This window comes from Brachypodium distachyon, chromosome 4, assembly GCF_000005505.3.
Source record: "Brachypodium distachyon strain Bd21 chromosome 4, Brachypodium_distachyon_v3.0, whole genome shotgun sequence".
In the NCBI taxonomy this organism is placed as follows: domain Eukaryota; kingdom Viridiplantae; phylum Streptophyta; class Magnoliopsida; order Poales; family Poaceae; genus Brachypodium; species Brachypodium distachyon.
The window spans coordinates 36624635-36744308 of NC_016134.3; the positions used below are offsets into that span (position 1 = coordinate 36624635).

Consider the following 119674-nt stretch of genomic DNA (forward strand, 5'->3'; position numbering starts at 1 on the left):
TGATACTCATTATCCATGTCCTCATCCGGAACACCTCCTAAATGTGCAACTAAAGCTTGGCTGTGGCTGCTACTTCCTTGTGGCGTCGACATTGTAGTACATGCAAAATCAGCACACATTTGACATCAAAATGGCATATTTGTACACATTCTCAATGCTACAAGCCTACAAGAGTACACATCCACTTGAAGTACACATCCTAGGTTTCTTAGGGACAGCGATGGCGGAAGGTTTGGTGTTAGAGATGGGTTGTCGTCCTCGTCCACCACCAGATCCACGACCACGTGAACTCAAAGCACGGCCACCACGTAGAGGCGTGCCGGACGGACGAGGATGAGAGCGAGCAGCAGCTGCCGGAGTCGACTCCGGTACGACTGGTGGTGCGCCAGCTACTGCTTGGGACGACGGGGGCGCCGTGTTGACGAGTATAGGAGGAGCCGAGAAGGGGAAGGGAGTTGGCGGCAACGGGGCTTGACCGGTGGCGGACGACGAGCCGGAATGGGGTGGCTGCGAGGCGTGGAGCAGAGGGAAGTAGCATAGACCGCAGAGGGAAGGAGGGGAGGCGTGGAGCAGAGAGGAGGGAGTGGGCGGCGGTGGGCGGCGAAGGCATGGTGCAGCGAGGAGGGAGGGAGCGGCGACGGCGCGGCGCAGAGGGAGTGGGCCGTGCAGGGTAGGGGAGCACTAGGTGAAATCGTGGAGGCTGGCGGCTGTGTGGAGATGGGGAATTTGGGTGGGGATTCAGGGTTAGGGACAATATATATGTAGGGTTTGGGGCACACATATGGGTTGGATTGTGCCACTTATATGGGCTGTATTGAAATCTTTGCGGGTTCATTGGGTTCCGGGTTCGGGTAGTGCTATCTCGGGTCTAAACCCGTGAAACCCGCTGGGTTTCAATTTTTACCCATTTATAAACCCGCGGGGATTAAGTTTGACCCAAACCCGTCCCCTAATGGGGTAAAAACCCGCGGGTTTTCGGGTTTTGAGGCCCCATTGCCATGCAACGCATCCTTATCCTCAGCACACGCAAGCCTGCCGCTCGTTTCCCCTTCCATCCCCATGACTGCCTCCAAACTCAAGCTACAAGGTCCAAAGCAGGTGCTGCGAGGTAGCCGCCGGTGCTGCAGGGGGAGACGGCGGTGCTTCGGGCCTAGCCGGCGGTGTTGCTGCAAGTGGCGAGGTGAGAGGTGACGATGCTTCGAACGTCGATGCTGCAAGGCGAGAGAAACTGCTTCAAGCGATGGCCGGATGTGCTCTTGCTATAAGGGGAGGCGCCTTGCTGCAAGCGGCGGCGCCTCCCCCCGGCGTTGCTGCAAGGGGAGGCGCGAAGTGCTTCGAGGCCAGGCGGGCAGTGCTGCAATCGATGGCCAGCTGTGCTACAAGGTCTAGGTGACGATGCTTCGAATGGTAAGCGACGGTGCTGTGACGATGTGCGGCGGTGCTGGAAGGTGGAGGCTGCGGGCTCTGCTGCTGCAAGGCAGCGCCGCCTCCCACCAGCGATGCTGCAAGCAAGCGAAGTCGGTGCTGCAAACAGCGATGCGCAGGGTTGGACGCCGCAGACGCCGCTGCTGCAAGGCGGCGGCGCCTCCGCCGGCGATGCTGCAGACCCCGACGGTCGCTGCTGCAAGGTGCCGCCGTCGTGCTACAAGCGCCGTCCATCTCCTTGCCGGTGGTGCTACAAGTGGGGACCAGACGTATTGCATGCCGGCTGCCTGCACAACGTCGTGAGAAACCATGGGCTCCTCTTGTTGTCAGAAAAGGAGGGGAGCTTTCGTGCGGGACTAGAGACGAGGGAAGGAGACGAGGGTGGGAACGAGGGAAGGAGACGAGCGTGGGAAGGAGATCGATTTCTTTCCTGCGGGATCCAACGGCCGTGACTTCCCAATCGGATGGTCTAGAAGGAGGCCGATTTTCCCCCGAGGCCGCCCGGCCGACGACTAGCGTTTCCCCAAATCCCACCCCACCAATAACAGTCAACCTTTCCCCATCGAACCGTTCACGCCGTCGCTCGCACCCCTCACGCGGATCCGTCCCGAATCCAACGCCTGCCACACCCCACCCTCCCGACGGGCAAATGCTATATAATCTCACGGTACCCACCTCCCAACGATCCCATCAATCCGTGCTTCTTCGAGACAACAAATCTTCCCCAATTCCTTCGTCTTGCACGAGAAACCCAACAGACTAGCTAGAGGCTGAGATGTCTGGGAGAGGCAAGGGCGGGAAGGGGCTGGGCAAGGGCGGCGCGAAGCGGCACAGGAAGGTGCTGCGCGACAACATCCAGGGGATCACGAAGCCGGCGATCCGGCGCCTGGCGCGGCGGGGCGGCGTGAAGCGGATCTCGGGGCTCATCTACGAGGAGACCCGCGGGGTGCTCAAGATCTTCCTGGAGAACGTCATCCGCGACGCCGTCACCTACACCGAGCATGCGCGCCGCAAGACCGTCACCGCCATGGACGTCGTCTACGCGCTCAAGCGCCAGGGCCGCACGCTCTACGGCTTTGGCGGCTAGGCGATAAGCTTCATCAGGGAACTGTAGGGAGTAGTTCGTGGTTTGTCGGTGAACTGGTTGCCATGGTGTTGATGTTCGGAATGTGTAGTTGTGATGTAATCCAATGCTTTTGGGATGAAGAAATTTATTGTGATTCACATGCATCTCTCCCTGAACGTATCAGCATCAATCCAATCCTAATTTCTGCATGTAGTAACCTAATATTTGGACAGATAACCTCTGTTCTAGAGTACTTGCAGTTTTATGACTATTTGATTTATCAAAAAAAATTGAAATTACTCCCTTCGTTCCATAAAGATTGGTATGACTTGAAACTAGTTCTAATTCAAATACGTGCTAATCTTTATGAAACACTCACGTTCTGAATGTTCTGTTCGAGTATAACGCAACTAGCAGGCTAGAAGCTTTTGCTAAATTGTGCCGACAATTCTGAAACTGCTCGTGGCAGTAATGAAACAAGAGTCCGAGATCCACAGCAGAGAAAGTGTATTGCTTCAAGCAAGTGTTGGCTGAAAATCAAAGAGGTTCCACATTATACTACTCGTATTATATGCTGTAGTCATGTGATAATCTTTGATGGCTTTCTGTTTGGACGAAACTGGGTCCAATTTCTTCAGTGTAATTCAGGGTGGCATAAAAAACCGAGGAGAGTACTGCTGAACACACTGGAAAAAGCGAGGTTCATCATTTGATACTACAGTATTAGATAATGCAGATTGCACATCCAAGCAAAGCAATTATCTCTGACTAGAAGATCATAGCGGCTACTCCGTAGCTTCGTTCTATCTGAAATCCTTAGAAATACAAGGCCAACTTGCTGTCTTGTTTAAAGTTTCAATAAAATAAAGACTGTTGATCGCTTGTCAAGAATGTATTTCAAGAGGCTGGTTCCCACGCCTATCCTTGACAACCGGGAATCATGTCGTTCTTATGTTGTGTCCCAAGATAACTCCTCGACGCAGCGAGACGTTGGCGCAACATCAGAAGAAAGTTGCAAGGAGCGTGAAGATTGTGCCTTGCATGGCTTCGGGCTCTTGCCCCCCAAAGCAAAATTTGACAATGAGGTTCGTGACAAGCTTGAGAAGTTGATCCAAGGCCCATTGACAGTGCAATCTATCCAGATGATCCAAGTGCTTGTCAAGAATGTGGAGAAGGTGAAGAAGAAGGATCGAAAAGGGATAGGAAAGGAGTGACCAGAAGTTGGATGATTAGTCATCTTCAGTTGGGATTTTTGTCTAGCCCAACGACGTTGTGTGGTTGGAGGAGACATGTTGGTCTTCACTCAATGGGTTGCGAGCATTTGTTGAGTGTTGTTGTGTTTTTTTGCACGGAAGTGTGTTATTGTTTGAGATAGTGTAACATTGTTTTCTCATTTGGGAGTAGTCCGCATGCCCTCTTATGGGTTTGAGTGGTTCCCATTTCAAAAGTCTGTTTGTTGATGTATGGTTTTCGGTCAGTTTTTCTTCGCAAGCGGGACCAATTCTTCACTTCTTAACGAAATGAAGGAAAACCTGTCCGTTTCGGGAAAAAAAAGGAAGACTGTTGAGCTAGAACAATGCAAGAAGATTAGCCAAAACTCAATCCCAATTATGGGCCGCCGACACACAAACAATTGAACTTAAACCATTTGAGAGAAACGTGCATATACGTTCTTAATCACCATAAACACTCGGTTCATTCATATGGTTTAACCATAGAGCAGGGCACGGTACTAGTACGCCGCCGCAGAAACGGCGACGGGGCAGTGTGGGACGGCAGGAACCACTGGCGAGTGGACAGACACACATGACACATTGGCATGGCATTGCTGCCCAACAGAAGAAAATACTACTAGTAGCAAATCAGGGTTAAGAAGCCACCCCAATATAATTAGTGGCAGCTCCGTAAACTACTGCGGCACCCATTCCATCGCGAATGCCGACTCGAACGCCGCCCGGCCCATCACAGCAGGCCCAGCTCCGGCTTCATCGACCAGGAGCAACATCAGCGCGCCGAGGGTGTCGTAGTAGCAATCGCAAGGGTGGTGGCTTGCGTCCTTGACCGCCACTTGCATCAGCGCCCGGTTCACCGCCTGCAGCGCCTGGGAGAGCGGCGGGCGGTCCGCGCAGACGTACAGCTCCGCCTCCGAGAACCGGACGCACGCCGCGAACGGCGGCGGCGGCTTAGGCTGCCCGCCGTTGTCGACGATGAAAGTTGCGCTCAGGAAGCACGACAGCTGGTGAGCGCGGAGCCGGAGATCCTCGTGGGACGCGCCCAGGAGGGCCCGGACGGCGGACACCGCCGCGGCGTAGGGGATCCAATGGAGCGCGTACGCGGCGCTCACGGCCGTGGCCGGCTCGTAACGGCCGCGAGCGCGGACTGGCGGGGGCTTGACGTCTAAGATCTCAGACTCCTCGACGATGTCGAACTCGGAATCACAGACGAACTCAGGTATTGGCATTGACATTGCTGCCGAGCTAGAGCTGGTCGAGGTGTCTGGTGCAGCGTTGCTTGCGTGGACTGTGGAAATGGAGTGGTAGGCAAGATGCATTCTACTCTCATTTTTGGGGGGGAAGATGTATTCTACTCTGGCCTATTTGTAGCTAACTACAGCATTGCTGCTGGACTCTGCGGTTAATTAACGCGTTCATAACGTCAATTAATTTGTTTCCTCGGGAATGGCCGAACAATGGTGCATCGGGAACCAAAAGGCCCTTGCGTGCTGGTGAGTTCGTCCGCTTCTATTCCAGCGCATCCGGATGTTCCGTTCAGAAATGCATTTACTCGCTTTCAGTCTCCTCCTCACTTTAATTTGATCGATTCGCCCTTGGAAGTTGGAACTCCGCACTGAATTAATTTCAATTTCCTGCACTTTTTTTTTCACGAGTACACAAACAACGCATGCATTCAATCTCTGCCTCTGTCCCTTCGTTCACCGCTTTGAAGGCATCTCGAGGAAGAAACGCTCGATCGAGGCTTTCTGGAGCTGCGACCTGCGGGTGACACGCAGCAGGGGAAAAGCTCAGGTTCGGAGATTCCTATAAATTAATCTGCTATAGACAAAGTTTACTCGTAATTGGGAAAAATACAAGTACAAGTACAAGAAACGTGTATATCAGCCAGTATATACCAACACAAATGCAAACTAGACACACGAGCATGCGCACGCATCGCCAGATTTAAACATGTCTAGCAAACAAGCACGCGCGCATGCTATTCCACTCACATCGTGCACGCACGGTCCCTTCCCCCAATTGCCCTACGGCCTCCTCCTCCGATCCTCTCTATACAGCTTGTTCAGGCGCGCTCGCAATGCCCCCCCCCCCCCCCCCCCGGCCAGCCTTATCCGAAAAAGTCGTACTTGACCGGCGTGCCGGTCGGGTCAATCCACGGCTGGGCGTGCAGGAAGTTCTCCAGGGTGAACTTGGTGGCTTCGTCCTTGCTGAGCGCCTTCTTGTACCCGGGCCAGTTGACGCGCCCCGCCGTGTCAGCTCCGGGCCCTTTGTTGCCGTACTCGGCGTAGAAGAGCGTCTTGAGCCCGAAGTCGCCGGCCCAGGGCATGTACCCGGCCTTGTCGATCAGCGCCGGGATCTCGGACTCCATGATGATGGTGCGCGAGAACTCGCGCCAGGGCCGGCCCAGGTAGTTGCGGATGGGCGGGCGCCCGGGGGCCGTGAGCGGCGGCTCGGCGTTGAGCTCGCACTTCTGGAGCACGAAGCCCGTGGCCTCACGCCCGTCGGCGCGGCCCTGCGCCGTGGCGATGTTCTGCTGGTTGTCCATCGGGCGGCGGAACGTGATGATGCAGTTCTGGAACATGGCCGCCGCGTCGCCGAAGATGAAGTCAATGGTGCCCGTGATGATGCAGTTGCGGTAGAACTGGGTCTGGGAGTGCGCGTAGAGCGTGTCCTGGAACGCGTCCATGCGGCAGTTGAGGAAGATGGACTTGTCCGACTGCACCAGCAGCGCCACCGCCTGGTGCTTCTCCGGGCCCGCCGTGTTCTGGAACGCCATCCCGATCGCCATGAACCCGTCGCCCAGCGCGGCTACAAATAAAAGCAATTAACAATGTTTCGTCGTTTGGACAAAGGCCGGTCGATCGATCGATCGATCCACGACGAGTCAACTCAATTTTTTTTTACCGAAGGTTGCCGTCTTGAAGGTCGTGAGCCCGTCGACGAAGTTCTTCTTGCCGGTGACGATCGATTTCTTGGCACCATCGCCGTACACGGTCACGTTCGCCATCTGCCTGGTGATCACAACGTACTCCTCGTAGACACCCTCCTTCACGTAGATCACGTATCTAGGATAGGAGGCACAAAACAAGCAAAGGCCATACATCACATGAGACGTGTGCGTGTAACGATGCATGTAAGACGGACATGCGCATAGATGGTACACACCTTCCAGCGTAGGTCTTTGGCATGGCAGCGAGTGCCTCGTTGATGGTCTTGAATTTGCCGCTGCCGTCCTTTGCCACCACCACGTTGGGCGTCATGGTGTTCTTGAACCCGCCGCCCTTGAGAACCCTCCGTTCACTGTCGGGGACCCACTCCGGTATGCCGTCGTCCCCGAGGACCGGCTCGCCCTCCTCGGCCAACAGCCGGCGCTTCTCGGGGATCTTGATGCCGGCGAGGAACGTGGAGGCCTGCTCGATGAGCGCCAGCGCGTTGCTGGTGAGCTCCTTCCCTTTGACAAACGAGTCCTTCACCTTGGTCCTGAATTCCCCATCGGGGAACCCGTCGATGCACGTCTCCTGGTGCGCGATCACCGCGCTGAGCCAGACCCGGAGCTGGTACCCTTGCTTGGTGAGGCTGTCCTTGGCGTCCATGCCACTGAGCGTTCGGTTGAGCTCGTCCTTGGCGTACTCGAAGAACTCCTTGCAGTCGGCCACGGCGGCCTTCACGCGCGGGTCGTTGCTCATGATCAGGTCGGCGCGGTCGAACGCCTGCGAGATCGCTTCGCCGATGACCTGCACGGCCGTGCGGACCACGTCCTTGGGCGACGTGGTGCTCGCGTTCGCCGCCTTGCTCAGGCTCTCCTGGCACGTGACCTGGAAGTCTGTCTGCTTGCACAGTATCGTGATTGTCTTGGACACGGCTTTTAGGTCCATCGGCGCTGCAGAGGATTCCTCGTCGTCGTCGCCGCCGGAGCTGGAGCCGGACTTACCCTTTGATGAGGACGAGCCCTTCTTGCTGGATGACCCTTTGCCATCCTTGTCCTTTCCTGACTTCCCGTTGTACACGAAGGCGACGCCACAGACAATGATTATAATGATGATGACGATTCCTCCGGCAATCATGAGGCGCTTCTGCTGCTGCCGCGCCTTCTCGGCACGGCGGCGCTCGGTGAGCGGGCCGAAGTCGCCGAACGCCGACGACGACATGGTCGACCAAGCAGCTGTTTATTTTTTATTTTTTATGCAACCTTTTCTCCTTTATTCACTGCTTCTTTTCCTTTCTCTCACTCTCTGCCTTAGATCAGACATGGCAGAGAGGATCGGAGAAAGGGGGCGGGAGGCATCGGAAAACGAAGGTTTATTTGGGCACCGTGGAATTCCGAGGAAAGAAGGGTCGGGAGACGTTTGTGGAGGCTATATTTGGGGGTTCCTTGTTCCTTGATTAGTACCAATAGCCTCACCATGCAACAATGGCCGCTAACTTGTCTTAATTAGCATGCATTGTTCAGTGTTTACAGCCTATTTTTGTCACGGCAGGAAAGGGGCGGGTCGATCGGTCGATGATTTACTAACATTTGCTTTTGACAATGGGTGAAAGCTAATTCATGAAACTAAAACCACACATATGTGATCATCATGTGTGAGTTTCGTTAGGTGGACCTTTTGTTTTGTCATGATATAGTTAAGCCATAATTTAGTCACTTCAGGAGCGCAGCGTATGAGATTGCCAAATCTATCTATCATATCCACAGACACTGGTTCCACACGTGAGAATTGACATTGACACCTAGACATGACACCCAGGTGTGCAAAACCGAACCGAAAACCGAAAACCGGAAAAAAAAAATAACCGAAACCGAACCGAAATTTCGGTTTTCGGTTTCGGTTCCAGTTCCAAGAAAGCGGAACCGATTCGGATTCGGTTATTTCGGTTAGAAACCGAACGGTTTCGGTTAAACCAAAAAAAACCGAATCAATATAAATGATATGGTGTGCTAGTTAACAGATGTGAAGCATTACCCTAGTGGTCTGTACTGTGCTCGTTGGCTTGTTGGTCATGAGTTCGAGTGCCTCTGCTTGCAATTTTTGTTTCATTTTTCCTGGCCAGTTGGGTCGGATATAGGGCAACATGGGCCATCCTCTTTAGACTATAGTGCAATATGCGCCTCTGAACAAGCCTCTTTAGTCTAGAGCAATATCAGAAGTAAATTGGGCCAGCTAGGCACTGAGACAGTTCAATTTTTTTTGTTTAGGAAGGAAACATGTGTATAAAAAATTATGTGTCGCTCAAAAATTTGCGTCAACTTTGGTTAATTGGGTTATAACCGAAACCGAACCGTATTTTTATACGTAACCGTATTAAACCGAAGTATGCAAACCGTATTAACCGAAAAACCATATAAACCGAACCGAACCGAAAAACCGAATGCACGGGGTGACATGACACATACATGAAATTGCTGAGGTGGCGACACATAGACGAGATTGGCTTGTGACAATGACACCTAGACACGACACGGAGGCCAAATCGCTGAGGTGGCCGCTCAATTGTAGCAATGCATCACTCTATGACCATCTAAATTGGTCACAATTAATTAAACATAATATCGTAAACTGCATTAGTTGTTTTATGACCATTTTGTACGATGGAATTATGACCTTTTTGATCCAAATGGTCGCAAAAATTTAGAGACTGGACCCTTCCGAACACTCCATGACAATTTAGTGTAAAATGGTCATAGATTTATGACCATTTCAAGCATGGTCATTAAGAAAAGGTCATAATGAACACATTTCTTGTAGTTCATGGGTTGCTTGGACTTACAAAAACAAAGTCACTTTTGATAAGTACATGCTTCGGTCTCCTTTTGAAATTGTATTTGCTACCTGCTCGTTTCTCCTCTCTTGGGCAGGTCTTGAGAATCTGGTTGATGTTGAGTTACTCAAGGAGAGAGCCAAATTGCTGGTGGCCAATGCCCAGGACATGATCAACGGTCCCGTTGGATCATGCACGCCTGACTGATGCATGATCCATGTTGCTTGTGATGTATTTGTGCGTATTCTTGGTCTTCTTCCTCGTTAGTTCAAATGATGGACCAATGATTTGGCAATTTGCCTTGCAAGGGGTATGTCTGGAGCCAGGCCCGACCCTGGGGAGGTGCCAGCGGTGCCCACGCACTGGGCCCCCACATTTGGAGGGCCCCCAACATATACTGGTCTAATATATACACTTCTTCAGTTGGGCCGGCCCAGAACAAACTCTAACTCCCGATCAGGACTCTTTGGGCTGATGGACTCCCTCAATACCTCCACGATCGCTTATTCGCTGCTCTTCCCTCAATCGATCTCCCCCAGTCGCTGCTCTCTGCCTTGTTCGCGTGTTCCCGTCACCCCAAGACAAAAACCCTTCGCCTCCCCAACCGATTGCGAGCCCGCCCTTGGCAGTGCCGCCCCTGCTGTGATCGCCAATCGGGGACTGCATCGCCAGGAGATAGCCAGAAAGGTGATCACCAATCCACGCCCATGCATCCAGCTCTGAGCCCTCCCCTCTTTAATTCTTAATTTGTTTTCAATTTGTGATTGTGTGTTTATCTACTATAGTTTAATTTCAGGATTATGTCGTCAAGAATTAGAAAATATCCATCTGACAGTGAGAAAAGGAAAAGGAAGAAACGAGATGAGGATATGATAAAGTCGCTGAAAGGATCCATGGATAAATATTTAAAGAGTAACATGAGCACGCCCGACATAGCAAGAAATCCAGATGAGTGGGCAATAGTTGTTGTGGAAGAGGCCCCTGAAGAGAACAATGTTGACAACAACATGGATGATAACAATGTGAGTGATCATGAGCCTGTATTTAATTCTCCGGAATCTGCTAGTGTTGATGAGGAACCAGTTTTTAGCACTGATATTTATGATCCAATAAATTGGGATAATCTTGATAACAAAGTAAGGGATATGTTAGTGGAGAAGGGGCCTCAAAGAGAAGAAAATTTTGAATATCCATTGGATGCTGATGGAAGACATTTTTCATACATTCATTACTCTGGAAAATTGAGCAATGGAGAGGTACGTGACAGAAAATGGTTAGTTTATTCAAAACTTGGTAAAAACGTGTTTTGTTTTTGCTGTAAGCTTTTCAGTTCTAACCATTGCAAGAATTCATTGGGACGTGATGGTTTTTATGATTGGAGGCATATCAGTGTGAGATTGAAAGAACATGAAGCTAGTGTTGAGCATCTTACCAACATGAAGTCTTGGAATGAGCTGAGAGCTAGATTGAGCAAACATGAAACAATTGACAAAGAGTTACAGCAAGAAATCTCAAAGGAGAAAGAACGCATAAGGCAAGTTTTATTTAGAATAATTGCTATTGTGAAATTTCTTGGTAAACGCAGCTTGGCTTTTAGAGGTTCTAGTGAGCAGCTCTACAATGCCATTAATGGTAATTTTTAGCTTGCATTGAGATGGTCTCAAAATTGATTTGGTAATGCAAGAACACCTTAGGCGTATTGAAAAGAAAGAGATTCATTATCACTACCTTAGCCATAAAATTCAGAATGAGTTGATTTCTCTCATGGCTTCTGACATTAACAATTCTATTATCAAGATCGTTAAAAAAGCAAAGTATTTCTCTGTTATCCTTGATTGCACCCCTGATGTCAGTCACCAGGAACAATTGAGTTTTTTGGTTCGATGTGTCAATATGTTCGATGGCAAAATAAAAACTGGGGAGTTCTTTCTTGGTTTCTTGATACTTCAGGACACATCGGGTGAGGAGATTTTTAATGTACTAGTTGAATCCATCAAGTCTTTTGGCCTTAATATTGATGACATTAGGGGTCAAGGTTATGATAATGGCTCTAATATGGAAGGAAAATACAAGGGGGTGCAAAAGAGGTTGCTTGATAAAAATGGAAGAGCTTTCTATATGCCATGTGCTTGCCATAGTCTGAATCTCACTCTCTATGATATGGCTAAATCTTGTGAAAAGGCTATCACTTTTTTTGGAATTGTGCAGAGGATATATGTCTTATTTTCTGGTTCTACCAAAAGATGGAATGTTTTGCTTGGCCATGTTGAAGGTTTTACTATGAAATCTTTGAGCAATACTCGTTGGGAGAGTCGCATCAAAAGTGTCAAAGCAATTAGATATCAAGCTCTTCAGATAAGGTCAGCTTTGCAGGAGTTACGTGATGATACTACTGCTGAAGCTAAAGATAGAAGTGATGCAAATAATTTATTTGAAGTGCTTGGCAGCTTTCAGTTTATACTCGGCATGGTTATTTGGCATGATATTTTGTTTGCTATAAATACGGTGAGCAAGAAGCTGCAGTCACCATCTATGTGCATTGAGGCTGCCTTACAACAAATAGAAGGTATGAAAAGTTACTTTGCCACCTATAGAAGTGAAGGATTTTCTACTAGTTTGATCACTGCTACAGAAATTGCCTCTGAAATGAGCGTAGAGCCATCATTTCCAGAAAAGTGCATTGCCGTTAGGAAGAAGCACTTTGATGAAAATGACTGCGATGAAGCAATTTTGCAAGCGAGATGGATTTTAAAGTTAATTATTTTTTGGTTATGGTTGATATGGCAATCGGATCATTGACGCGCAGATTTGAAGAACTCCAGTCATTCAAGGATATATTTGGGTTCTTAATGAGTACAGAAAGCTTGAAGTCTTTGGGAGGTTTTGAACTAAGGGATTGTTGCACTAAACTTGCAAAGACTTTCTCTCTACATGGTTCATATGATGTTGAATTAAATGATCTAATTTCTGAGCTAACTGTTATAAAGTCAAGTTTGCCAGATAGGCCAATGTCTGCAATGGAGATTTTTGAGCTTGTGAGAGAAGAAGAATGCTACCCTAATGTTTCTATTGCTTATCGGATCTTATTCACTATGCCTGTCACTGCGGCATCAGCTGAAAGAAGTTTCTCAAAGTTGAAATTGTTAAAGAACTATTTAAGATCGACGATGTCTCAAGAGAGGTTAAATGGTTTGGCAACTTTATGCATTGAGAAGAAATTGGTGGATGAGATCGATACTCACAGCATCATCGACGACTTTGCATCAAGAAATGTTAGAAGAAATTTTCAAGGTAATCTATATAACTTTTTGATATAAACGCAATTTTTTATCCATTGTCAGTTTTTGATGGTTAAATTATATATATACATGGCAAATTCTCCCGTACTCAATACTCCATTCACCCCCAACGGAGTATTGGGGAAGGGCATATCTGACTTTTTTACATTTTTGCATCAGCAAAGAGTAAAAAAAAAGTCTGTATCCCTCAATTTTACCGAACACTCTCCTCCCTCCTCACGGAGCACCGCCGTGCTCAGCTTCTCTCTCCGCGCTGCCGCCGTCCTTGCCCTCCTCCAACGCGCCACCACCGCCTTCCCTGCCAGCGACGCCCTCGCCCTCCTCCAGCGTGCGTCGCCGACCTCGCCGCTGTCATCGCCCTCCTCCAGTGCGCCACCGTCGCCTTCCCTGCCAGCGCCGCCCTCGCCCTCCTCCAGCGCGCAGCGCCGACCTCGCCGCCCTCCTCCCAGCGCACCAAATCCGAGGAAGCTGCCTTCAAAGGAGCATGTTGTTCCCAGTAATTTCTTCATTGATCTCCTCCTTGGCCAGGTAAATACAAGCTTATCATTAGTAATCTTGCTCAGGTGAAGAGAAGTTTGAAGAGTAAAAAATTAGTTAGGAGAGGCACTGAGACCAAATCTTACTTCCAGTTCTGCCTTTTACCGTTGCTAATTTGCAGCCATTTTGATTTAGTTGTTTTGGCTTGCTAGGAAAAAAGATAGACACAAATAGGTGCCCAATATGCAAAACAATTGTCCAAATCTTAGAAGTATTTTATTTTATATCTCTTTATGGTATTTGGGTTTCTAACTCATTATTCATAGTTGTCTTAACTTCATCTTTTCAAGTATATCAGAGTAGAACAACTGAATCTTGATGGTTGATTACAGTGCTACAAAATACGTTTCTAGTTGTACTCTCATCAAGTAATACATGTAATATGCAAAAACTTCCTTGTGTGCTACAATCTGTCATAGTCCTTGCTCCTTTTAGTGTGTCTATTAAGTTTAATGACCAGCACTTATTTGGATAAAGATAAAAGAACTTGTTGCTTATTTGTTTCCGCGTTTCTGTCAATATTTGTTAACTATAGTTCTGAGCTATTCATATAATTGGCAGGTTCTAACACTTTTCTCCAGTTAGTGATCAGAGCTGACAAAACACTAATTCCATCAAGTGTTGGCATGTCCATACCTCTTGCTCCAGTGTTTCAAAATCCAAGGCCATGCTGGCATAAGAGAGCCGGGCGGCAGCGACCCATGTCTGGTTCTAGGCTATGGATACGCCACACATGCAACCTACGGTTCACATCTGTGCGTCGTCTTCTCGGCAAATGATTGGCACATAAGTCAATGTTTTTGGTCGTGTGCATCGACCGATGCAGAGGCCAAGAGTTCATCCTGATTTCCGAAAAAAAGTCAATGTATTTTTCTTCTTAACCACTGAACTTTGTAATGTGATCTCCATTTAGTTTGATGTGTAGCAGTTGATTTTGTGAAGATGAAGCTGTCGCTGTGAGTTTGAGTTGTTGCTTAGATGAATTTGATTTGAAGTTTGGAGACGAGAATCGTGTAGCATTTCTTGAATGTCAAAACTATTTGATGATAATATGAAGTTTTACTTGCCATTTCCCTGCATATATTTGTTGATTGCAAGTACTGGCCTTTGGGGCATGAATAGAGAGAGCTTTCTTTTAACAACTGATGTATCTATACATCACCAACTTAGTGTATATTTATTTGAAAACTAGTTGCAGCAAGCTTACAAACAATTAATTCCTTTGCCATGTTCATCCATCTCAAGAACGGACTTACATGAATTAAAGAAAAAACTGAAACTTCTGATCTTGTAAGAACGATGAAAATATACGAAATTTGATACCAAAAATGTCGTTGAACCATTTACAATTAGAAGGGTACGCTGAAAGATTAACTCCTCGCTTTCGTGATCTGGCATGTGCTAATCTTGCCTAGAGCTACCGCCTCATCAAAAGAGCACCTTCAGCACTTGTAGAACCAAAGTAAACATTTACATGAGCTCGCTACGTTGCCAGCTTGAAAATTTACTTCGTGGAGAGCCTCTGTGCAGGTGCGTCAGAAGACATTTAAACAAGTCGATCAATCTGGCAGACTAAAGGAAGCATGGATCACCTGAAATTACACGGACATATTAGCAACTAGAGGTCGAAGTCTGAGACGTTAAATACAACTGATGGTATGAATGACATTAGTCAGTTGTGACTATACTGCAAAAGTTTCAATCAAATATCTAATATAATGATAAGGACACTTCAAGAAGCCAAAGAATCAGCTCGCATACCATTGCAACCATTTCTTCACTCTGAATAAATGATTGCTAGATGCCGCAAGTATCACGGGATTCATCAAAACTATGCAAGCTGTTAGAATAAATCTTGTGCTTGACTGATCATACATAGATTGATCACTATTCTCAATATTCCATATCATATACATTTCAGATCTTAAGTCTAATGGTTGAAAGATGATCTCCCTGATCTCACTTGAAGTAGATTGCACAGAACACACTCATAAGGTGGCAGATGGAATTGCTTTTTCTGAAGCATTGCTTTGGTGTTTACCATGTATTGCAGTCAAGAGATCATCTTCATACAACATACTTAAAGGGTCATTTAGTCTATCAACCAGACAAAAATGACTTTATGTAAGACAGTTTGCAGAATATGCAACCTCTTATAACTACCTGTTAGGGTGTGTAGTATTTGTATCGTAATTTTTTATATAAAAATACTTCTACTAACATAGTAGAGCGTTGTGTTCTACTAAAATGAGGGTTCACGAAGTTAATGTATCCTCCAGGGTAACACAACTCGTACATGTATTCAGTAGTTAAGCAAGAAGCTTACCAAAAGCAAATGCCAATATACCCAAATAATACTGAAAATGATCAGAATCAGAATGCTGAAACTCCTTGAAATGTTCTTGCCTGCTTTGCAAATGGACAAATTTCTGAAAAAAAAGAAGATATTTCAAAAGTACCCAATGTAAACCAGGAAGAGTACGTTAGGTCCTGATGGTAAGAAAGGGAAGGCCGCGGCGTGGACTGGGACGAGGAGGCTGGCACGAACGCGTGGGAGGAGGAGGAGGAGGGGGGGGGGGGGGGGGTGGTACGAGGGTACCTCGGAATAGGACAGCTGCGGCTTGATCGCGATGGGAATGAAGGCGGTGGCGCAGTCTAGATGGGGTTAGGGCGGCGGCTCAGTCGCGGTGGGGATGAAAGCGGCGACGCAGTCTAGATGGGGTTAGGGCGGCGGCTTAGTCACGGTGGGGATGAAAGCGGCGACGCAGGATGGGAGGAGGACGGGTGCTGAATGCCTGCGAAGAGGACAGCGGCGGAGGGAGCTCTGAGAGGTGGTCTGAGGCGGCGACGGCCGGTCGTGCGAAAGCTCGAACGCATCGACAGCCGACGGGGGAGAAGGGGGAAACTAGAAAACTGTTCGGGATTTTTTTTCTGATCGTTGTTGAATTAACGTTTTTGATCTTGTTTCTGAATACTCCATCCTGAGACTCCTCGTCTCCCAATTGGAGTATTAGAGAGTATCAACTAATCTGAATTCTTGGATCTAAAAAATGAACGGTTCAAATTAATTTTAGAGTACCGTAGAAGAACTCATATACATACATTAGTTATTATTATTAAATATTATTAAGAGCCTCATGGAGCCCGAAGTCTTGATTTCGTACCGGACTCCCGAAATCTCAGGACCGGGCCTGTCTGGAGCCGCAAAATATGTGAGGTTAATCAAGTGCGTGGACTCTAATTCTGCAATTCCGTCAACAAATACTTGGAGGAAAATCATCACAGATACAAAGGGAAAAACTCTGATCGAGCCTTTTGCTATCGAAAATCTTAAATAGTGTTTTTTATTTCGCCATACTGTACTTTCTCATCGATAATGCCAGATCGTTGTTTAAAAAACTGTTAGCGAGCGTGAGTACAATTCGATTCCCATCAGATATCCATTCTAAACTCTAGCATTCCTGTTCAGAGCTCATCAGCTCTGTTAATCCCGGTTGCCATGCATCAGCGCAGCTGGCAGATTCTCGTGAGCTGCATACCGGCCGTCATACTCCATGGTAGGTGGCATGTCGCAAAGCTTGACGCACCTATCATTCCGACTTCCGAGGCGGGCAGCAGCCGTACGTGTTTGTGTGGTGCCGGCCGGTAGCTGGAGTGTGACCGTGGAGCATATATCGGTTCAGCTACGCGGCTACTGCACTTTGATCGGAGAACAGCACCATACCACTACTCTTCTTCATGTTGTGCTAGCTGCCAGCTTCCCTCTCCTTGTGTTCGTGCTTTACCAAGGAGCTTGCTATCTACTCCGAGGTAAGTTCAGAGTAGGTGTTCCCCGCAAAAAATAAGTTCAGAGTAGCGGTGATAATTTTTGGGTGAGGATCGGACCGTCGTCTGAGGGGAAGAAGGGCAATTATTTGACCAACAGTTGGGTTCGTATAGCTGTGCAGTAGAAGGCACGTTGCGTGGAATGAAGTGCCAGCTTGATTGGGATTTAGGATCAGCTAGCCCTGCCAAACAGTAACGATGAAAACCTATGGTTCCTAAATACTTGTCGTGATTTTAGTACAACTTTGCACTAAAACCACGACAAGTATCCAGTAACAGCGGGAGTAGTAGAGATCGAGGAGCTCTCAGGACTCCAGGCTAAGAACTCGTTAACCGTCCTAATCCAAGTCGTCATCGGTGTTGTGAGCTCAAGAGACAGGCAGTCCTTGGAATTAACATTGCCATTCAGCACCGAAGAATCTGCTAACTCGATCGGTTAATCACAGCTAGGCAGCACGCTGCTCTTAACTTCTGAAGATTGAGCTGAAAGCAAAAGGCTACTGCTGCTGCTGCTACGTACTCGTCTAGCTACTCCTACGATCGAGCTCCTGTGACGGGAGGAGGACGAGTAGATCTGCCAGCTTTTGTGCCGCAACACTACCACTCTACGGCTTATAAACTATTGCTCCAAGTCTGCATCGTCCAGTTGTAAGTGCAAGAGCGGTGAAGCATTTCCGCGTTTAGCCAAAAAAAAGATGGAAGAGATTCGCGCCTGCTTTTGCAATTTTGGCTATTCATTATCTAGAGTTTTCTTAAAAAAACTCCAGACGTTGAACACAGACGCTAACTTTGTACCGAACCAGAAATTCTGTAGCTGGGAGGGGAACGTCTCCGGTGCCTTTTTCACCCGACTCTCTTCCTCCATTCCTACTGTTCTTTAAGAACATCTCTAGCAGATCCGATCCGAAGAACATTTTCGGTTTTGGGGCCAAAAATGGATCGAACAAATACCGAATAACGGGTGGTTCAATTACATCAAAATCCACAATCCGGACACATATATACCACGCCGCAAGGGTATTTAGTAGTGCGAACTCTCTGTTGCAGCCTCCGACGCGAAAAAAAAAACCTACCGGCGATTCCCCTCCTCCTCCTCCACCATCGGTGAGCCATTCCTGCCGCCACCGAGCACAACAAATATTGCCGGTCAATTGCTCCGAGCATTTCGCTGGCCGCCGCGGTTGCCAGACAACTTCCCCGTGCCGGCGGCCAGGAAAATCCTAGACGTCGATGTTTTTTGTCTGGTCCTATCTCCTATGTTAGGAGAGTCTCCAAGGGGATTAGTAGCCAAGAGTTGTCCCAGTGTTAGTTCTAAATCCCACAGTTCTTGACTGCGTACCTAACGGGTCTTCGGATGTCGAGACAAGAGTTCGAAGGAGCTCTAGGCTCGGTCCTCAGCCTTGAACCAGACAGGTCTTTCCGAGTTCTAGGCTCTCTCTTGAATTTTATTCCATGGTGGAGGTAGCAAATGAGGTATATACGACCCATGAAGTGTTTTTATATGCTACAGACTTATGACAAAAGACCTTTGCTGTCAAAGTGCGAGCAAGAGAGAGAATATAAGATGGTTCATGAATTTTATGTTGGACCAAATGGCGGAGGAGTGAGTCCATGTATCTCACCCTGTGCAAAACCGAACCGAGAACCGAAAACCGGAAAAAAAATTACCCGAAACTGAACCGAAATTTCGGTTTTCCTGGTTTTCGGTTTCGGTTTCGGTTCCAGTTTCAAAAATGTATAACCGTTTGGATTCCGGTTTTTGCGGTTTAAACCGAACGGTTTTCGGTTAAACCGAACAAAACCGAAACTATTTAAACAGGAAGATGCATTAGCTATCGAATGTGCTGTAGTAGCCTATTGGTATGTACCAAACGTGTGGTGCAAAGGGTCCAGGGTTTGATTCCTTGCTGCCCCTGATTTTGTTTATTTTTTTCTCACCAATTGGGCCTCTATGGGCCGATTTTGAGCACGCATTGACTTCCAATATGCACTTTTGGGCCAGTTCTGAGCGCCTTGGAGCGTAATCAGGAGTGGAATCAGAATAACTACGTCGATCCAAATTAGTAGGTGCTTTTGTTTTGAAACATGGTTATAAAATTTATGTGTTGCTCAAAAATTCGCGTCAACTTTGGTTAATTTGGTTATAACCGAAACCGAACCGAAACTAAATGGTTATAACCGAAACCGAACCGTATATTTATACATAACCGTATTAACTGAAGTATACAAACCGTATTAACCGAAAACCGTATTAACCGAACCGAACCGAAAAACCGAACGCACACCCTGACATGTATCCATGGTGGACCATTTACGCATCCCTCCCTCATTTGGCTCCTTTTCTCTTAACTAAGATTTCTTCTTTTCTCATATTTCTCATGTTCTTTCTCTCTACTTGACCATAAAACACAAGGTTTCTTCTTCGGTAACCCATCCTCTACCAAACTCAAACACAAGAACGAGTCAAATTGCACCACAACCCTTCGATAAGGAGGGCATGCATGATGGTCAATTCAATTTTTTTAGATGAACTTGATGCAGAATTAACCAGGCTATGAGGATGTTGGAGGTGGAAGGTGCAGCAACGCGCTGCAAGAAAGGGCGGCGACATGTTGCGAGAGCGCTGTAGGGAGGCGGTGGTGCGGCTGAGAGAAGGGAGCCGGCGACAAGACACGGAGGGCGGCGGCGCGCTGGAGGAGAGAGCGACGGCGTGGTGAGGGTGTCTCTGGAGATGGGAGGCAGCGGCACCGCTAGGAGGAGGACGACGGTGGCGCAAGCAATGGGTTCAGGGATGGGAAAACTGGGAGATGAGAAAAATCTGATTTTTTTTTGTTTTAATTTTCTTACCAGCATGAAAAGTCTATAATATCTATTTGGCGGATTCTACGGTACCCAATACTCTCTTGGACTAGATGGAGTATTAGAGAAGGGCGTCATGGACTTTTCACAATTAGTAAAAATTAAAACAAAAAATACCCAGGGCCGCCGCCGTCCTCGCCCACGTTGGCCGCCACCAGCACACGCGCCTCCCCGCGCCGGCAGGGCCGCCGTCGTCCACGCCCCCGCCGGCCACCACCGAGCACACGCGGCCACGAGCCTCCCCGCGCCGGCCGCCACCAAGCACCACGCGGTAGGCGTGGCCGCCGCCGCCCTCGCTCACCGCCCCCCCCCCCCCCCCCGCCCGCACACGCTCCTCCCCGCGCCGGCAGGGCTGCCGCCGTCCTCGCCCGTGCCGACGGCCACCGAGCACACGCGGCCATGCGCCTCGCGGGGCCGCCGCCGTCCTCGCCCACGCCGGCCGCCCCCCGCACACGCTCCTCCCAGTTGCGGTTGCCGTTTTTCTCCCCGTTACATTTTTACCCTCGTTTTCTTAATACTCCGTTTGTTCTGACAGGATACTCCATGGATCTAAATTGGAGTATTTAGAAGTAGTAACTAATCCGTGCACTTGGATCAAGAAAAAGAAACGGTCTAAATTAATTTCGGGGTACTGTAGAATAGCTCATCTATTTAAGTTTTGGAAAGAGATGTAGCGAAACACCTCTTCAAAGGTAGCGCATCTTCAGTGCTCCCAAATCAACACATCGTGATCACCTCACTTGGCCCCACTTTTAGAGGTTCTCCTCCTCGCATGGGTGATTTGTTAAAACAAGCATTAGAGTAAAAGTGGTAGTTTTTCCTACCCCTGTTTAGGTTTTTTTTTTTGAAAGAAATCTATAAGGAAGACCCGTACGATATAAATAAGAACTTGAATTCATATCCGTGAGTACTTGAAATTAGGTGGTGAAATTGTACACCCGTTCTCCAACCAAGTGAGCCAGGCTCACTCCCTCCGTTTAGTGGACACCAGACGTCTTTAAATACCCATCACTCCTCTCCACCCTCACCTCTCACCACGACACAAACGCCTTCAGACTGAAGTGGTCAGCTCCTCGGTCGACTCCTCCATCCCACCATGCTCCCAAGGATCCAGAGAAGCATCTTCCATCTCGGGGAGGAGGGTGGTCATGGCCACCGCGGTGCTGAGCATCATGGACATGTAGAGAACATTACTCATATCCATCATCAGCACCTTGGGGGGGAACAAAACTACGACCGCCGCCGGCTCGTCCGGCGAGGGCGAGACGCCACCGACGCCGTTGTGGGGCTACAAATCCTCGTCCAGCACCAGTACACGCAGCCGTGCCACATCGTCCTCAAGCCGATGGTCAGCTGGCCGCCGGCGCGCCACCGCCGCCATCCTCGCAGCTTCTCGAGGGCCTGCTGCTTCCTGTGCAGGAGGGTGCTCAGCCCTACCAAAGACGTGTACATGTACAGGTACACGATAAACATACTCACAGTCTCACACTTGTTAGCTGAAACACCAAGCTAGGCAAGGCAACATCGGAATTAAAGCTTCGTGGTCACTGGTGCAAGTCTGATTTTGGTTTGTCATTGCTGCAGGGGAGATCAGGGGTTTTGCAGCGAGGAGTGCCGGCGGCAGCAGATCTTGGCAGATGAGGCGAGGGAGAACGAGGCCATGGCCTGGAAGGATCGCCGAGGCCTGCCGCACCATCGTCGCCATCACCACGGGCCACGGCCGTCCACGGCGTCGGTCCGCGGCGCACGATTACTGGCGGTGGCCTAATTAACTAGATACCTTGGAGTGAACAAAACGATGGAGAGTCCATGCATGATGCTGAGAAGTTGCGAGTAATTCAGGTTCAAACTAAAGGGAAATATATGCATAATTGCATATGTGGTGAGGTGAAGTTGAGATGTTAAAGCAGCCGGTTTAATTTAACAAAGGCTCCTGACATCCTATTAGGCTGTTGTGAGCGGGCATCCAGTTGCTTACAAAACGTGTAGTCTATATGTGATTTGGTTCATAATCTGGTTGAGTGATTCTGGACACAAGTACTCATGAATCTCGAGGTGCCATAATTTGATGCCAAAGGGGAGCGATGGGACGAGAGAATAATGCTGTGGCATCTAGCTACTTGGTGGGGAACACAAATGGCACCACAATGGAATCTTCTGTAGTGTTAGAAAACGACTAACAAAATGAGAAGCAGCCAGAACATGATATATATCTACAAAGAGGGGAACAACCTAAAAGATAGCGACTCCTTCATTTTGTTGTGTCGTCTGCCATGACAGGTTTTAGAATATAATTTCTCACAAGTACATACGTCCAGTGATTTACAAATCCCAACTTTATTTCTCTTAGAAAAATACATCCCACCTGATTAAAAAGCCAAGATAAAGGAGGTGCAGAAGTTAGTTAAGTGCATTCTGCATGATCTTCTATCTCTCGGTCCACTCCCGTTCGGGAAAGCAACTAGGCCAGGATCAATTATCTGAAACTCTCTTTGTGGGCTTCGCACATATTCCGAATACCCCCCTGCATTTACAAAAGAAGCTCTCCTATTGGAGGGTTTCTACAGGTTAATGGCAGAAAAGAGCGACCATATCTGTTCCCATAGTGCCGTGTGAATAATATCCAGATAGTTTTTTAATGTGTGAATAATATCTAGATAGATTTCTTAATGTTTTCTCGGGATATCTAGATAGTCCACGTAGATGCAGTGTGCCAGTGTCTCTCTGAATTGCATATTTAATCAGGGAACTTTTATGTATGAACATCTTCCTGCCAACCAGCAGAATGATGTCACAAAAGATCAGAGGCAGCACTGAACTTGGTTAAATTAGTTATTAGTCTGACAATCTCTTACTAAGACTATACATTTGAAAGAGCTGTTACAGTTCGTCATTGATTTTTGTCTCCAAACTATCACACTGAACAAATAATTACCTGAAGTCTGAACTACCCGAAGTCAATGTGGCAATTCAGACATGTTTTGGCTCAACAGGAGATATACAGGCTTTGAGGACATATTGCAGACACGAAAACTCCAAAAATACCAAAGAAAAGAGGTTTTTGTTAACGGGATCATAGTCTAATCAGCAGAAGTTTCTGAAGAGAAGGGTTCAACTATCATGTTCAAGGATCAGTGCAATACAATCTTTTACTCAAAGATATACTAGTTCAGGGAAAGGGTACTCTGAAGGTTTCTATGTGCACACTGCACAGGCACAACAGTCCTGCACATGAGCAGGAGAGAACGAACGTAAGATACAACTGCTAGATCAAAAGACCAATTCTAGCCAGTTCGATAGTTCAGGCACGAAAATGAGAGAGTGGCGATAGCCTTCGTTCGTGAACCTATTGTTTCCGAAAGGATCCCGTGATTTAATTCTCAAAGCAAAACAAAGCAAAGGGCACGAAGGCTCCAAGTACAGACTACAGAGCCGCGGGGCACGGTGCCAGGAGGACCCTTTGGCGGATCGGATTGACACCAACCGAACAGTGCCTGCAGAACCGGAGGCCCGAACGCGCGGCAGAGCGGGGCGCGGGCGTGCTTACACGACGCCCCGAGGGACCAGACTACGAGCCTTGTTCCCACACGGGACGTGGCGCCCGCGTTCTGCCATGCGCCCACCGCGACCGCTTAAAACTCTAAAGCCCTCTCCCCTCCTTCACCCGTCCACATGATCCCGCGCTCGCTCTTGCCCATCACCAGCAGCTAGCCGGAGCCTCCTATCTCCGGCCCTTTCCCGGCCAGCGTCCGTCCTCGCGCGCCGCCATGTCGTACAACAAGACCGCGTCCATCACCGTGGAGACCATAAACCCCAAGGTACGTGCGTGCCGTGACGTGCCGGACGCCTAGCTCGTGATCCAATCCAAGTGCTTTCTTTACATGAAACTAGCTTAATCCTTTGGAGTGATGTATACGCGTGCTGGGTTTTTTTTTCTTCCTCGAAGGTGAAGACTATCAACTACGAGCTCCGTGGGGAGATCGCTAGGCACGCAGAGGTAAACCAATGCTGCCTTTCTTTCTTTCTACCTGTGCTCACCGGCCCCCCGCTGTTCACGAACCAAGCAAGCATCTAGATCAGTGTATGCATATGTCGTCGTTAGCGATGTGGACAAATTAGTAATTGCGTGCACCGGTAATTAATAGCCTTCCCAGTAATTAGCGCAAAAAGGAAAGGATTACCGTGAATTAAAACTAGCTAGGTCCTGAACGGCTGAATGCTAGGTTCTGTTTAAGGAGTTCATCCAGCTTTGATCTTAGGCACCATATGCTTCCATGCATGACATTCCTGGCCCGTAAATCTGCAAAAACACTGGGTTAATTAAGAGTGTAAAAGTTATCTCCTTGTTTGCCGGTTTTTGTGTCATCCAGATGTTGCAGGAGGAGATTGAGAAAAATCCAGGCTCTCGTCCTTTCCCAGAGGTGCGTGCTTAGCCTTGTGCCATGCAAGTGTCGTGTCAGTGTGTGTGATGGTAATCCTGGACACCCTTTTTTGATAAGCTGCTTTCTAGCAGATACTGTACTGCAATCTTGGGAACCCCCAGGCTCTTGGCCAGCGACCGATATCTTTCTTTCGCGAGGTTAAAATTCATACACACTCCAAATTTTAACTTGGGAATAAATACGAGATTGCTATCTCATGTCTAAAATGACTGTCTTCAGGTTCTTTCTCTGTGCGATAATCCAACACTCCTGCACCGAGATGAAGCTCGTACATTGTTCAGGTTCGACTAAACAGCCGAAGTCTGTTTAATATACACTCTTGCAGTTACACAGAAATACACCAAGCGAGCATATCATAATCAGAAGAAAAACAGAACAAAAGTGTAGTGAATCTTTATGGCATATAAATGCATTTGTTTTCGATTCTAGCAGGAAAAATTATCTGGGATTATCTTCTTCAGTACTTGGTTGATTGAAAATTGACCAATACTGTTTCAATCTAATGTTACAGTCCATGTGCCATAAATAGAGCGCGGAGGATTATCGAGTCAATGCCTGGCAGGGACACTGGTTCATATACTGACAGTCAGGTATTGGATTGGATTACATGCTCGAGTGGTGCAATGTTTGAACTAGTGCACCACATTATTCAGAAGTAACCACTTGCCAGGATCACTATGCTTGGTTCCATTTTATGCTTTCCGACAGTGACATATTTTTTCCTATCATACACTGTCGTGATTTTTCTAACATGGTCAGGGCATCAGAAGTTTTCGTGAAGCAGTTGCAAACGGCATTGCTGCGAGAGATGGTTTTCCATCAAGGCCAGAAGAAATTTTTCTTACAGACGGAGCGAGTTCAGCAGTAATACTCTGCAGTCCAGAGCTCCATCACATATGCACATGATACTTGGTCTATCGGATATCCTAAACTGGGCTGCCTTTTGTTTTTCTTCCTTTCAGATTAATTTGACTATGCAGCTGCTCATTAGGTCCGATGAAGATGCCATTTTATGCCCTTTACCTGAATGTCCTTTATACTCTTCTTCCATAATACTCCATGGTGGAACGATGGTATGGTCCTAGATTTGTATAATGATCGAGAAACATTGGCAATTTTTCAGAGCTATTTATTTTATGGGAGTGTTTATTTCTCAGTTGACTTAGAAATAGTTATTTCTCAGTCAACGATCATAGCCATCCGATCAAGATTTTCTTATCCTTTGTACTTGTGTGGATCTTGCACGAATCTTAGTGATTGGATCAAACGGTTATTAGCATTGACTTAGAAATAGTTATTTCTCAGTCGCCTAAGAAATAGCAAAACCGTTATTTTATTTCTTCTATTTTTTCGGCAGCTCGTTTTATTACATGACCAAGTTACTAGATGGATTTCTAGGTACCATATAATCTTAGTGAGGATGGTGATTGGGGCCTTGAGATTTTCGAAGTAAAGAGGTGTTTGGAGGAGGCCCGTATATCCGGTTTGACTGTTCGAGCTATGGTGATCATAAATCCTGCAAATCCTACTGGGCAGGTATGCAAACAGATATTTATGTATCTCATAACACCATGTGCATGAACCGGAAAACAAAAAATATTTATCAAAAAGGTTTCACCGCAGTCCTAAAAAAAGGTTTCCCCTCAATTCCGAAAAAAGAAGAAGTAAACTCAGGATCCAAGTCATATGTTCAAGACGATCCTATATTCCAGATAAGAATGCCATGGGGCAATCACCAATGTTTCATGTTCAACATTTGCAAGCTCTGTTGTAGGTTCTGTCTATGGCCAACCAGGAGGAGATAGTGGAATTTTGTCGGAAAGAAGGTTTGGTTCTACTTGCAGATGAGGTTTGCCCTAGCTCAATTGCGATGTAGTATGTTTGTTTTATCATTTACATTCATTGGGTCAGCTAGAAAGCAAGCTCAGTTATTGTTATTGTTGTTCTTTTTAGAATGAATTCCATTTTTTACCCCGTAATTTTCGTTTTTGATGCAAATTACCCAATTTAGTGAAATTTCCTAAAAAAAATACCCCATTTAGTGAAACCTTTGCCACTTTTATATAAGGAAGTTCATCCTTCCAGATTAATTATCAAAATATGTTACAGGTATACCAAGACAATGTCTATGTGGAGGATAAGAAGTTCAATTCTTTCAAGAAAGTTGCCAGATCACTTGGATACGACAAGAATGACATATCTATTGTATCATTTCATTCGGCCTCGATGGGTAAGTCTTGGTACACCAGAAACATAGTTCACATTCTCTAGAAAATAAACCTTAAGAGCACAACTTCCGAGTGTATCGGTTATTCTCTCATCATCTGAACTTAGCAGGGTACTATGGAGAATGTGGTAGGAGGGGAGGCTACATGGAGATATGTGGTTTTGGTGAAGATGTGCTGGGTGAGATTTACAAGGTGGCTTCTGTGACCCTTTGCCCCAACATTGGTGGCCAAATTCTTACTAGCCTTGTTATGGATCCACCTAAGGTTCGTTCTGACTTTCTTGTGTTCATTAAAATTCTTTCTTCGTTGGCACAAAGAAGCAACAAGAAAAGATGAAGAAAGCAAAAAAAAATATATGAAGTTCATCTTGATATTTTCAGCTAGGGGATGAATCTTTTGAGACTTTCCTAGCTGAAAAGGACAACATCCATTCATCTTTAGTCAAGCGCGCCAAGGTAATCGACCCTCCTTACAGATATGCATATCCATCATCTTTCTTCTTGCTCCATCAGAGGAAGGATGAAACTGCTGAAAAATCAATTTTGGGTACACGTTGAAATTGAAGCATGGTATGGCATCGCCTTGCCGTTCTTTGCAGACCTTGGAGGATGCATTCAACAGCCTGGAGAGCATGACCTGCAACAGGATAGAAGGCGCAATGTACCTCTTCCCACGGATCCAGCTCCCTTCAGCAGCGATCAAAGCCGCCAATGCCGAGGGTGTTTCCCCGGACACATTCTACGCGTGCCGCCTCCTAGACGCCACCGGGATCCTCGTCGTCCCCGGTTCTGCATTCCACCAAGTAAGTCTTTGTTTTATCAGGAAGGAAAGGCTTGTGATCTCAAGTCATTTCTCTGCGCATGGTAGGGTTGCCTGACTTTTGGCCTTTGATCTTTCTTGTTACCAACAAGGTCTCCGGGCGCGACAGGGCCTCCGGGACATGTCATATCCGGTGCACCGTCCTGCCCAGCGAGGAAAAGATCAAGGCGATGATCCCGCGGCTCAGGGACTTCCATGAGTCCTTCATGGACGAGTTCCGCGACCGATCCTGATCCAGTCCTTCCCGATGCAGATATGTGCACCACAGCTCTAAACTCTGGCCATGGTGTTTGCTTCCCTGTAATTTAAGCTCGTTGTGTTGTAATAAATCAAACTTTTTTACTCAGCCAACACTCTGTACCAAACTGGTACTCGGTATATGGTTTCGTGCTCTCTAGATGCTCTTGTTCTTTTTTTTTTTTTTGAGACTGATGCTCTTGTTCTAAAGCCATTCTTAGCAAACAAAAACCTGAGGCAGAGAGCTAATTAATGAATGTTTTTATCATGGAACAGAATCAAGCTTTTTCTTTAGTAAACGACCTTTTTATACTACTCCCTTCGTTTCATAATTCTTATCAAAATATTACATGTATATAGACAACTTTTAGGAATAGATACATCAGAATTATGAAATGAAAGGAGTATATAATAAAACACTAAGATACAAACTATAAGGGACTCGTACCTAAACCCATATTTACGGCCTTTCTCGCTTATGCAATTCGTGCGTCTGGTCGAATTCCTGTGCGATGGATTATCTTAATAAAATAAACTGGGGAAGAAAACAAGATCATGCTCCACCGCAAGTTCACAGCCAAAACCAATTTCAACAGCAAGGCTCTGATGGCAACATGTTGTCAGCCAATGGGAAGCGAAGATACACCATCTAAATTTATATCAACAGGCGCTTACACTTAATCTGACCAGCTACTGTTGTAGCTTCTCTGTGATGTCACTTGTTACGTGCTATATAAAACTCAGCATCCTACATTGATCCAAATTAATGGGATAATACAGATCAACACTACAAACCTGCTCTCTATCAGCCTCTACCCTACTGTCTCATCTCCCTGGGGCAGAAAGGCGAAAAATGAAAGGAAGAAAGATGGAAGATTAGACATTCCGTGACAAAGGCACGGTATTTCCAAAGCCGTTAGCTACTTTCTGTGGCTGCTGCGGCTTCTTCTTATAATTCGCTAGGCTACAGTGGGGGCAGATGTATTCCAATCCATCTGTCTTTGCATAATCCTGGAATGAAGGCCGCTCATGAGATCAGAGTTTTTTCTAGAATCCATCATGAGATCAGAGTTATGAGTCAAGGGGGGAAATCAAAGATGAAGTTTTTACCTTGAAAGTGCCCAGCCCTTGTCGTCTATCACAACCAAAGTGAGCCCATTCGCCACATAAACCACAATTAACCCAATCTCCAGGAGCACTACTGGAAATCCATACGAAGACGGTGTTAGATTCTGCTGTGGCAAATGTAACATCCAAGGCATAAATGAAGGAAATGATCAAACCTGTTACAAAGCAAACAGCACTCCCCATCCACGTCATCATGTGATAGCTCATATTCCAACAAGTATGTCTCGTAATGCCTTTTCAGTGTGTTCCCGACACCCTAAATATACATGGGCAAGCGTATACCATTAGAACACATTCAGCATTTCACTTGGCAGCAGCAAAGCTAATTTGGTACACAGGAACTCATGGAAATGATCATAAAATTTTCCAATGAACAAAAGTGGTGGTTAAATGATCACAGCCCAGATCAAAACCAGACTATCATGTGTTATAACTTGGAACAAAAAGAGACTCCTTATGTCCTTCAGCATGACAGCTAAACTTATGAACTTCAGACACAAGTGAATAGTGGATACGTACAGTCATTCTGTTAGTCACAGTATGGTTACGCATCTTCGAAAAGACCTGACCCTTCCAGTTTATACCATTGCCCACATAAAATCCACCCCTGGACACCACCTAAAAAAAACAATCTTGTGAGGAAACAATGCACCAACAGAATGCACATTTATCTAGACCTCCCTACATTGCATAAACTAGCAAAAGTGCAAAATTACCTCTTTGTACAAGTTATAGAGATCAAGGCGTTTTGCATTAAGGACTGCATCGGGAAATTCAGCTAGTCCTCCATGAGGTACAAGTCGATTGTGGCCCCTCTGAATCAAAAACTGCATAACATCCTTCAAGAAGTCCTCCTACAAAAGGTCAAACAACAAACCAAATTTGAAATATGCCCTTAGAGGTAATCATAGAGATTATATTTCCTTGCATTGATGATTTATTGGACAATATGTTCCTTAACCAATATCAGTAATATGGATTGACAAGTACATGACTTATTTGTAATTTACAACTTCCTCAACTTCTGCTGCAGGTCTGCGCATCTGGTGGCAATGATGTAATCACGTGATTCCTTGATTACATGGTGATTTATTTATTTTTGAGGGAAACATGGTAGAAATTTTTTAAGCTGCAGTGTAAGTATTTTCCTCAGAGAAGCATACCTCGGAGCACACTTGGATAGGCAATCGATCACACCCATGTTTCTTCATCGGCAACGGATTCAGCTGAATGATTGATTGAGCATGAGATGGCCCTGATGTTGATTTTCTATGTGCTGCTGTCGCAGCAGGTATTAAATTATGCTTAACAGGTGGTGCAGCTGGCAAGTTTGGCTTGACATGACTATTTTCATGAATGGTGGCTTCAGGGAAACCCATAAAAGGATGCATTTGCTGCTGCCGAGAGTGAGGAATGGGCCTCATAGTTGCAGGTTTAAATTTTGCCTTCAGTGGTGTCAGCGAGGAAGGCCCTTCGATGGGAAGTTCCTTGTCCTCTGAAGTTCCATTCGCACCAAAAACATTTGGTTTTGATTCTGAGCCTCTCTTTACTCTGTCTTTTGTAAGGGAGGCTGACCATCTTGGCAGATGAAAATATGGACCACTATCAGCGACTAAATCTTTCTGTTGACCTGTGCAAAAGAAAAGAACGCGATCTGCATCTTCTCTATCAAATGAAGCAACAGGAGTAGCATTTATGCAACCAACTCCAAGTGCAACTAAGCTCCTGTATGAGATTTCCCTTGCTAGATGCTTCAGAACCTGATTCAGAAAATGTTTAGTCAGGTATGAACAAAGATTGGTTCATATGTGGCAACTCAAGCTTGAGACCTAGAAAATGGCAACAAGTCGTCTTCATACAGCACTAGAAGTAGCTATTCAATCACATCTATTGACAATAAGAATAAAAGTGTACCAAATGATGATAAAGACTTGAGAATAGGTAAATCAGCACACTCTGGAATTCTAACTGGGGCATATCTGTTGAATTCCATGCACTAAACCAACCTGTGCTGCCCATTTAGGAAGGGTCATCCAGACTTCGAAGGTAGAAGCCCCACAAGCTACGGACATGGAAGTGAGAGGCTCAGTTGAAGATAACTTATCCATGCTATTTGGGAGAGCACGGACTAGCTGGTTCTTCTCTATGAGTTCATTCTTGATGTGGCTTTCTAGAAGCTGCACAGATAGTAAGCGCCAAATGACTTTGTGTGGTTAACAAAAGAGATCTCTCGAAGTTCCAGAAATATGTACCTGGTCATCAAAACAAGTTTGTGCACTACCAGAAACAAGAAGCGACACATGAGAAGAACTGCAAGTAGTGATATCACAACGCATGGTAACCATTCCACGTGGTAAAGAAGCTGCTTCAAGAGGCGGCGGAGAAGCACTGCGACGAAGGAAGAACACCTAATCAGTTTCACTGTACCCAAAAAGAAACTTTGATAAAAGATAAAAGTTGGCACTGGCAGCAGAAAAGAAACTGAATATGGAAAGGCGTCCCATATTGGGGTGACTCCGATAATTACAAGTAGATAGTATGGATGCCACTCTTCTAGTAGGTGACCACCAATATGGGCTCAGTTGTGTATTTTCTATCAAAAGTAATCTACTTCTAAAAGTATACCTCTCCCGCTGTTTAACCAAGAATAGTACGTAGTAACAGTAAACATAAATTATGTATAACAATCAAACTTGACCGAATATATCAACCGTAACACCAACTGACAGGAATTCAATATACCTGATTCGGTTCTGAAGTTTACTCCCACGAATCTGACCAAAATTGAATCAAACATTAGATGGAGCTATGTTAACGATAAATGAAGAATGAAGCAAACAAAAATCATTGCAAAAGATTGATAGGTAAGAATTAGCTAGATATCCTGGAAGTCCCTTGTTTTATTTTGTGTGTGTGTGTATGTGTGTGTATCTACCAAGAAAGAGTAAATGAAATAGTTGTCTCCTTGGATCCACATGGACCACAATATGTAAATGTAGTCGGATTTCGGCAGCTCGCGTAGAAGAACAGAGAAAACACCTCACTAGTTTTGTGATATTATTTAAAAATTGAATGAACTGAAGCTGCTTTTCTAGTACGCCATTTAGTCGGAGTATTTTGGTGTTACGGATTATAATTAATTTTGTACGGTGATGTCACGTGGGCAGATCACCCCCATAGGAGCAGCCAGCCCTAGCTGGCTTCAGTTATGGACTATCATTAAGTTAGGAAGTTTATCATTTATTAGGAAGTCATTATTTAAATAGGAAACTAGAGATAAGAGTTAGATATCAGATTCCCTCTTGAGGGCCATGTAATCCCCCTCTATGCAAGGGGCAGCCAATATATCAATAGGCAAGCAAGAATAGTTCCAATCTAGTATATCTCGTTCACTTCCTCCCTGCCCTTGAGGTGCGGCCACCTTCATGGAGCTGCCCCGTATAGTCCCTAGGGGCTAGGGCCATTATCCCCTTATCGTGAACCTAGTTCATGACAATATGGTATCAGAGCATCGTGTGGTGAGCCCATGCTGATCACCACGGAGGGGCTGCTGCCCACACCAGGCTACACCAACAAGGCAACGCCACTGCAACCAGCGATGACACCCTCGAAACGCACGTCATCGACATCGCCATTGTCCTCGTCCTTGCCAGAGGCACCACTTCAAGGCCTAGAATGGTCCCATGGGAGCACGTGTCATCTGCTCTGTTGCAGGCCCTACTACCATCTCCACTAACTAGCAGCAGCTCGAGGACAAGCTGCAAATCTAGCGAGGGTGCAAAGACGAGCTGGTCTTCTAAGGGGCACAGTAGTTCTTCGTCAGCATGAGGATTCATGGGGTTACAACCATGGCTGCCACCTTGCAGCTTGAGGACAAGCTGGTCGTCAAAGGGGGAGGAGATGTCATATGGGGCAGATCACCCCCACAGGAGCAGACAGCCCTTGCTGCCTTCAGTTATGGGATATCTTTAAGTTAGAAGGTTTATCATTTAAATAAGTCAATGTATCAATAGGAAAGCAAGAATAATTTTAACCTAGTATCTATCATTCACTTCGTCTCTGCCCTTGAGGTGCAGCTACCTTCATGGAGCTGCCGTGCCTCTTGGGTCCAGGGTTAACCTGTATAGGCCCTAGGGCAATTATCACCCCTGCCGTGAACCTAGCTCATGACAGGGGATCCTTACGTGGAACAGGTGTCCATGTAAATTGCAGCTTGTTCCGACTATTGAAACAAGAACACAAATGTGATGCATACGAGCTTGAGAAAACAGATTTGGTAATATGTAATAGTGATCATAATTTCCTCAACAAGATATCTTAGATTGTTTAAGCAAAGGTTAAAATGGTTTAAATTCCGTGTTTATTCTATTTCTAGACACGGAAGGAAGTGGAGCACAAAATGTACTGTAGAACTACAATGTGTTAATCATACTTCAATATTTAGAAGCGCGTTCAGACCATCTTCTAATGAGCCCAACAAACAAGGATCCTGCAGAAGAAAAGAAATGACATTACGAGATAATTGAATCAAGGTATGAAAAACATAAGATGAAAAAATGATAACTCATAAAATATAGTTCCCTATAATATATCAAAGCTTACCAGGGTGCTTGGTACTCCACAGAGAAGGAATTGCATTTTGATGTCATCATCATATATTTTTATAGCTGGGGACACATCAGAAGAACCTTCTTCCTCTGCCATTTCATTCTCAGGAGCGCTTATATTTATCTTTGGAGCATCCCCAAGTAGACGAGGCCCGAGCTTAACACTTTGCACATGATTGTTTCTTACACAGTACAGTCGAAAGGATGCATGAGCAAGCTGAAAGGAATCCCATGTATGGCTCACCGAACTACATCCAAGCATAACCAAATTAGTACATGTCATTTCTAGATGATGCTAATGAAAGGTTCACGGGCAATACCAATACCTTTGAACTACTGACAACAATGCATGGCGAAAATGGGATGCTGCATAAGAAGAAAATGAATTTCTCCAGTATATTACGTATGGAATACCCTGAAATAAGACAACCAGCACAATTGAATTCAAAAGAGAGGCAAAGTGTCAAGGTAAAAACAATATAATTGGTTGTTCAACATTCAAGTGACAGACGTGAATTAGGGCAGTAATTGCTTCGATATTACAAGAATCTAGGTGCTAATTTTAAAACAAGCTACCGGCAGCTTACAACATTGTATAAATAAAATAAAGTGAATCTTTCATGAAACTTGGACATATGATTAGATACTTATAATGTAAACAACTCATTCAACTACAGCCTGAGAAATTGATAACAAGACCCCAGTTGCTTAAAATATTGCAAAATTGGACCAGAAAACTGCTACCTTCGAATGAACTGCTTGGGCAAGTTTTTCACCAATAGGAACCTCCAGGTAGACCTGTGATATAAACCGGATAGCACTGTTACCATTAACCACACAAAAATTAAATAGCACTAGGAAAATAAAGTCTAATGTAATACAGTGAGAAAGAGACTCTGTCTAATGAAAAAAAAATGGCTTAGTAGTACACCATGCAGCAAGGAGGAGCATGGGCAGTCCATCACAAACTGTCTCGTGGCGAAAAATCAATTACTAGAACTTGATGTCACCATTCAACTCAGGAACAATAACATCGCAACCACTTGGAAAAAACTTGGTGCTTACTATCGTGGGGAATGGCGGGCTAATGAGACAGACAAACGCTTGCGGATCAGACATATCCGTGTCTCCCCAGACGAGTGAACCAATCTCCTTCTCATCTTCCAGCTGCTGCCCTTGGATGTACAAGAAGTTGGGCTGCACTACTCGCTGTGCCTCAAGGAACTGCTCAGGTGTTGGATTGAACAGCGTATGCACCTGCAGCCAGAAGAGCCTTCCTTCAGCTCACCAAGAATTCCATCTCCCAGCGCGGGCGAGAAAAATTATCTTACCTCTAATCGCCCCGATGAACCGAGCTCAGGAAATGGATATGACGGCCGTGGCCGCTTTGCCTCCGGTCCGGACCTCCCCTGCAGTAAACGCTTGTCGGCGTGCTTCCCACAGAGCACCGCGAGTAGCACGCAGCTCTGCCGCGATAAGCTCTGGATTTGTGACATGGCTGAGCAAAACAGGCCCCCCAAGTTTACCTCAGGCCTTCATGGAACCCTGCAACAACAAAAAAAGGGGATCACGCTCTAAATCCTCCAAAATCGAACCAAATCAGAAGCAGGAACCAAAAAATCCACGGAACAAACATACCAAGACGCAGTTTTTTAGGCCGAATCGGGGGAGGCACGGGCAAAGTCGACGACCTCGGATCTAAACGCGGAGGGGATGAGGGGCGGAGGAGGATTCGATTTGGGGGGCAAAGGAGAAAGAGTAAAGAGTTGGGAGAACACGGAAGCCCTAGCAATTGCGGAAATAGCTCTCACAGCGCAAAGGCAAATCCCGCTCCGGAAAGAATAAAAAAGAAGCGTACTTGTGGTGGTGGCGAATTGGACGCGAGCCCAACCCACCCCGCATCAATCCCGATCGAGCCGAAAACAGGGGGACGGCCGAATGAATCCAAGAACGCGGACCAAAACCAAATCGGCACCACCAGAACACAAAGATCCGCAGATTAGGCAGGTTCGTCGGCAGTTACCAGCAGCATCAGCAGCATCATTAATCACCAAACACCAGAAGGCTAATAATTATCGCCAGAGCCGCAAACAAACCCGAGAACAGTAGGCGCGCCGCAGGGGGGGCGAGGCAAAGCGTCCGTCAAGAAGATTGGATTTTGACGGCTCGGGGATTTTTCCCGGGGCGCAGTGGGGCTCAGACTTTTTCTTCCCCCTTGTCTGATTTTTTTCCCCGCTCACTCGCATCCGCGCCTGCGCTCCTTCCTCCGTCGATGATGGATGCTCCTGCCGTGATGCGCTGGTGCGTTTGTGCTCTTGGCGCTTTGCTTTTCGTTTTCTTTGCCTCCTCATTACTGCTCGGACGGAAGGGAAAAACAAAAAAGAAGATTAGGGGCGAGGCGGAATTAAAAGATTAGATGGGATTTCGTGGCATGGGATTGGGGAATTTCTTTTGTTTCTGGCTGCCCCGATCGGATGCTGCTTTTGGTTTTCCGTAGGAAGAGTCGTATGTGTACTATCTGATGTTGTTGGCGTCGATGATGTGGCGATCTCAGAACTGGGCTTTGGTTGGTTGCGTCGATCGGATCGGAGGCGTGCAGCGCAGCGCAGGGGGTAGAAGTGCTCGTGTGGTTTCAGGACTTGTCTATGCTATGCTATTGCTTGGTGGTTGCCAAGTTCGTAGGGTGCGGACGAGCCAGAGGACCCGTTTGATCCGTTTCGGGCTGTGCCTCGGACGATGGAGCGAGCAGGCACTCTGGATGGTGGGTCCTCCTTTCTCTCCATGGAAAGGTACTGCCATCTTATCTGTTTGGCCCATCAACCCATGTGCATTGGCCTTGACACTCTGGATGAAAACTCTACGTCTACAAATTTTCGTGAAGTTTGCTATAAAAAAAAATCCCGTGAAGAAATACGTTAACTTGTAACCTATAAAAAACAACAAATTTGTATGAATAAATCTACATTTTCATATGGGTGTGGACATATCTAAATCACCTGATTTTTGAGAAAAAAATGCTTAAATCTCTCTCAACATCAAAGTCATTGGATTAACAGCTGGGTGCCTTCTTCACTTACCCTCAGCCCAACTCGTTACATCTACTCCCTCCGATCCATAGTAATAAGTGTCAGAGATGTATTACAAAATTGTACTACATTTCTAACACTTATTATTACAGATCGGAGGGGTAACTAAAAAGCAGAGAACTTCTCAACAGCAATACCGGTTTTAATATCAAAGATTTACAAATTTGTTATTTTTGTACAGATTGGAAATTGAAGCATTTCTTGAGGAAAATTTGTAGATGTATAGTTTTCCTCTATGTTTACACTGGATTTTTTTTGAAATTTTTAAAACTTAAAAATATGATTTTCCTTTTTTCCCAAAAACAAAGGATCCCGGGATCCGGGAGCCAAAACTTTATGCCCAACCACGAGGCCAAGCCTCCAAGCCGGAAGGGACCGAGACAAGACTAGCCAATTCATTTTTCATATGAATGACAGCGGTAATGCTTATATTTTGCACGCAAGGCTGGCGACATGATTAATCTGGGAGACTGTTAATCTGGGGGCTTACGTTCAGGTACCACGACCGTGAGACAAGAACAGATCAGATATGCTCATGAAAGACTGATTACATAATAACCCTAGCAGAATCAATGTTTTGCTCTTCAGACATCAGATGTACATGAATTCCCCACCCCTGACAGCATTGGCCGCTCCCTTCCTGTCCTCCTCCTCCTCTCGCTCACGCTCCTTCCGACTCTCATACGCATGGTCGTCTGTCCTTAGCTCATGGCGGCAGATCGGGCATGAGTTATTCTCGTCCTGCAGGATTACGATCATTACATTAGTTATCTACACTAGTACACTGACTAATAATGATCCATGCTGTGCAATGGTTATGACTTAGGGTGTAAAAGGTGAGGTTACCAGCCATGGCTTGAGGCATGGAGGATGGAAAAGGTGCTTGCACGGAAGCTCCTGCATCTTGTCATCCACAACCAAGTTTTCCCGGCAAACAGCACACTGAGTCTCACTGCCAAGTCTAGCAATGACTTCTTCAGTAACAGTTACAACAGGAAGATTAGCGACGACTTCCTTCGAAGCTGGGGGTACCTTGGGGTGTGCAGTAATACCCTGCCAATAGTAAATTCAACAGTCAAGAACCATAATGATAATAATGGCTGTCAAACAATTGCAAAACAGACTCTCAACCTCGGCAGATTTGTAATAGCAGCACTAGAAAGTAGTAAACTGAACATTAGTAATAATAAGTTATAAATAGCACGAGCAGATCCTTCCCATTATAGCGAACATCAACGGTCTGTAAATTATAGAATGCACGGAAATTGAAGATACCAAATTATAAATCTAACAGAACATGTTGAGCTCTATTTTTAAGCAAATTTCAGCACCATCTGAGTGCAGAGTAACTCATCCAGAAACAATCTTAATCCCATTGGCCAAGTAACTCATCAACAGACTGACCAAAATTGTTATTCTCTACAGCACTAACAAGTCCACACTCCTAGAGTTTTTTTTACTACCTCCGTTCCATAATTCTTGTCGAAATCTTACATGTATCTAGACACTTTTTAGGAATAGATACATCCATTTTTGGGCAAATTTGAGACAAGAATTATGTAACGGAGGGAGTACTAAAATAAAACGTCGTATACCTTATCTGGCTAATTAAGAGAGACCAAACGTGCAGTGTGCATCGACAAATCAAACACAGAAAGGTATAGTATTTTTGAACTGATAGCATAATAGTCAGCAAAAACTGTTATTCTCTATAGCACTAACAAGTCCACACTCCTAGAGTTCATATATTTTTTTGATCAAAACAAAATGTTGTATACCTTGTCTGGCTAATTAAGAGACAAAACATGCAGTCTACATCGACAAACCAAACACAGAAAGGTAGTATTTTTGAACTGATAGCAAAATAGTCAGCAAAGAACTTGGATCCTCATGAAGCATTTATGCCTACCTGGAGCGATTCTTCCAAGGCAGTTTCTAGATCCCTGTCACCAGATATGGTGTTCAAGAAGTTCATTATAGCAGGTGCCATTTCTTCATCTCTCAAGTGTGTTCTATCGTTCCCATCTTGATCACCAGAAGGTCGATCTCCAGAAGGCTCAGATAGAATGCTCAATTCTCGTGCTAAATTCTGGGCAACAAGCCATGCTGGAGGAGGAGGTTCTGGACCCACAGTAAGGTGTCCTTCAAAAAGAAATCTAGAGTCTGGGAAAGGCAACATCTTATCAGCACATATTCATATGAATATGCAGAATGGTAAGGACTTTTGAAGACAGATAATTCATATAACTAAAGTACAATCACCAATATTTATATAACCAAAACTATCCCATGTTTATAAATATTTGGCATGATACACCCGATAACCACGATCTATTTTGGACACTACGAGATGAATTTCTTATTTCCGCTAGCAAACTAACCGTGCGTTGCTAAATAATAAATTTGTTCACGCAACAAGATTCTGCAAATAAAACAAACAAGACTACTCATCACAAGTAGTACCAAACTCAGCCAATACGTAATTTCTGCCTATATCCCAATTATCCGTGTGTCACTCATTCATTTGCTACTATATCCCAATTTTGCCGTAATTTCTGCCTATGCCAAAATTAGCCTAGTGACAGTCACATGTAATTCCATCCCACTTATGGTAGCAAGCAAGACCACCATCTCAGGCATTTACAATAGATCTAGTGGCTAACATCAGGATTCAGGAGGGTGGGGAGGAGTGGACGGACAGACCGCCGCCACCAATTGACATCTTTATAGGAGTAAGGATTAACACCAAACCAAAGATTTGGTATAGGAATTACTGGTATCAAATTTATTGTGAAAGATGTCGCCTTAAACAACAAATATGTTCATGCTACGTTGCTAATGTGTTTATCATTTGTCACAACATCTTTGATTCTTAACAATATACCTGCTTCTCTGTTCCTGGGCATCGACTCTTCATTTTCTTTTTCATCAAGATGCTCCCGGGCCCTAGAAATGCAGGACTTCAGGCGCTCCTTTTCAGAAGGATTGGTTACCAGCTTCTCTGTTCCTATGAAGAGGTTCAGACCAGCACGCCAGAATCCAGGTGCTGTATATCTAGTCTGAAGGACTGTTGCAACACGGCAAACTGTGGAATACATCTGGCGCAAAGGAATTCACATAACTAAATGAGGACAAGCCATGAAAAATAATATATGAAACTTACAAATGTCAAATGTGTAGTACAAAAAAATGATATTATATCATATACTCCCTCCGATCCATATTAATTGTTGAAATATTACATGTATTTATGCATAGATACAATCATATTTGGGCAAATTTGAGACAATTAATATGGATCGGAGGGAGTAGCAATCAAAACAATTGATCAAGAAAAATAGTAACAACATAGCTCATAGCCGTATAGTAGGCAAAAATGGTTCATGAGAATAGATTGTGAGAACCATTTTAACTAAAGAAGTGCTAGGTGCATTTGTGCTAACAGCATAAGTTCAGGAGATAAGTGCGATTAGAAAGGAGAACAAAATTATCGCTCTTCCATCACAAAAAATCCTGGGAGTATTTTATGTTTGAACTCCTGTCCTGCTATAATGTGTTCCAGTTCGGTGGCCGGTAACTTATGGAGCACACCGAGGATTTTCCATCAATAACCTATTGGTATGTCTTCGATATGAACAAAACAGCCACAACTACTCTATTGTCCTGTAACCCTGCTCTGAGCCATGAAAAACAGTAAATTTAAATAGTTTGCTCATGAGACTTATCACCTCAAATATGATGACCCCATCTTATCAAAATCACTCATTGAGTCATACAAAAAAAAGGAAATCAACACTTTTTGTCAACAGTTGAGATGTAGTATGAATTAATTTGTCCTTCATTCTGAGGGAATCGTAGTTAAACGATGATTAATTCAATCCTACTAGATAACATGATTTAGACTTGGCACCTTAGATAGTTGTATTACTTTACATGAAAACCTTCTCTTTCAAAGTATGTCGGTTCTTAGAGAAAGTTACAAGATGAGTTAATACTGATAATGGATTTCTCGCTGATGTTCAGGAGTGCCAGGGGGGCCTAGTTAATGCAGCAGAAAGGATACAACTTTTCTTTTTTGCTTCTTGAGTACTCGAGAACTTAGAACATTCGATGATAATTCGTAGCGGTATACTACAAATTAGAACGTTCATTGCTAGCTGTTCAACAAAAGAGGCCACAGGTTACGGAAGTCTTATCGCTGAAATTTGAGCAATCATGTCGAAACAAATCTAAATCCAATACTGTATTACGTACGACCCTGTTGCACACCAATCGATTTTTTCGATCCCCAATCGTCCCTCCTAGATCCCTACCAAGCAGCAAACTCTCTCTTCTACAACCAAATCTAAATCCCTGGCACATACCCCCCCAAGCCCCATGCCTGAAAGGCAGGTTAAGGCGCGCGAATACTGCTGGTAGGGATGGGGAACGCGAGGTCGATCGGGTGAGACCGCCCTTACCGATTCGCGGAGCGCGGGCGAGGCGCCGGCGTAGCGGTCGCGGAGCGTGCCGGCGAGGTCGGCGACGGCCTCCTCAAAGTGCTGCTTCCTCCCCAGCTTCCTCCGGAGCGCCTCCAGGCGCTCCTCCACCGCCGCCTCACCCGCCGCCGTGGCAGACATGGTTCTGTGGTGCGGTTCCGATTCCTCCGCGGCTCCGGTCCCGGGGGGGGCGGCTCCTGGGTCGCCTCTTGATCTGGGATCGGTGAGGGGATCTGTGCGTGATGATGCGTGTCGCGTGTGTCGCCAGAGCCCAGAGGTATGTGATGAATGAATGCCGATGGGGTGGATGGCGGTGTCCAGCAGCTATAGACTCCGGTGTCTTGGAGGAGAGGAAAGAAACGCCGCGGTTGCAAGCGGTGACGGCGACGCGCTTGTGGACGGACGGGGACAGGGGGAAGAAGAGATTTTCTTTCTTAAGGGCTGTTTGGTTGCTGACTGAGACATGTGAGAAAAATGCTTGCCTGGCCTGAGAAATTTGTGAATTTTTTCTGACCAGACAAGTTTTGTGATATGTTGTTTGGTTCGTGATGTGTCTGAGAAACATAAATAATAGTTACACATGTTGATATTATCTCCTAAGTCGTTTTCTTCTTCCTTTCCTCCACACTTCTTTGAAGCACAAAATTATTGTCATGGCATAATACCGATTCCTCCTGCAGGGACACGCAGGCCCAAGATGGTCGATTCTCCTAATTCCAGATGACAGGGAAAGAAAGAAAACAAGATGCACGCATAAGGAAATAGATCAGATCGATCCCAGGGACACACAAGCCCAAGAGGATCGATTCTCCTAATTCCAGATGACAGGGGAAAGAAAGGAAACAAGATGCACGCATAAGGAAATAGATCAGATCGATCCATCGTTCACACAGCAGGAGAAAATAGATCAGATCGATCCATTGTTCACACAACATGAAAAAGAAAAGCGAATCAATCAGCATCACCAAGCTCCGTACATGGAACTATACGGAGCTCGCCGAACTCCCAAACAGATGATCTTGGTACTCCAGTAAAACATTGATGGATCTTACGCCCGGCCGGCCATCTCCTCCTCGCTCGAATGCCACGGAACTCGTGGAGCTTGCAGCGTACCGAGCTTCTCGCCCAGGGACGGAGCTTCGTCGCCTCGACGGCGAGGAGTGAGGAGCAGCTGCGCGTGCGCATATAGGGTCGGGAGGTAGCAAAGCAGATGCACAAGCGAAAAAGATTAGCCGTGTGTGCCTTAGCCCAGGCCACCGAAATCGGACACATGCTCAGGCTAATCACTCGTGGGTGTTGTCAGGTCAGGCAAGAGGATAAGAGGCTCAGGGTGGCAACCAAACAAGGTCCAGGCTAGTCTCAGGCTTGTGTCCGGTCAGGCATATTTGTGTCAGGGTAGCAACCAAACAGCCCCTTACTCGGTCCGTACTTATTTTTGTTGATGAACACATTTTCTAGTGGAAAGAAGTCCATATTTCACACCCAAATATCACTTGCCGGACGCATAACCCTTGAAATCGAAAACCAGTTATTTAGACGACTGAAATTCTCAATACCATTTAAATCACCCCCTAAGCGGTTTTAGAGCCTATGTGGCACATTTAGGGCGGTTTAGGGGCTGATTAGACGATTTGATTTTTTTTGACTCGGCTCTAAAACCATTTAGGGGATGATTTAAATGATGTTTAGAATTTTAGGGGTCTAAATAACTGGTTTTCGAGTTCAGTGGGTTATGCGTCCGGCAAGTGAATTTGAGGGTGAAATATGAATTTGTTTTCTTTTCCAGTGTTCGGTACCTGCTTGGGCCGGTCTGCGAGGCGTGCAGCTTCTACCATGCGATGTTTGTATTCATGCTCGGTCGGAACAAGTTGGGCTGTGACGGCCCGGCTACGGTTTTCTGGGCCTAATGCGCGTGGACCGGGGGGTAGTCGGCGCAACGTGTTCCTGGGCCCAACTTCAGGTCGGCAAGTTCTGCCGTGCAGCGTCAGCGTGCTGGCAGGTCATGCGACCCGGCTGGCCACTCGTCCACTGGTCGGTTCACCCGCCGTTTGGTCCCCTTGTCGCTCGCTCGCTCGCTCAGCAAACCGCCGCCTTGGCTCGGTTCCGCCTCTGGCCTCTGCGAACAGCTCGCACCCTCCTACGTTCTTCTAGCTCGCCCCGCCGCGCGATGCACGGCCGGCGTTTTATCTGAAGCTACAAAGTAGAAAGTCTTCGATCGGTCGAGGATGCAGTAGTGCGCAGTAGTCTCTAAACAGAACAGAAGATATGGGGTGGGGGGGGGGGGGGGGTGGGGGGGGGGACAAAAAAGTGCTTCCGGCCGTTGTTAGTTTTGTCTTTTTGTCCAGCAGCAATGTTCAGCACGGCGAGTCGGCGACCACCAGTAGATGTTCAGCGAAAGCTGACAGTAAAGATTCTATCGCATCGCGTTTTGTTTACTCCTACCACGTGAATGTTAACATGCAATCCAGGCCAGCAGCTGGTTGAAGATATAAATATACCACCTTCTTCGGAAAAAAGACAGGCAAAATATATAAAGTAGTATGAGTACTTGGTACTCTCTCCATTTCACAAATGTTGGCGTATTCGTAAAGATAAAGCTTTGACCAAAAATTACTCCATTAATATATAAGTTATATGATACGAAACCATGATCATTAGCAAGAACATTTAAAGATGAATCCATTGATATAAATTTCTTTTATGAAAAAACCGCATAGCAATAGAGTTTTCATTGGTCAAAGACTTGTTTCAACGAAACAAAATATGCCAACATCTATGAACAGGAGGAAGTATTTATTTAATCCAATGATTTTTCATCGATTTATTTACATATATAACACGCTTCAGTATTAAGCATCTTCTTCATTCAATGCACGTATGATTGAAGTTTGATGACATAGAGAAGTGTAGTACACCCTGATTTTAAACAAATAATAAAGAAGTACACTTATATTTTTGTGGTGCTCCTAGTTGCCATGCGATGCCAAGCTAGCTTGCAAAGCCAAGGGTGACGTGCAGATATGGACACACAAAAACATACGCGCTGTACTCGCGTTTCCTATTTGTACATTGAATATTACGAAAAACGGCCGTGGGTTGGGTGCGCACAACAAAAATTTGTGGCCTTGGATAATTTGGCATTTTTTTGGCGCAAAATTAAGGGAAAGGATCGATCGTGCCAGCAAACCTGACTATCTGAGGGATGCGCTAATAAATTCGGCCGGCGTTGATCGAAATTAAAGGAACATGCATTTTTTTTCCTTCACATGATCGTGAAAACTATTGTATATTGGAGACAAGAACTACAGTACCAGCTGTTCAGAGCTCGAAGTCAGACTATGTATGCATGTATTGTAGTACAAGTCAATGGCTTGTAAACTGATCTTAGAGGCTAAACAAAATCTCGCTGCATATATTATACAAAACTGCCCATGCATCTGGTACAATTATGCATGTTTTTTAAAAACCCGAATACGACGAACCAGGCAGCGTAAGTGGGAAGATGGGCCGATACAATGTACAGTTCATCTCAGAGGCTTCAAATAAATACAGGTCGCTGTTTAAAGGTTTATGCTTCTTCTCTTTTTAACCATCCAGTGGAAGAATAAGATAAAAATAGCACGCATGGAAAAATAACAAAATATGCTTTTTTTCTGAAAGATACTTTGATTAAAAAAATCAGATAAACGATGTCAAGGAGAGAGAGGGAGAGAGAGAGAGAGAGATTTGGCACGGGAGTTGAACAGACAGAAACTTGCAACACGTACAAGTGCACGTACTATTGTTTGATTTGTTAATTTCTACAGGTGAACACTAACAAGCTCTTTGATTCCCAGGACTGAAAACACGGGGATGGGGAAAACGTTGAGAGTGCAATGCACTCATGGTGGTCAGCTAGTGTCCTTTTGGTCATCTAACCCTGAAAATGCCCACTTAGCACTCCGAACATTTTCCAGAACGGTTCGCACTCCGAACTCGGCAAATAGGCCCAAAAGCATCCATTTGGTGAAGAGAGATAGTGCGCGCAAACGAGATTGATCTTGCATTATACGGGGTTTTATGCTTTACCAAGTTTTGCAAACCATTAATTAGCTAGCCAAACAGATTAGTTAAGGATTTTTTTAGCCCTTGGTTTGTTAATGCTTACCAAAATACTTGATTTTTTAAGAATTGCTATCTTAAATGAAGCCTTAACGAAGGTTTGTGGAAAAAATGTGAGAAAAGGCAGTCAATCAAACAAAAGCCAAAAAAATTATTTCCTGTAAAAAAAAAACCGGTAAACATACTTGGGCACAAACCAAATAAGAATAGATCATCATTTTTAGAGTTTGAAATGTTCAATCAGCCGGCAGCACATGCAATAGAGTGATTGCGAGTGTATTTAACTCAGATATAATACTGTGAGATGGTCTCTTAAATACACATAGTTAAATTCATATAAAATTGCATTAAGACATGTTGGTCTAGTCATACAAACTTTTTAGAGAAACACCTATGCAACCTACATGAAAAGCCGGCTTTGAGCCCATCGGTTACAATACTGTAACCACAGAGCACTTTTTGTCACACATCCTGCATCGCTTTATTGCGTAACGTCTATAACATAACTTTATAACTTTACTTGGCCCCTTCATTTACTGATCATGAGTAAACCGGAAAGAGATCACATGATGGCCAGTCAAATTAATTGATGCATGTGAAGCGAGAACTACCGGTACACATTGCGTTGGGCACAATGTCGATCACATGACCGGTTTGCTCCGAAAGCACTTCCATCGCGAGAACCATCTATGTATCTAGTCGCCATCTAAAATGCATTTATACATACGCTCAATATCATAGGAACTTTGCGCCGAAAAGATATCACACGATGCCACAGTCAGATCAATGACACGTATATAATCAACACACATTGCGTTGGACACACCCAATCCCAAAGCCTTGTCCATCACATGACTGGTTTGCTCCAAAATCAGTTCGATGCGTGAGAACCATCTATCTAATCGTCATCTAAAGTGTATTTATATGTCCACTCAAGGTCGTAGAAACTTCCAACCGAAAAAATACCACAGACAGATTAATTGATGCACGTGAAGCAAGAACCAGAGCACATTGCATCGGACATACCCAATCCCAAAGCCTTGTCGATCACGTGACTGGTTTGCTCCAAAATTAGTTCGATGCGCAAGAACCATCTATCTAATCGTCATCTAAAGCGTATTCTATGTACACTCAATGTTGCAGAAACTTCCAACTGGAAAAAATACCACGGGCAGATTAATTGATGCACGTGAAGCGAGAACCAACGCACATTGCGTTGGACACACCCAATCCCAAAGTCATGTCAATCACGTGACGGATTGCTCCAAAATTAGTTCGATGTGCGAGAACCATCTATCGAATCATCATCTAAAGCGTATTTGTATGTACACTCAAGGTTGTAGAAACTTCCAACCGAAAAAATACCACGGGCAGATTAATTTATGCACGCGAAGCGAGAACCAGCGTACATTGCGTTGGGCACACCCAATCGCAAAGCCATGTCAATCACGTGACCGGTTTGCTCCAAATTCAGTTCGATGCACGAGAACCATCGTCTAAAATGTAAAGTGTATTTATATATACACGCAACATTGCAGAAACTTCCAACCGAAAAGAATACCACGGACAGATCAATTGATACACGCAAAGCAGAAACCAGCGCACATTGCGTTGGGCATACCCAGCCCCAAAACCCAGCCTCAAAGCCTCGTCGATCACGTGACCGGTTTGTTCCAAAAGCAGCTCGATCGCGAGACCATCTCTGTAATTGTCATCTAAAAATGCATTTACGCGTACGCTCGAGATCAGGTAAAACTTCCAATTAATTGATCGAAGTTTGGAACCGATCCCTGCCTAACTCGTCCACCGCCTACGGGACAATGGTACGTGCCACTCCAAACGATAGTATCTCGTAGGGTTCTCATTGTCATCTGCACGGCCAAACATGCTCGGATGGATCATGGAAGGAGTTCTTCATCAGTTCAAGAACGCCCCCTTCCTACAGTTTACAGTTTGGTTGTGGGAGAGACACGAGAGCTCAAAAATTACCGGGGGTTAAAAAGGACCCAGGGTGATTGTCTCTGTCGACTAGTGCGTCAGCTTACCTTGCTATTATAAGTAGGGAGCACCGGCCGCCAGCTACCACACCAGTACACCACCCCCCGTCCATCTCCCCCTCCCCCGTTCCGCTTCCTCCTCCCTCACACAAACTGTGCCGCCCGTGCTCTCCCTCCCACCGACCGGACCCTTGATCCAACACCTCGCGATGTGCGGCGGAGCCATCCTCTCCGGCTTCATCCCGCCGTCGGCAGCGGCTGCGGCGGCGGCGGCCAAGAAGAAGAAGCAGCAGCAGCAGAGGGTGATGGCCGACGCGCTGTGGCCGGGGCTGCAGAGGAAGGCGCCCCAGGCTGAGGTGGAAGACTTCGAGGCCGACTTCCGCGAGTTCGAGCGGGACTCGAGCGAGGAGGATGCTGGCGGCGACGACGACGATGTGGTCGAAGTGGTTCCCCCGCCGCCGGCGAAGGCGGGCTTCGCCTTTGCCGCCGTGGCCGAGGGTGCGCTCCCTCCTACCGTCGGTGAGAACTGAGACGTCCACTGAAGTTGCCGGAGTACTTCTTCTTTTTTCCGCTTTAGGAGAGCAAAAGATGCCGCCTCTTTTGGTAGTGTTTCTTGAAATCGTTGTTGGAGAGGGATATGACATCGAATATTTACCGAATGGGCCTTCTATGGCAAGGCGTACATTTGATCTCGAGGCGAGTGATGGAACGAGTACTGGGTGCTGTAAATTTCGCTTATTTCTCCAAATCTGGCTAATTCCAGCGCAAACGAATTGCTAGGAAATCTGGTTCTTTAAGGGGTGATGGATTGTTTCTGTAGTACCGTGAAATGGGGGTTGATCGTTAAACTGAAACTCTGTCTTAGTATCTGCTCTCATTTTTTTTCCTAAACTGATCTAGTCTCTTGAGTTCCAAAGGTAGTTCTTATGGTTTCGCAGTGTGTTTGTTCATCTCCATTACTAATCTTGGGGTTTTGTTTGGTAAGTTTCCGTCCTGTATTACGACTTTAGGATTAACCTATGTTTTGGTGATGCTCTTGTAATAAGTGACCAGATATGTAACTATGGTCAAACATAATTTCTTAATTTTACGTATTGTGGTTATGTTTTCATTCGATGTACTGCCATCTCCTTGCCGTATCTTGAAATTTAGATGTATGGCCTTTGAGGGATCTATTGCTGTGAACAAGGGTTTATTATGCTTACTTGTTGTATCATGGGTGCTGTACTTTTTTCTTGTTACCTTCATACAGATTGTTAGGTGCAGGTCTAAGTCCTTACTTTGCACTTTTAAAGATAATTAGCTCTTGATTTCAGTTTCTTTTGTCAAATAAAAGAATTTAGGACTAAGTTAAATAAGCTTTTTCCTCCCCTGAGGCAAAACATCAATGTAAATCTAAAGTAGGTTAAAATAGAGTATATCCTTTTGTTAGATCTCATATTGCTGGGCTGCTGGATGAAATGTCAAATGTGATTGCTCCTAAGAGGCGTAGAAAATTAACAGTGTGTAGAAAATATATCCTTTTGTCACCAATCTGCTGGTGCTGTAGGCTGTTTTTACTGTGAAGCATTTGCTTGTGGTCTCTTAACAATATGTAGAATTCATGTCTATTGTTTCTAGCTATCATAATGTGCATATTGGTCGTTGATTGCTAACGGGATTGCTGTACTAACTTCCTGGTTGTTATTCAAAATGTCATATTGGGATTTATTAATAAGTAACCTTTAATGTAGATGCTGTTACCATTCCAAAGTCTGTCGAACATGATGGATCTGGTACTGGACCGGTAAAGCGCAACAGGAAGAATCAGTACAGGGGGATCCGCCAGCGTCCTTGGGGAAAATGGGCAGCTGAAATCAGAGATCCCAGCAAGGGTGTCCGGGTTTGGCTTGGGACTTACAACACTGCTGAGGAGGCAGCTAGGGCATATGATGCTGAAGCCCGTAAGATCCGTGGCAAGAAAGCCAAGGTCAATTTTCCCGATGAAGAGCCAACTTCTTGGAAGTCCACTGTTAAGACAATTGCTCAGAAATCTATCCAGAAGGCAACTGCTACCAATTCAGCAAAGCTAACTACACCTCCGAACACCTGTGACGACGAGTCTTTCAGTCATCTGAGTAATGCAGACAATGATTTGTTCGCCATGTTTGCCTTTGATGACAAGAAGGTTCCAGCAAAGCCAGATGAGAGTGGTGATTTCCTCACTCAAGCGAAACCTCTTGTTCCCACCGAGACATTTGGGATGAACATGCTCTCTGACCAGAGCAGCAATTCATTTGGCTCAACTGACTTTGGGTGGGATGATGAGGCTATGACCCCAGACTACACATCTGTATTCGTTCCTGATGCTCCCTATAGTAAGGTTGCTTACCTGGAAGGTGGAGCGCCAAAGAGAATGAGGATCAATTTTGGTGTAGATCTTTCTCCTCAGGGAAATGATGCACCCAATCTCGCACAAGACATATCTGTTTTTGATCCTGAGATGAAGTATTTGCCATTGCCTTATGTTGGGAGCAGCTCGGACAGATCAATGGACAACCTTGTGGTAAATGATGTCATGCAAGATGGGGCAAGTAATGTGGATGTCTGGGGCCTTGATGAGCTGCTCATGGCAGCTGGTGCTTACTGAGGAGCCATTGTTCTGGTCAATGGTCTGTCGATTGCAAAAATGTAAGCCATCCGTACTTCATAATTTGGTTCTTCTGATACTTCTCCTTTACAAGTTACACCTGTTGTTAATAAATACTATTAACTCTGGTTTCTTGCCAGGTCCCATGCTTATGGCCAAGATGATAAGCAGGTTATATCCGCTATGGTTTTGTAGCGGATCAAACCATAGGTATGCTAGATTATATGCTGGTGTAACTGGAACTTTATGACTTGTTTATACTCTGTTGCTATATGTCGTGTCTATGATTGTGTGCATGTTTGAGACTGGTTCAATAACTACCTTGGCCATATGTGTGCTGTAATGTGCTTATTAAGTACTGTATGGTTGTGCCTATATTGTATTGCACTTTGAAGTTCTTCCTTTCGCTTTCTGCTGAGACACTCTAGAGAGATCCAAGGCTAAATCAAGCTGATATATTAAATGATGTGTGATTATGTTTGTTGAGTTCGATTTGTGCCAAAAGATTTTGATTGGTAGGTGGCCAAGCCATTAGTAGCTGAATTTGGTTATGTTTTGTCCTATACTTAAATTAAATACTAGAGCAGTTCATTGTACCTGGGACTGTGACCTGAAAACTTAATTTAAAAATGATTAGCTGCACACTGGATTCGCGCTCTGGTTTTGCTTTACCATATTGGCTCTCCCGCAACCAATGACGAAGTCTTCGATTTTTCTAGCAAGTCTGCATCAACTTGCACATATAGCTGCTAGCACATCCTTTTCATCGTACATGCTTAGCGATGGCCATCATTGCAAGTAGCAATATCCATGGAACAAGATTCAGTGCTCCAGCCTCCAGGGCGTGCCTGCTTTGTGCCTTATTATTTCCGCCTAGTCGTGTTGTTTCCGCCCAAGGGGCTTGTAACCACTTCGTGGTAAATTCTTCTTCTATCAATCAATGATGCACTGATGCACCTGCCAGGTGTGTTCTAGAAAAAAAAATATTTCCAAGAATTTGCTTGTGGAGCCGAGCGAAAAACCTAGGAAGCAAATTGGCCAACTTGAATGTTTGCTTGTGCTGTCATGAACTCATGGATTCATTTGTGTTGGTGGTCCTCCTAAATATGCCATGGGTGTCTCAGTCACCAAGACTGTTGGATTGTGTTTGAAGGTAGTATCCAGCTTGCCCACTGATGACCATCTCGCCCGGCTGGTGCACGGGAAATCTATTAACTTTCTGATCTTATACCAGTATTGTCTTTTGGGCCCAATATATTTCTCCATCCGTGTCTCCAAAAGTCCAAATTCGCTAGCTACGGGCAGGTCCAGGCCACCTCTCGTCGGCCAGCCTCGTACGTTTTCATCTTGCTGTCTAGGCCGTCGGAAACTACAGCGCTCGCTGCATATGCACAAACCGGTCCAGATGCTTGGATGTGCGATGTGCGAAAGTGTGCTGCCGCCTCCGGCAAGCTGGAATCTACGGTGAGATTGTCAGTTGACACGATTTTAGGGACGGTCGAGGGAGGAACTGAACAATGGGAAGAGAAATTTCGAGAGAGGAGAGACACGGCGAGGACACAAAACAAGGGGGCCCTTCTCTACACACATACGCGCACGTTGGTCAGATATTGGAGCGAGCGATGATCGTCGTTAGAGGCGATTTTGGAGAAGAAGACACACCTATACGTCGATCAAAAATCATACTTTAGAAATACAGTTTTGCTATTTCTAAGATAACTAAGAAATAACTATGTCAAAGTCGACGCTAACAACCGTCTAATCCAATCACTGAGATTAATTCAAGATTCATAAAAGTACAAATGATGGGAACAAAATCTTAATCAGACGGTTATAATCGTTGATCGAGAAATAACTATTTTTAGAGTGAATTCAATTTTTTACCTTAGACAACTTTGACCCTATTTAGTGAGATTTCCGTTTTTTACCCCATTTAGCAAAAGTTTTGTCACAAGTAACCACATTTAATTTTTTATTACTTATATAGAATTCACTCAAAAAAAATGAAAAATCGAAATCCCATTTAAGCTACCGCATAGTACAACACCTGCGCCCTGCAAAGAATCCAAGAGTTTATCTTTATAAGCTTAAGATCAAATCCGAGAGGAATCCGTTTCTGGTTTTACTTCGGAGTCTAGTCTGTTTAGAGTTGTAAAGGAATAAACAAAGATATGAGTTGATTTCGTAGTTGAATTCGTATTCAGCACAGGGTTGTTTTCTTTGAGTCTAGTGTTGTAAACCGATATTGATTCTTCATTCAGGTGGCGTTGTGTTGGGCACGGATTCGGACCGAGTTGGGCGCTGGGTTGGCTGGTTGTAGAGCCTATATAAAGCAATAGAACGGCAGTAAAGAACGCAGGTTCTTGCGGCTAACAAATCTCCCGAGTTCGATCTACTTCTCTGCTTCGATCTGTTTTCTGTTCTGTTTTTCCGTCGCGACAAGGAGACACAGCAGAAACGCTGCCGCGACAGGACGCAGGAGCTGGGCTGATCCAATAATCTTCACGTCCAAAACCAAGAGAAGGAAAAGGGGATTCGGGTAAAAGCTTAAATGGGGTTATTGGTGGCAAAACTTTTGCTAAAGGTGTCAAAACAGAGAAATCCCACTAACTGAAACTTAGGAGTTAGGTGTCAAGAATGAAATTCACTCCTGACTCTAGACACTTACGTCAGAAATATTCATCGCGAATGGCACAATTCATGGCCTGGATCCCAAAGCAAATCAGTATCGATTTCCGATCACTCGAACTTGTCAAGTTCCGTGACAAAATGTACATGGACGATCCACTTTCAGTATTTCACAGCAACCTTCGGCAAGTGAACAAAAAAAAAAACGTTGCGGCCTTTGACAGTTGCTGAACCACGGCGATGAGCACATAAAGAAGCGCAGCGAATCATAGATGGTGTATTGCTTTGTTGGGTTGTGTCACTGTTGGGAGAATGACCCTGGGTAGGGTCATGATGACACACATTAGCCAAGATGATAAAGGCAAAGCCGGCACGGACATGTATGCCGGCATCTTTAAGCCAAACTAATACTAAGTCGGTATACCGAGTGTATGTCGGCATGTCTATCTTAACTTATGTGATTGCAGGATAAGGACGAATACTCTGATTTTGGCCACCGCCTAGATGTCTCAACGGTTTTATCCTCAACGCGTGGCGCAAAGTAAATCAGTGTTATCTTTACCACGGGAAAGCAGTCGTTGCCTACGTTGCGGTGTCAGGCGACTGTGCAAAGAAGCACTGAAAGAGAATCAGTGACGGAAGCCGGCAGGTGGCAGCGGTACTTGTTGCAGGACGCCAGGAAAAATAAAGTTGTCTTGTCCCCTGCGGTGCCACCCGGAGGGAACCAAGGCGCGTGCCCGGCGGGCCCTTAGAAGATAACGTTAGCCCCTGATCCACATATCAGTGTGACATGGGCGGTCCATAAATAGAGCACTACCTCTTCCAGGAGAAGGATCGGATCACTCAGGCATCTAGGATTTTCTCCTCCTTCTTTTTCTTTTTCTTCCTCAAGAAATTGCTCAAGGAGCACCATTGTAGATTTCAGTATCTCGGTTTATACAACAAAACAGGAGTAAAAGTGTTACCTCGACAAGAGGGCTCTGAACCTGGGTAAATCTGTATGTGCTTGTGTGTTTGTGCGTGTTTCTCTTCACGTCCTCACTCCTCCAGTTTCTTCTTCGTCCATCGTCCAACATAATGCATCCTATGGCATCTGCCGTGACACCACCGCGACTGTCACTCGTGCTGTGATGGCTACGTATCGGTGCTTTTGATTGCGAATGCCGCCATGGATCCCACGTACTTCCCAGGTTCACCGAACTGAACCCCTCCTTCCCTAACACAACGGTGGTTGTTCTGTAGTTCTTCAAGAAGATACATACAGTTAAAAATGGTCCCTTGCACAGGCAGCTGAGCCGTACTGTCGAGTGCCAATCTTGGCCTCATGGCCACCATTGGCCGCCATTTTTATGTGGCGTGCGTGCGTGTGAACATTATGGCCGCACAAACACGCGCGGATCCTAGTGCGGCTTCTTTCTATTGAAACTTGAAAGTGTGTGTACTGCTGCATGCCTTGTCTTTTTAGTTAGCTACATGCCCGCATCAATCATTTGCCTCACTCTACCTCTTCCCGGCCCGTACCATCTCCTCGTCGCTTCCTAGCGGTATCTGGGCTGACGTGTTTGACTGGAGGCAACAGAAAGTTCGCTGCGTTTTCTACGAGATAGAAAGTTTGCGTTCGTCACCGGCGCCCCTCCGAGATGCACTTCGGGCCTTTCCTGAGGACTCGAGGAGGCAAATCGCCACGCCGTTTCCCGGCCGACCATCCATCCCTGTCGACGCCCCGCCCAGCCTGACGGCAGCTATATACTAGCTAGCCAGAAATCCAGTGGTCACTGAACCGAATACGTACACGTTGCGCGCATTTATCCCTGCACCTTGGCCCGGTGCATGCATGTATCGTCGGCGTGATTCAAGTGGACGGAACAGGGCTGTGCTTCTGTTTCAGCTTTTGGTGTTTTTAGCAATATCAAAAGCACTTCTCCTGTTTACACATAGAAGCACCTTCGGACGTGCTTTTGATGCTTCTAGCTGAGAAACGTCCGGAGGTGCTTCTCAGATTCATGTGTAAACATGAAAAAGTGTTTTTGAGATTGCTAAAAGCATCAAAAGTTGAAACAGAAGCCCAAACAAACATAGCCTAAGCTGCATGCCGCCAAGAGAGCTGGCATTGCCTACGGTCAGGGTGCAACTGTAGTTCGGATAGTACATTCAAAGAGTTCTAGCGCACGTATGATCTCTTTTTCTCTCTTTTGTAAAGTTTTTTTCACTCTTCAAGTGACATCGAAGGAATCTCAAAAACTCGAATATTATAGAAAGCCAAAATAGTTTCAGGGAATAAGAAATATGTGGGAGGGTTTGTAATTAACCTCGGGTCCCACAAAAATAGTACATTAGGAAGGAACGCAACAGGAGGGTTTTTCGCTCTAAGGCCTTGCCTGCCCTCGAAATCGCTTACCTAATTTGGGAGGAGGTGCAGAGTCGCACCTATGCGAGCTCTATAGACCCGGGAGACTTGTAGTCAGTTTTTTCCTTGACCTCTCTGGCCATGTCGTTTTCTCCTTTTTCTATTTTCTCCTTGATCCCCCGGGGATTGAGCATTTGTACATTTCCCCCCCTCTTTAATCGAATGACGGAAGCGACGTCTTTTTCTAAAAAAAAAGGAAGCCAAAATAGTTTCACGGAATAAGAAATATGTGGAAGGGGTTGTAATTAATCTCGGGTCCCACAAAAAACTACTACCTCCGTTCCTAAATATAAGAAGTCATATTTGTCCTAAGTCAAAGTTTGATCAAATTTATAAAAAAAAATGTATCTTCCGATGTATAAAACCTAATAAAATCTTATACATCAGAAATCCACCGGTGCAAAATTAAGAAGCCCTTGTGGTTAAACTTCCTGGGATTTTGAGGATTCTAATTAAAAAATGAACTGCAATCCTAAAAATTTCCTAAAAGCCTTTGAAATCGACCTGTGCCAAACAAGGCCTAACTTGACCTAACTTGAGATATCTCCGGATGGCATCAAGGGGCGAGGATTCCAAGAGATTCAAATCTGCTAGACATGATGCTAATGTCTTGTTTTAGGTCGTCTATAATAAGGTATCTATGAAGCGGAGGTGGAATTTCTCTACAGTAAGGTTTCACTTTAAGTTTGCGGTCACCCCCGGTAACTGATCTATTTAGATTCTTAACTATCGATGAATGGCAGAATCACAAGTGTGAGTTTAGATGAATCTAAGGATCTATTAGGTAGGCTCAAATTTGCACTGTAGCAGTATCGAGGAAAATTGCCTAGCGCGGCCATCCTGAAACCCTCTACAAGCCCTGCCTCACGATGTCCCTGTATTCAGCAGTACATCATTTACTAGCAACAGAGTCTAATTAGTGACAGGTACACAATGGAACAAACTGTTCTTTCCACCGTTGAAGTTAAAGGAGCTTTAAGCAACCTATCCATTCAAATGTATGCGGTGGGACCATCCAAATATATTCAAAGGAAGCAGAACATGATTTACTACCAAAATAATCTGGAGTCTGAACTTCTCCAGTAACATCGTTTTCTTTTTTTAGTAAGTAACATCCTTTTCTTGGTATGACGGAAGAATTGAACTAGCATTGTGCCCCTCTAGTTGCAGTGTACAGAGCAATCACATGAAGTAATAATATCTCTACTCCAATTTCTAATTAGGTAGTAGCCTCTAAGCCTGCAAGCAATGCTGCTTTCTACTGACCGCTGGAATGGCATTAAGTTAGGCACACTCACCTAGTCACCTGCACCTTCGGTGCATTCTGTTGCCACTGAATTTTTTCCTTCTCCCACAGGTACTTTTGGTAATCCCACTCTATACGATTCTCATATGTGTGCATTCTGTTCTTAGTCCCCTGAGAATGACAGATACACAATGTCACAGCACATGCTGAGAACATATAGTTTCACGAGTTCTGAAACTCCTGAAATGTTTGAGCCCCAACTGATCAAATGCTCAGAACAAAACCTGCGGTTTCGGCACTTCCTCACTGCCGGCATCACCAACGTACCGCGCCATCCTTCTTCTCCACAAGATCACCGTTCTGTTGGGGCTGGTCGTCAGACGGCTTAGCAGGTAGGCGACTGTGGCTCTCGCCGTGGTACACCCACACCGCGTATCGCTGCCGGAAGCCATTCTTGCACAGGTGCATCAGCATGTCGTAACTTGGACCGCCGGAGGGTGTTGCCGCGTGGTCAGGCCGGACGCGGCGGAACGCGGGCTCCATGAACTCCGGCGTCTTCTCAGCCCACTCGGGAGTGATTGTGTCCCTGCTCTGGCGGCCCGTGTACATCTAGCTGCGCTGCGGTCTTCCGCCATCGTCAAGCGCTCCTTGCGCTGCGCGCACACATGATTGCAACTCTTGATGGCACAGAAACCAAACAATACCACATATGATTGCTACTGAATTTAATGAAATCACCTCAGATTACTGTATAATTTAATGAAATCCTCTCAGATTTGCAGAATTTAATGAAATCACCTTAGATTGATGTTGTGTAAATGTCTAAATGAGCCGAATGTTCCATGCACTCTCCAGAGATCGTCTTCCACCAACAATCAACATTGTTTATCTCAACGACATCAGAGATTGAAAACAACCACCAGGTCAAAAAAGAAGCCGAAGGGTAGGGTGTTGTCATCATTATTATTGTGATGAAACCATCGTCCAAGATACATGATACATAACCTGAAAACATTTCATCTTTGCTAGCGAGTCCCGTCCAAGGTCGCCGAGTGCTAGCTCTGCCCCTATCATCGCTACAACTAGTTTGTCCCTCGTTATTGACCCACCCTTTGGTATTGGCCCACTAACCTTGTTGCCATACATACATCCGACAACATTACTGGACACCTCGTATCACCTCCCTGAGGGTCGGTACTACACTTGTTACAAACTCAGTTGTGTGTAATGTTACATGCCACGTGAAATGTTTCACTGAGATAAGTTCTCTTTTAGAGTTTCAGTTTTGGAAAGTTTTTTCCTAATATTTACCCCAAAACGCATTCGTTCTTAAGCACTCGAATAAAATGAAACACAACCAGCTAGGGAGGAAATAACAGCATAAGTATTCATTTGAGTGATCAGTGGATTGATTTGGCTAATGAAGCATACCTTATAGATGCAAAATTGTGGGTGACGAATCCATGCCGTCTTGATTTAAGCCATTTTATTAGAAAAAATTATGCAACTATTAATGAAAAGTTCTATCTTGAATCCGAAACTGAAGTGTACTTGGTTCGATTAAACCATAAGGCTTGTTTGGTAGAAGAAAAAAACAAGTGATCCGTTTGGTAGGCTTCAATTACAAAGGGATAATCTCAAGATATCCCCGCAACACATCTCATTGTTGTGTCGATTAAAAACACTCCAGACAAGTGTCATTTTTCTGGTGAGGATATCATAGTAGGCTTCGTTTGGATGTAGATATCGAGAGGCTTGGAATTGAATTGGTCTCAATATACCAAATCAACCTAAGTATTGAAAGGAGATCCAATGCATAATTCGAGCAGGCCAATTCCAATTCTGAATTATGAGCCTGAATTCCGACATCCAAATGCAGTGCTAGTGTATGTGGACCGAATGGGGATATGTGGGCATTGAATGAACACCTAAGCTTCAAATAACCAATCTAGTTGTGTCTAAAAATACACTCTGGCAAACAAAGCCTAATTAAAACTTTTAAAGTCGTTTGTTCGTTCCCAAACCCTGAACTTTCCAAGACTACTTTTTCCTGAACGATTGGGTACGAGAATGGTTCTTTGCACCCGGATGGAATTTTGAAAAGAGCAAGGGGAAAATGACAGTTCCACGTCTTACGCTATAAAACGAAAATGTGTGGAAGTTTATCCATAATACCTGGTCTCTTGTTGGAAATCCTGAACCTTGCTTTCTACTCCGTAGGTTCTAAGCCATAACAGGAGTTTCAGCTGCCATCCTAAAACTGCAACCGTTCAAAGAATCAGCAACAGGAGTTTCTACGAATCAAGCGTAAAAATCCCCCTCCAACATGCATATATAATACAGAAATGATATAATACAGGTAGCAAGTAATTAAGGAGAAATATCCAGATTCAAATAAACATCCAGACTTTAAGTTCCGATCCAGGAAAATAAAAGTCGTTTGCTGAGCGAGGTTAAACGAATTAAATGACGCAATGCAGGTATGCTACTGTTCCCCCGCAATGATACACACAGCAGTTTAACAGACACAGCAAATCAGCCCATGAAGCTAATTTGCACGCATCCATGTCTTCATGATTGGTCCCGGCCACACCAACTGACACAGCGGACTAGCCCATCAAGCAAAATCACACGCATCCATCAATCCATGGCTTCTTCATCCTGGTTCCAGCCCTCCCCCTGCCTATCTTCCAGAATGTCGTTCCAGGCTCCGGGCTGTGGGGCCAGAGGGTCCATGTCGAAGTCGAACCAGGGGGGCTGCTGCTGGTGCTGGTGCGCGACAGGGAACGCGAACCCCAAATCGGCGGTGTCATAGGAGCACCGGCATGGCTCGCCGAAGTCTCCTTCCGCCTGACGGGTCATGGGGTGCCCGCACCGGTAGCAGAAGAAAAGGCCGCACCTTCAAAACATACGCGGGAGAGGAGTTAGCAGAGGCCAGTGTGATCTTCGGAACACAAACCGTACTCTTGCTTTTCAAGGGCAGTTCGAATTCAGCCGAGCACCAACACAGGTTGAATAAATAAGAGAAGTAAGATGGGCACTGGATTTAATATAGAGCACATTGAACTATGGGAGTGACGAACCACCACCAAAAGATGATGCTAGAATATATACATCCACTCAAACTACCTAAATAAAATTAAATACCTCCTGCAATAACTGTATTTAATACTCCCTCCGTATAACAAAAGATGTCTCAAGTTTTTTAAAATTTGGATGTATCTAGACATGCCTTAGTGTATAGATGCATTTCAAATTTAGTCAAAGTTGAGACAGCTTTTGTTATACGGAGGAAGTATATAGAAATTATAGTGAATGCAATATCAACTCCTTAATTTATTGTTTCTTAGAAAAGGATATGTGTCTTACAAAAATTGTGTCAGAATAGCAAACCATAAAACATCTCAAATCTACATTTATACTGCAATGTAAATAATAGCTAACATGTTGAACCATATGACTCACACTAATGGTTTGCAAATATGGTCAACCTTGTCTCTCTATTTAGATTATATAGCACATAGATGAATATATATATACATATGGGACTACATACACATTAAATCTGGTTACTAGGATATGAAAAGGAGAACGACACACATGTAAGCATTTGAATATGAAATATGTCTTGTTTTCCCTTTGTCTGTTCTTAGCTAAACATGTTTATAGATTAAAAAGTGCTTTCTAACAATAATTTAATGCATACAACGAAACAACGGTTCTCGAAGCAATTAAACATGCACACAAAGTGAAAGTATTGCAACAAAAGAAATTGATTCCCTCAATGCGAGACATACCACTCCCTCTATAAACATAAGTAAATGTAAATGTGCATAAAAGAAAATGCAACTGCTCAATCAAACCTCTATGCGCCAATACATGGAAAGATCTAATAAAGAGTACCAATTGGATAAATGAATAATGTGACATCTATTCGAAAATAGAAGAGGAAGTAAAAGTATTGCAACAAAAGAATTGATTCCCTCAATGAATAGATATTGAAACAGATTTTCCAAGAGTGAGCGCCTGAGGAAATTTTCAAGAGCGAATGAATTGATTTGTAATTTAAATAAAAGTAACAAGAATGAAGAGCTAAACAAATCATATTGACTCAATTTTTCTGCGACCATATTCCACAGTTTTCATAATGTGCATAATGCATAATATTATTCAGTCATTGGCATGTGCATTGTTTTTCGAATATTTGAGTCATACAAAAAATATTTGTTACATAAGAGAAAGTGTGCTTGCATAACCAGTTTGTGGTTTTCGCAGTATATACTAAATAAGATGATGTAAAACACAAACAATGACATTGGAAATAAATAAGTAAATGAATAAATAGTGTAGGAGTCCAATGATGTGATGTATCTTTTAGAACCATATGGAGAGCACTCGTCATGTGGAATAAATAAGTTGGGATTGTTTGTCTATGTTCTTGTTTTTTCCTTAATTAAATCATATTCGTATATATTCCTAACAATTGGATCAAAATCTAAGCAATCTGATGCAAGCCTTGATTCATATATATAACATTTTTATATTTTGCTAAAATTATACACCTTCAAACTAGAGTGTTATGCTAAGTAAAATGCTATTAAGCGACCTTTTTTTTGAGAAATGCAACTAAATGACTTAACAACTTGTTTGGTCAGGGGAAATTTAGAGAGGGAATGGAAGTAGAACAAGTGTCTTCTATTAAATAATTTGTTTGATCGGTGGTTGATGATAGATTGAGCATGGAGTTGAGAGACCAACTAATACCATCTCAATAACAGAGAGAATTTGAATAGAATTATTTGCTAGAGATGATCCTAGTCGTTCATCATAACTAATGTTATTCTCCCCAACCAAATAGGGAAATAGACTTTTCTTGTTAACTGACATGCATTTGTATTTCCAATCACATATATACCAAACAAGGGATACAACTGAAAATCAGTTTCCTATGCATATGTACTCTCCTATAAACTTCCTTTTCTAAACTCATATCCCCCCCTTGCCAAAAATGCTGAGATTTGCAACAACAAACTAGGAACTGACAAAGCAAAACACCTGAATTAAGAACTTAAGGCAAACATGAGATTAGAACAGTACGTACCTGCATTTCATTGTGTTGCACCCGGCGATCTTCTCAACATACATCTTGCACTTGGGGCATATCTGCCACAGCTGCTCAGCCGCGAGCTTCTTCACGGCCACGGCTTCGGGGCCATGGGCGCAGTCATGCACGCCCTCGGGACCATCGGCGCTCCACTCCTGGCCGCACGTGGCGCACAGCAGGTGCTTGCACGCCGGGCACGGCGCCTTGGTCGGCTCCTGGTCCTGGCCACCGCAGGCGGCCGTCTCCAGCATGACCCCGCACCTGGGGTTCGGGCAGTAGGCGCGCCGGCTCGGCAGGAGCGCGCTCTCGGTGACCCGCGCGCCCCAGTCGCTGAAGGCGGCGTAGTCGATGGCCTTCTTGCACTTCTCCGGGTGCAGGACGACCTTGCTGCCGTCGTCGCCCTTGCACGACGGGTCGGGGCACGGGATGGGCAGCTCGCCCGCGCGGATCCGGGCCTCCACGTACGTGCTCATGCAGGGCGCGCAGAACTTGTGCTCGCAGGGGAGGCCATGGAAGAGGTCGAACACCGGCAGGGTCTCCATGCAGATGCCGCAGTCGAACTTGAGGATCTCGTCGTCAGCGAGCGGGGGCACCTTGGTCCGCTTCTTCGTCGACGGGCCGGCCTCGTCTCTGTCATCAGGATGGAGGTCGGGGTGGGACGGGCTAATCCCCCACTTTTCGCAGAACTTGTCCAGGCAGAACTCTTCTTCTTCGCCGGCGGCGGCCACGGCCACGGGAGATGTTGAGTTGTTGTTGTAGGGTTTTTCTTTTTCATTGTTGGCCCGATCAGATCTCGGAGCAAGGCATTGCTGCAGAGACTCGTGAAGCCCCTCCTTCTCCACCTCCTCTGGCTTCTCGTCATCGTCGGGGTTGGGGATGATGGACTCGTAAAAGCCGTTGTCCTCCTCCTCTTCCATGCCGGCGAAGATAGTCGGCGAGTTGGCATCGGCGAGGAGGTCCCGCCTTTTCTTGTAAACGAAGTCGGCGTCGGCAGCAGGGGGAGCGATCGCGATTCCCAGGGCAGCAGCGGTGGCGGCCGAGGGGTTCCATCCTGCCGATGCGGTGGCGGCGGCGGGCGGCGGGGTTGTCGCGCTTGGCAGACCAATAGCAGCGGTACTCCACAAACGGTGCTCGGCCGCGCGGAGTTCACGCGTGTTCATGATCCGGCTCATTGGGGTTGGGCCCGGGTTGCGCGCGGTCAGGGATAAGCCGGCACTATCGGCCGTGAGTGTGGCGCCGCCCCAGCCGCCATTAACCTGCTGCCTCCAGCCACGATTCTCCGGATCCTGGTCCATGAGTTCCTCCATGTGAAGCTGGTGCGCTAACGCCTCGTCGCTGGAGGTGGGCGGTAGAGGTTCGCCTGCGGGGGCATAGTCAGCCAGCACCGTCGACATACTGCAGTACTCATGTTGCCTGGGAACGTCGTGCGGCGCCCTTGCCGCTGCGGGGGCGGAGGCTTGGGCGGAGTCATCGGGGACGTCGTCGACGGGGGCTTCCTGTTCTTCCTGTGGTTCTTCGAGCGGCTGGTGGTGATCCGCAGGTTGGGATTTTTCTCCTGCCATTGCAGTTGACGATCGAGATTTCTTCCTGCTACTGGCTGGATCTCGTCAATCTTCCGGCTAGCTCCACTCTTTGCGAGATCTCTCTTTTAGGTGTGAGCCGGATTTTCGTTGACTGACAAGCTGCCTGCACAGTAAGGAAGGAGGAGGCGCACATATGAGTTTCTTTGGGAGCAAAATCAATACGTATAAATCGAGTACAGAGATAAAGCATATTACGGTAAAGGATAAAGAATAAAGAAATAATTTATGAATAATCAAAGTAGATTGGTTTTAACCTAACTCATTTTTTACAATTATTAAACATCATTTGTTTCTCAACCAAGTGATTTAACCAACAACCTCTACCGCTTATCCTCCGTGTTCCCCTCCTCGTGTAATTTCTCCCTGTTCCGCTCCTCGCGTAATTCACCGTGCACGTGTCTTTCCATTTCCGTTTTTATGTGAAACCGTATCTTTGACGTAGTCCACTAAGAGACAATTTCAAACAACTAAGTAGGAAGCTGTGTTGACGCACTCCCCTTCCTCTTTCATGCCGTTTGAAAGACTACTAATACCAGACTGACCCAATGCACCTTACCTGTCATTTGTCTGTAGTGCCGACCCTTGAATTCTACATCTTACTAAGTTAATGCCATGCTATCCCAGCCCAACGCCATTACAACAATGCAATTTAACCATGGATTTAACCAATAACTCCTAACGCTTATCCTCCGCGTTCTACTCCTCGTATAATTCATCGTGCACCTCGTGTCTTGCCATTTCCGTTTATGTACGAAAACGTATCTTTGACGTGGTCCACTAAGAGACAATTTCAAATGACTAAGCAGGAGGCTGTGTTGACACATTCCCTTTCCTCTCACACGCCGTTCTAAAGGCCACTAATACCAGACCAGCTAAGCTCAAATAAAATAAAATAATAATACGACCCGTGAATTCTGCATCCTACTGAGTTAATGCCATGCTATCCTAACCCAACGCCATTACAACTATGCAATTTAACCATGGATTCACATGTTTGAAAAAAAGAGTGATTTAACCAAAACCGTCCGATGAACAACCCCTAAAGCCTTCCCTACCCACATACGTGCTCCTTCGCACACACACTTCACACTGTGACCTAGTCTATATCCTCATAACCTAGTGAAAGCCTCGGATTTTTTTCCGCCTTGCTTGTCTTTGTTGGGATAAATGAGTTCCAAGCAACCAAACAAAAGAGATGTTGGTTGGACCATCAACCCTTCCTTTTCTTCTCTTACCATCCATGTTCCATCGTCTCCAACTACCCATCCCTCCCACGCCATTATCAAGGCCAAACTATCCCCAGAATTCAATGCACCTTGCATCATCATTGTTCATGGTGCCAGCCCCAGAATTCTACATCTTGCTGAGTTTAGAACAAACTATCCCAACCCACACGACACCAAGACAATAAAAAAACATTTAGTTGTGCACCCAAATCTTCAAATCACAATCAGGAAATCCAGTACGCATAATTTACATATTCTTTTACACAAAGTAATAATAAGAATGGATCATCGTAAAAGAAATGTTTGAGTAGTACCATTTAAAGAAGAACCTTGAAGATGATTATGATTATCATGTGACAACCAAGTAATCGCCAGGAAGGGGAAGAACAACAAATATATTGACTCAAAAACAACAACAACGCCAAAAGGCCCACAATCGAAGATGGTGATGGCTAGTATGAGGGAAACCGGCATGACGATGGGTGCTAGCCTGCTACGGGTAGGCAGATCTACAGGAGGATCTATGTGGTGAGGTAGCCATAGAAGTTGTAGGGGTGGTTGTGTCGATGAGATCTACAAGAAGAGGAGAGGTGGTCTTTGATGAGCAAATTTAGCGGCGGCGTTGAATAGGTGTCCGTGGTGTTGGATATATATATAGAGAGATGTTATTAGGGTTAGATCATTCTTGTTTGGATGGGCTGGCTTTATCCGTTCCGGCCCATAAAAATGGGCTCTTAAGAGGATTGGGGGGAGGGGGGGGGGATATAATGGACATTGTCCTTAAATCTAGGCCCATTTATGTCCCAATTTGTTTCTACAATACGTGTCAATTTTATATGATAATTGATTGCCACTAAAAATTACCAAACCAACTTTAGTTTCAATTTTTCATTCAATCATAACAAAACGAACATTTCAAGATTAGCACATTACAATGTTTATGCGTAGTTTTGCATATATGTCCATGAATGTGGGTATACATCCAGATGATATAAGGAATAAAACCACAAAACATAAAACCCGTTTATCATCCAATTTGTTCCATAATGTATTACAACTTTACGGGCTAACTGACAACTACTAAATATTATTTTGATTATTTTGCAATGTTTACATATGAATTTTTGATTATTTTGATGTTGTATTCATACGATACATTGTATGCAAGTACCTCTGAAATTTGCTAGGATGATTGCTGAAAATTCTTTTATTAAATCTTTCCTACTTATAAAGATTCAACTTGGTGGTCGTCAATTCACCTCTCATGCATCTCCTCCTTGGGCACTGGCAAATGAAAAATGGGGTCTGTTTGAATCATAGTTACCTCACGTTCTTCTATGGCTTCAAACTCAATCTCCTCCGGTTTCTTCTTCCTTCTGCTGGCCTCCTCCCCTAATCAACCCGCAGCTGCAGCCTCCATTCTCCAATTCCCAATACTCCATCAACCGAATTAATAAATCAGAATAAATACTAAATAGTAGTGACAAAAATAAAACAACACTGAATATTATGGTTCCGTCGCAATATAAGGTGTTCTGTAGCAGCGCACGAGCACTTCGCGCACGTGGGCCCCACCGGTGGCTCAGGCACCCTATAGTAGGGGCATTCCACCAGGGTGCATGGACACAAATTCTTAACGGGTAGTGGCTTTACTTGCTTGCTCATACGGTTTGATACTCTCACTTCCAAATTGAATCGTGATACAACTATCCAGTCTACGGTCTCGTGTATGACTCGTTAGTGCTAACACGTACAACAAGGTCCCCTGGCCGGTTTGGAAAGAGTAAAATATAGTCGAGGTCCCTATATTATTTTAAAGGTGTTAAGTTAGTCCCTAAACTTTAAAAATGCATGTGAGGGTCCTAACTTTTTATTAACTTGTTCATAGCAAGTCCTAGTGTCGCACCAGTGGCACCTGGGGTACCACCGTTGCTCAACGCGTGGGTCGCCTCACTTCCTTCCCGCAAAGACGGCACCCTGGGCAGCGCGGTGCGAGCTGCCCGGGAAGGCACCGGCCTGGTAGGAGCCTAGGAAGTGGGTTACCGTGGATCAGGATTAGCCAGCCTGCGGGGATTACCCCGGAAGACAGCCTGAAGACTCCCGTCAGGACGCCCCCCGGGAAGCCCACCTGCCGGGGAGAGTGTTCCCTGGCGCAGACGTTTACAACAGGGCCGGTGCCCGGCAAGCAGAGTATCGACGCCACGTGACTGCCCGGCAGGCTCCTTTTGTGCAGGGCTGGTCAGAGCGTGGAGTGTGGCACAAGCTGAGCATTAAATGCTCCGACAGGGAGGAGGTTACCCGTCTAGTCAACCTGCAGTGAGTAGCCCGCAGTGAATCTAGGGCACGTGTGGCACTAGGTATAGTGCATCTCACCGTGCATGCATGCCAGCGCAGCGAAGGCCGTTGCCTTGGGTCCGTGTCCTAGGACGCGTCCCCCATGCAAACTGTGGCACCTGTTGTATCCCCTTGAGTATAAAAAGAGGACCCGTGCCACCGGTCAGGGGGTTCCGATTTCCGAAGGTTAGACTGGAGCGGAGGTTACAATCCCTAGAGATCTAGTCTAGAAGTAGCAAGTAGCCACTTAGCAAAAAGGGAAGAGAGCGCCCGGGGACTCCCCCGGCAATCTTGTAAACACCTGTTCTTTGGTTAATAAACACTCAGAAGCAGAACATAGGGTTTTACACCTCTGGGTGGCCCAAACCTGGGTAAACCGACTTGTGCATTGCAACTCTCGTCATTGGCCTCGCCGGTGATCGCCGGAGCGATCCCCAACACCCATTGCCAAACCAAAAAAGGGGTGCCTTGCATCCCCGGTGTCTAAGCCCCGGGCTACGACATCTGGCGCACCAGGGAGGGGGCGCGTGAGGAGAGCTCGACGGTGATCGCCGGCGCCGACGTCTGCAGCTACATCAGCTTCGTCTCCTCCGACGATAGAACCCGTCGCTATGCCTCCCAAGCGGGCTGGCGACCCTCGGATCGACCCGCATGGTGCCCCAGCGACGCACATTCAATCACACGATGTGCAACCCACGTCGCAGGGCCAGGAGAACCCTAATCCCTCCCGGGCGCAGCAGCAGTCGCAGCTGCCACCTCCGCCTCCTCGGCCGTTGGCGGACAACCGACTGAGGGGGCCAACGGCTCCCTGCGCCGGAGCCAGTTGCGCGAGCGGCCACGACGCCGCCCGTGCTGGCCAGCGAATCCACTCGTGGGCCGAAGACGCGCAGCGGCAGCTGCGCCACGAGCACGCCGTGTCGCGTGCGACGCCGACGGAATCTCACCCTACTCCCCCGGGGGCACCAGGGGGTAGGGCGGAGGGCAGCCGGTCGGAGAATAGGCAGCCTCCCGCCCAAACCCCGGCGGAGGCTATCATAGCCGCGCATGTCATGGTGCGCTACGAGCCACCGCAAGGCACGCCGGCACATGAGGCGTGGAGTGCGGAGCGGGACGCGCTCCTTACGCTCGCCGCCCAGCAGCCGCAAGGCGAGGGCGCCCCTGCTGGTTCAGGCCGAGGGCAGAACTCGGGACGCGGAGACGCACCTTGCGTCTCGGGGCAAGGAGAAAACCCTCCCCTGTAGGGAGGGCAAGGAGGCGAGGATCCCGAGGGGTCCTCGGATTCGTCACCGACCGTTTCCTGGGGTGACGCGCGGGGTATCCTGAACGCCCGCCATCAAGAAGACCTCCTCCAGCGCCTGGAGCGCCAGCGCTGGCGTGAGGCAGAACGCCAATGCCTAGAGGAGCAGGAGGATGCTCCCATGGGCGCCGAGGACGGCTGCACCGCGTTCACCCGCGAGGTGCGCTGGGTGACATGGCCCCGCAAGTTCCGAGCACCGGCGCTTGGAACGTACGACGGGACCGTGAACCCCAAGAATTTCGTCCTGACCTACACGCTGGGGATGCATGCCATCGGCGCAGACGACAAGGTCAGGGCCAACTGATTCCCGATGGTCCTCAAAGGAACAGCGAGGACCTGATTGCTTAACCTGCCCGTCGGGTCCATAGCCTCTTGGGCTGACCTGCGCGAGCAGTTTGTGAGCACGTTCCAGGGCAGCTACAAGCACCCGGGAACCATGGCGGAGCTGCACACCGTGGTGCAGAAGCCAGGGGAGACGTGGCGGAGCTTCGTCAACCGCTTCTCCAGTCTCTCCTACTCCATTCCAGAGGCGGAGGTTGCCGCCATCATCAACACCTTCGCCATCAACGTCCGCGACCTCAAGATGCGTGAGAAGCTGAGCACGCATCGGATCCGGATGATGCAAGAGCTCTACGCCTTGGCGCACAAGTGTGCCATGGCCGGGGAAGGGCGTTTGGCGCCTGAACTTGCAGCCAAGGCTGCCGCGAGTCCCGCTGAGGGCTCACAGAAGAAGGGCTCCCGGAAGCGCCGCGGGAAGCAAGTCAATGACGCGGAACCGGGGGCTACCTTGAGGCCTGCGAAAAAGGCCTCGCCCGCCGGCGGGTCTGGTGGCAAGCCGGGCGACGCGCCCCGCTGCCCCATCCACGCCAATGCCACCCATGACGCGCAGGATTGCCACATCCTGCAGGGCATCAAGTAGAGGCGCGAGCAGCGCCACGAGGAGCGCCGAGCAGCTGGCACCTGCTTCAACTGCGGGGATATCGGGCATCTCTCCCGCGACTGACCGAATGACCCCAGAGCTGGAGAGAAGCCGGCCGGCGGGGATGCCGGCAGAGAAGAAGCTCAGGGGGGTCGAGCCCAAGCCCGCGCCGGCAGGGAGCGGCCTCCCCGTTGACGAGACAAGGCTCGTGCTGAGGAGCAGCGTGGGTCCGACTGCAGTGAGGGCGACGAGCCTGGCTTTTAGGAGCCCCGCGGCGTCGCCTGCATCCATGGGGGAGCTTATGCTCTCTCATCCCATAGCGCGGTGAAGCGCCTCACCCGGGAGATGTGTGCGTTGTTGCCGGACATGGAGCCGCAGCTACCGTTGAAGTGGTCGCACGTGCCGATCACTTTCAACTCTGACGATCGCCCAGCTCGGCAGCTGGGGTCAGGGGTTCTTCCCTTCGTGGTCTCGCCGATCATCAACAACATGACGGTGACCAAGGTGCTGGTGGACAACGGAGCGGGGTTAAACCTCCTGTCCACCAGGTTGGTGGAGAAGCTTCAGCTGCCACTGGAGCAGATGAAGCCCACCGACCCGTTCCATGGAGTAAACCCCGGGATCGTGCGCCCCCTGGGGCGCATCACGTTGCCGGTTACCTTCGGGTCCCGGGAAGCGTTCAGGACTGAGCACCTCGTGTTCAATGTGGCTCACACCCCGTTGCCATACAACGGGATCCTTGGTCGGCCAGCGCTGATCAAGTTCATGGCGGCAACCCATTGCGCCTATGGCGTGATGAAGATGCCGTCCACGTACGGAGTCCTCTCCATCAGGTGCGATCTTAAAGACGCGACTTGGTGTGTTGGCGAGGTCGTCAAGGCCGCCGCCGTAGCTGATTCCGGTGACGAAAGCGTCGCCGGAAGCGAAGGCTCGCTGCCGGGTGACTGCCCCGCAGCGAAGAAGGTTCGTGTTACGCTGCAGCAGCTTGTCGGTAGAAGCACAAGCTCGAGCTCACGCCCCGGCAAAGGCTAGAAGCTCAAGGAGGAGGCCACCAAGGTGAAGAAGCTGTCGCTCCAGGCCGGCAGCGAGGAGCGCACCGTCACCATCGGTGCGAACCTCGATGCCAAATAGGAAAGCGCCCTCATCACTTTCCTCCGGGAGAATGCCGACGTGTTCGCTTGGGAACCATCGGATCTTCCCGGAGTCCCTAGTGAGGTGATCGAGCATCGACTTGCAGTGCGTCCAGATGCCCGTCGCGTCAAGCAGAAGATCCGCTGGCAAGCACAAGAGCGCAAGGACTTCATCAAGCAAGAAGTGGACAAGCTGAAGGCTGCGGGGGCTATCAGGGAAGTACTGCACCCCACTTGGTTAGCGAATCCAGTTGTAGTACCCAAGGGGGAAAATAAATTACGCACGTGTGTAGACTTTACTGATCTTAATCGTGCATGTCCCAAAGACCCTTTCCCTGTACCCCGCATTGATCAGATAGTAGATTCCACTGCCGGTTGCGATTTGTTGTGTTTCTTGGATGCTTTTTCCGGCTACCATCAAATCAAGATGACAGTCGAGTACGAGGAGAAAACGGCGTTCATCACCACGGTTGGCTGCTACTGCTACACACGCATGCCTTTCGGGTTGAAGAACTCGGGCTCAACGTTTCAACGTGCATTGCGCGAGTGTTTGGGACCCCAGCTAGGCCGAAACGTTGATGCCTACAAGGATGATATCGTTATCAAGTTAAAGCGCGGGGACTCGCTTATTGATGACTTGCGGGAGACGTTTGATAACCTCCGCAGGATCAAGCTCAAGTTGAACCCTGAGAATTGCATTTTTGGTGTAGACTCGGGGCAACTTCTGGGCTTCCTGATTTCACACAGGGGATTCAGGCCAACCCAAAGAAGATATAATCTATCGAGAAGATGGAGGATCCCCGTAGGGTGAAGGACGTCCAGAACCTCAACGACTGTGTAGCCGCGCTGGGGCGCTTCATTTCAAGGCTGGGCGAATGCGCCTTGCCTTTCTTTAGGGTAATGAAGAAGATGAAGCGACCGCCCCCGTACACGGGTTCGATCTCTGTGCTTTAGTGCTAGTCCCTGGATCGACTCACTAGCACACATAGTTTCAAGATGTAATATCACAGAACAAAGGTCTCAATATTACCACGAATCATCCAGAATTTAAAAGTACTTACAACTCGCATAACCTCACGGGTTAGCTGGAAATGAAACAACAGTTTAGCAGCGGAAAGCGAAAGATACAAGGGCACATCAACACCACGGTGAGAGCGTGTTGGAATGTAAGCCCGTAACCCAAACAAGCAGAACGTACATCTTACTCGTCGTCGGAGCTTCCTGCATCATTAAACGATGCAGCCACTAGGGTCAATACATTGAATGTATTGGCAAGATTCACCAGGAGTTATATCAGAGCCTACCAAGTATATCCATAATGTGGCAAAGTGGGGTTCAAAGCTATTTGCGTGGAAGCAGAACATAAATTACCCTACTACAAAGCAATGTTATAATAATGTTAACTATTGGACACGGGGTAGACACACCCATGCTCCTATTAACCTAGAGCACATTGAAGTGGATTCATCAAGTGCTCCTACCCTGTTCAAACCATTCATTTTATTTAAGAAATAGGAATGAGTGAGACTTTCCTTACAGCTCCACATCTAGTTGCTCAAATTGTCCGTTGCCGGGGACACGGCTAAGTACTTAGTTTTGACACTCTCGAGAGTTTGTACACTTTACCCACAAGAAATCGACGTGTTAATCCCTTGCTGTCCTCAGGGTAGAGTAGCAACGGCATCGATTACAGAAATTTTCAGACCATAATCACCCAGACCACCTGAGGGACCTACGTTCCCACCTACACGGCTACATCTGCACAATCCCTCGGATCCAGGATCATATGTCTTACATCCATCCTGGCAGAGCCCATATTACCATGTGGTTGCACTGGAAGCTACTAAACAGGAAACAAGTCCAGTCTCAGTTACCCCAGGTGGCAAGCCACATTTGCAACGTAGGCGCTCCCCGAATCCACGGGAGAGACGTGCATGGACGATCCATTCCTGAATCCACAGGAACTCGACTCAGAGGGACCCATAGAAATGGACCTGACTCCGCTAATCCTCAAATATTTGGGAGAATGATCAAAGTGAACTTGCCTTGTCCAAGGTTGTGGTAGTTCTCGCACTCTTCGCAACAACAAGGAAAACACTCCACACAATCTAAAATAAAAGAAACACACACAATAAACACAACATTCAATGCAAAAAAAAAACATGCCATGATGCATATGCTGTGATGATGCACACAAAGGTTACTTCTAAAGTAAAAAGTTCTGTTTCTGTTTTGAAAAAGTTTTTCAAATGATTTGGACAGATTATACAACACCAAAGAGGTGATTAATATGCATGAAACAAGGATAGGGTTTAAATTAAAAGATTGTGTGGTTTTTGCAATATAGAACAAGATTTAAAATTGTATGCCATTATTATTCACAAAATAATTTCTCTTCTGGTCCTAATGGACAGAGAACAAGTTTAAATAATTTTATAGCAAGCTAACATGCCCAAAACTATTTTGAAACAATTCATTTGAAACTTATCTATTCAACCATTCTGTAAATAGCTTCTGTCTAAGTTATTCAAAACTGAAATTAAACAGTGCCAAAATATTCTACACGTTGTGACGATTCCAGAAAGGTGCGGAACACAATTTTTGGACAAACAGTTTGAAAGATATGGTGCTTTGAAATTATAGGGGTCTTTCTGCAAAATTGCATTATCTAATTCGGCCGAATTAAAAAAAAACACAAAGCTTTGCCACGTGGCTAAAAAATGATTGGCCCGGTTCTAGGGTACCGGCGGGCGGCGCGGCGGCGGGCGGAGGGGGCGCGGGCGGCGCGCAGGCAGCGCAGGCGGGTCGTGCGGGCGGCGCGGCGGAGCGGCCAGGCGGAGCGGGAGGCGGAGGCCGGCGGTGCGCGCGGGCGGCGCAGGCGGCAGGTAGGCGGCGCGCGGTGGAGCGACGGGCGGGCGGGGCGGCGCAGGCGGCCGGAGGCGGGGAAGAAGGCGGGTAGAGCGCGGGCAGCGCTCCAAAACCAAATCGGTCCGCGTCAAAAGTTGCGGAAAGGAGAGAGGAGCACGGAAGGGTGGTCGGCGCGGGCGGAGGCTCACCGGAACGACGGCGAAACGCGACGAACGGCGACGACAGCAACGAACTCCGGCGAGCAATTACTTTCTAACCGATGCGAAATCGGGCGAGCGGTTTGGGGGAAGTGGAGGAGAAAAGCGAGGGCTTTGGGGTGACGCGCAAGGATTTGGAGTGGGAGGCTCGTGCGTGAAGAAATCGGAACGGAATCGTGGGCGACTCGGACGGTGCGTGGCTGGGTTTCTCGGGAGACAGTTGGAGGAAGAAGATGACGCGCGGGTCCCACCGGTCAGTGAGAGGAACCGGGCGGTTCAGCTGGGCCGGTCCGGTTCGGTCCAGTCCGGTCCGGTTCGGCCGGTTCGGTCCGGTTTGACTGGTTTTCTTCGGTTTTTCCTTTTCTTTTATCTAATTACTGTTTTTAAAACTCAAAATTGACTCGAAGCTCCAAATCACTCCAAATAAAATGCAACAAAATTTGTAAAATCATATTTTCATATGATCTAACTTTTGGAACAAGAATTTTCTCAAAATAAAATATTTAAAAATACATTTGCCTATAAAATGACTTGTAGGGCCCCTTAGTCTATCAAAATAAATTATTTTTTAAAATAATTTCAAAAGCCAATTTATGGGATAGCTCTATATATGCATTAAATCCCTTTTTACCACAATATCCTCATGGTTTAAAATGCAAATACTCAAAAGCAAGATCAAAGTCCAAAAACAAATAAAAGCATTTTTTTTGTAGAAGGGTTTTCTGGGCAAATTTTAGGGTTTTGAAAGTGATCAAATGCAAGGGTGACATGATGCTCATGATATGCAACGCATATGAAGAGTTTTGAAAAATTGGGATGTTACAGAAGAAGGGCTCGATTGATCGGACCCCCGAGGCTGAGGTGGCGTTCTAGGACCTGAAGCAGTACCTGAAGTCGCCGCCAATCCTCGTCGCCCCCAAGTCGGGCGAGCCACTGCTGCTCTACCTAGCGGCGACTGACCAAGTGGTCAGCTCGGTGCTTGTTGCCGAGAGACAAGAAGATCTTCCGAGAGCTGAGCCTGCGGGGCCGGGGGCTGAATCAGCCCCGACAACCGCCTCGGACCCGGAAACCGCCATCGAGCCGGCGTCGTCGACGCCACGCAAGCGACTCGTGCAGCACTCTGTGTACTTCGTCAGCATGGTGCTGTGCGACGCCCGCATACGGTACCCGCTAGTGCAGAAACTCTTGCTGGGGATCCTGCTTGCATCACGCAAGCTGCGCCATTACTTCCAGGCACACCGCATCACGGTGGTGTGGGATTCTGCCTCGAGCGGGCCCTCACCAACCGCGAAGCCACCAGGAGAGTGGCTGAGTGGAGGATGGAGTTGTCGGAATTTGATCTACACTTCACGAACACCAAGAGTATCAAGAGTGCTGCTCTAGCTGATTTCGTTGCAGAATGGACCTCAGCAGGCATAGAAATAGAGGAGCCGGAGACCAGCCTGCCCGGCATGCTGGACGAAGGCCACTGGCTCATGTACTTCGACGGTGCGTTCAGCCTGCAGGGCGCTGGCGCCGGAGTCGTCATCGAGTCACCTACGGGCGACCAGTTGAAATACGCCATCCAACTCGACTTCCCCAACTCCACCAACAACACGGCTGAGTACGAGGGGTTGCTCGCCGGGTTGCGAGCAGCCATCGCCCTCGATATTAAACGCCTGGTTGTTCGTGGGGATTCCCAACTTGTGATCAACCAGGTTAACAAGGACTACGACTGCCCGCAGATGGCAGCGTACGTGGATGAAGTCCGCAAGGTGGAACGCAAGTTCAAGGGTTTGCGATTCAAGCACATCAAGCGCAAGGATAAGTTCGCGGCTAATGAACTGTCCAAGTGGGCAGCGGAGCGCCGGAAAGCCCTGGCGGGAGGGTTCTGGCACAGGCAGATTGCGCCTTCAGTCACTCCCAAGCCAGCTGCCGGGGAAGCCCCCCCCGGCATTCGAAGGAAACCCCGCAACAGCGGAGGTCCATGCCGCCGACGTGGCGGCATGCATGAGTAGGGAAACCCTGCCTTGGGCGGTGGACATCGCCCGCTACCTTTAGGAGGGAGCCCTCCCTGAAGACGACGTTGCCGCGGAGCGCGTAACCGGCAAGCCAAGATGTACGCTCGGGTAGACGGGGATCTCGATCGGAGACGTGCAAATGGATTAAAGCTCCTCTGCGTGCCCCAAGACGAAGGGCGCGCACTTTTGGAAGACATACACCGAGGCACATGCTTGCACCATGTAGCCTCCCGGGCTTTGGCCGGCAAGGCTTTTCGGCACGGCTTCTACTGGCCTACAACATTAGCCGATGCCGAGCAACTGGTCAAGGCATGCGAGGCGTACCAGTTCCATGCAAAGAAGAGTAATCAGCCGGCACAAGCCCTGCAAGTTATTCCATCCTCCTGGCCGTTCGTGGTCTGGGGGTTGGACATCATCGGCAAGTTGCCGAGAGCGGTTGGCGGCTACGAGTATTTGCTCGTGGCCATCGACAAGTTCTCCAAGTGGGTGGAAGTGGAACCAGCGCGGAAGGTGACTGCTCAAGCGGCCATCAAGTTCTTCAAGGGCATTGTGTGCCGGTTTGGTGTGCCTAAGGCATCATCACCGATAATGGCACACAATTTACGAGTGCCGTGTTCCAAGCTTACTCTGAAAACATGGGCACAAAGATCCACTTCGCCTCTGTTGCTCACCCGAGGAGCAACGGACATGCGGAGCGAGCCAACGCAGAGGTGCTGCGGGGGTTCAAGACGAGAACCTTTGACAAGCTCACAGGCCACGGGAAGCACACGAAAAACTTCAACCCGTGCTGTGGTCGATCAGGACCACACCTAGCCGGGCAACGGGTGAAACTCCTTTCGCCCTTTTCTATGGGGCAGAAGCGGTGCTGCCCCTCGAGCTCAAGCATGGATCACCTCGAGTACGCGCGTATGACAAGCATAGCCAACAAGAGCAGAGGGTTGACGATCTTAACTTCATCGAAGAACTTCGATGCCGGGCTGCTGTGCGAGCTGCGCGCTGTCAGCAGGGACTCCGCCGTTATCATGACAGGCGGGTTCGTCCCCAGGAGCTCGAGGTCAGAGACCTTGTCCTGTGCCGGATACAAGGAAGGAAGGCCGGGAACAAGTTTGCTCCAAAATGGGAGGGCCCCTTCCGAGTAGTGCAGGCGACCAGGCCGGGGGCTGTCCGGCTGGAAACTGAAGAAGGCTTGCCGGTGCAAAACAGTTAAAATCTTGAGCACTTGCGCAAGTTCTAGCCGTGAAGCGGCGGAGCCTGACCCACGGGTGATGCTGTTGCAGCATGCCTCTCGAATTAGTGTAGTCGGGCAACCCCCGATTGTAATCCGCTAGTTTCTATGAATAAAGATAAGTGGTTTCCTCTGAATTTCAAGTTGATTCGATTATTGCATGTGCTTTCTTATGTCTCCCCCTCTAGGTGCACAGAAGTCTCTTTCCATCCTTGGCAGTGAGTAGGGGGCTGCCGGAGCCCAAAAACAGAAAACCCGTTGCTGGATCACTCCGACATGGGGTCGTGTCGTTGCTGGGTCCCCCGCAACGCACACAACGCGGCAGTAGTGCCCTGGAAACGAAAGAGTGCTCACACCCAAGTTTGGTATCGACCCTTCTGTGCCCGGGGTCTGGGAGGCAGGAGGGTTGTCTCTGCTGTACCGTTTTTTCGTACATTTCGAAAAAATTTGCAGCATCTCGGGCTTGGTAAGAATCTGACATGCATGATAAGGATAGGGATCGGGCAAACTGTGATGCTCGTGGAGTACTCACGGGCCGTGTCGTCTAGCGGGGAGCCACTGGTGCATGGCGACTGCTTCAAGGTTCTTACCGCACGAGGGTGTTGCCACGTGTGCCGTGGTGGCTCGGTGCGCACGGTGGCAGGATTCTTCACCGTGCCTACAAAAGGGCATGGTGGCCACGGAGCAACTCAGGGCAAAGCTAAGGAGATGGCTGCAAAGGCGAGGGAGGCCACAGAGACACGGTGGTGGTGCATGCCATCCGTGCTGAGTGCCGACGGGTGCACTGCCACCGTGCCTTTGTCGCATCCCTCCAGCAGGCGGTTCCAAGGCGAGGGTTGCCGCGGAGACGCTGTGGTGGTGCATGCCATCCGTGCTCAGCACCGATGGGTGCACTGCCACAACGTCCTTGCCGCGCCCCTCCAGCAGGCATTCCAAGTGCAGAACTGATACGTTCAACATGAGAACAGACAGCTAAGTGCATTATCCTAGGCGTCTAGCTTTCTAATACTCAACGCTGGCTCGTTGGTGTGGGTCGGGTCTGGCGTGTGGCTGGAGTGTTAGAAGGACGTTTGCGGGGGGAGTGCGCTCCTCATGCAGCTTGCGGGTCCGCCCCGTGGGCGCGTGCTTGGGAGTAGCTAACCTGAAAGCGGAGTGGCTTGCCGCTGCTGCTTGGCCCCAGGTTGGCACCGCGGGTCCGTCCTGAGTCCCTGGTCTGGTTAAGTGGGTAGCGTGCGAGTCCCCGGCGACACAAAACGCAACACACGAGGACAGGAAGATCCACCCCACGAGTCAATTCCAGGAGCAAGTGCCAAGTAGAACCAGAAAGCAGGATTTCTAAAAGTAGCAAATGGACTAATAAAACCATAATTGTTCAACGGCGCCAAGCGCCACTTGCAGGAAACAAAAGGAAAAATAAAAGCTTGCAGGGGACTATGACGGCTGGTTGCCGGGGTCTTCCGCAGGGGGCTCCGGCTTTCTCTGCATCCGCTCCACCACTTCGTCGATGAACCTGCCCATTGCCCTGGTGTGGGAGGGGCCGTCCTCGCTGTCCGACCACGCGTCCAGCAGCGTCTCGAAGGGGAAGTCGGGGTGGTGGTAGTGCACCCGGGGGAGGATCGTCTCGGCAATCTCCCTGGCGCACGACGCTATCTCCCCGTCGTAGAACTTGGAGATCCACACGTCCAGCGCCCCGAGCTTCCCCACCATGTCGGAGAAGAATGGGATCAGGGTGCTGATGTTCGTGCCGTCCACCTTCGCGGCCTGCAGCTCGAACCCCGGCAGCAGGTCACATACAACCTGGGCGATCTCGTGCAGCTTCTCGGTCTCCTTCCGCCGTTGCTCGACCAACTTGTTGTGGTTGCCGCGCGCCAGCGCCACTGCATGCTTGGCCTTGCGGAGGAGTTCCGTGACCCGCACGATCTCCTTGGCCTTGCCCACATTATCCTCACCCATCTTGACGAGTTCGCCCTGGGCGGTGGCCAATTCGGACTCGACTCGGCCTCTGAAACTGGGAGGTGGCAGGTCGAGGAACGCACACAGTGCCGCCAAAGGGGCACTGAACAACTGCTTGTCGTCGGCGGAGGGGTAGTAGACGCGGGTAAATGGCGGTACGTTGCCAAAGGGTGGTGGTGGGCTTTCCATCTATAGAAAACAAAGAAGGAAAGGTAGGGAAGTATCAGTGACATGATCAAATGGTCGGGTGTAAGTAGAATAAAAGGATAAAGGTAGAAGGGTGGATAAAAAGACAAAAATTATAATTAAAAGTGGAATTGCAAAGACAAAATTGGATGCATGATGATATGTGCATAACATGACAACATGATTATAGTGGTAGTTGGTATAATAAAATAAATATGCATTTGCGGTATAATAAAATAAACATGCATATGTGGTATAGCATAGTATGTGGTGTATATGTAAAATAAATCAACAAACATGTCATGCATATGTAAGATATAAATGCAATGATTTAGAAGAATAGGGATAAGGAGTAAAATACTTATAAAGATCAGATAGGGATAAGAATTTATCCTAAGGTTTGGTCTCATGGTTAGTCTTATCCTAATCCAAGCTAGGGTCACGTTCCTACAGGCAACACAATGCTCTGATACCATCTGAAGCGACCGCCCCCGTACACGGGTTCGATCTCTGTGCTTTAGTGCTAGTTCCTGGATCGACTCACTAGCACACACAGTTTCAAGATGTAATATCATAGAACAAAGGTCTCAATATTACAACGAATCATCCAGAACTTAAAAGGTACTTACAACTCGCATAACCTCACGGGTTAGCTCGAAATAAAACAACAGTTTAGCAGCGGAAAGCGAAAGATACAAGGGCACATCAACACCCGGTGAGAGCGTGTTGGAATGTAAGCCCGTAACCCAAACAAGCAGAACGTACATCTTACTCGTCGTCGGAGCTTCCTGCATCATTAAACGATGCAGCCACTAGGGTCAATACATTGAATGTATTGGCAAGATTCACTAGGAGTTATAATAGAACCTACCAAGTATATGCAGTATTTGGCAAAGTGGAGTTCAGGCTGTTTGCGTGGAAGCAGAACATAAATTACCCTACTACAAAGGATTGTTATAGTAATGTTAACTAATGGACACGGGGTAGACACACCCATGCTCCTATTAACCTAGAGTACATTGAAGTGGATTCTTCAAGTGCTCCTACCCTGTTCAAACCATTCATTTTATTTAAGAAATAGGAATGAGTGAGACTTTCCTTACAGCTCCACATCTAGTTGCTCAAATTGTCCGTTGCCGGGGACACGGCTAAGTACTTAGTTTTGACACTCTCGAGAGTTTGTACACTTTACCCACAAGAAATCGACGTGTTAATCCCTTGCTGTCCTCAGGGTAGAGTAGCAACGGCATCGATTACAGAAATTTTCAGACCATAATCACCCAGACCACCTGAGGGACCTACGTTCCCACCTACACGGCTACATCTGCACAATCCCTCGGATCCAGGATCATATGTCTTACATCCATCCTGGCAGAGCACATATTACCATGTGGTTGTACTGGAAGGTACTAAACAGGAAACTAGTCCAGTCTCTGTTACCCCAGGTGGCATTCCACATTTGCAACGTAAGCGCTCCCCGAATCCACGGGAGAGATGTCAATGGACGATCCATTCCTGAATCCACAGGAACTCGACTCAGAGGGACCCATAGAAATGGACCTGACGCCGCTAATCCTCAAAATCCTCAAAGCAGCCCACCCAGGACGGTTCATTGAATTAATTGTTTTGCCTTACTTCTTACAAAACATTTCATATCGCCAAAGGCATAAGAATATCATAATGTAGTTAATTCCCCCACGATACTACCATAGCCTAGCATTCAACTACAATCGATGGCAATTTTGGTTTTTCCTCAGTTTTTCCTTTTCTTTAATCTATTTTCTGTTTTTGAACCTCAAAATTGATTCGAAGCTCCAAATCACTCCAAATAAAATGCAACAAAATTTGTAAAATCATATTTTCATATGATCTAACTTTTGGAACAAGAATTTCCCTAAAATAAATTTTTTTAAAATACATTTGCCTAAAATAAATTTTTTAAAAATACATTTGCTTTTAGGGCTATTAGGCTATCGAAACAAATTATTTTTCAAAAAAACTTTTAAAAACCAATCTATGGGATAGCTTTATATATGCATTAAATCCATTTTTATCACAATACCCTCATGGGTTAAAATGCAAATACTCAAAAGCAAGATCAACGACCAAAATCAAATAAAGGCGTTTCTGCAGAAGGGTTTTCCGGGCAAAATCTTGGGTTACCAAAGTGATCAAATTCAAGGGTGACATGATGCTTATGATATGCAATGCATATGAAGAGTTTTTAAAAATTGAGATGTTACATCAGAGCGTGGAGTGTGGCACAAGCTGAGCATTAAATGCTCCGACAGGGAGGAGGTTACCCATCTAGTCAACTTGGAGTGAGTAGCTTGCGGTGAGTAGCCCGCAGTGAATCTAGGGCACGTGTGGCCTTAGCTACAGTGCGTCTCACCGTGCATGCATGCCAGCGCAGCGAAAGCCGCTGCCTTGGGTCCCTGTTCGACGCGTGTCCTAGGGCGCGTCCCCCATGCAAACTGTGGCACCTGTTGTATCCCCTTGAGTATAAAAGGAGGACCCGTGCTACCGGTCAGGGGGTTCCGATTTCCGAAGGTTAGACTGGAGCGGAGGTTGCAATCCCTAGAGATCTAGTCCAGAAGTAGCAAGTAGCCACTTAGCAAAAAGGGAAGAGAGCGCCCGGGAACTCCCCCGGCAATCTTGTAAACACCTGTTCTTTGGTTAATAAACAATCAAAAGCAAGACGTAGGGTTTTACACCTCCGGGTGGGCCGAACCTGGGTAAACTGACTTGTGCATTGCAGCGCCCGTCGTTGGCCTCGCCGGCGATCGCCGGAGCGATCCCCAAGGCCCACTGCCGAACCAAAAAGGGGGTGCCTCGCATCCCCGGTGTCTAAGCCCCAGGCTATGACACCTAGTTCTATATCTCCGCATCTGACTGGGTGACGTGGTCATTTGACCAACGCTACATAGGCCTGGTGAAAAGATCTAGATGTCGCCTAGAGGGGGGTTAAATAGGGTTTAAAAAAATTCTACGTTGGCTCTATTTATCCTAAATGCGGAATTAAACAAGTCGGATATTTTAAGCACAATCTTAAATATGCTAGGCTCAACTATAGTGCACTAACAACTTAGTGCAAGTATCCGGTGAAAACTCTTATTCGGTGCAAACCGTCCAAACTTTATAAAAACCACGTTTAGAAGTTTCAAAAAAATTCTAAAAACATACCATATGTTGGTACTGTGATGTTCTACAAACCTGCAAAATTTCAAGTTCAAAGTCAAAAGCATTTGGGAGAAATTAAAAAGAGAAATTTACAATGAATAGTGTCAAACACTGAAAAACCACTATTCATGCAGAATTTGTCTTTTTCGCTGCTACCAAAGGAAATTGAGTTTGGACTTGAACTTTTACACATATATAAAACATCACTTTTCTAACCTATTTAATTTTTTTGAGATTTTTTTAAACTTTTTTCGATGGAGTTTTCACAGTTTGCACCGTAGAAGTGGTTTTCATCGGATATTTTGCCAACAACTTAAGCTATAACAAGATGAGCATTTAATAAGTAACAAGTTAGCACAAGATATAAGATAGCACAAAAGACATACATAAGAGATATAGAACTTCAAGCACGATGGCTATCACAAATTAAAGCACAAGTGAATGAACTCGGTTTAGAAATACCCGAGGCATGCGGAGACGTTGATTTATCCCGATGTTCACTTCCTAGGAAGTTAATCACCGTTGAAGAGGTGCGGGGTATACACCGAATCCCCGAAATGCCACCGAAAGGCTCACCTTATTCTCCTTGAGCCTCTTACACGAAGTTGGGATTCATTCGCTTCGGCTAGCTTCTTCCTCCACTCCGAAGATGGCAAGCTCCAATGCCACTTCACAAATCCCACGAAGGTGAACCTCGGGCCTCTTCACAATCTCAGTGAAGAGGTCACCGGGGCAACAATCTCTAAGCCGTCTAGGAGGTGAACCTCCAAAAGAAACAAGCTCACGGGCTCCCCCTCGAACAAATCAAGGTGGAGAGCTCAAACCAATGCACCAAATGCAAAGCAAGAACATAAGAAATGCTCAAATTCCTCTCTCTCAAATCCCACCCAAAGCAGCAAATGCTAGGGTTAAATTGGAGAGGAGGAACATGCGAGGAGATCAACCGATGAACCCTCCAACTAGATCCCCAAATTTGCCTTCACTTAGATGGTGGATTTGGGGCTTGAGGGAGGTGGAGAAAGCTCTCAAAGATGGGGTATTTTCAGATCCAAGAGGTGCCTCTCCCGTGGGAAGAAGACCCCTTTATATAGCCCCCCCACAAATCTGACCGTTGGAGCCAGTCTGGGTGAATCCGGAATCTGGTCCGGAATTCTGGGCGAGAATCCGGATTCTTGCACTGTAGCAACTGGAGGCTACTGGACTCTCGAGGCCACTTTTCGGAACCAATCTGAACAAATCCGGGCGTCCGGAAATCCAAACCAAAATCTGGATGCACTGCAGCCGCAAAAACAACAGAAACCACTCACATGAAAACGTCGATAACTTTTGCATACGGACTTCGTTCTCGATGAACTTGGTCTTGTTTTGAAGATAACAACGAGCTCTACGAACTCACGAGGAAAACCAACAAAGGTCAATCAGAACAGATGATGCAAAATATGCAAAGGTTTGAGCACTCTACGCATGATGAGTTTAAGGAGAATGCCCGAAAGCCCCTCTTGATAGAATGGCTATTGAACCTATAAACCGGTCTCCCACCAAAATCCTTGAAACTGGTAAAAATAGGAAAACCTAGCTAGAATATAGCTTTGCCTGTGCAATCCACTTGAAGTTGATGTAGGCGTTCATGCTCGTCTCAAGTTGGAATCCTTCGCTTCATCAGTGCACTTGGTGAAGATTCTGAATTTGCTCCCTCATACTCCAATGTGGGAGTCCTTCACTTTAAGCACATTTTCACGTGTCCATTGTCTCCAAATGGATAGCAAGCTTCAATAATGTATCTTCTCAGGATGCTTATCTTGAGCTTGCCCTTCTCAACCATCATGATCATCTCAACATGATGTTATCTCTCATGAGCCATGTGAATTCTTCTTTGTTGAAAACCCATGAGTTGCACCTAACCCACATAGAAGTAGCAAACACGTAGCTTATGGGTTAGTTCACAAACGCAATTGACAAATACTTACCATACCACTAGATCACTAGATCCCAGGCGGTACATCATTTACGCTTGTGTGTTGTCCAACTTGAATCCAAACGTTTGACTTTATCTTGGCAACCTTCATCTTTCCTTTACTCTTCAACTCTATGATATTTTGAAGCCAATAGTAAACTCTTCACTTAATCTTCATTGCTTCAAGACTTGATTACCAAATGCTCTCTCATGACCATACTTGGGATTCACCATGAATATCACTTTGGTCTTCTTCATTTTTTATAACAATATATTGAGACACATAATGGATTCTTCACTTGCATGGTTGCTCCATGACTCGGTCAATCATGACTCAACTCATGAGCACACCATTACCTTGTCATGAAGCCATGTCTCGAATCCTTCTCTAGTATTCATTCTCTCAAGATCCTTATCTTCTATGACTCAACTCATGAGCCCAAATATGACCACCTTCAAGTTCCACCTAAGAATCATATCTTAGTCAATTCTCAGTCTTCATATATAGCTCAATGCAAAACACTTATTCATATTGTCATCGGTTACCAAAACCACCAATCCAATTGTCAAATCTCAATGAATATCTTTACGTCCATGACATTTATCATTGAATTCACCACTTGGTCTTTATGCGTTGCCTATGGAACATTTCATCAAATATATCTCAAATAAAACATTAGTCCATAGCGATTGTCATTAATTACCAAAACCACACATGGGGCAACATGCACTTTTACCCGGGCCACCTGTCGGGTACCCATTTGAACAGTAAACTTGAACACCCTGCTTCTCTATTATTCCTCACCCGCGGCCCCTCCTTCTGTCTGCTATGCTCCTCTTCTAAACCCTAGCAGGTGCCGGCGATTTGGGTGGACCGGTGACTTCTTCTTGTCTTCCTTCATTGTCGTCGAGGTTCCCGGCCCACCCAAATCGTCACCGGCAGCTAGGGTTCAGAAGGAGAGCAGAACCGACATAGTGAGGAGCTGCGGCCTGCGGGTGATAAAGAACATAAAAGCTGTTGGTATTTTGCAAGTTTACCATTCAAAGGGATACCCGACAGGTAGGTCCAAGCTTATGTGGCGTTGATAAAAAAAAACACATCGCCCCGTCAGACGTGGAGATACACACTTAGAACCTGTGATGAACTACTTAAAAAAGAATTAGGACTCAAACTTGCATTTTCAAAGTTTAGGGACTAATATTTGATACCTTTAGAATATAATTAGGTCCTTCCGTGTATTTTTCTCGGTTGGAAATGCCACGTGGTCTTCCTGGCACGGCCATCATCGGCGTTAATGTTTCAGCGATGACGGATGACTGACCCGCCTGACCCGTTCGTTGTGAGTAGTGACTTTTCAACCAAGAGTAGTATCTCAGCCGCAGAGACCAGATACTAGTCACATCTCCAAGTGATCTCCATCTTCTCTATGAAGAAGCTCAAATTCACACAAACTTTTCAAGAAAGGAATAAAGGCAACTCAAGTATTGCACGAGGCTTGCAACCAAGGAGAAGCCCGCCGGCTTTTCCTTTCCTTCCCGCTTTGTACAAAACAACAACATATATATTCATCCATATATCTTAGTCTGTGGCTCTTATTCGCGCCTTATCGATGCCTCCTCTCGCGCGCTAGCGATCCAATTGTTTGAACGCATGCATCCAAGGATCCTGTCATGATCATCAGCAGCAGCGGCGGCGGCGGCGGCGGCGGCGGGAGGAGAGGAGCCTACAGCTGCAAGGAGAGCTGCCATGACGGCCACTGCCTACCTCCTCCTCACTCTGCCAAATGCCTCTGCCTCTACCTCTTCCTCTCGCTGACCCTCTTCGTCGTCGTGGCGTCCGTGCTGATCACCGTCTTCGCCACGAGGCTAAAGAAGCCGACCTTCAACCTGCAATCCATCCAGATGGACAGATCCTTCAGCATCCGGTCTTCGTCATCGAACTATAGCGGCGACGGCAACGAGACTTCGTCATGCTCGGTGGCGTCGCTGCTGTTCGCGGCGCAGAACCCCAACGGGATCGGGATAAGGTACAGCGCAGTGGACCTCGGCGTGGCCTACGCCAACGAGTCCGTGGGCGCCATGGACGTGCCGACCTTCTACCAGCCGCCGCGGAGCAGCAACGTCACGGTGCTCATGCACGCCCTTTTCGAGGAGTCCAACGTCAGCCGGCTCGTCGTCAGCGAGCTCTCGGCGCAGCGGATGCGCGTCGAGATCAGGATCGCCGGGAGCATCGACGCCACCACGCACTTCATGAACTTCCAGCTGCCAAAACTTCAGGTTCAGATTTTCAGACCACCTAGCTGTTCTTGCTTTAATTTCAGAAGCTTCTTGTGATTTATTTTCAGGACAGTTAATATCTGCAACTGAAAGTTTTTCGTTGTGTGTTTGTGGCCCAGTTTACGCTCGATTGCACGATAGCAACTAACTACACCGATTTAGTGCTCCGGGAAGGGATCGATTCTGTGACTACACGCAAGGTATATATTGACTGCTGCAAGTTTAAGTGATCCGGTCTTATATGTGCATGCTTCCGTCAGAACTCAGATGAGCGATTTGGTTGCAGGCTCTTCAAGTATCTACGATGCCTCCTATCTCACAGAAGTGTTCTATAAAGCTTCACATGAGGTCAAGGGCGAAGAGGACAAGGCTTACAGATTTAGGATGCTGACCAAACTCTGACAGTTTCTTTTACCGTTGCATAGTTTAGCTACTTTCCACTTAGAAATGTTCTTTACTCCATCCTTTCACGTTGTGTGATGTAAATACATGACAGTATGTCTTGTATATGAAGTAATTTACAAATTGATGACTAAAGCATCTCTTAATTAACCAATCTCTCTTTATTCTAACGGTTTACTATCGAGAAGTATCAGTCGGCAGCCCGATCTTAACCCAACGAGTTGAGGATTACCATCAGATCTTAGTCCAACGGTTCAGATACGTCAACTGAGATTTAAAACTTTTGACTTAAAAATCCGGCGACTGAAAAATAGTCAACTCTTATTCTAAATATGACTACTAACCATGAAAACTTCACCTTTCAAACTATAGTTAGTACTGTATTAGATTTAATGCTAGAAAAATAGCTTTTTTCATCCTTCAAAAGTTCGTTTTTCGTCTCGAAAAAAAATCTGTGCCATTGTTGTCCCTCAATTGTCAAAACAGAACACTTTCCGTACCCCATCGGCCCAAAGCGGTATCCGGTATTGCTTACCGAGCTTGCCATGCCGGCGTTCCGAGCTTTCACGTCAGCAGTAGTGGCCTGCCAGACATGTCCCAAGCACGTCGGCGGGGTAGGGGAACTTGCGGATGCTGCCACGAAGGATGGCATCCACTGGAAGCCCTCTCCAGGGTGTTGTGCGAGCAGGTCGGTGCACGGTCGGTGCAGGTCGGTGCAAGGTCGCCCCTCCTCCCCTTTCTGATTTCTGAATCGGAGCCTCTCTTTTACGGTACAACTGATATGAAGCCTCTCATCGAGCTAAACAGGTCCAGCCCAGCCGAACTATCGGGCTGGGCTAAGACCGGTTAACAACGGAGCAAGCTGTGCCGGGCCCGGCCCGTTGGCCTCCCGGTGGCCCAGAAAGATGCGCACTGGGCTGAGGTGAGCTTAGCCCCGAGCCGAAGCCTAAAATAAAATTGGACGACCGGGCCGTGGCCTGTGTGTGCTGCGAAATGATTCGGTCAACGGTCCATCGAGAGGCTCCGCCTAGCTGCTCGAACGTTCCTTCCCGTTGTTTTGGCCAGCCAGCCCCGGTCCCCGGACGAGCCATGCATGGCTGCCAGCCAGCCGCGCCACGCGGTCGAATCCGCCACGGCGCCACAGGCCGGAACACCCACTCCCGCGCACTAGAAACCGCCCCAGTCATTCTCCACTGACCGGTAGGGCCGAGTTCAATAGCCCCACGGGCCACGGCTTCTTCCCCCCTCCGCCTCACGAGCGCCGTACACGTGTCACGTTGCTCTCGCCTTGGGGCCGACACGCGCTCCCAGCCGAAGTGGGGACCCATAGCCCAGGGAGAGAACCCGTGGGCCCGCCAGGTGATGTAGCGACGAACTGCGAGAACCTTTCGAGCGAAAAGTTCGAGAGCTCTTTCCTTCCCGTCGACGTCCTTTTTCCCTTTTCCCCAATCCGCTCCGGCTCCGCCTCTCTCCACCACCGCTTCCGTCGCCGTAGCCGCCTCCTCTGTTTTCCCACTCCTACCAGCTTCGACAAGCGCGCGCCAGCGCCAAGGCTATCGTCTCCGCTGATGCTTCTCCGCCCCGCCTCCTCCCCACCTCGCCCCCATTTCCCCGCCGCCGCGGGCCGCACGAGGAGCGCCGCCCCCTTCTTCCTCGTGCTCAGCCGCCGCCAGCGACGGCGTCACCGCCCGTACACCCTCCTCCTCCGCGCCTCCCTCTCCGACGTCCTCGCCAGTCTCCCCGCCTCGCTCGCGCTCGTCGGCCCCGCGGCGGCTGCGGCAGCCGCGGCGGTCGTCTCCTCCTTCTCCTCCCCGTCCTCCTATTTCCGGAGCAGCATCCCGTCGTCGCCGTCTCCTTCCAACTCGGATTATGACGGGCGTGGGGACGCCTCCGGCGAGTGGATCCTCTTCACCAGCCCGACGCCGTTCAACCGCAGCGTGCTGCTGCGGTGCCCGTCCGTGTCGTTCGAGGACGGCGGAGTGCTCCTCGACGGCGTCAACGAGCGGCTGCTCACCGAGGACCGGCACTACGTGAACCTAAGCCGTGGCCGCATCCCCGCGGCGCGCGGCGGGGAAGGCGCCGGCCGTATATCCTATCAGAGGATTTGTATACCCATGGAGGATGGCGGGGTGGTTGCGCTTGATTGGCCAGAGAATTTGGATCTGGATAAGGAGCATGGGCTTGATTCGACGGTGCTTATCGTGCCTGGCACTCCCGAAGGGAGCATGGAGAGGGGCATCGAGATGTTCGTGTTGGATGCACTGAAGAATGGCTACTTCCCCGTTGTGATGAACCCCAGAGGGTGTGGCGGCTCGCCGCTCACTACACCAAGGTGAAATTATTCACCTTATTCCTTTTAAAGTAAAAAATTATGCACACTTCGTGCACATAGCATCGTTGGAGTATATTATTATTAGCAAGTATGAGCCAGAAACAGTTCTGTGTGAGGCCGTGAACAAAACTAGAAGTTTATCATTACTCCTGAGCATTAATATATTTCTGTTCCATAGTCAATTGTAAATTTGTTGCTCGTGTTTATTAGACCTAAGTGTGAGATTTTGCTGATTATTATCAGTGTATGAGTGACTATTTCTCATTCGACTTACATAGTTATTTCTCAGTCAACATTCATAGCCATCCGAAGATGATCTTCTTGTCCTTTTGCATTTGCACGAATCTCAGTGATCAAATTGGATGGTTGTTAGCGTCTTAGAAATAGTCTATTCCGTAGTCACCTGAGAAATAGCAAAACTAACTTAAACTTTGTCACATCTGGATTCTGGACTAACAGAAATGTTGTCCATTCTGAAGTTACACTACAATCAGGTAAGACAAATTATTATTTATACAACCTACTGTTTGGTACTACTGGAGTGTGGCTAAAATATTGTAGAAGTGAATGTTATTGCAGGAGAATAACTAAAATAATATTTCATGATGGTAGAGCAAACTGTACATGCAAATGGCCTTTTTTTGTTGTAGCAGTGGATCATCTTTTGACTGGTCATTTTAGAAGAAGAAAAATGCATCTCTTACAAACTTAATGACAAAACTGACTAAAGTATTCTAACATGAGATGGCATATGCTTGTTGTCTGGACATTGTTTGGAAATTCATTTGTTGTCCCTGTTTCTGAAAGAAAACAAAAAACAAGGACAATAAATAGGGCTTGAACCCAGGTCGTTGGATTGTAGGTCCTCTCCCCCAACCAAATCAGCCAGGCTCACTTTTTAAATTCATTACTTGTCGTACTCAAATTAGGGCTAAAATAGTAGAGTATTGAAGTTCTTGAGAGCGAAAATCGATTAGCGCGTGTAGATTCCGAGCTGTAGGAAGTATCTACAGCATGCATTGGCAAGTAAACCTCAGACAGTGTGGTCAAGCATGATGTTAGCTTTTTTACATGTCACTCCATCATATATCATGATTTGTGGTACTGGAAATTCTTATAATTGGGAACATCAGGTACCTCTAAGCTGACAAAGTTTCTCATGCAGAAATTACAATTTGTGGTTTCATGCACCTCTTTATTCAGGAACATCGATAGACAGTGATTTCACGCACCTCTTTATCCAGGAACTTCTCTGCAATATTGTACTCTATTGATGGTTATACACAAGTTTTGAAGTGTTGCAGTGATGGATATCTTGCCTAAAATTTGTAGGGCATCTAAACATACTGCTTCTGCAGGTTATTTACAGCAGCTGACAGTGATGATATCTGCACAGCAGTACGCTTTATAAACAGCAAAAGACCATGGACGACAATAATGGGTGTTGGATGGGGATATGGTGCCAATATGCTGACAAAGTACCTTGTGGAAGTTGGAGAGTCCACTCCTCTTACTGCTGCTGTTTGTATCGACAATCCTTTTGACCTAGAAGAAGCAACTAGATCGTTTCCTCACAATATCGCTCTTGATCAAAAGCTCATGGCTGGCTTGGTCGATATTCTGCGTGCTAATAAGGTTTGACACTATGATCTCTCCAAACCCGCCTCCCCTGCCCCTTACACGTGCACTTGAATATCTTTATATGTGTTCACAATTTCACACGTGCACATACACGAACAGTGATGCGCAGATCAAGTGAAAGGTTACCGTAGTAAATATTTTGTGATAGCAGTATTTTTTTAGCTTTCTATGTAACTAGAGAAAGAATGTAATCCCTGTATAAGTTGATAATTGACCAGCGAACTATTCCTGAAATGATCTGAATAATTCGCTGCATTTCGCAAGCAGGCTTTCTTCTCCAGGGTAGGGCATTTACTCCAAAGTAACTTATGTTCTATTCTTTCAGGAACTCTTTCAAGGAAAAGATAAAGACTTTGATGTTCAAAAGGCTTTGTCAGCCAACTGTTTGCGGGACTTTGATGGAGCAATATCCATGATTTCACATGGGTTTGCTACTGTTGATGACTTCTATTCGGAAAATAGCATGAGGCTGTCAGTTGCCCGTGTGAAAATACCTGTACTCTTTATACAGGTATGATTCCGAAATATAGTTAATACGACCAATAGTATGGCTTGGTCATGTCACTTACATATCAGTCTAATCTCAGGATATCTAAATGTTTAACTCCCTTATTATGAGCTGCATGCCTTGTAAACACCATCTATCTGGTTTTCTAATTTTGAAGCCATATTTTGCAGAGTGATGACGGCACTGTGCCACTTCTATCAGTACCACGTAGTTCAATATCAGAAAATCCTTTTACGAGCCTTCTCCTTTGTTCTTGTGTACATTCCAGTGTCTTCACCTTCGAGAGAAACACTGTGTTATGGTGCCAGAATCTGACCTTAGAGGTAAATGGTGTCATCTTCTTTATTTGACACCCAGTGGAGGCATTTTTGTGCCAAATCAAAGAAGACTTTGTACGCATGTTTGTGGATATTTGCCATGATCTCTTCCCTTCCCCCCTTCATGTTCCTCTCACACACATGCTCACTCATAATGTATTATGTGCTTGACCAAGTCTCCGGAAACTGTTCTATGTATCCTTTTTCTTTGATCTATTAGGAATTTTCTAACTGTTGCTTTAGATGCATCTATGACCCATTTTAAGCAGTTATATGACTATATCAAACACTACCGCTTGCTGGACTCCATAGTATTTAACATTCTTATGGATCGCTTCTGCAATTAGTAATTCCTTGTTGCTCATTTCAGCGGTTACGTTAAATTATCATTTTGATTTATGCAGTGGTTGTCAGCAGTGGAGTTTGCACTTCTGAAGGGTCGTCATCCGCTTATCAAAGACGTGGATATGACTATTAACCCATCTAAAGGTCTAGCATTCGTTGAATCTCAACCGAATAATAATGTCCCAAAAGACAATAATTTCCAGGAGCAATCTCAGTTTATTTTCTATAATAATGTTCCACATGGGATAAATGGGCTGCTCACCGATTCTGCAAATGGGTATTCTGGCGCCGAAGTACTAGAAAGTGGGCTGTTAGAAGATAATAGTGATATAGACAGGATAAGGCAAGTTGCAGATGAAGAGGAGTCAGGAGAGAGTTCTGAAGATGTCGAAGAAGGTCATGTACTACAATCAGCAAGTCTTGTGATGCATATGCTGGATGCTACAATGCCTGGTACTCTGGATGATGATCAAAAGAAGAAGGTAAGGCAGATTTTGTAAATAATATCTGGTTTTGTTAAAATTATTCATGCATTATAGCATTTTATTGCTGAAATATAGGTCAGACATTGAACATTCGAAGTTATTTTGTTGCTCAATGCATAATTCGATTATTGCGAATCTTAGCACTTGAACAGGATCCTGCATAAACAAACACTACGATTTACAGTAAACTCGACATAGATTTCTTAACACATTTTAACTAGAGATGCATACTGTTTGAATGATTCTTCCACCTATATTTTAGGAAATTTCCTGTGAGAGATGTCAGCTACTGTAACTTTCCTGCTATCATCTGACACATACTGTGTTTGTATAAACTAAAATTAATGAGGTTCTACTTTGGAACACAAATTTGCGTGCTATGGTCTCATGAGGAATACACCAAGCTCCTTACACGTTTCTTTCTTTTCGTAAGGTTATGGTGGCAGTGGAGCAAGGTGAATCTCTTGTGAAAGCTCTAGAAGAAGCTGTACCTGAGGATGTGCGTGGAAAGCTTACAGCTTCTGTGACTGAAATTTTACAATCTAAACGAGAAAATTTTAACTTAGATGCCTTAAAGCGGCTTGGCTGGACAAGGTCAACCACCAAGAGAGTGGTCCAAGAAAAGGTCAAAGAGTCGGCTCATGGAAGTGGACTTCAGGATGTCAAAATGCTTGATCAGCACAGAGGTGTTACATCCACTGATGAGGGAGACCAGAAAGATACTAATTTGACCTCAAGCGAGAATAACCCTGGAGAGGGTATTGATTTTTCGCAAGGAAAGTCTTGCCAAGCTTCTGGGCCTGTTGGAACTGGAATCGAAATGGCAAATGAACAGACACAGCTCAACAAATCAGAGAAAGATAGCTCTGGAATAAATGAAAGCAGTGAAGAGCAGCACATGATCGATCAGGGCAGTGAAACAGCTCCAAAGCATGTTTCTGATGATCAACCAACAGTCAACTCAAATGGGGCTCCTAGTGAGCGAGTGCAGTCAGCTGATGTTACAGCAGAGCAGAATCCACAGTCCTATGTGATAGAAAAAGAGGGTGATGCAGTTAGTGCCAATGTAGATGAGGTTGAACATGATGTTATTGACCAGAACATGCAAGTGCCTAAAACAGAAGAATCGAAACCTCCCACAGTTAATGTGACACAGGCACTAGATGCCTTAACTGGATTTGATGACTCAACACAAATGGCTGTCAACAGTGTATTTGGAGTTCTCGAAAATATGATTGACCAGTTTGAAAAACAACATGACGCTGAGAATGGGGACACTTCTGATGGAATCACTGTTGAACCTTCTGTAGATGAGACAGAGTCTGATGTGCTGGTCGATGTGGACACTGTGTCAATTGGAAGGAACAAAAATCAATCATCATCTGATGAACCAGAACATAGCATTTCTGTCGAAGCTTCCATCATGCCTGAAGATCACACTTTTGGTGAGAGAAAATCCAATTTAAGCATCATTCCACCTTCTAAAGGAAAGATGAGGAATTCTCAAAGAAATATATCTGGAAACCATGTGGATCGTGATGTTACAAAGTGGCCGAGTGGCTCACCTGATTATTTATTGGATATAGCTGCCAACCCTTACTTGAAGGTGCAGTACGCTTTGTACCTTCACGACGTTCTTTCTACACAACTGAAACTGCAATCACCACATTTGAATTCGGCAACTGAACTTCTCCTTGATCCACAAGAGGGTAAATGGAAACTTGCAGATCAAATGCACAATGTGCATAACAACATTTCTAAATCTGACAAAAATAGTGGCATCGAGGAAGAGATCAAACATGCAGCTTCCTCCCAAGCTCCATCTAGGACAGACAATGTTATTTTGCAACCCCACTCGGTTCTGGGAAATTTTGCTGACACTAAAAGCAAGGTAAATGAAAGGTTACCTGGTAGTGCTCTGAAACAGACACTCACGTACTTCATTACTGATGAATTATCAAATGCCCTCAAAATTGAAGTTGGTCGCAAACTAGGGATAAAAAATGCAGAGCAACTTCAAAGAAGTCTTGCACGTGATGTCAAACGACTCGCTGCTCAAGTTTCTAGAAATATTGTGCTTCACAGTGAGTTATACATAGCAACAAGTGTGCAGAGGAATCCAACAACTGTGAAATTTGGTGTGATTCATGGAGAAAATGTTGTTGAAGCTGTATCAACGGCAGTTCAGCAATCTCATGATCTGAGAGATGTTCTTCCAGTGGGTGTCATAGTTGGTGTAACTTTAGCGTCTCTGAGAAATTACTTCCATGTCGGTGTGTCTAAGCATGATAACCTTACAAAAGCTGCAGTCAAGTCAGGAATTTTAAATGAGGATCTTATTATTCAGGATACTGATGAAGAAAATATGGATAATCCATCCCCAAGAAAAGAAGCTAATGTAGATCCTTCCACCAAAAAAGAAGTAAATATAGATTATCAGTTTGAAGAAAATGTTGAGCTCAAGCAGCAGGAGATAACAAGGTCAGAGGGTAAAGGAATGATGGTTGGGGCTGTCACGGCTGCCCTGGGTGCTTCTGCCTTCGTAGCACATCATCAAGTAAGGAAATCATGCCTTAAAGTTGCCTTTTTTTTTTTTAATTTGGTCACTTGTTTTGTATTTTTGATGAATAATTTAAGACTTTAGGCTATATGCATCTCGTGTGCAGGGGTAATAAAGCTTCCGTTATCTAAAAAGTGGTTACATTTTGTTCATAATTCTGTGGGAGTGCGCGCATGTGCGTGCCATCAGGCCATGTTTAAAAGTTACTTGTATAACGATGCAGAGTCTTATTTCTACAATTCTCCTTTTCCTTAAATGAAACACATGGATCCTCAAGTCAGCCCAGCATTTTGTTTGAACATGGTCCAATATCTCGTATGGACTAGTTGTCACTTGTCACAAGTATAGAGATCACAGAGTTTGATCCTTATAGCACATTCCTTGTTACACAAAAAATTGACGCCCATTGTATATTTGAGTTATTCTTAATTCCTAATTCTTGTTCTTGAAATATTTTCTTTAATTCTTTTTGTCTAACAATGCGTATCTTTTTATATCTCAGCAAAAGACGGCTGAAGAGCATGGTAGCATGTATAGCACCTCAACATACTCTCAGCATAGTCTTGACGAAACTGGACAGGAAAAGAGCCAGAATAACTTAATGAGCAGTTTTGCTGAGAAAGCCATGTCCATTGCAGCCCCTGTTGTACCGACGAAAGGTGATGGTGGGGTTGATCAGGACAGGTCTGTTTAATATTCACATTTCATTTTTTTCCTTTTTATTCTCTGTTGTCTCTTGAATACTCTTATCATGTCTGACTTCCGCAAGCAGGCTGGTTGCTGTTCTAGCTGAACTAGGACAAAGAGGGGGGATTTTGAGATTTGTGGGGAAAATCGCTCTGCTCTGGGGAGGTATTCGTGGTGCTATGAGCCTGACTGACAGGCTCATCTTGTTCTTACATATCAGGGAGCGCCCCTTATTTCAGAGGTTAGTCCGTCCAAGCTCTTAACTCTTCAGAAAAATATTCGAACAGAGAAAAAACATAATTTAAATGTTATCAGGTGTAACCAATAGTTAACAAGTCCTAGTTTCTTTTGGTTCAGACTAGGTTCAGTTATATGGTTTTGTTTCATTAATTTTCAGCTAATTTCATCCTCTTTTACACTATGATTGATGTTTTTCATTCTATGGGTACTGAAGGAGTCGTCCTCGAACTTTTCATTTCAGCCAGTAGCTTTTACAAATTTTGCATGTCATGTAATTGCACTTCTATAGTAACAGAACTTATGACCATTTTTTAAATACAACAGACGGCCGCAACCTTATGTTTTAAGCATTGCAGGCATTAGCAATGAGTGGCTCACTCTAGAATGACTGTTATTTGATCAATGGTTTAGTTTAACTTGTTCTCCTGCTGCAAGTCTTGTGTGAAATCTTAAATACTGTCCCCATCGCATACAATATTAAATCTGTTATACCTTTTCATAGTTTATCATGTTGTGCTTAACTCATCTTTCCAAAATTTTAGGATCCTGGGATTTTCCTTCATGGTACTTGTTCTATGGTCTCCAGTTGTGATTCCTCTGTTGCCAACACTTGTTCAAAGTTGGACAATAAACGCTTCAGCAGGAATTGTTGGAGATGCTTGCATCGTTGGCCTATATGTATCTATAATGATACTTGTCCTGCTATGGGGAAAAAGAATACGTGGCTACGAGAATCCAGTTGAGCAATATGGGATGAATCTTGCATCTCCATCAAGGGTATAATTATTGCTTAGTCTCGTGTACAAAGATTTGTTGATTACTCCTGGCATATAAATTGATAGCTTAACCTTTCACTGCAGCTGCAAGAATTTTTTCAAGGTCTTGTCGGAGGTGTGGCTGTTGTTTGTTTGGTGCATTCAATAAGCATTTTACTTGGCTTTGCAACTTTTCGAGCAGGGTCATCTTCACTACTAGCTAGACCCTTTGATCTTCTTAAATCTTCAAGTAATGTATTGTTGCTAGCTCTTAGAGGGTTTATGACAGCAACTAGCATTGCTGTGGTGGAGGAAGTGGTTTTTAGATCATGGCTTCCAGAAGAAGTTGCTGTTGATCTTGGTCACTACCATGCCATTCTGATATCGGGAGTTACTTTTTCTCTAATTCACCGGTATGTCCATTCTAGCCACAATCCCTTCTGTTATTTCACTACTTATAATTTAGTACGCAGTTCAATTAGTGCTGGTAATTCTCGAGGCAGCCATTAGTAAATTTGGTATCTATAAGACTATAACCCACCAGCAACTGAGCATGATTTGGGAGGCAATATCAATGACATTGGCAGATGTCTCTGTGATGGGAGCGGAGTGGGCACAAAAGAGAACGAGTGGAGTAGACTTTTTTTTTGGTTTATGGTGAGTGGACTGTAGAAGTGGCCAACCCTACAGATTAAAGCTTGATTTCACCCCTGTTGGCAAACAAACTACCTTCTTGCAGCAACCTCGAAAGATATCTTCAATGCTCTAAATATGGCAATTGGTGGCGGCGGTCCGCTACCTTTGAACTGGCCTGCCTCTTGTTAGGCCTCGCAATAATAATCGCATGAGAAGGGTATAGATGATTTGGTTTGATTTGATACAAATGATATTATGATCTTTTTAAATATGTATACTTTTTTTTATCCATAGCAACGCGCATGCTTTGTTCTAGCTAATTATAGTGGATTACAGTGGGAGGTCGAAGAAGTGAGGTTGGCGGTTACGGCAGCGAGAAATGGCGTCAGAGCCGTGGCTTGACAGAGAGAGAGGATGGCCCCCCAACCAACCAACAAACCGCTTAGCTTGCGACCCATGCCTAGTCCTGTCCAGTGGGCCGTGGCAGACTGACCTTGCGCTTACCGTGATGGTTGGCCCGTGAACTTCCATCCAGGTTGCCCACTCCAGTGCATATAGATTACAGAGAGACCTGTCCTTAAAAAATACACTTGGGAGTCTGGAGCTTATAGATCGCAGCTCAAACACAACACTGCAGAGCAGAGCACTGCTCGTTGGTACACTACAAATTAATCAGTATCTATGTTCACAAAAATGCAGGCACAATTTATTTGAAATTTCTTAGTAGTAGTACATAACATCTCAGTACAGATATACAGAGTATCTTACAAGTTTTGCTGTTAGTTTCTGATATAAAAGGTTTAGGCCACAGTTCATGTGTGGGTTGATGTATGTCTTTTGTCCATATGCAAACTTGATTCAGTGGTGCGACCAAGCAACAAAAAATGCTAACGCTCTTACAAATGAATGGCAGGTCTCTACCTTCAGTACCAGGTTTCTTGCTACTTTCGCTAGTGCTTTTTGGACTTAAACAAAGAACCCAAGGGAATCTCGCTGCACCAATTGGCCTGCGGTCCGGAATAATGACTGCTAGTTTTCTAATACAAAGCAGTAGCATTATTACATTCAAACCTGAGACTCCTTTCTGGATGATTAGTACCTACCATCTGCATCCTTTTGATGGTGCTATTGGATTAAGTATTTGTGCTTTACTTGCTATCCTTTTCTTCCCTCAAAAACCTGTCCAGGACACTTTTGTGTCGTGAGAATTAGGAGGATGTAAAAGGCACCCTTGACGTGAGTTCCAACAAAGATGTTGTCATGTCTATAAAATCTAGGTAAGCACTGAAGGGTTGCTCTGGTGTGCCATGTTAGAAGTGCAGCTCAAATTGTTGATGCATTGCAAGTTGCTTGCTGCCAAAAAGAGCACCTGGTTTGCTCCTCGATTACACTGAGGGGTGCTGCTAATGGATTTGGGGCTGTAACGGATGTACAGACGGGATTCATGCCTGCCAAACTTTTATACTCTATTTTCTGGATTTTGTATGGATGGAATAGTAATTGTCGTGGCAACAAGATACACTCCAAACGGGAATGAAAATTTTCATTTGTAAGGTACGTATGTTAACTACAATTATATTTTTGTTCTTGTCTTCTAAATTATTAATTAACTGAACTCTCCTCAATGCTATTGTGAATGCAGTTGGGGCAATATAAACTAACCAAGAAGTTGGATATGCTCTTTGCAAAAGAAGAAGTTGGATATGCGTGGTAAAGAAACTAGCAGATGTGGATATTGAAATTAGTGCTTTGCCATTTTGCTGTGCATAATGTTCCATGCTGACTGATTGACTTGTAGGTTTGGTCTGTAGATTTCATTAGTCTCCTTTTGACACCCCGTTTTGAATTTTGGAACGCAAGCACGCGCAAGTTTTGAGGTAGCAATTTTTGACAACTCATACCACATGTAGAAAACAGTTACATAAAGAGTCAGCTCATATATCCACCCACAGTTGTATACTACTTCCTCGGTTCCTCCACTCAATGAGAAGCTAGCGTCTACTCTGTAATGTTGACTGGAAGTGTAATGTCAGTATGTCACCCCTATTTGTAGAACAATCTGTTGATATCTGCCAGGGATATAGTCTCAATAATTTCATTTCTTTTTCTTGTGTTGTATTGGCTCAGAATTTATCAATCGAAGGAACTGTAACTCTTGTTTAGAGATACAAGCAAACTAGAGAAAGAAAGCTTGGCCCCTGAACATGGATTCATTCCAATAGAGAAAAACAAAGGCGAAACCACTATTTTCGAAATGTCAGGACAAAAATCGGAATGTGGGTTATACTCTTTTTCCCTCGGTCATTTTTCTCGCATGAGATTCCATGTATGCGCACTTTCTCCACTTTCTTCAGGTGTTTTCTTCCCCTTTAAAAAAAAAACTAGCTAAAATGCCGGTCCGGTCGAACGGAACAACAAAATAAAATGCTACATTAAAAACATGCATCAAAACCTCTCTTTGCTCTTCTTTAAGGAAACCAAATATCCCTTTTCTGGTTTTTTCTGAAGATTATGTCTCTATACTCTACTCTCTCAAAATAGAACAATACATTTCCTTTTAAAAATATAACATCACCCGGTCAAAAAAGTTTTGAGACGTAATTACTTAATTTTTTAGTTCTCTCCACTATCTCACTTCACCTGTTAAAACAAAGAGTTAGAAGAGCAACAAATTTTCGTTTATGAGTATATACATTTGATTATTTTGTTGAGTATGTCTATTCTGATTTTTTGCTGGTTTTCTGAAAGAGCTTATCAATATTATCAAGCCTAATTAATAAACTGGCAGTGCACGTGTAATTTTTTTTCCAATTATTTTCTCAAGTTGTTCGGCAGATCTGGCTCGTGGGCAGTTCAGACGACTTGACATCGTTGGCCTCTCGGCTATCTATATGCTCGTAATCCTGCCTCTGCATGTGACGACTGGAGTCCGTCTTATATGGCCGGCAAGTATTAAATGTGGCAACTCGCTCTCGAACATCCGACCCAAATGGGTAGGATATGGGTCGACGTTTACGCCCATGGGTATACCCGAAGATTAATCATGGGTAGGGTATGGGTATAGGTTTATACCCATGGATTACACGATGGGTCGCGCAGTTAACAAACACCTGATCCCTGTCCTCCGGTTCAACGATAGAACTGCCACTGCCAATGATGAAAAGCTCGAGCTCGCCCAAGAATATTTTGAAGGCATATTCGGGACGGTGCCCCGTAGATACTGCCGTCTCAACCTTGATGAAATTGAGATCCCCTCGGTGCCTGCTTTTCATGACAGTGCTTTGGAAGCTCCTTTTTCCCGTGACGGAGTAAAGAATGCTATTTCGGCGATGCCTTCTGATCGTGCCCCAAGACCAGACGGCTTCTCCAGGCTTTTCAATAAACTCTGTTGGGAGATCATTGCTGAAGATGTCTTGGCGGCCCTGAACCTTCTTCACAAAGGAAATTTTCAGAATTTCAGGCGACTTAATGGTTCCAATTCTGCTCCCTAAGAAAGAGAACACCCCTTGACATTTAGGAATTTTGACCGATCAGCTTGACCCACGGGTTCTCCAAGATTTTCGCCAAGATTCTTGTCTGTCCCCGCAGCTCCCCTCCTTAATCTCCAAGGCTCAAAGTGTATCCGTTCAGTCCAGGAGCATCCATGATAATTTTAAACTGGTTGCCAACTCTCTCAATTTCATGCACCGAAAGGACATGTCCACTACTCTGATCAAAATCGATATATCAAAAGCCTTCAACACTTTGTCCTGGGAATTCTTGATTGAGATTCTTCTCCGCAGGGGCTTCGGCCCTTGTTGGCGCAGCTGGATCTGTGGCCTCCAGCCTCCTTGCTTCTTCTCACACTTCAATGATGATGAATGGGGAGAGGAGGGCCCCAATTTGTTTGTACGATGTTCTAGCTTTGTCCTAATTCAAATTTCTTAAAATTTGACCAAATTTATTGAAAAACATACTAATACCTACAATAGCAAATAAGTATACTATGAAGATATATATCAATGAAAGATTTGATAAAACTAATTTAGAGTCGTATTCCGTAGATGTTAGTAGAATTTTCTATAAAATTGGTCAAACCTTAAGACTTTGACTTAGGACAAAGGTAAAACATCTTACATTTAAGAACGGCCGGAGTACCAATTGTACTGAAAGTTTACAAGCATACAAAAACAGTACTAATCCTACTGAAATTTGTACCAAAAACAGTACCAAGAGTGGCCGCAAGCTCAACATTGTGTGGCTGAAGACAAGTATCCGTCGCACCGAGGAAGGGCAGCCGGAGAGGATGCCGCCGGAACGAGCCACCACGACGAGGGGAGCGAGGGGAGAGCGAGAGCAGCATGAGTAACCAAAACAGAGGAAGGGCAGCAGTATGCACAATAGGATAGACATCAGTATTGTTTCAGTTTCACTACTACTGTGCTACAGCTGCAGGTGAACGTGTAGCTGCAGTAGGCCTCCTACAAATGTGAAAACACATCCATTGAAGTTTCCCCCCAATAACAAAAAGCTTCAGGTCATCTTTTACCTTCTGTACACGGACTGATAAAATCCAAAAGGTAAAATGTAAATAACTACCTTCCATTCAACTACCTTTTCTTATCTGGATGATAAAAAGTAATCTAAGACGTGCATCATATGCAAAAAAAAAGAGAGAAGGTGTCAACCACTGCTAGACTTTATCTAGATGATAAAAAGTAAAAAAAAACATAAATCTCATTGTAATATACCTGTTATAATATCTAAGTTGGGGCACTCTTGTGTAGGCACCAAAAAATTGCACCACATTCCTGAGCATGTTTCATAAACTCAAATTTTGGATTATCTGCACCAGGAAAACATTGAAAGAAATAGGTACAGCATTTTTTTTTAGTTCAAGGCACAATAGATACAACATTGTAGAATGAGCTTTTGCTTACTGCACAGCGTATCAAAATATCAGCTTAAGTTAGCAAGAGCAATATATCAGCTGTTCAATGTAAGTGTTCAAAAAGTATAGCTCAATATCAATTGGTGATCAGCAGATGTCAAGACTAAAGAGTAAATGGAACATCAAAATTCTTTTAAACTAATTCACAAAGACCCTAGGGCTTCCGAAAGTCAAGAAGTGGAACAGGACGTGTGTTCACGCTAATAGTTCCTGGCCTAGTCATATCTACGGCCCTGTAGTAGAATAAAATATTTGGTATTGCAGGTTATAACCATGGGGATATTTAAATCAGATGAGACCCACCTTCGGTCATGCTCTCCTTAAAGTAGAAATGGAGCTAGTAGTTAGTGCTCTCCTTAGCATTGGAGCTAGTAGTTTGCTAAGGCCACAAAAAAAATGAACAGAGGGGAGTGCATTTTTCAAGATGGTCCAAATTGCACTGCAGCAAATAAAATATTAGACAGGAAAACATCTTAGACGAGAAAAGAAGCAAAACAAAGTGGATTCAGAAGCAGGTGCGTTGATGACCAAACAAGGAAGTCTGAACTTTATATTCGGCAGCACAACTTTCTGATAACACTCATCCATTTCAGATTTAATGTGCAAAAACACCAAGTGGAAAAAAAAGGTCTATTCTTGAGCAACATGCTAAAACATATGTTGGATTGTTGCTCATAAAAAAAGAATAAGCTCAGACATTTAATGTGCAAAAACATCCTGTCATATTCTATAACAGGTAGGCAGAGATTGATCCTGCCCAATATCTATAATATATTACTTTCAGTAGCAGCTATCAATCATATCAAAACAGATGGATAGGAGGTAACATACTGAAAAGTGGGATAAAACCTCATGAATGTGGATTCCATTGTTTAAAGAAGAAAGTAGAAAATTACGGAATAAATGTAATGGGGCACAACAATTAACTGAACTTGGAAAATAGTTGGCACCCAAACCAAAAAGGCCATGTTCATGTTCTCTAGCATTTCATTTTGAATGAGATCCAAAGATCTAATACAGGAGCATCAGAGAGAGAGCCTGATCCAACCATCAATGGATCATCAATACTGCTCCTGGACTCCTGGAGTATGTGTCTGGTGGCGGCAATGGGCATGGCAGGGCAGGGAATCTTCCACGGCCAGTGCAAGGGGTTGTGAGGTTGTCCATGGTTGATGGAGCGCAGATGGTTGCCAAGCTTGGCAGAGTGTGCCCGGGGAACTGTGGTTCTCGCGGGTTGTTTCATGGCCAATCGGCCATGACCACCCCCCGCCCCCAAGTCGCCATCCGACCCATTGCCCAAGGCAGAGGTGCCTCCATCATGCATGGTCCGCCGTCAGATAAGCTGCCTCCCGGGTGATATCCTGGATGAAGGTGATGATCCCTCGAGCACAGCCGAAGGTGGCAGGGACTGACGTAGATATAGAAGAGGAAAACAGGCGACTATGTCATTTAAATTAATCAATAGAGGACAGATCATCCTCTTTATTATCTTAACCTTTCTTAAGTCATCCAGAGTTTCAGACTCAACAGATTTCGTGATTGGCATGCCTGGCATGTTTTAGCCATCTCTCTCGCTCAGTCATGCTCATAGAACAAAGTCATGAAGACGTCTTGTCCCATCATCTCTTATTCTCTCTACTATGCCTTAGGCGTTCTTCTAACAATTTGCCATCTCCTCGTGTAATTTAGCTCTAGGAGGAGACGGCCGTGGCTGGGAAACAGAAGAGGAGACCAGCCGTGGCCACGTCTGGGAGATAGAGGGGACGGCCGTGGCTTTGATTTCTTGCCCGGTGGGTGCCCGATCGGGTCTCATCTTCCGACTCCCGCAGTGTTTCGGCGGAGCGATCTTTTTCTCGTCAGATTCAGAATTGTTGCCCGACTCTCGTAACGATCGATCCCACTGGCGATGGATTCCCTCGCGGAGTTTCAGTCCAATTCGGTGCGAGTAACAGGCCAGCTGGCTTAGTAGGCCTAATATACATGCAATTTTGGGGGCCCACAAATTTTTGGAAAGTTTGACAGACGACGGTGAAAGGAACGGTCCATATTTTTTAGATAAAAAGTATAGAAATATAAATTCTGAGGCAGATGGCATACAAATAATTGTCCAAGGAGAAGTGCTATTCGAGAGGAGGGAAGGGGGTGGAGGGTTTGTAACTTATGTGGACTCGTTTCTCTACACCTAATGCTCCTTGCGGGCTCTTCTTACTAAGGGTGAAATCAGATCGAATTCAGACGGACAATGATCATATCGTATCATATGGGGTGAAAACTGTATTATTAGAAGATGGGCCCTGTTTTTTTTTGACTAATAATGAAAACCACTACACATTACAGATAATCTGATTAAAAATGTGGATAATCTGGTATCTTGAGTAGTGATTTTTTTGGGGACGAAGGAGCCACAACTCCCGATTCTATTAACCAAATCGCACAGCTCTATCGCGAATAAGATGTCTAGTCCGGCTAGCTAGATAAATTCATCTTACATGTCATATCCCATCAGATCAGAACTATATTCGGTCGGAAATTATGTGATATGGTTTCACTCCTATTCTCCTATCTTCTGTTCATATAAAGATGAACAAAGGATAATAGAGCCCAGGACTGGTTGCGCACCCCAGGACGGTGCAGCCCGAAGAAATCATAAAGTAGTTAGATTAACGAAATAAAAATATTTTATAAAAAATTCTTCTTTTCACAGCAAAAACTACCGGCTGCGCCGGCGGTCTCGTGGCGAAACCACCAGCCGTCGTTGGTTCCCACTCCCCCGAGCACCTCATCACTGCGCTCCGCCTCTCGCGCTCCATGGCTTCCATGGCTTCGATGGCGGCGGCAACGTCTGCAACTCACCTCCTCTCCTCCCCAGCCGTCGCATCTCCACTGCACGTACCTTGCCGTCACCGTCGCACAGAGGCAGCAAGGAGCCTCTCCTGCCGCGCGTCGCTTGGCCCCGACGGCCTCCTGTCCGCACTCGCCGCCCCAAGACCGGCACCCGCCCGAGCGAGGACGTACCTGCGGAAGCAGTCCTGCCTCCTCTTCCCACCCCCGCGCGGCCGCCGCCCGCTCGCCGTCGTCAAGTTCCTCGGCGGCGCCTTCATCGGCGCCGTCCCCGAGGCCACCTACGGGTAGGTGGAATCCACCAAAAGTCGCAGTAATACACGATTGGTTCGGGCAGTCTTGATTTCTGTTGGGCCGCGTGGTTGCAGCTACCTGCTGGAGCTCCTGGCGCAGGAGGGCTTCCTCGTGGTGTCCGTGCCATACAACGTCACCTTCGACCACGCGGCGGCCGCGCGGGAGGTCTTCGATAGGTTTCACGGCTGCTACGACGCGCTTCTCGCGTCGGGGCTGCCGGAGGCCGGGCTAAGCGCGCTGGACATCGCGGAGCTTCCACTCTACTCGGTCGGGCACAGGTAGACCTGTCAGTATGCAGTGTCGCACACCACTTGTTCGATGCTTTGCCACTGAGGAAATTTAAAGCGTTGTTTTATTGACGGTATATTCTCCAATGAATTGCAGCAATGGTGCATTGCTTCAGCTGTTGGTGGGAAGCTACTTCTCGGAGAAGATACCAAAGGTTCACTTGGTGTTTGGTTTATCGTGGAGGCTCCACAAATTTATGTTATTTTTAATGATTCAGGGGATTGAGGAGAAAAGTTTGAATTCTTAATTCTGTATATTTTCTTGATAATAGTGATTATTGTTCTGATTCTTCCCTTTTATTATTGGATTCTGATCATTCAGGCTAATGCCATTGTCTCATTCAACAATAGACCCGCTTCGGAAGCTGTTCCTTACTTTGAGCAGGTATTTGATCTACGTTCTAGCACATTGCATTGTAGTTACCTTATTGGGAATGGGACTAGCTATTCTCTTCCATGCCTTATTGTAACTAACTGAAATATGGGGCTGAAGTGAAGTATATCCCAATTTAGCACAATTTAACAGGGAAACTAAAAAAGAGTCTTGGTCATTTAGCACATATTTTCAGACCGGGTGTTTGATTTATTGGTAATTTTTATACTGAAGTATGACAATCCGATGCATTTGTCTATTTGCTTTTGCATTGTAGTTACCTTATGTTTGAATGGAAGTAGCTATTCTCTTCCACGGCTTATTGTAACTAACTGAAATATGGGGCGGAAGTTAAATATATCCCAATTTAGCACAATTTAAGAGGGGAAAAAAATGTCTTGGTCATTTAGCACATGTTTTCAGACTGAGCATTTGATTTGTTGGTAATTTTTATACTGAAGTATGACAATCCGATGCATTTGTCTATTTGCTTGCTTTTGCATAGGCTTACAAGAAAAAAGTTGTTATATTTTACATTTTACAACTTGGTCAAATTACCAGCTGATGTCCTGTGCTTTGTACATTCGGACCTATGCACAAATATGTAGCTAAACTCTTGAAGTTACTTACGGCTTGTCCTATTTGTGCAAAGTAGTTGATTTTAAGTTCAGTAACTTAAAATCAACTACTTTGCACAAATATGTAGCTTAGCTCTCGGAGTTAGCTTAAGGCTTGTCCCATTTGAGACATAGGTCAAGACATATCTGGGCCAAAAAAAGGTTAATGAGATAATTTGGTAGAGAGGTTCAAGTCTTCTTGTTAGTACCTGTACAAAAATTAAAACAGGGTTTTGACTATTGGTAACTGTCTTTGTATGAATAAGCGCCTAGCAGTTGCCACTATGTCTATAAATTGATCCATTGCATTGAACTATTCTACTCCCTCCGTCCCATATTAAGTGACTCAAATTTGCCCAAATATGAATGTATATATACCCAAAAGCGTCTAGATACATGTAATATTTTGTCACTTAATATGGGACGGAGGGAGTAGCAAAGGTGGTGCCGAGGTGGGACACTGAGTCTGGTCAACACAAATATTTTTCTGCAGAACAACTTGAAGTAATGCGTTTTTAGTAACTTGTTTTCTTAGTCTTTCGAGGTAATTATAAGGTCATAATGCAGATTCAAATATCTTTAAAAAAACTCAGATTCAATACACATCCAAAAGTTTGACCTGCCTGCATTGCCATTTTAGAATTTTGGAATCGAGCGGTTTTTGCTCATTATGGTTCAGATCAGGCATTTGTGAATTGACTCACAGTTGATGCTGAAGTGTGTTTGGAAACAATTTACATTCTTATAGGCCTATAAGCCCCACCACAGCTGGCCTTTATTTGAACTGTGTGCATGTAATACAATACCTGCAATTCCTTCCAAACCCACTCAATCCTTTCACATGACTAATTTTTGTCGTGCAAAACACACGTGTTCCTGTCATTGCACTACAGCCACTGTTGGCTTGTGTTTGGTTGGGCACCGAGGTTTTCTGTTGAGGGGATGAGCTGAGTTCTTTGCAGTTTGTGTCTTAACACAGCTTGCTGCTCCATGCTTTGAAGTACAGAGCGTGAAAAGCTAAGAAAAACAGTATTAATTATTATGTTTCAGATATGAGACTAGAACATTCTGCCAGAACATATTTAACACTTGTAAAGTTGCTATCAATTAAAGCAAACACTGTGCACACAATGTTGCTCCCACCCAATATGTTCGAGTCTCACGTGTACCTTAATTTCTATGGGAGATGCAGTAAGTCCCCCTCACGTAAAAAAACTGGGTCTTATAAGTATTAGAATATTAGCACGTCATCTTAGGGACATGTGCAATGCTGCTTGATGATTCATTTTCGACATAGAAACTTATGTTAAGAACTGGTCTTGGTGCTGAGTCTGCTGAAAACGTTATCTATTACTATATATTAAATTGGAGTTGGTGGTGATTGCCGCGGGCGCCGTACGTCAACTTCATTAAATTTACATGAGTATGCCACCGCGCCCCCTCCCTTCGTGTAAAAAAAACCTCTCTCTTGTCTTCTTGACCAGCGCTCGCCGCCTCCTCCGACTGCTGCTTCTCCTCCCTCCGCCGCAAGCCTCGCGTCTTGTTCTGCACGCCGCAGCCGCCCTCCTCCTCTGCGAGCGCCGTCTCCGCCGGCAAAGATCTATGGACGGCCCGTCGCCGCCGCGCTCCTCCCCTACGCACGCCGTCATGGAGACTGGATGCGCCGCCGCCGCCATGGATAATAAACGGTCTGAGAGAGAGTCGATGAGCCAGTCCATCGGGGAAGATGAGGTGGACGAACCGTGGAGATGAGAGAGAGGCGACGTGTCTCTGAAGTCGCTCGCGCACGCGAAAGTCAACCATGGCCGCCGAGGCAGCAACAGCAGAAGAGGCGCCGCATGAAGCGGCGGCGGCCCTCGCGAGCTCGCTGCAGCCGCACATGGCCTTGGCCTTCTTTGCGTTGGCTGCGTGCACCGTGGCGAGATCGGCAGAATCGGAGCGTCGCCCCTCTTCCATGACCATGCCCCATTCCCTCTTCCCCGACCACGGTGTGCCCCAATTGCCCTGTCTCTAGAGGCGAAGCACCTCAGCTAACGAGGCGCAGTCCGGCGAGATCCAGGCAGAGACAAGGAGATGTGGGGTCAGTGAGGACAGAACGATCCACTGCCTTGTGCTTCACCTCTCGTGAGCTCCTCATTCAGATTCATTCCTTGATTCAACAAATCAATGAACTCAGCCTCTATTAGGACATAGGGCGATGGAGATTTTTTTTCCTTTTTTCTGAGATTCTGTTTTGGTTGTTTGTTCTTTCCAGATATTTGTTCTTGCATTTTTCTATGACAGATCTTGTTACTTTCCGTTCATGGTTCAGATGTTTCTTCCAAATGCTCATGTTTCTGATCTTGTTTCATTTAGTTCTTGCAATTAGTTCATGGTCAGGGAAGACAAAGAGGAAAGGGAGATTACAATTACAATATTATAAAACCATAAGAGGAGGAATAGCAGGAAGAGATTTGGCCAATCTGAGTCAGCCCAACCTGATTTGATTTCCCAATCAATAAGTATCTTTTGCATCTATTGTACGAGGCCACACCTTGTGTATTTATATACATGTACTCACATCCTTCAGATTTTTAGTGTGTTAGATTTATATGCTTTAGGCCAGGAAGATTAGAATCCTTAGATAGTGTATATAAGTGACGACCATCTTGTGTTTGGGCCGGCATTTCCACTAGTATTCTTAGTTTGTTGCCTTGTGCTCTCTTCTGTTTGTTGTTGTTTGATTATTCACTCCTTGATAGCATTTTTTTTAATGCAGATAGGCCCACTCTTTAGTCAACTAATGCCTATGATGGAGGTGTCACCTGTATATTCTGTGGCAAGAGATGCATCAGGTTTCACAACATTTGCGAGCTATATTACTTAAGTTTCACGAAAAAAAACTGTGGTTTGCCACTAACCCTCCATGTCAATCAAACGATGTAAAATAACAAGCTCACTGAGCTTGATGATAAACTAATTGTTAACTAGTCTTTTGTAGCTTCTAAAGTTCCAGTTCTTCATGTTATTGCAGTTTTGTTGCTATGCTTCGAGATTTTCTGTTATTTCCCTGACATGTTAGAAACATGTAGTGTCAAAATCATTTGATTGCTGGAAGGATTAGAACAATATATAAGAGCATGCTAATTGTCATGAACTGTTTTCATAGTAAGATGTGTTGTCATAACTTTGTAGGAGATGCATGGAAGGCCTTATTTGATTTAGCTGGAGGTCTGATACGGGAGTACGACCAAGAAGCTATGGTATCCATGACCAAATTTGTTGATCAGTTACCATCGGTGATGAATCAGGTACTATATGAACCTTTATTTCGCTACCCAAACGTGCTTCTACGACATGTTTCATACATATATACCTCTTTAATCGTGAACGTATATATGTTTCCTATGTAATTTACAGGTTACAGAAGGTGTGTCTGAATTCAAACCAACACCACCTGAGAACCGTGAATTCTGCAAGAACTCCTACAGTGTACCAAATACATTATTGGTAGTGTTGAAAAACTTGCACTTAGCCAAACTCTTCTGTTCTAATTTTGTATTTATTAATGTTCCATTTATATACTGCAGGTGAAATTTAGCATTGATGGTATTGACGATACAGATATAATCGAGGACATCTTGAGACCCCGGGTAGACTCAATTGGTGGACAAATAAAAAAGGTCATACTGTCGGGAACACATCTAACTCCATGTATACAGGTACTGATGGTCATATCTCATATTCTTCATCTGCAAATTTCATGATGGTGCAGAATGCGGTCATATAGAACTCTGTAATATCTGCATGAGGCTCATGTTGTTAGGGGCCATTCACCAACTATAGTTCCTACATGGTGCTATCGCTAGAACACAAGAAGATATTTGTAGATGAACGGGGAATATAACCATTTGGTATTCTCGGATCACTGGGATGTAAAAGACAACTTGCCCTTTTCTATGTAATACCATTTATGTACATGTCATTATTGTTTATGTCTGCCGGACACTAATTATAGCTATACTACAGGATGTGAAATGGCAGGTCGGTTCAGAATACACTCCAGCGGATGCTCTTGCCCAGGGTTTAAAATCATTAGCCCTCAATGAGACTAGAGTCCTCTCAAGAACTATCTCTGATTGGTTGAGATCCCTTTAGAACTCTAATTACTATCTGTCTATTGAAGTTCAGAATGCTGCTTCCGAAGGTATGCAATACTACTGTATCTTGAATTCATAATAGTCAATTCGCAACCATTCAACGGACTTCTATACCTTTGCATAGCTCTGTGGTGTAAAAACTGGGGACCATTGCTTGCTTACTCATGCAGTTACTACATTGGACATCATTTTACACACATCGGAGATAGAGCTGCAGAAATATCTGTAGAAACTGTAATACTATCTAGTCTTCATTCAGTTAACGTTGGCTCATGCATCAGAAACATTTTACCGGTTCTCACTTCCAGGATGCAATTGACTGTGCTGTGGGGGTCGCCATTGCAAGGAGACATTGGAATAAGTACCTATAGCACCTAAGGGTGATGCATTTGGACCGAGTTGGGTTGGTCATGCATGCTCACCGACATGCCCAACTACTATCTGATCAAGATTGGGGAGTTGGCCAAAGTGTTTGGACTCTAGTCAGGCTATACCATGCATTTAACCAAAAATCTAACAGAACAATTGATCCAATCTCAAGTATGGCACCACCGGGGCTGAGTTGGCGGTATGTACCTTGCAGCAGGCAGACAACCCTGTCAATGCACGGCCTTCAGCTGGCTGGCATTGTACGTGTGTAATACAACGATATACGGCATATGCAGATTGTCATGTTATAATTTCTGTATAGCTCAAACACTTGGTACAGTTTTGTATACTTCGTTGAATGTCAAGGATGCTTGTAAGTTGTAATGCGCAATTCTGCAGTAAGCCTAGCTGGCCCAAATTTAGCGGCACTGATGAAAATTTGTATGAATTGCTAAAAGCTCGGGTAGCCGGATACCATCTGGGACCAGATCTCTTGCGCGAGATGACAAACTATGCTCCACTGTCAGACCAAAGCTTGGACGCACTGATTAGACGGGGCACCCATACCATCTGACAACTGCCGCGCCCGCACGGAGATCCCAGGCCGATCTTTCACCGGCGGCCGCTAGCGGTTTTCGGGACGTGCGCCGAAAGTGGAATCGAATGATCAGCGAACGTTGGATCCAGGATCATAGGGCATGGGGTATCTCTGCAAGACAAACCCGTGCGTGAGGATGGATCCAGGATCGATCAGTTTCCTGCTCTCCGGCGGCCTGTCTGGTTCTCCTCGGTGTCCGGCCGGAAAATGTATTTTTTGCCTTGTGATTTTTTTTCTTTCTAGAATGTTTTTGCCTTGTGATCTTCTGCCCTGCATGGACGCCCTTTTGTGAAGGACGAGTCTAATTGTACTAGTTCTCAGTTCCCATTTTTGAGATATCATGGTTGAGTCTTCAGAGTTGATTGCCTGGATCACAGCATGGTTGTGTGATAACCAGGCATGAATTAACCTGCAGCTAATGAAGCAAATTTGTAGCAAGGAGGATAGCTTACGCTTCTGCATGAGCGACATGACAACATCGTTGGCAGTAGTGGTAGAAGCCTGAAGCCCGAAGCCTGAATTTTATTGAGGTTGAGAAATTGGCCAGATTGACTTCTATGGGACCCCCGAGACCTGTAGCATGAGAGGGAGAGTAAGAAGAATCTGTGTAGCAGATCACATCAGGACGGTTGTGTGCTCCGTTCGGCATGGAACCGTCAGGAGAATCTGCATACAAAGCTTGAATATGAGAGATGCAAGGTGCTTTAGTTATGTGCAGAATAGAGTTATCCCCTAAACATCAACTCGTTTGGCACCCATTATTTGAGCCTAGAATTCTGTAATGCATTTTGGATTCCAGAAACCAACTTGTTTGCCTAGCGCGGAATTGGATATAAGAATTCAATCTGAAATTTCATTAAATCACACTATAACTAACCACAATTCGCTCTAAAAACCATCATTTCTCTTTATTGTCTCTCTACAAATTCATGTGACAGACAAACATGATTTTTTATCCGGAATTCAAATTAAACCAAATAAAATCCTATTAAAATATTCATTTCATTTTATTTCGACAAAATGAAATGAAATGGGTGATACAAAATGAGCTAACTCTATTTAGAAATGAAATGAAATGAAATGGTTTTTGGCTTTTTAAATATGCCAAAATTGGATGTTCCACATGTGCCACCAGCATTTCCGTGGCAAATGCCAGATCGACCGACAAAGCGATAACCCAATTTTTTTAATGAAAAAACATAGCAAAGTTATACAGCAGAAACCTCTTATGGAGCTCAGGCCCCATTGAACCTGAATTTTTATTATTATTTAGAAACCATATTTAGAAGTTTCTGAAAAAAAATGCATACACTTGCATGAATTTGCAATAGGCACTTAAATCCATCTCTCTCTTTTTTGCGTAGCTTACATGTTAAATTATGCTTAAAGAAATTTTACGCATATGTATTATATACATCCATATGTACATTTAGAGGTCAGATCTGGTAAGACCAGTGATGAATCACTTAATGCACAATTAAACCTATATGCGCATTTTCAAACTTAGCACGCACTATTAACACATTTCACATGCTTTTAGAGCATCTTCAAGAGCTTTCCCAAATCTCATCTCTCAAATCCCTATAGGTGCTTTCCTATCCCAAATTCTCTCCCCGAATTTTCTATTCTCTCCGCTAGATTTTCCAAATATCATCCCCGAAACCAATTTGAGGGACGGCTGGAGTTGGGAAACCAGATAGGGCTTCTGCTGAAGAGCATTTTTGGGCCAAATTCTTTATATTTAGCTATTGGACACCGGATAAGGTTTCTCTTGGAGATGCTCTTATGCTTCTCCAATACTCTGTCCGAAACTTCTAAAAAAAATTTTTTGACGAAAAAAGCTTCTAAAATATCAAACATCTCCTCCCACTGTACATATGTTTCTTTCGGAGCAACAATTAGGCGAAGGAAATAGAAGATGTCAAGTGCCTTGCCCATGTATCCATGCGTCCACGTGCAGAGAAGTCCGGAGGGAGAAACCCTCGGGCTGATTAATTTGTCTACAGTACAGCATACTAGAGTACAGTACTCTTTGGCAACTCGGCACTCAAGAGCAACTTAAACATGCATATATTGACTACTGTGTGCACGCTAGTATGACATATTTTGAAGTTAAATGCATCACGCATGACGATCGACAGCTCGGCGCGCATGCATGTTCCTCTGTCGATCGGAGGCAATCCAAGAGATACCAACCAATGCTCCCTACTCGTGAACCATGATATTTAATCACATTTGACTGAGAGTATTGTTTCCTATTTTGCTTAACTAATTTATATATAAACTCTGGGGAAGGGCAAAAACGTGACATGTGTGTCGTGAAACCGCTTTAGCCATAATCTGTTAAACATGTACAGTTTTTCCTGTACTTAATGAATTGCAGTGAATCGTGCTTGGCCGTAAAAAAAACCGCTTCAGCAAGTAAATGGACCATTTGTGTTCAGTTTCGACATCTGAAAGGCTAAAAGCATAAGAAAAAGTTGAGAGATGTTTTGCGTACTTTCGAAAAACTGAGGGACGGGATTTTTTTTCTTAGTTTTTTCTATAGAATTATAAAGAGTAAAATGCATTAGAAGTCCTAATTCTTTTGTAAAGGTTCCAAGTTAGTCCTAATTCTTTGAAACTGCACGTTTAAGTCCCAATTGTTTCATAAGTGGTTCATCATAGGTTCTAATGTGGCTCAGATGCGTGTCTGTTGCTGACGTGGCTACTTGGGCCAACATGTCATGTGACAAGGTGGAATCTCATTTGCAAAAAAAAACCTTCCTCCTTCTCTTCTCTGTCCCACACCTCTCCTCTTTCTCTTCCCCACTGGTTCCCTTCTTGCCCGAAGCGCTCTCTCCCGAGTTCCCCCTCGAGCTTCTTTCTGGCTGCTCCTTCTCTCGTTGTTGGTGACATCGTTGAGCTCATCCTAGGCCAGTGAACCTCGCCATCGCAACCACTTAGTCGCGCCGCATTTACAACCGCAAGCCGCAACTCCTAGCATGCTTTCTGCAGCCTGGAACGCGAACGGCATGGCCGCTTTCCAGTGTGTGTCTGCGTGCCGCCACCTTGTACCGCCGCGGCCAACGACTTCCCCGAGCCACGAGACCTTGCCCACAAGCTCCGCCTCATCGCCGTGTGATTCCCAGCCTAAGGAATCGTCAGCAAGAGCCGCGAATAGCTGCCATCGTGGTCGTCTTCCTTGACTCCGGTGTCGAGCCGCCGCTGCTCGATCTCCTCCTTCGGCAAGGTCTGGACTTCACCGCCACCTTTCTTTGCTCCGCGAAGATGTCATGAAGCCTCTAGTGGTCTTCCCCAAGCCCTGATCGTCCCGAGCTGTCCCCGCGCTGTTCCCTTGCCTCGGCCGCTGCCGCCGTTCCCCGCTCGGGACCTCCTCTGACAGATGGAGGCAGTGATGAGGGAGATCCCGCACTGGAGTGGCCCAACGATGGCAAAGCGGCGGTGGCCGGTGGTGGTCTTCGTGGCGGGGCTGCTCAGGGTCGCGCCGGGCTCGGTCGAGGGTGGCGGCAGCTTCGAGTGTGCAGCGGGGCCAAGCGGAGGGAGATAGCGAGCGGAGATGATGCGGAGCTTGAGGAGGGGTTGCAGCGGGCTCAGCAATCTCGCAGGAGCTCATGGCTCAGGGTGGGAGAAGAACAGGGGAAGAGGGCTTCGGGTGGGAAGAAATGAGGGAGCAGAGAGCTGGCGGGAGAGAAGAAAGAAAGAGGCAAGGGTTCTATAAAAAAGAGTCCACCTTGTCACCTGACATGTGGGCCAAGTAGTCACGTCGGCAGCAGACACGCGCTCGAACCATGTTAGGACCTGTGATGAATCACTTATGAAACAATTAGAACTCAAACGTGCAGTTTCAAAGAACTAGGACTAATTTAGGACCTTTACGAAAAAATTAGGACCTCTGATGCATTTTACTCAATTATTAAAAAAAAATCCAAAGGCATCAGAGACTCACAGTCCAACAACCGCAGGCTGGGCCTAAATAATACACGTGCCTGATCACACATACATCAGTCTAAATGTGTAATCAGATTGTTAATTCTGCAAACAGATTTGCCTTGCACCAAAGATTATCTGAAACTTTATTTGTGGTTGGACATTTCTTTCAATCAAGTTGCTCATAATTTTTAAAATGGGTGTGGTTATTTCTCAGTCGTCTGATTTTTAAGCAAAAGGTTTCAATTTAAGTTGACACATTAGAACCATTGGATTGAGATCGAAATGTCATCTCCACTTCTTCTCTCAAATGAAGCCGTTTGATTAAAATAACGGACAAACAAGTCGACCGATATGTAACTAAATCAGGCAACTACTCTACAACAAAGTCGTTTAAAAATATACAACTATTTCTTAGTTGACTTATAAATAGAAGCTGCCTTCTACAAATCACCAAACAAAGAGAGGTATCGTTGTGTCCCCTTATCTCATCTCTCTTGGCCAAATTAAGCTGATCCAACATGGCACATTGTACGCCCACTCTGCAAGTTTGTCGTTCTTAACAACCAAATCCAGCTGACGGCGTGCCAATCCTGAGTATTATTGCCAACACGAGACCCGGGTTCAGTTTCCACCAAACGATCACGCCGAATGTATTGACAATTTGACACAGCTAAATATACATGCACACACCACGGGGAGAAAAAATCATGCAGATCGACGTCGATAGACAAAAGTACTGACAGCATAGCATGCATCGTTTTGTAATAAAGAAATCTTGTTATCTTACTATCTTACAAACAATCGTTTGAAATATTGGCCGTCGACTAGTCGCAACATTGCGCCGTTTTGATCGGGTGATACACGTACATGCATGTTCGTTCAACAGTTAGCTAGTGACCAAATAATTTCACAGACTACGCGTAGGTCACTAACTTGTGTCTGCATACATACGTCTATGCATGTATGGATGGATCCACGTGTTTGGCAGCTCCGTCCACGATTCCAAGGATGTATGGTCGAAATATTACATGACGCATTTTACACATAGATGTATCTGTATTTAGATAAATTTAAGATAAGTAATATTGGTTCAAGGAAATAGCTGGGCAAGATTAATAGCACAGCCGGCTGCGGGCTGTACTACTTTGCCATGTCTCTGAAGTCATCTTACAGCCTGCTGCAGTATCAGGGGCGGAGCACAGAGGAACACTGGTGTCAGCTTCATTTGATTGGTGTCATTTCTTATAAATGGATGATATGTTTTACTAATTTGCAAAGAGATTGCAGCAACCCATTGGTGTCAACTGACACCACAAGTACAACGTAGCTCCGCCCCTGTGCAGTATAATAGGTTGGTTATTAAGCTGGCTGTACTGACTATTTAAATATTTAGTGATTGCATATAAAAATAGTTATTGTGACACACGGGAACGCAACGGCCGGGAGTAACGCTAGCATCCGGCTGCAAGCGGGCTGATGCTTTTCGGTCCCGTGCTGTAGCCAGGCGACTCTGGTGTCGCCCTTTCCATCCTTTCTCTCCTCGTTTCTCGTTCTTCCGTTGAAATTTTGATGACGTGGTATCCTTGCAGCCGGCTGACTGCGCTTATTATTCCTGCTCTAAAATGGTCTCACTGCAGCCAAGCGGGCGAAGCCAGTGTACCACTGCCACGGTGCCACCCCACATGCTTCAAGTGCTTGTCTATAAACCACCTCACTGTAGCACGTGCCACCGGGCCGGGCTAGCTAAGCTAGCTAGCACACTAGCAGCTCCTTCGTAATTAACCTTTGGATTAACCTTTTTATTTATGCTGCTGGTTGTGTGCGTACGCTGACGTTTCAGTTCATCGATCCGTGGGCAATAGACGGACCTAAATTAAAAAGCCATGCAACTCGATCGATCCAGCTAATACACATGGATTGTACATTAAGCTATAGCTAGCTAGCACGTACACGTGCATGTCGCATCAACGAGACAACTGTTGCAATGTTAGGAGAACAACCAGTATCTTCCCCATCTGTCCAAAACTGGACATACGAGGGTCCAAATGAAAAAACAACAACACAATGGAAACTCTCAATTGTCCAAATTCTGTCCACCTCCCCCATTTCTTCCTCAAATTTGAGGAAAGAATAGGAACCCTCCATTCCTTGTCGGCTCCACCTGTCATCCAGATTTTCTCTCTTCTTTCTTCTTTCCTCTCTCTCTGGCTCAATCCGTGCCGCCGCCTCCTCTCCTGCTGCTCCGCACCGCCGCCTCCTCTCCTCTTGTCACCGGATCTGCCGCCGCCGCCCCCTCATCTCCCCCCGTCGCTGGATCGGCCACCCCCTCCTCATCTCCCCCCGTCGTTGGATCGGCCACCCCCTCCTTATCCCCTCCCACTGCTGCTGACCCTCCTCCTCCACCTCCCTTTCCTCTGTGCCCCGCCGCCACGCTCGCTGGTCGAGCTCCCCGTCGTCCGCTTCCCTTCCTCGGTGCCCCGCCACTGCGCTCGCCGGCTGCCTCAATTCCTCTGCCGCAGGGGATGTGGGGACACATGGGAGGGAGCGGATGCAGTCACTGATTTGCTGCTAGTGTGGAAGGGGCCGAGCTCCGCCAACCATGGTTCCAGATCAGAGCCGGATGCTCTCAGTCGCCTGCAACTTCTTCAAGAGGCAGTCCTCCCGGTGCAATGTTGTATCATGTGAGTCCGTTGTGTTTTGCACACGCACATTGCCTTGGCTTGATCCATTATACAGGGCAGCTCTTATACAGTGATGAACATGAACTGATGTTTGAACTACTGCTCATAATTTTTCTGTGAATGTTGTAGTGCTGCTTTGCCCGCTTCTTTGGTTTGTTGCCATGCGATGTATGTTCATGTATTTATCTCAATCCTTTTAATCGGAAATACATGTTGGCATGCATTCCAGAACAATGGCAAGCCGTACCCTTGTGGCTTTCAAAATGAATTCCCAGCAAGAAAAACTGTATAGTGGCTTAAAATCTTGACAATTTCAGATTGAAAGAGGTTGCTGGAGATGCAGATATACGGTGCATATATAGGCTGCAGAATCATATGACATTATGGTGTGCAAATCATGTTCGAAGTTGCAAACTAGAATTAAAATGCAAAAGAAATAAAAAAGACAATTGTCAAATGGGGGTTTCCTTTGGACAACTTGGTATTTTACTCATCCCCATTTGTTCAAAAATTACTCAAATGAACAAATGGGAAATATAAATGGGAGTTATCCCTTGGAGATGCCCTTAGCGATCCACCTGGGGGATTCGACCAATTTATGCTTGGATGGTCACATGCATGCATATATAGCTAGATCCCAGCTTTTCCTTGAGATCTGTCTGTCATGCATGTATCTGATCCGGGACACCAATAATTAACCACGATCACATGAGTACATGACATATCTAATCTTGTAATCGGTTTTATCCAGAACAAGGCTAGCTAGTCTTTGATGCTTCCGTTGACCGTTTTGTTATCCTCGTCCCAGCGCGCGCCGAACCGACGCGCGTTGCTGCAAGCAAAGGACCGGCGATCCCGGCCGATTGTTTTCACCTGCACGTGCTGCAGTACGCCCCTGCATATTCCTGCTCCCCTTGACGGTCAGTCAGTTATATCACACGCATATGCTCTATCCGTTTTACAATTCTTGTCTCAAAATTGTTCAAAAATGGACATATCTATTTCTAAAAAGTGTCTAAATACATGTAATATTTTGACAAGAATTATGGAACGGAGAGAATAACTCTCAGTACAGGCCTCTCTTTTTTTTAAAAAAAAACTCACAGTCCATGCATTATATGGATTCATTCATGCCATGCTATCTTATGCGCGTTGATCCGCGGGCGTCGATTGTACTAATTTATTCATCTCAATGATTCACTATCGTCCATGGTCGAGACGCTGGGTATCACGAACTCAAGCCTCATTCGTTTCATAGGAATCACGGGAAAATCAAAGGATTCAGGATTCTTGAAATTTTTTTGCTGTAGATGCATTCGTTTCACGGAAAACAAGCAAGTCGATTCCTTAGGAATCTCGTGGAATTACTTTATTTTTGGAGAAAAATGAACATTAGGTCCAACCTCTTTTTTCATAGGGATGAAGTTGGACCGATTGCTTAGGATGGCAAGTGCCACCTCATAGCAATCCTAAATTTTGCTATTTTTCTACGTTTGGTTTCCTTTGAACCAAACGAGCCCTCGAAAGGAGATCTTACCAAAAGATCCACACGGCGCACCGGAGAAAACCGGCCGGGCATATGTGCTTCATCATGTAGCAAGTGGATCGGATGACCACGTGCGCGTGTCTCAGGTCTGTACCCAGCCGCGCACGGCGGCATTGATGAGGGCCGGCCCCGCCGCGGGCACGGAAGAATGCGCAATTGCCGTACCTGAATTAAACGCGGGCTGCCGGCGGCTGGCGCCGCGCCGTCCCCGAACGCTGTGGCGAGGTCGAGCTGCCGACGACCGTGAGCTCGCGCGCGGCAGAGAGCGGTTACACATGTCCGCTATGTGTATTGCTAGTACATAGTACTTGTCGATCGTAACTGGGAATCTGGGATTCGGCGATTTTCCTTTGCAAAGATGTAACAACGGCTAGCTAACGGTACTCTATACAAGTCGTCAAATGATAACTCTTTTGCTTCATCAGCAGGTTCCGCTAGTTCTGAAGCGGCAAAACCAACAAAAACCTGGATGATTAATTCCAGGCATAGCAATGTTCTTCTAACAGTGAAGCATCTCCAAAGTTGAAGAAACTGAAACAGAACCAGCTAGCTTCTTGGGCCTGTCCTAGGCTCCTGGTAGCTCTCGTTGGTCTTATTACCACTTTCTTTCTTTTTTTTCTCAAAAAAAGTCGTAATAATATAAGGGTCCAGGGTCGCTGGACCAGATATATATATATGTTGCTGTCATC

At 45.9% G+C, this 119674-nt stretch overlaps 11 protein-coding genes, 3 long non-coding RNA genes, 1 other non-coding gene and 1 pseudogene across 18 annotated transcripts; 9 read left to right on the plus strand and 7 right to left on the minus strand.

Annotated features, from left to right (window-relative positions):
• Positions 1 to 1971: 1971 nt before the first annotated feature.
• Positions 1972 to 2700, plus strand: LOC100823315 (histone H4). Its single transcript, XM_003578107.4, has one exon. It carries the CDS (start codon positions 2201 to 2203, stop codon positions 2510 to 2512), a length of 312 nt encoding a protein of 103 aa, XP_003578155.1. The 5' UTR covers positions 1972 to 2200; the 3' UTR covers positions 2513 to 2700.
• Positions 2701 to 5833: 3133 nt separating this feature from the next.
• LOC100823004 (pectinesterase) lies at positions 5834 to 7986 on the minus strand. The gene is made up of 3 exons (XM_003578106.3): positions 6892 to 7986; positions 6631 to 6791; positions 5834 to 6534 (listed from the first exon to the last, which is right to left on the minus strand). Exons 1-3 carry the CDS (start codon positions 7872 to 7874, stop codon positions 5834 to 5836), a joined length of 1845 nt encoding a protein of 614 aa, XP_003578154.1. The 5' UTR covers positions 7875 to 7986.
• Positions 7987 to 10283: 2297 nt separating this feature from the next.
• LOC106866726 (zinc finger MYM-type protein 5-like) lies at positions 10284 to 11126 on the plus strand. Its single transcript, XM_014902396.1, has 3 exons — positions 10284 to 10739; positions 10830 to 11017; positions 11069 to 11126. The coding sequence occupies exons 1-3, from the start codon at positions 10284 to 10286 to the stop codon at positions 11124 to 11126; spliced, it is 702 nt and encodes a 233-aa protein (XP_014757882.1).
• A 1813-nt stretch (positions 11127 to 12939) lies between these two features.
• On the plus strand, positions 12940 to 14398 carry LOC112268960. Its single transcript, XR_002960556.1, has 2 exons — positions 12940 to 13310; positions 13881 to 14398. It is a non-coding gene; the product is annotated as an uncharacterized LOC112268960 (long non-coding RNA).
• Positions 14399 to 14511: 113 nt separating this feature from the next.
• Positions 14512 to 16263, minus strand: LOC104584681. The gene is made up of 3 exons (XR_732574.3): positions 15919 to 16263; positions 15646 to 15748; positions 14512 to 14911 (listed from the first exon to the last, which is right to left on the minus strand). It is a non-coding gene; the product is annotated as an uncharacterized LOC104584681 (long non-coding RNA).
• Positions 16264 to 20976: 4713 nt separating this feature from the next.
• Positions 20977 to 22051, plus strand: LOC100824128. The gene is made up of 2 exons (XM_003578110.3): positions 20977 to 21461; positions 21588 to 22051. The coding sequence occupies exons 1-2, from the start codon at positions 21100 to 21102 to the stop codon at positions 21769 to 21771; spliced, it is 546 nt and encodes a 181-aa protein (XP_003578158.1). The 5' UTR covers positions 20977 to 21099; the 3' UTR covers positions 21772 to 22051.
• Positions 22052 to 23603: 1552 nt separating this feature from the next.
• On the plus strand, positions 23604 to 27889 carry LOC100824435 (alanine aminotransferase 2). Its single transcript, XM_003578111.4, has 15 exons — positions 23604 to 23821; positions 23950 to 24000; positions 24374 to 24424; positions 24517 to 24582; positions 24665 to 24726; positions 24957 to 25035; positions 25205 to 25309; positions 25408 to 25518; positions 25844 to 25981; positions 26220 to 26294; positions 26555 to 26675; positions 26783 to 26937; positions 27054 to 27128; positions 27272 to 27475; positions 27585 to 27889. Exons 1-15 carry the CDS (start codon positions 23771 to 23773, stop codon positions 27723 to 27725), a joined length of 1485 nt encoding a protein of 494 aa, XP_003578159.1. The 5' UTR covers positions 23604 to 23770; the 3' UTR covers positions 27726 to 27889.
• Positions 27890 to 28033: 144 nt separating this feature from the next.
• MIR9493 (microRNA MIR9493) lies at positions 28034 to 28145 on the minus strand. The gene has a single exon (NR_127097.1). It is a non-coding gene; the product is annotated as a microRNA MIR9493 (primary transcript).
• A 154-nt stretch (positions 28146 to 28299) lies between these two features.
• On the minus strand, positions 28300 to 36157 carry LOC100824739 (AT-rich interactive domain-containing protein 4). Its single transcript, XM_003578112.4, has 16 exons — positions 35103 to 36157; positions 34796 to 35009; positions 34530 to 34721; positions 34209 to 34262; positions 33791 to 33879; positions 33460 to 33712; positions 33290 to 33346; positions 31600 to 31631; positions 31110 to 31245; positions 30864 to 31034; positions 30021 to 30617; positions 29574 to 29711; positions 29377 to 29475; positions 29013 to 29113; positions 28840 to 28930; positions 28300 to 28740 (listed from the first exon to the last, which is right to left on the minus strand). The coding sequence occupies exons 2-16, from the start codon at positions 34958 to 34960 to the stop codon at positions 28606 to 28608; spliced, it is 2310 nt and encodes a 769-aa protein (XP_003578160.1). The 5' UTR covers positions 34961 to 35009; positions 35103 to 36157; the 3' UTR covers positions 28300 to 28605.
• Positions 36158 to 36948: 791 nt separating this feature from the next.
• LOC100825044 (E3 ubiquitin-protein ligase AIP2) lies at positions 36949 to 41436 on the minus strand. The gene is made up of 5 exons (XM_003578113.4): positions 41011 to 41436; positions 39435 to 39648; positions 38460 to 38713; positions 37397 to 37603; positions 36949 to 37291 (listed from the first exon to the last, which is right to left on the minus strand). Exons 1-5 carry the CDS (start codon positions 41167 to 41169, stop codon positions 37142 to 37144), a joined length of 984 nt encoding a protein of 327 aa, XP_003578161.1. The 5' UTR covers positions 41170 to 41436; the 3' UTR covers positions 36949 to 37141.
• A 5768-nt stretch (positions 41437 to 47204) lies between these two features.
• Positions 47205 to 50161, plus strand: LOC100825554 (ethylene-responsive transcription factor 1). Its single transcript, XM_003578114.4, has 3 exons — positions 47205 to 47645; positions 48860 to 49796; positions 49896 to 50161. Exons 1-2 carry the CDS (start codon positions 47336 to 47338, stop codon positions 49753 to 49755), a joined length of 1206 nt encoding a protein of 401 aa, XP_003578162.1. The 5' UTR covers positions 47205 to 47335; the 3' UTR covers positions 49756 to 49796; positions 49896 to 50161.
• A 5923-nt stretch (positions 50162 to 56084) lies between these two features.
• Positions 56085 to 57186, minus strand: LOC104585102 (annotated as a pseudogene).
• A 27422-nt stretch (positions 57187 to 84608) lies between these two features.
• LOC100825869 lies at positions 84609 to 86021 on the plus strand. The gene is made up of 3 exons (XM_003578115.4): positions 84609 to 85469; positions 85589 to 85669; positions 85756 to 86021. The coding sequence occupies exons 1-3, from the start codon at positions 84864 to 84866 to the stop codon at positions 85858 to 85860; spliced, it is 792 nt and encodes a 263-aa protein (XP_003578163.2). The 5' UTR covers positions 84609 to 84863; the 3' UTR covers positions 85861 to 86021.
• Positions 86022 to 87294: 1273 nt separating this feature from the next.
• On the plus strand, positions 87295 to 98545 carry LOC100840463. Of its 2 annotated transcripts, XM_014902990.2 has the most exons (13): positions 87295 to 88203; positions 89562 to 89838; positions 90170 to 90355; positions 90523 to 90675; positions 91074 to 91496; positions 91933 to 94056; positions 94562 to 94743; positions 94832 to 94987; positions 95529 to 95763; positions 95847 to 96154; positions 97291 to 97931; positions 98020 to 98087; positions 98176 to 98545. In XM_014902990.2, the coding sequence occupies exons 1-11, from the start codon at positions 87440 to 87442 to the stop codon at positions 97580 to 97582; spliced, it is 5100 nt and encodes a 1699-aa protein (XP_014758476.1). In that variant the 5' UTR covers positions 87295 to 87439; the 3' UTR covers positions 97583 to 97931; positions 98020 to 98087; positions 98176 to 98545. The 2 variants fall into 2 exon arrangements, with proteins under 2 accessions (XP_014758476.1, XP_010238192.1); XM_010239890.3 differs by having other exon boundaries at positions 98020 to 98545.
• Positions 98546 to 100468: 1923 nt separating this feature from the next.
• On the minus strand, positions 100469 to 103871 carry LOC112268830. Its single transcript, XR_002960319.1, has 2 exons — positions 101108 to 103871; positions 100469 to 100837 (listed from the first exon to the last, which is right to left on the minus strand). It is a non-coding gene; the product is annotated as an uncharacterized LOC112268830 (long non-coding RNA).
• Positions 103872 to 103990: 119 nt separating this feature from the next.
• LOC100826183 lies at positions 103991 to 110675 on the plus strand. Of its 3 annotated transcripts, none has more exons than XR_002960318.1 (11): positions 103991 to 104435; positions 104517 to 104720; positions 104827 to 104884; positions 105052 to 105114; positions 108478 to 108553; positions 108894 to 109009; positions 109119 to 109208; positions 109289 to 109420; positions 109728 to 109905; positions 109983 to 110092; positions 110167 to 110675. XR_002960318.1 is itself a non-coding variant. In XM_003578116.3 (10 exons), exons 1-9 carry the CDS (start codon positions 104116 to 104118, stop codon positions 109854 to 109856), a joined length of 1188 nt encoding a protein of 395 aa, XP_003578164.2. In that variant the 5' UTR covers positions 103992 to 104115; the 3' UTR covers positions 109857 to 109905; positions 110167 to 110675. The 3 variants fall into 3 exon arrangements, 1 of the variants encoding a protein (XP_003578164.2); XR_002960317.1 differs by having other exon boundaries at positions 110029 to 110092; XM_003578116.3 differs by lacking the exon at positions 109983 to 110092 and having other exon boundaries at positions 103992 to 104435.
• Positions 110676 to 119674: the final 8999 nt, after the last annotated feature.

Bases quoted from the DNA above. Each gene is read 5' to 3' on its own strand.
- LOC100824128 (XM_003578110.3), top strand. From the start codon at position 21,100: ATGCTCCCAAGGATCCAGAGAAGCATCTTCCATCTCGGGGAGGAGGGT. The intron at 21,462-21,587 runs GTACACGATAAA...TCATTGCTGCAG, and splicing joins AAAGACGTGTACATGTACAG to GGGAGATCAGGGGTTTTGCA.
- LOC100823315 (XM_003578107.4), top strand. From the start codon at position 2,201: ATGTCTGGGAGAGGCAAGGGCGGGAAGGGGCTGGGCAAGGGCGGCGCG.
- LOC106866726 (XM_014902396.1), top strand. From the start codon at position 10,284: ATGTCGTCAAGAATTAGAAAATATCCATCTGACAGTGAGAAAAGGAAA. The intron at 10,740-10,829 runs GTACGTGACAGA...AACCATTGCAAG, and splicing joins GAAAATTGAGCAATGGAGAG to AATTCATTGGGACGTGATGG. The intron at 11,018-11,068 runs GCAAGTTTTATT...TGGTAAACGCAG, and splicing joins AAGGAGAAAGAACGCATAAG to CTTGGCTTTTAGAGGTTCTA.
- LOC100825869 (XM_003578115.4), top strand. From the start codon at position 84,864: ATGATCATCAGCAGCAGCGGCGGCGGCGGCGGCGGCGGCGGGAGGAGA. The intron at 85,470-85,588 runs GTTCAGATTTTC...TTTGTGGCCCAG, and splicing joins TCCAGCTGCCAAAACTTCAG to TTTACGCTCGATTGCACGAT. The intron at 85,670-85,755 runs GTATATATTGAC...ATTTGGTTGCAG, and splicing joins ATTCTGTGACTACACGCAAG to GCTCTTCAAGTATCTACGAT.
- LOC100826183 (XM_003578116.3), top strand. From the start codon at position 104,116: ATGGCTTCCATGGCTTCGATGGCGGCGGCAACGTCTGCAACTCACCTC. The intron at 104,436-104,516 runs GTAGGTGGAATC...GCGTGGTTGCAG, and splicing joins GTCCCCGAGGCCACCTACGG to CTACCTGCTGGAGCTCCTGG. The intron at 108,554-108,893 runs GTTTCACAACAT...ATAACTTTGTAG, and splicing joins TGTGGCAAGAGATGCATCAG to GAGATGCATGGAAGGCCTTA.
- LOC100825554 (XM_003578114.4), top strand. From the start codon at position 47,336: ATGTGCGGCGGAGCCATCCTCTCCGGCTTCATCCCGCCGTCGGCAGCG. The intron at 47,646-48,859 runs GTGAGAACTGAG...CCTTTAATGTAG, and splicing joins TGCGCTCCCTCCTACCGTCG to ATGCTGTTACCATTCCAAAG.
- LOC100824435 (XM_003578111.4), top strand. From the start codon at position 23,771: ATGTCGTACAACAAGACCGCGTCCATCACCGTGGAGACCATAAACCCC. The intron at 27,129-27,271 runs GTAATCGACCCT...CGTTCTTTGCAG, and splicing joins CTTTAGTCAAGCGCGCCAAG to ACCTTGGAGGATGCATTCAA. The intron at 27,476-27,584 runs GTAAGTCTTTGT...GTTACCAACAAG, and splicing joins CCGGTTCTGCATTCCACCAA to GTCTCCGGGCGCGACAGGGC.
- LOC100823004 (XM_003578106.3), bottom strand. From the start codon at position 7,874: ATGTCGTCGTCGGCGTTCGGCGACTTCGGCCCGCTCACCGAGCGCCGC. The intron at 6,792-6,891 runs GTGTGTACCATC...CTCCTATCCTAG, and splicing joins CCAAAGACCTACGCTGGAAG to ATACGTGATCTACGTGAAGG. The intron at 6,535-6,630 runs GTAAAAAAAAAT...TTTTATTTGTAG, and splicing joins CTTCAAGACGGCAACCTTCG to CCGCGCTGGGCGACGGGTTC.
- LOC100824739 (XM_003578112.4), bottom strand. From the start codon at position 34,960: ATGTCACAAATCCAGAGCTTATCGCGGCAGAGCTGCGTGCTACTCGCG. The intron at 33,347-33,459 runs GTAAGCTTTGAT...TTTCTTCTGCAG, and splicing joins GTGGAGTACCAAGCACCCTG to GATCCTTGTTTGTTGGGCTC. The intron at 31,035-31,109 runs GTACATATTTCT...CTATCTGTGCAG, and splicing joins AAACTTGTTTTGATGACCAG to CTTCTAGAAAGCCACATCAA.
- LOC100840463 (XM_010239890.3), top strand. From the start codon at position 87,440: ATGCTTCTCCGCCCCGCCTCCTCCCCACCTCGCCCCCATTTCCCCGCC. The intron at 88,204-89,561 runs GTGAAATTATTC...CTGCTTCTGCAG, and splicing joins TCGCCGCTCACTACACCAAG to GTTATTTACAGCAGCTGACA. The intron at 96,155-97,290 runs GTATGTCCATTC...AATGAATGGCAG, and splicing joins ACTTTTTCTCTAATTCACCG to GTCTCTACCTTCAGTACCAG.
- LOC100825044 (XM_003578113.4), bottom strand. From the start codon at position 41,169: ATGTCTGCCACGGCGGCGGGTGAGGCGGCGGTGGAGGAGCGCCTGGAG. The intron at 38,714-39,434 runs GTATATTGTTAA...TGCCTTTCCCAG, and splicing joins GCCCAGGAACAGAGAAGCAG to ACTCTAGATTTCTTTTTGAA. The intron at 37,292-37,396 runs GTAACCTCACCT...GTAATCCTGCAG, and splicing joins CATGCCTCAAGCCATGGCTG to GACGAGAATAACTCATGCCC.